This window comes from Crotalus tigris, unplaced genomic scaffold (assembly GCF_016545835.1).
Source record: "Crotalus tigris isolate CLP2741 ecotype Arizona unplaced genomic scaffold, ASM1654583v1 scf7180000020820.259583, whole genome shotgun sequence".
Classification (NCBI taxonomy): domain Eukaryota; kingdom Metazoa; phylum Chordata; class Lepidosauria; order Squamata; family Viperidae; genus Crotalus; species Crotalus tigris.
Window position 1 is genome coordinate 94,265 of NW_024098198.1, and position 142,331 is coordinate 236,595.

General features: G+C 45.1%; 5 protein-coding genes across 9 annotated transcripts; all 5 read left to right on the forward strand.

The window, feature by feature from the left end:
- The first annotated feature begins 15,652 nt into the window (after positions 1–15,652).
- On the forward strand, positions 15,653–52,581 carry PRMT8 (protein arginine methyltransferase 8). 4 transcript variants are annotated; one of them, XM_039368541.1, is made up of 10 exons: positions 15,653–15,910; positions 29,035–29,220; positions 35,969–36,124; positions 37,867–37,930; positions 42,838–42,980; positions 44,180–44,267; positions 44,357–44,478; positions 48,429–48,516; positions 49,556–49,677; positions 51,281–52,581. In XM_039368541.1, the coding sequence occupies exons 1-10, from the start codon at positions 15,836–15,838 to the stop codon at positions 51,488–51,490; spliced, it is 1,254 nt and encodes a 417-aa protein (XP_039224475.1). In that variant the 5' UTR covers positions 15,653–15,835; the 3' UTR covers positions 51,491–52,581. The 4 variants fall into 4 exon arrangements, with proteins under 4 accessions (XP_039224475.1, XP_039224474.1, XP_039224476.1 ...); XM_039368540.1 differs by having other exon boundaries at positions 44,357–44,472; positions 48,366–48,516; XM_039368542.1 differs by having other exon boundaries at positions 44,357–44,472; positions 48,366–48,516; positions 51,262–51,490.
- Positions 52,582–55,337: 2,756 nt separating this feature from the next.
- Positions 55,338–69,952, forward strand: FOXM1 (forkhead box M1). 2 transcript variants are annotated; one of them, XM_039368534.1, is made up of 8 exons: positions 55,338–55,393; positions 55,634–56,157; positions 59,802–59,950; positions 61,081–61,284; positions 62,180–62,308; positions 65,936–66,005; positions 67,081–67,250; positions 68,339–69,952. In XM_039368534.1, exons 2-8 carry the CDS (start codon positions 55,677–55,679, stop codon positions 69,314–69,316), a joined length of 2,181 nt encoding a protein of 726 aa, XP_039224468.1. In that variant the 5' UTR covers positions 55,338–55,393; positions 55,634–55,676; the 3' UTR covers positions 69,317–69,952. The 2 variants fall into 2 exon arrangements, with proteins under 2 accessions (XP_039224468.1, XP_039224469.1); XM_039368535.1 differs by having other exon boundaries at positions 65,939–66,005.
- A 3,321-nt stretch (positions 69,953–73,273) lies between these two features.
- Positions 73,274–76,478, forward strand: TEX52 (testis expressed 52). The gene is made up of 3 exons (XM_039368544.1): positions 73,274–73,313; positions 74,839–75,385; positions 76,148–76,478. The coding sequence occupies exons 2-3, from the start codon at positions 74,868–74,870 to the stop codon at positions 76,404–76,406; spliced, it is 777 nt and encodes a 258-aa protein (XP_039224478.1). The 5' UTR covers positions 73,274–73,313; positions 74,839–74,867; the 3' UTR covers positions 76,407–76,478.
- Positions 76,479–95,723: 19,245 nt separating this feature from the next.
- Positions 95,724–99,340, forward strand: LOC120319564 (potassium voltage-gated channel subfamily A member 1). The gene has a single exon (XM_039368547.1). The coding sequence runs from the start codon at positions 96,264–96,266 to the stop codon at positions 97,743–97,745; it is 1,482 nt and encodes a 493-aa protein (XP_039224481.1). The 5' UTR covers positions 95,724–96,263; the 3' UTR covers positions 97,746–99,340.
- A 35,418-nt stretch (positions 99,341–134,758) lies between these two features.
- Positions 134,759–137,105, forward strand: LOC120319563 (potassium voltage-gated channel subfamily A member 5-like). Its single transcript, XM_039368545.1, has one exon. It carries the CDS (start codon positions 134,980–134,982, stop codon positions 136,408–136,410), a length of 1,431 nt encoding a protein of 476 aa, XP_039224479.1. The 5' UTR covers positions 134,759–134,979; the 3' UTR covers positions 136,411–137,105.
- The last annotated feature ends 5,226 nt before the right edge of the window (positions 137,106–142,331 follow it).

Here is a 142,331-nt window from a genome sequence, read left to right on the forward strand (position 1 = left end):
GTTGTGGTGTAAGGGACACCGTAAGTGAGCTGAAAGGCAACCTGTAGCTCCCCCCCCCCTTTTTTTTTGGAAATCTTGGGAATAAAAATCTGACATTGCAACCAGTTCTAAATCCGAAAGGGTTGCCAGTGCAAATCATGTCACTGTGGGTTTGTGAGTGTGTGTGTGCTGCAGTCGTAGCTTTGAGGAGGGATTGTAAGTCATTATGCAAGGACTTTTCTGTGCCATCTATCCTGACAGGAATCTCTTAATAACAGGAAAGATTCAGAGGAAATAAGAATGCAGACAAGCACGATCGAAGATCCCTTTCCTTTTTTCTTTTTTTTAACCTATTGGAGACTTGCTGCAAACTAATTAACAGAAATAAATATCACGCTAATTAACAGAAAGAAAAACGGCATACCCTGCAAATCAGGCGTAGATTTATCGCTCTGCTGCTGCAAAATAATTATTTGTACCATCTCCCTGCACGAGAAATCTACAGTTCTTGATGGCCAGATTCTAAACACTGGTAATACAGCTAAACTTACCTTAATATCGCTCTCATTCTCAAATCATTATGGTATTCTTATACATTTGGACCCAAAACATGGTAGCGGTGGGACAAATCTAGAATTAATCTCTGTCTCTTCAACTAAGTCTCCAATAGTTACCATTACTAAACAACCCGGAGGTATTTAATACATATGAAAAAGGTGGTGAGGTTTTGTTTGCCATGTTAACCACATTTTAATATAAAAATAATTTCACATTCTTTAATGCAGGGGTCTTCAAACTTGGCCCTTTTATGACTTGTGGACTTCAACCCCCAGAATTCCTCAGCCAGCCCTAAAAGGGCCAGGTTTGAAGACCCCTGCTTTAATGCAACGGTCCATTGGTTTTAAAAGGGCAGGTCATTCCAAGTGATTTTCCAAGTATTTAATATCAGTTTGTTCAAAAGCTTTAAAAAGATCTTTAAAAAAAGATGGAGAGTGGCTAAAATATCTCAAAAGCACCAGAGGCAAACAGGCAGGTGACAAAACACTTCAGCAGAATAAATTGCTAAGAAGCAATCTGATAAACCAAATTTAGTTTTTGTAGACTTTTAAAAAAACAATTTAATCAGAACTATGTTTTTCAGAAGGAAAGATAAAGCGAAAAGTTCGATTTACTGAAAAATTAAAACAAGAAGCAGATTAATATCTATTTTTAAATGGAAAGTATAGCATCATGGAGACTTTGATGCGTAAGGAGGTTATTTTTGTCTACCTCCAAATCTCTATTTATCTTGTGACATTAAGTTTCCAATATTGAAACTAAACCTTGAACAAACCAAAACATCAGAAGACTCAAATGTTCCCAGTTTGAATGCAAAGAGGAGCTGGATTCCGAACCTAAAATAAATGCCAAATGATCAGCTGAAAGGGTGGACAATTAAATCCATCATTCTAATTCAACTCATGAAAAACCTTTGCTTTACATTTATTTGCTTGAAATAATATAAAAGCACAAGGAGATCTTTTTAAGATACATATAGAGTTAAAATCACCTTAAGCATGTTTCTTTGTGCAGGCAATCCAAAGGAATTCTAAATTTGGTTTGATCCAAAATTGGAAATCGGATTTCAAATTTGTGCTTAAAAAAAAATGCTCATGGATTTTTATCCCAAAGGATCAGAAAGCCATTGAAAGCTTCGGTCGCAAGCTTTTGTGGAAATCCATCATGAATTTCTTCTGATTTATTGTGCTAACTCGGGGTGCAGCCTCAGAGGAACAAAAATGAACATTTCTGTCCATTATAAAACTTACCATCTATATGTAACAGAAACTCAGACTTTCCTTCATCATTTGTGATCCTTTTAGTATTTTCCATTTTTTAATAGTGCAGACCAGAGGGTATTCTTGATTTATTCCACAACGTAAGGCGCACTATTAGCATGTGATTTGGCAATGAAATATAATAATAATAATAGTAATAGTAATAAGACAAAAAAAAGTCTGGATAGTGGACGTGGCAGTGCCTGGAGACAGCAGAATAGACGAGAAAAAACTGGAGAAGATAACAAAATACGAAGAAATAGAAATACAAATAGAAATAGAAAGACTGTGGCAAAGGCAAGCAAGGGTAGTATCAATAGTAATAGACGCCTTGGGTGCAATCCCAAAACAACTGGAGCACCACTTGAACACCATCATCAGCATTGACAAATTCGCTATTAGTCAATTGCAAAAGGCGGCCTTGCTAGGAACTGCTTCCATCCTGCGACGATACCTGTAATACCATCCAACATCCACATTTACCTATCCCAGGTCCTGGATAAGGACTCGATAGGTAGACAAAATGCCAAATCCAGTCTGAACATCTGGCTGACTGTGCGATGATCCATTAATAATAATAATCCTCTGTGGAAATTGAAAATAAACTGGAATCTGTTTCGGAAATTTCAAGAAAACACATCAAACGTTTTCCTACGTCTAAAGAAATGGTGACTCCTGTATTCTATTTAAAACAATTTTACATATCGGAAATATCGGAACAATAACCTGAAAAACTACTACTACTACTACTACTACTACTACTACTACTACTACTACTACTACTACTATTATTATTATTATTATTGGTAAGCAAGAGGCAGAAAAATGATGTCTAATTCATAAACTATATCAAATTAGGTTTTTCATCGGAACAAACAAACTTGGTTTGGAAAGAACCATAGCATTTGCCTCCTTTAAACTAAGAGAGTAGAAATCTAGTTGACAAAACTTCAATGCCTATTTCTAACTTTTTTTTTTAAAAAAAGGGAGACACCGTTCCATTATATTATTTTGCCCTGTCAGCGTGAAAACCTGTCAGGTCCAAAGTCACAATCTTTTGAATAAACAAAAGGGGTCACCACACGTGGTCATCTTACATTCTTTAGAAAAGATTTTTTTTATCTCCGCCTTGGTTGATGAGAAAGTACAGTTTGAGATGATTCCTTGAAAAAAAAAAAAAAAAGACCCAAAACAACCCTGAGTAATCTGTAAATTGCCTCCTATATCTTACGTAGAAAATAAGATAGCTTATTATTATCAAGTTAAAGCTACAGAGGTCACTGGAGCGTTGCCTGGAATAGCCTAAAGCTGTGTATTGTGTCGTAGGTTAGTTTGGGATGGTCCAGACGGGTTTGATAAGTAAATCCAGAGTTATCCCAAGGGACTCTACTTAAATCGCTACGCAAATATACAACTAGTATTTACATTTGCCTAAGATCAGATCTTAATCCTTCTGTTATCTCTAACTCATCAGCTCCCAGATGGTAGCTCCTTAAGTCCGTTGACTTATTTACAGCGTTTGTCTGTGTTGCCTTGTTTTGATCGGCTGAGTTCACCTCGTATAACTTTTGGTTTTCTTTCTACTTCTGCTCCTTTCTACGAAACCTTCTCCTCCTCCTCCTCTCTCTTGAGTGGCTTCCTTTTCCAGCCTCTTTTTACACATGGTTTGCTCCACCTGCCATATCAGCCTGTAGAACAGTGGTTCTCAACCTGTGGGTCGGCACCCCATTTGGGATCGAACGACCATTTCACGGGGGTTCGCCAAACAAGGCTGTCCGCCATTTTTTTCCCCTTTGGCCACGCCCCCGGCACCCGGTGATGTAGAAGTGGTTGGGGGTCACCACAACATGGGGAACTGTATTATGGGGTCGTGGCATTAGAAAGGTTGAGAACCACTGCTGTAGAGTCTGCTTCTCTCTTTCTTCTTGAAGGATTCTGCGTGGGGGAATTACTTGGAAGGAGACTTCTCTTTTCACCTAAGCTGTGACTCACACCTGACCCATTAAGGCCCATCATGAGACCCTCACCTGACGTGGCTCATCCCTGACCCATCACAGGCCCATCCTAAGACGCTCACCTCCACAATTCAGTTCTCTCATCTTTGTAGACCTGTGTCTTCTGTCTTCAGATCAGGGGTCTTCAAACTTGGCCCTTTGATGACTTGTGGACTTCATCTCCCAGAATTCCTCAGCCTGGCTGAGGAATTCTGGGAGTCGAAGTCCACAAGTCATCAAAGGGCCAAGTTTGAAGGCCCCTGCTTTAGATGAACTCAAATCTGGGAAGCTCCTTCAGACACTTCTCAGTACCAACCAACTTCGCTTTCAAACAGTCTCAGTCCTCCAGTTGAGGTCTACTATGCTAACCCCCCTAGGAGAAAATCCATAAATGGAGTTGTTGAATTGGATGAACCTTAGTCAAGGCAGACATAACTACGTAAAAAGCTTAGAGTGTGGTTGACAGTATATTGACTGGATAGCCTGCTGGCTTTGCATGGAAGGAATGGATCACCTTTAGTTTTCTGGAATTCTAACTACAGGTGTATTGGATCAGAGAGCCTCAATTTCTTTAAAAAAAAACAAACCTTGCTTTGTCCTGAAGGATTTGCTTAGCTTTCAACAATTATAGAAATTTCAACAAAACTGTGAAATTCTGTTCTCTGTACATCACACCTACTACTGACTGTGTCAACAGTAGCTTAAATACACACACACACACACCCTTCAGGCGAAGCAAAGGCAGGAGATAAGAAAAAAAAATATCTAACTTTGAATTTATTATATCTCTGCTGCCTTTCTCTCCTTTTTCCTTTCCCCAATTCATAATTGCCTTTTGTTTTGTTTTTTTAACCTTCTCCTCTCTCTTTCTCCCTTCCTCCCTCTCTTTCTCTCTCCCTCCGTCTCTCCCCCTCTCCCTCCCCCTCTCTCTCCCTCTTTCCCTCCCTCCCTCTCTCCCTCTCTCTTTCCCTCTCTCCCCCTCTCTCCCATTCCCTCCCTCTCTTTCTCTCTCCCTCTTTGTCTCTCTCCCTTTCCCTCCCTCCCTCTCTCTCCCTCTTTCCCTCCCTCTCTTTCTCTCTCTCTTCCTCTCTCCCATTCCCTCCCTCCCTCTTTCTCTCCCTCTCTCCCTCTATCCCTCTCCCATTCCCTCCTTCTCTTTCTCTCCCTCTCTTTTTTCTCCCTCTCTTTGTCTCTCTCCCTTTCCCTCCCTCTCTCTCCCTCTCTCCCTCCCTCTCTTTCTCTCTCTCTTCCTCTCTCTCTCTCCCATTCCCTCCCTCCCTCTTTCTCTCCCTCTCTCCCTCTATCTCCCTCTCCCATTCCCTCCCTCTCTTTCTCTCTCTCTCTCTCTCTCTCTCTCTCTTTCTCTCTCTCTTTCTCTCCTTCCCTCTCCCTCCCTCTCTCTCTCTCCCTCTCTCTCTCTCTCTCTCTCTCTCTCTCTCTCTCACACACACACATATATTATCAACTTCATCCAATGGGGACTTTCTCTCCGCTCCCCTCAACCCATCCGCTCTTCCTTTGTGTAATTGTTCTGCAATATGTTCTTTTATTCCTCCTCTCTCCAGGATCAAATCACCTGGAGCATAGTTCTTTCATGCTAATTAGTCAATTTGGTATTCAGTCTGGATTGACATGGGTATTTATTCATCCTTGTTCCCCACTCGTCTTCTTTTTTTAACCACATGCGTTTCTTAAGTGACACAGTCCTGCTACCTCTCCTTATCTATCAGAACAATAGCGGTATTCTTCCAGTTTCCAGACAACCATCTCCACACAATGCTCAGTGAGTCACACGGCTACTCCCGACACAAAGCACAAGCATATTCTTTACATTTCTCCAGCTTAAACCCTCTACTTCTGTATTCTTACTATTTTTCAACATGCTAGCAAGAGTTTATGACTTCCTTTTCACATTTCTTCACGCGTGCTAACGTTTGGGGCGCTCAGTTCCTTTTTATTTTATATATATATATATATATATATATATATATATATATATATATATATATATATATATATATATATATATCACTGTATCACTTTATTCTTAATTCCATTCAGTCTACTGAAGCTTCCTTTTTTTAAAAAAAAGAAAATCCTTTCACGGATTTTTTTTTAAATTTTCCATTAAAATCACCCTGCATTTTCTCTCCCTCTTAAGTTATAATAGTAATAATAAAGTTGGAAGGGACCTTGGAGGTCATCTAGTCCAACCCCCTGCTCAGGCAGGAAACCCTACACCATGTCAGACAAATGGCTGTTCAGTCTCTTCTTAAAAACTTCCAGTGTTGGAGCATTCATAACTTCTGGAGGCAGGTTGTTCCACTGGTTAATTGTTCTAACTGTCAGAAAATTTCTCCTTAGTTCCAGGTTGCTTCTCTCTTTGGTTAGTTTCATCTGTTGCTTCTTGTCCTGCCTTCAGGGGCTGAGAATAGCTTGACTCCCTCTTCTTTGGGGCAGCCCCTGAGGTCCTAGAAGGCTACTATCATGTCCCCCCTCGTCCTTCTCTTCGTTAAACTAGACATCCCCAATTCCAGCAACAGTTCCTTGTATGTTTTAGCCTCCAGTCCCCTGATCATCTTTGTTGCTCTTCTCTGCACTCTTTCTAGAATCTCAACATCTTTTTTACATCGTGGTGATGTATAATTGTTCCTTGTTCTCTCTGACTACATTCTTCAGAACCCAGCCTGTGCTGTCTTTGCAATTTGTTCACTGTCATAGTTGTCACTGCGGTACACAGTGATCCTTGCTTTCTATGCGTGTTTTTCTCATCCATAGCCTCTTTCACTTCATCATTCCACTAAACATCGTCGTTCAAGTTTTCATTGTTGTACACGTACAAAGTAGTTTTTGACTTACCAGCACCACTGAGCCCAAAGTTTCTGTGGTGAAGTGAGATGATTTGTTGAGTATTTTTCCCCGTTTTACGACCTTCCCTGTCATGGTGGTTAAGTGAATTACGGTGGTTCTTACATTAGTAACACGGTTGCTAAGTGAATCTGGCTTCCCCATTGACTTTGCTTGTCGGAAAGTCACCAAAGGGGATCTCGTGAACCCCCCCCCTGGGGACACTGCTACCGTCCTAAATATAAGTCAGTTGCCCAATGTCTGAATTTTGGTCACGTGACCCTGAGGATGGTGCAACGGTGATAAGTGTGAAAAAGGGTTACAAGTCACTTTTTTGGGTGGCGTTGTAACTAAAGAAACTGTTGTAAGTTGAGTAGTATGAGCTTTTAGTATGAGCTTTTCTTTCCCAATTCTAACTTTGAGCTTAATAATAACAATAATAAAATACAAAGACCTACAAATAGAAATAGAAGGACTGTGGCAAAAGCAAGCAAGGGTAGTACCAATAGTCATAGGCTCCTTGGGTGCAATCCCAAAACAACTGGAGCGCCACTTGAACACCACTGGCATTGACAAATTCTCTATTAGTCAATTGCAAAAGGCGGCCTTACTAGGAACTGCTTCCATCCTGCGACGATACCTGTAATACTATCAAACATCCACACCTGCCTATCCCAGGTCCTACACCACTGGCATTGACAAATTCTCTATTAGTCAATTGCAAAAGGCGGCCTTACTAGGAACTGCTTCCATCCTGCGACGATACCTGTAATACTATCAAACATCCACACCTGCCTATCCCAGGTCCTGGGTAAGGACTCGATAGGTAGACAAAAATGCCAAATCCAGTCTGAACATCTGGCTGACTGTGCGATGATCCATAATAATAATGATGATGATGATGATGATGTTGGAAGGGACCTTGGAGGTCTTCTAGTCCAACCCCCTGCTCAGGCAGGAAACCCCAGACCATTTCAGACAAAATGGCTGTCCAGTCTCTTCCCTGCACGGAATCATCGGCTCAGTTTCCTAATATCAGTTCCCCTTCATTCCGATCTGTATTAACTCCTTAATTTTCACACACACACACACACACACACACACACACACACCTTAACTTCTTCTTTTTTGTTTCATTCATGAACTCATAAACTCCATTTTACTCCGTTTACATTCCAGCTATCAACCTCCCCTAGGCTACGGGCATCGCCTCTTCTCTCCCATCCCGATGACGTTGGTTCAATCAAAGCTTTCCCATAACATGCTAAGATAGAATAGGCTATGAGGCTTAATCAAACCTATTTCTAAAGGCAGCATTTCTTGTTTTTATAAGGACACAATGCGAATCAAAATTGGCCCATTTCGGCCAACGTGACACAAGCACAATCAATGCACCAAGGTTTTACTCCAAGCACACTCAGACACTTCTATGCACTTTATGATGGTTCTCGGCGTCTCTAGGCGTGCTAACCCAAACTCTTTAATGCACAGTTTATATTATACAGGGGTCGTCAAACTTGGCAACTTTAAGACTTATGGACTTCAACTCCCAGAATTCCTCAGCCAGGCACGCTGGCTGAGGAATTCTGGGAGTTGAAGTCCACAAGTCACCAAAGGGCCAAGTTTGAAGATCCCTGCTATTATATCTTCCCACAGTTTGGATATTCTTAGTAGCTGACATGAATGCTCTGTAGATTGAAAAGCAAGGTATAATTTGTAAACAAAAACCAAAATACGATCCGTTGACTGTTACATCTTCTGTTTGCATCCAGTTGGTCATAATAGAAGCCTTGTTTTTACCATTTCATTTAATTTTTTTTTCCATCATGCATTACTGAAAGATTTATACATTGTTGTTGTTGTTGCTAATTGCGAAGTCATGTCCGACCCATCGCGACCCCATGGACAACGTTCCTCCAGGCCTTCCTGTCCTCTACCATCTTCTGGAGTCCATTGAAGCTCACGCCTCCTGCTTCAGGGACTCCATCCAGCCACCTCATTCTCTGTCGTCCCCTTCTTCTCTTGCCCTCCATCTTTCCCAGCATTAGGCCCTTCTCCAGTGAGTCCTTCCTTCTCATTAGGTGGCCAAAGTATTTGAGTTTATACATACCTCTGGTTAATTTTTTTAATTGTTTCAGGAAAAAAATAGATGGGATCATATGTGCTAGAAATTTCATCCAACAGGTTAAGGCAGAGGTCTTCAAACGTGGCCCTTTTATGACTTGCGGACTTCAACTCCCAGAATTCCTCAGCCAGCGTGCACTTTTGGGACATTCACCCTTCATTCAAACTTGATTTCATCCCTCGTTGATTGAGGTCAGTTAGCGGTTGGGCGCCTGAGCCTTGAAGCTTACACCATCCCATCTTGACTTCTGGATAATTGAATAGAATAGAATAGAAGCTGCAAGGGACCTTGGAGGTCTTCTAGTCCAGCCCCCTGCTCAAGCAGGAGAACCTACACCATCTCGGAAAGGTGATTGTCTAGTCTTAAAAATCTCCAGTGATGGAACGCTCACGATTTCTGAAGGCAAAGCTGTTCCACTGGTTGATTGTCCTCACTGTCAGGAAGTTTCTCCTTAATTCAGGTTGGATCTCTCTTTGGTCAGTTTCCAACCATTGTTTCTCATCCTTCCCTCTGGTGCTTTGGCGAAAAACCTGCCCCCTCTTCTTTGTAGCAGCCCCTCAGATACTGGATCACTGCTATCATGACTCCCCTATTTCTTCTTTTCTTTAGACTGTCCAAACCCAAGTCCCGCAGCCATTCTTCGTATGTTTTAGCCTCCAGGCCTTGAATCATCTTAGTTGCTCTTCTCTGAACTTTTTCCAAATTCTCAACATCTTTTTTGTGATATGGTGACCAAAACTGGCTGCAGTATTCCAGGAGTGGTCTTACTAAGGCTTCGTAAAGCGGTAGTAATACTTCGCGTGATCTTGATTCCATGCCTCTGTGTATACAACCCAGGCTTGTATTAGCTTTTTTGGCTGCTGCTGCACACGGCTGGCTCACAGTCAAGTGATCGTCCACTAGGACTCCAAGGTCCCTCTCACAGTTGCTGTTTTTAAGCCGGGTCTCACCCAATCTGTATTCGTGGCTTTGGTTTGGCTCCAGAACAAAACATTCTGAGAAGCATTTCAGGAAGGAGTGTGGTGACGTCAGCCCCGCTTGGCAGTCCTTTCCCAAACTGCACGGCGGTCACCTCTTGAATATTTAAGATTGGGCTTGTTCCTGGAGTTTGGGAAAGGTGGTGAGAAAAAAAACCAAGGAATTAAAATGTACTTATGCTTGTTAAATGCGTTAAGAAATACGGGTGTACTTCTGCTTGTTACGCCAGTTTGCTGCTGACCAGCTTAGCCTTTTTAAGCGGTGAGCGCTCACGCGTTTCTTGCTACGGACACGTAAACCTGTGGACCTGTTTGCCAAAATCCTAGTTTCCACTGTTGGGCAGTCCTAATCTTTTTGGCATGTCCCCGGAGTGGTAAGGGTCCCGTGCTACAATCCTGGTGGGACTCTTTGCCTTGAAATACTTAAGATGACCTTGTTTGCACGGCCTTGCTTTCCAAAACACAAACCGATATTGTACAACTGCGTTGTCCCCCCCCTCCCCATTGCTAGGAATATATAAATCCTGAGTCCTCAAACCACAGCTGTCAAGCAAAGGGGCTTCAGAGTAGCCCCATGCCCGACGTGCTAATTTTTCTACCGGGGAATACATTTTTAGAATACGTTCTAAGCAGGAATATTTTTTTAAGAGACGTGGAATGGGGGCGTCCAGCTGAATATATAAGCTTAGTTAGGAGAGTGAAGCCTGAGGATCTGGCAGCAGGCCATTTTTAGACCTTCTTTTTTTTCCCCCTTCCTTTTTTTGGAAGAGCGTTATTAATTTTATTTAAAGAATTAGCAGCATGTTGATTCCTCCTCCCCCCCCCCACACACCCCGAAGCATTCGTAAGCTTCAAAAATGTTAAGAGGGATTATGCCTTGGATGCTGCTGGAACCGAAGCCAGCCCACACCGTGGAAATCCTTGAAAAGATAGATTTGGTCCCACTCTCGGGGGGGGGGGGGAAACTGGCCTAAGGGAAGGTGTAGAAGAGGGGATGGGCTCTTCTTTGCTGGGTCTTTGGGCCGTGTTGGGCAAGGAGAAATAAGCTCCAAATTTGGAGGAAGGGGCAAGGGAGGGAAGGTGAGTGTACCAAGAAACCAGCCGAAGAAAACGGTTAAGTATTAACTGTTGTGAAACCCTCTCGAGTCCATCTTGTCAAAGATACAGCTGTCCGTAGCTATTGACCCGAGGGGTACGGTAACCAAACTGCACGTTTGTGGGTGGATTATTCCCAGAAGGAAACAATTATTGTTTTGATGATTTAACTATGCATTTGAGCATGTTTTAAATAAAATCAGATACTGAATAAAATGTCGTTTTGTGTTGATGCCATGCAAATATCGTTGAACATTGAATAATAGGAAGGGACCCCTATCTCCTGCCCTCTAAGTGTAGGACCCCCACTGACTCACCATCAGAATAGAGCTGGAAGGGGCCTTGGAGGTCTTCTAGTCCCACCCCCTGCTCAAGCAGGAGACCCTATAATATTTCGGACCATCCAATTTCTTCTTGAAAGCCTGCCGACATGAAGCACTCACAACATCTGGTGGCAAGCCTTTCCATGGGTTGATAGTTCTCACCGATAGGAAGTTTCTCCTTAGTCTCCACCTAGTTCTAAGTTGGCTCTTTTCTTCACTATCTTCCCACCCATTACTACAGGTAGTTCTCGACTTACAACAGTTTGTTCAGTGACCATTTGAAGTTAACGACGGCACGGAAAAAAAAGGTGACTTATGACCATTTTTTCACACTTAACAACCGTTGCAGCATTCCCCCACGGTCACGTGATCAAAATTCAGATGCTTGGCAACTTGTCGGAGCCTGCACAGTCTTACTGCGCTGAGATAACCCAGGAGTAAACACAGTAAACAGTGGTCTGTATTAAATGGTGGTTTATCTTACGCTATCTACAATATCATACACCGGGAATAAAATACATACACGTGCTAATACAGCAGGATCTAACACACAGCAGTTACAGCAGGAAAACAGAAGAGAGAGAACACATAGGTGGAGCCTTCCCTTTTATAAAAAGGTTCTTAAAGAGACACAGACCCTGCTGGCTCCTAAAGAGACACAGACCCTGCTTGCTCTTAAAGAGACACAGACCTTGTATTCCCATCATCATATCTTACATCACATAAGCTGGTTAGCTGTTAAATTATTACCTTGATTCATACTTACGATGGTTGTAGCATCCTGGAGGTCACGTGACCCCCTTTTGCGACCTTCTGACCAGCAAAGTCAAGGGGGGGAAGTCAGAGTCACTTAACAAACATGTCATCAACTTAACAACTGCAGCGATTCACTTAACCATGGTGGCCAGAGGTTGTAAAATGGGGCAAAGCTCACTTAACCTCTGTCTCGCTTAGTGACAGGAATGTGGCCATAAGTTGAGGACCACCTGGATTCGGTTGCTTTGGGCAGGTGAACTTTAGTCGGGCGTATATTCAAGTTCTTTGGGTGTTTTTTTTTTTTTTTTGAAGAATAATACCCAGCAAAATAACAATGATAATTAGGCTGATCAGCAGAGTTGGCTCAGCCGGCCCAGCCCTGCCTGGAATCCAGGACAGAGTAGAAAGCCTAGTCATGTGTTTGGGGATAAGCGCATGTGGGAATGTGCTTAGCAGGCCAGGTGCACCTCAGCCCAACATTGGCCATGTTCTTACCTTTCATCTGGTTTCACTGGCCGGTCCTCAACCGGTGTAATCAGTAGGCTTGTAGTCTACTACTCTGATCAGATGTTAAGGCTTCTGGCTGCTGGGAGGCTTTCAGCTCACTAGAAAAGCAGGGTGGAAATCAAACCAAATTAAACTGACCCAGTTGGCTCTCTCATCTTCCGAGGGAAGGAGATCAATCGGTGTTTTAACAGCACAGTCAAAGATGGTTTTTTCTTCCGCGAGGATCCTCTCGCCTCAAAAATCTTCACTGGGGACGACTGAGTGAAATCAGGGTGTGTGTGTGTGTGTGTGTGTGTGTGTGTGTGTGTGTGTGTGTGTCTAAGAAGGAACGTAGCACAGCACGAGAAGAAGGATGGCTTGCAATAGTGGGGGGGGACTTTGGAGAGGAGAGCTTGGCGTGCGCTGCCTGGAGCGAAGACAGAAGAGAACCCACTGAAGCAGGACTCGTTGGGGGAGAGAAAAGGCAGTAAGGGAGAGGGGTGAAAACTCCCTCCTTTTAGACATTAAAGGGGGTGACCTACAAAACACACATTACTTTCGGATCAAAACTTAGAAGGCGCACAATAAAGGAGAAAAGGATGGCCTGGAGCACCAAATCTAGAAGCAGGTGAAGAAAGAGCAGTTGGGATAGGGAGTTTGTCGCTATGACAGTCTGTCCTTCCCCCGCATTCTGTTCCCCCCCCCCACCCCTGTGATTGTTTACAAACAGGATACACACTCGTCCTCCTCCTCATTCCGCAAACCCCACTCTCTTCTAGCACTGATGATGTTACCTAGTTTGGGTCATGAAACGTCTGCAAGAAAACCAGCAAGCTCAGAGAGCACCAAGGACCCCACAGTCGTCCTCCTCCTCCTTCTCCTCCTCCTCCTTCTCCTCCTCCTCCTCCTCCTCATCATCATCATCATTCCACAAACCCTACTCCCTTCTAGCACTGATGATGTTACCTAGTTAGGCTCATGAAACGTCTGCAACAAAACCACAAAGCTCAGAGAGCACCAAAGACCCCACAGTTGCTGTCCTTCTCTTCCTCCTCCTCCTCCCTAGTAGCAGATGCACTGGACAGTGCTGGAACCACACACACACACACACACACACACACACACACACACACACCTATTGCCTTAAGAAAGATGCGAGGCGTTCTCCTTAGTTCCTCGGAGGAGCAGGGGACTTGCAAAATAGGGCAGCTGCAATTCGTTCCAGGTGAAACGAGGTCCCCTTACATTTTAGGCGCACTTGGAGAACAGAGAGAGCAGAAGGCTTGAGAAATTCTTTGCGCATCGCCCCGCTTTAAATGTTTTCCACGGAGATTTCGGTAGCCGCCCAGGAAGGCGGTTGAGATGCTTTTGGAAACAAAAGTCCAGTTTTATCCTTTTGGAAAGCTGTCCTGCCTGGGCCGCAGCGTGACACCGAGCAAGCTGGAATAAGAAAGCAGGAAAGCAACACATTCCGCCCCCCCCTTTTTTTTTTTTTCTTTTTTTCAAATTAGAAAGCCTTAACCCAACCATTCTGCAGGAGGAGCTGAAAACTGCTCGGAAAGATGAGACGTTTCAGAACAGCAGTGAAAAATAGAAGGAGACTAGGAGGATAGGAATGCTCCACAGAGAAGCACTTAACAACGAGTGAACGAGTTGGAGATGATAGGAGATGTTCTCTTGGAGTTAAAATGCTCACCAGCGAGGCAGCACAAAGAAAGAAATACGCCAGCATTTGATGACATGCTTTTCCCCATTGTCAGTCCCTGTTAAAAAGGCCAACACAGTGCTAGGCTGCATGAACAGAGGGATAGAATCAAGATCACGTGAAGTATTAATACCACTCTTCAATGCCTTGGTAAGGCCAAACTTGGAATACGGCATCCAGTTTTGGTCACCACAATGTAAAAAAGATGCTGAGACTCTAGAAAGAATACAGAGAAGAGCAACAAAGATGATTAGGGGACTGGAGACTAAAACATATAAGGAACAGTTGCTGGAATTGGGGATGTCTAGTTTAATGAAGAGAAGGACGAGGGGGGACATGATAGCAGTGTTCCAATATCTCGGGCTGCCGCAAAGAAGAGGGAGTCAAGCTCTTCTCCAAAGCAGCTGAAGGCAGGACAAGAAGCAACGGGTGGAAACTAAGCAAACTCCTTGCTTAGTTTCCATCCGTTGCTTCTTGTCCTGCCTTCAGGTGCTTTGGAGAAGAGCTTGACTCCCTCTTCTTTGGGGCAGCCCCTGAGATACTGGAAGGCTGCTATCATGTCCCCCCTCGTCCTTCTCTTCATTAAACTAGACAGACCCAATTCCAGCAACCGTTCTTCATATGTTTTAGCCTCCAGTCCCCTAAATCATCTTTGTTGCTCTTCTCTGTATTCTTTCTAGAGTCTCAGCATCTTTTTTACATCGTGGTGACCAAAACCGGATTATCACACCCTGCAGGTCTGCAGTCAGGACAGCGGCCTCCTGCCCATGACAAGAGCGGCAAGACCGGTCCGGCTGAGGCCAGGAGGGGGCTCCTCGGAGTGGGCGAGGAAACCTCCCATTCTCTCTCTCTCTCTCCTCTCTCCCTCCCTTCCCTCCCTCCCTCTCTCTCTCTCTCCCTCCCTCCCTCCCTCCCTCCCTCCCTCTCTCTCTCTCTCTCTCTCTCTCTCTCTCTCTCTCTCTCTCTCGGGGTCGGTTCAGAGAAAGGTCCCGGGTGGGGAGAGGGTCGCCTAGGGGGACGCTGGCCGAGGGGGCGGATGGGACAGGCCCGGAGTTGGGGAGGCTCCCATTAGGCAGGAGCGCGGCTCAGTCCGCGGCAGGGAGCCGGGAGGGGCAGCCAAGCTGACCTAGAAAGCTTTCCAGCTACAACGCGCCTTCCGCGGGACAGCGGTCCGGCGGGGCCAAGGAACGAGCCCCTTCCTTGGGTGGGTGGGGGGTGGGGACGCGGACTCCTGGGCTCGGCTCCTTTCCGCGGGGGGGGGCAGCCTGGGACCACTCGCCCCGCACGCGAGCGAGGCGGCGAGGGAGGCAGCGACCTTGCGGGGGAGAAGCAGCGGAGGGAGAGGCGGGTGGAGGGCGGTCGCTCCAGGAGGAGGAGGAAGAGGAGAAGGAGGAGGAAAAAGAAGAGAAAGGGGAGGAAGAGGAGGAGGAGGAAAAAGAAGAGAAAGGGGAGGAAGACGAGAAGGAGAAGGAGGAGGAAAAAGAAGAGAAAGGGGAGGAGGAGGAAGAGGAGAAGGAGGAGGAAAAAGAAGAGAAAGGGGAGGAAGACGAGAAGGAGGAGGAGGAGGAAAAAGAAGAGAAGGGGAAGAAGAGGAGAAGGAAGAGGAAGAAGAGGAGGAGGTGGAGGGAAAGGAGGAGGAGGCGGCGGCGGCTGCTGGTGGCGCTGGGTCGGCTGGCTCAGAGCGGAGCCGCTGGCTGGGCGCCGTCTGCGGGCGCGGGAAGGGCCGTTCTTATGGGCATGAAACACTCGTCCCGCTGCCTGCTCCTCCGGAGGAAAATGGCGGAGAACGCCAGCGAGAACGCCGAGGTAAGTAGCCGGCGGCGCCGCCGCCTTCGCTCCCGGCTCCGGAGAGCCCGCCAGCCCGGAGACTGCCGCGCAAGCGGGGCGATCGCGGGGCTCGTCCGCAGCCGGGATGGCTGCGAGGCGGGCAGGCAGGCAGCGGTCGGTGTCCGGCGGCGGAGCTGTCCAGGGTGCTGAACAGAGGAACCGGGCGGCACGGACCACAGGCGTCTGAAGCCGAAGCGGTTACTTGTGTGTGTGTCTCTCTTTGGGTTTGTGTTTGTGCATGTGAGTGTGCGTGTGTGTGTCTATACCGCTAGATTCTCAGTTTCGTATCCCAAACTTAACCCCGGGGTTCAAGGAGTTTCTCCTGTCCTACTACATGGAGCGCGCTGTTCGTTGCCTTGCTTTGCCTTCTCCCGGCGCGGGTGCCTGCCTGGCTCTCCCTCCCTCCCACCCCCCACACCACCACTTCTCCCCCACCCCCCCACCCCAGACTTAAATGCAGGAAAGCTTGCTGAACTTCCGCGAACGGAGGAAATGGGAGCAGAAGGACCGGGAGGAGATAATTGAAGCCATACATCACCAAAAGGAGAGAGGTGCTAATGGCTGCGAGGCAGCAGCTGTAAGCGGAGGAAGTTAAAAATAGCGCAGAGAGGCAGGTGGTGGCACATCTGTAATCCTTCCAGAGATCAGCGGTGGAGGACATGTCACTCATTGAGGTCTTGCAGTTCCGCAGGAGCTGCCGGACAGACCCGGGGTTATGGCTTTATTCTGCAGACCAGGGCGGGGAAAAAAAACCCTCCCCCCCCCTCAGCAGAAATATATTCCTTGTTTTAATCTCCTCTGTCGGATTCATCTGAATGTGTCTTCCCCTGATTCCTGGGTTTTTTGTTACTCTTTGACTGGGAAGAATCGTCTCTACCAGCCTCTTAGTTCGAGCGATGCCAGTGGAAATAATCTGCAACAGCTGGAATAAAGTCTAGCCAGTACTTCTCGCAAAGGTCTTCTTGGTCATCTGGCTGACCCTGTTGGAAGCACATTGTGCTCTTTCCCAGTCCAAAGGGTGACAAAATTATAATCCATAAAAAGGAGGCGAGGAGGGGTAAAATGTTCTCCTCGGTTCCGTAGCATCTCTGCCATTCTTCCCTTGCTCTTCTCACTTTCTGAGCATCTTCTTAGCATCATCCCTCCCCCACAACTTCCACTTCAGAATTGAGATGGGATCCAGACAGAGAGAACCCTGACATAACAAAAGCAAAAAATGCACCGCCATCCAATCTTTCTCAGATGTCAACGTTGCTACCAACCGCAATAGGAAAATTGGGATTCAGGCCATTTTAGGGGTAAGGGTTACAGATATTGTGCTTTTTTTCAAAAAATGGTCTCCTTGGATTGTTAGATGTCCGTTCAAATGTAAACGCCAATGCGGATTGTAATTGTACTTGTAATTGTAATCCCACCATCCTGGGCCAATCATTGCCCCGAGTGTTTCAAAGTAAGCCCCCCACCCCACCCCCAAATTTAGCTCTCCTGGCTTTTTGCTTAGGTCTGATTCTCCTAAGGTTTTCCATAAGCAGAAAGTGATATCTTTTTAGTAGCCATGAATTTATTGGAAGCATTGTGTTCTGTTCTGAACTCACTGTTAATCTTTTTGACTGAATTCTGGTATATTGAGAGGAGAGAGAACATTTGATTCCAGTTATCTTGTCTGAACCGTTGTTTTATGAATGCAGCACGATCGTTAATAGGCAGCCAGGAATAAAACATCTTTGCCTTGAAAATGAGTCAAGAGCCATAAAATAGACTTTATTTTTACATCTGTTCCTTCAAGAGACAGAAATATAATGTCTCTACATTTCAAAAAAAAAAAACCTCTCTAGAGCAGTAATGCTCAGTCTTTTTTTTCCAACATGGACCCCCGCTAAATACCTCTTGCGGCCACGCATTGTGGCCATGGACCCCCAAGACTTAACTCAAGATCTGACTCATAACCTTTCTTCAAGACTTTGCAGACCCCCTATGATGAGATTGGGGCCCCCAAGGACCACTGGTTGAGAACCACTGCTCTATAGGATACCCAAAGGAGAAGGAGGAAGAGCTGGAAAGCTGCACACCATCTAACCATCTCATATTAGCAAGATACTAGTTGCCATGCAGGGGGATACTGAGAAAAGATACTACTGTTACCAGGATAGGATAGGGTAGGGTAGGGTAGGGTAAGGTAGGGTAGGGTAGGGTAGAGTAGAGTAGAGTAGAGTAGAAATATAGAGTAGAAATATAGAATGGAACAGAATATAGAATATAGAATAGACCAGAATAGAATAGAATAGAAGAGAAGAGAAGAGAAGAGAATAGGAATAAATATTGGAATACAGAATAGAATAGAATAGAATAGAATAGAATAGAATAGAATAGAATAGAATAGAATAGAATAGAATAGAATAGAATAGAGCTGGAAGGGACCTTGGAGGTCTTCTAGTCCAGCCCCCTGCTCAAGCAGGAGAACCTATACCATCTCAGACAGGTGATTGTCCAGTCTCTTCTTAAAAATCTCCAGTGATGGAGCGCCCATGATTTCTGGTGGCCAGCTGTTCCACTGGATAAATTTGTTAAGAACACCTCGTGCCTGCCTAATCTGAACCCCTTTTGGTTCATCAGTGTGTAAACCAAGGGAACGCTGTGGATGCAGTCCATTTTAAAAGCATTTGATGAAATCTCTCATGAGACTCTTCTGGACAGATGGTGAGATGTGGGTCCAAAGGTACAGTGGCAGAGCAAATTTTCAACTGGTTGAACAATCGCACCCAAAGGGTGTTCATCAATGCTCCTGTGTCACAATTCAAAAGGGCCTGGAGAGGCTTGACCGTTGGGCTAATGCTGATAGAATGATGGACAGCAGGGACCAACCTAAGCTCCTGCATCTGGGTCTGGGGGAAAAAAATGCATGGGGATGGTGATGGAAAGGTCTGGTTGGAGGAGATACTTGGGGAAAGGATCTAGGATTCTAGTCCAGCGATTCTCCACCTGTGGGTCGGGACCCCATTTGGGGGTCGAATGACCATTTCACGGGGGTTGCCAAACAATGCAGTCCGCCATTTTCCCCCCTTTTCCTTAGCTGTGCTACTCCCTTTTATTCTATTGGCTTTTGAAAGCCAATAGAATAGACTCTCTTGAATAGAGTCTCATTCTATTGGCTTTCAAAAGCCAACAGGAATTGTCCAGGCTGTCTCTGCCCTGCTGAGCCCGCCAAAAGTCCCATTCTGCAAACGGTGCTGCAAGTTGTCTGCAGCGAAGGTGAGCTGTCTGGAAGCTTCCACCCCTCCCTACTGAGCAACTACTAAAAATGTAAGCAAAAGAGGGCCAGAGGTGGGAGGTGGGAGGCCGGCGGGCGCAGGGAGGGTTGCTGGCATGCGTGGGGCCCGGCGGGTGCCTTACCTCCCTTGGGCTGGGCCAGCTGGTAGCCCAGCCGGTGGTCGGCCTGCGCCATCTCTGCCGCTTGCCAGCTACGCCTCAGCCGGCGCAGGGGGCGGCACCACGCATGCATGGCGCTCCCAGGCAGGGAAAGTCCTCGACTTACGACCGGTTGGGGGTCGCAGCATAAAAAAGGTTGAGAACCACTGTTCTAGTCAATCACCAGCTAATCATGAGTGAACTGCGTGATGCAGCAGCATTAAAACCTGTTGCAGTGTTGACTGCCTTTGCAAAAGTATTCCATCTTGATTATCAAAAGGAAAGTTCTTCTCTGGGTAGGGGATAGAATAACAGAGTTGGAAGGGACCTTCTAGGTCATCTAGTCCAACCCCCCCACTCAAGCAGGAGATCCTACACCGTTTCTGACAGACGGTAGTCCAATCTCTTCTTGAAAGCTTTCAGCGATGGAGATCCCACCATTTCTGGAGGCAGGTTGTTCCATTGGTTGATTGTTCTCACTGTCAGGAAATTTATCCGATTTCTAGGCTGAATCTCTTTTTGATCAGTTTCCATCCATTATTTCTCGTCTGGCCTTCAGGTGCTTTGGAGAATAGCTTGACTCCCTCTTCTTTGTGGCAGCCCCTGAGATATTGGAACACTGCTATCATGTCCCCCCTGGTTCTTCTCTTCCTTAAACTAGATATACTCAATTCCTGCAACCGTTCTTCCTATGTTTTAGCCTCCAGATCCTTAAACATCTTTGTTGCTCTTCTCTGCACACTTTCTAGAGTCTCAACATCTTTTTTGTATAGCGTGGTGACCAAAATTGGCTGCAGTATTCTAGGTGTAGTCTTACTCAGGCTTTATAGAGTGGTGTAAGTACCTCATGCGATCCTGATTGAATCTCTTTGTTAATGCAACTTATGCAATTATGCCCGTTTCTGGGAGCTGCACTTTAAAAGGGACGTGAAGCAGATTTAGCTGAGAGCTACTAGAAAAATCCAGAGTGTAGATTGATGGGAGTTACCCCTGTTTAGCTCGTAAGAGAGGACGACAGAGGGAGATGTGAGAATGGTCTACAAAGACTGTCTGATGCAACAGGGGCAGACTTGGTCTTAACCAAAAGGAGAGAAGAAGAAGGTCAAGATGAGAAGGAAAGCAAGTCAAGTTGGACACAAGGGAGAATTTCCTGATCTGAAAAGGTGTTGAGTAGGTGAGGACGGTGGTGGGTTGTCCTCACTGGGGGTTTATGAACAAGGGCTGGAGAGCTACCCGTTAGGTGTAATTTAGTGGAGCAAAGGGTTGGAGTAGATGACCTGTAAGACCCTTTCCAATCACACTTTCTATGATTCTTCCCTGGCCTTGTACTCTTTGTAGCAAAGACTTGAATAAGGAAATGGAAGGAACATCAACCAAACTCATAGACTGTACGTCACTCAACTTAAGAACTGTTTTCATGTATTCCTCCCCTTTCCCCCCTTATTTTTACTCTCTCTTGTTTCTTTTTTTTTATTATTATTATTTTTTATTTTCCATTTATTCATACAAAATACAATTCAATTAAAATAAATTCCTAAGCATTGGTACCACCTGCCCATTCCCCCCAGGCTGCGTCCACCCTCTCTAAACCTTCCCCACTTCCCTCCTCTTTCTCTCCTCCCCTCCTACTCTCTTCCCCTCCCCTTCTCCTCTAACCATCCCTCCCTACTCCTTCCTCCCCTCTCATCCCTCTCACACACATGAACGCAGCATAGGGGAAATACCCAAGCATTTACCATGACTATATTATCATTACCCACCCACCCACCCACCCTCAACCCTCCCCCCCTCGCTTCCCAGAGCAGAGTATAGGGTTATTAACAAGAAAGTTAACAATAATTAAAAAAAAGAAAGAAAAAAGAAAAGAAAAAGAAAACATCATACTTAACCTTTAACTCCCCTTAAATTAAGTCAGGCAAATCTAGACAGCATTCTAAAAAGCAGAGACATCACCCTGCCAACAAAAGTGCGTATAGTCCAGGCCATGGTTTGCCCAGTTGCAAGGTATGGCTGTGAAAGTTGGACCATAAGAAAGGCTGAGCGCCAAAGAATGGAGGCCTTTGAACTCTGGTGCTGGAGAAGACGCCTGCGAGTCCCTTGGACTGCAAGGCGTTCAAACCGGTCAGTCCTAGAAGAGATCAACCCCAACTGCTCTTTAGAAGGCCAGATCCTGAAGTTGAAACTCAAGTCCTTTGGCCACCTAAGGAGAAGGAAGGACTCACTGGAGAAGAGCCTAATGCTGGGAAAGATGGAGGGCAATAGAAGAAGGGGACGACAGAGAATGAGATGGTTGGATGGAGTCACTGAAGCAGTAGGCGTGAATTTAAATGGACTCCAGAAGATGGTAGAGGACAGGAAGACCTGGAGGAACGTTGTCCATGGGGTCGCGATGGGTCGGACATGACTTCGCAATTAACAACAACCACAACAACAACAAATTAAGTCATATAAACAAATCTCTACAACGGTTACTATAAAATTTACTCATAAAATAAATGAAACTTTATAGTCCCATATTTTTTCTGAATATAATCTATCCATCTTCTCCATATAATAATCACTCTCTCTTGTTTCTTAAAAAAACTGCACATATTACATTTGGAAAGAGAGTGTTGGCAGATGCTTTTGGTGGGGCCCCATTCATTGCTCAGATTCTAGAGGTGTGCTAGAAATAGCCGCTGCCCTTAAAGCGGTGAGACCCGAATCTACACGTGATTTTTTTTCATCTCTCTCCACCAGATTCTTTGCACCCCTCCCGACTGCTTTTGAAAATAGGTTTCAGGCTATTTATAAACTGCAGAAAGTTGATGCTGGAACAGGGAGGTCATCTGATTGAGGGCTGAACCTGCTAGTTTATTTCTATTTGCAAATTGTACCACTTCACTTTGTTGCTATGGTGCTATTTTTTTCAACCTCTCCAAAGAGCTTAAATGCCCACTCTTACTATTTTTGACACATGATACCAATTTCCTTCAGCATAACATTTATAACCATAACATTTAGGAAACAAGTCACATTTGCTGGCATTCAAGAACGTTTAAAAATGGGGCAAGCCGAGACACGGAGAGATCTATAATACAGTTGAGCGTTCGTTCTTCAGGCACGTAGGGACATCTTCCTCCTCCATCTCCTGCGGAGAAGCAAAGTGTGGTGAGACCAGAGTCATCTCGAGCCAAAAGTTAAGAGCAAGGAGATCAAAAGAACTGTCATACCAGAAAGAAATTGGGACAGAATTGTCCTGTGGGAAAGGCCACTCTCTCTAAATATGGCATTTTTGTTTGCAAGTGGAAGAGCACAGGATAACTGCCAAATAGGAAGAATTGGAGGCTTATTATATCCCTAGACATGGGGGACATATCCTCATTTGTGTCAGACACTTAGCTGAGAACTAAGAAAGCTTCTTGTTCTAGTCATATATCAAGGATAGCCTCCTAATTTTTAGGATTCTCCGATCTATGTTGCAAAAAACCAGAATCCAACTCTGTCTATTACCATCTGCACAAGGTCACCCTATTATCCGCAAAGACACTTTGAGGAAGCGAGGCCAGCGAAGAGCAACAAAGACGATCAGGGGACTGGAGGCTAAAACACATGAAGAACATCTAGTTTAATGAAAAGAAGGACCAGGGGTGACATGAAAGCAGCCTTCCAATCTCTCAGGGTCTGCCCCAAAGAAGAGGGAGTCAAGCTTTTCTCCGAAGCACCTGAAAGCAGGACAAGAAGCAACAGATGGATGTTGAGACACTAGAAAGGGTGCAGAGAAGGGCAACAAAGATTATTAGGGGACTGGAGGCTAAAACTATGAAGAATGGCTGCTGGAACTGGGTATGTCTAGTTTAATGAAGAGGACTAGGGGGGACATGATAGCAGTTGCCCAATATCTCTCAGGGATTGCCCCAAAGAAGAAGGTGTGTGTGTGAACCTATTCTCCAAGGCAGGATGAGAAGCAACGGATGGAAACTAACCAAGGAGAGAAGCAACCTGGAACTAAGGAGGAATTTCCTGACAGTTAGAACAATTAACCAGTGGAACAACCTGCCTCCAGAAGCAGTGAATGCTCCAATACTGGAGGTTTTAAAGAAGAGATTGGACAGCCATTTGTCTGTAATGATGTAGGGTTTCCTGCCCGAGCAGGGGGTTGGATTAGATGACCTCCAAGGTCCCTTCCAACTCTGTTATTCTGCTCTGTGATTCTCTTATTCCCCCAAAGAGAAATTAGAAGAACGGGAACAGCAGAGAAAGAGCTGTGAGGTTCTAAAAAATACGAGAACGAGGAGGAGGATCCAAAGTTCCACCTTCCAAGATCGATAGATGGAGATGAACCTCAGTCGATCCATTTTTTTGCTGGCTGCAGCCTTTCCAGGATCAAGTTTCTGCGCTATCTCTGTTCTTCTTCTTAACGGCTCCTCTGATAGTTTAGCTTTGAGTGCAAAAATCAGCTATTTCTGATTCGGCTTTGGCTTATCTCATCTTCACTAAAGCAGAATCCTGACCTTCATTGCTCTTGGTGAAAATGGGACGTCTGCACCTTTGGGCAAGACAAATGGCCAACGCCACCAGAGGTTTATTGACTCACGAACCGCGGGAAGCTAACAATTTCCAGTAAATTTGTTATTTCTCCAGCTATTGGATCACGGGGCTTTTTTCACACGGTGGAATTATTATTGGAGACAGAAAATAACACACTTTCCTTCAAAATAGGTGCAATCCCTCCAATTAATGTTTAGGGATCGGAGGCTCAGGATAACACTTTAGTTCTTTCTTTCTTTCTTTCTTTCTTTCTTTCTTTCTTTCTTTCTTTCTTTCTTTCTTTCTTTCTTTCCTTTCCTTTCCTTTCCTTTCTCCTTTCCTTTCCTTTCCTTTCCTTTCTCCTTTCCTTTCCTCCTTTCCTTTCTCCTTTCCTTTCCTTTCCTTCTTTCCTTTCTCCTTTCCTTTCTCCTTTCCTTTCCTTTCCTTTCCTTCTTTCCTTTCTTCTTTCCTTTCCTTTCCTTTCCTTTCCTTTCCTTTCCCTAAAGCTGCTGTCAATCAAAGATTAGATTGAAAAGAGCCTTGGAGGGGATTCTTCATGGATTCTCATTCTTTGAAAAATTCCAACAGAGGATAATGTCTGTGTTGTATTTGCATAGAAAGGTCTAATTACTGTGTTGTGACTCGCAAAGGGAAGGGAGAATATTACCTAGCAACCAGGAATGGGAGCTTGGTTTAAACCCACTTGTTACCTTTTTGCTCTTTGCAAATAGATTGGTGGGTCATATGGAAACAAGGCTATCCTTTCAACCTCCTTTTTTTTTTTTTTTTTGCTAGCCAACGCCCAACAAAAACTTTCATTTCAATATTCGTGGCTGATTTTTTTCCCCTCCCAAAAGCTAGATTAAAAGGTTGTGCTAATAGGTTATCACTCACACACACACACACACACACATACACCAGGATGAACCTTTTGCTGTTGTAAATTGGCAGGGTGGGTTCAGCAGAGAGCTGAGTGACTTCAACTCTGATTTGAAGTCAAATGTAATTGGGCTGTCAAATATGGGGATTAGAACAGATTTCCCTGGCCGATTGGCACGGAAAAGTTTGAAGAGAAAACAGGAGCAAAGTTAACGAATGACCATCACTAAGGGGCAAGAAGGGGGGGGCACACGGTAGGGCTCCCCCAGAGAAGAGAGTTTGTGTTGGATCAATTGACAAAAGAGAGTGGTATGTGATCCGTTCATGTTTATGGAGAGAGTTTTGTTTCCTAAACTGGGAAACAAGTGCTAACTGAGGACAAGAGCTATTTAATCCGTGCCAATATCTCAGATTGTGTGCTTCTTATGTGTTTTTTTTTTCTATGATATGTATTTTTTCCTCTCCCTGTAACAAACCCAACAGGTCAGAGGTCCACAACCTTTTGGGCATCAAGGACCGGTTCTGTGGAGAGAGGTTTTTCCCACGGACCGGAGGGTGTGTGGTTTTGTGTGCTGCCTACATCTCACGGATGGGGCTTTGCTTGTTTGAGTGGACTGGTTGCTGGCATGCCACAGCTGGTACCGGTCCACAGATCAAGGGTTGGGGACCCCTGCAATAGATCCCAACCTATCCTGTTTGGGGGCTGTTACGGCTAAAATACAGCTGGTTGTATTCAAGGGCTGGCCTTTTGGTTTAGTTAACCTTATGCGTTTCCTCACAAATCATAGCTTTGTCTTAAATCACAGGCAAGAGACATCTCTGCAGAATCATAAAATCAATTTCGGTGGCACTTTTTCTAACACAGGTTTGTTTGTTTTTTTAAACATAACATTTTGGATCTCCTCCTACAGCAAAGGCCCCCAAACATTTTGGACACCCAGGGATCGGTTCTGTGGAGAGAAGTTTTTCCACGGACCGGAGGGTGCGTGGTTTTGTGTGTTGCCTGCATCCCGCGGATGGGGCTTTGCTTGTTTGTGTGGACCGGTTGCCGGCGTGCTGTGGCCCAGTACTGATCCACGGACCGGGGGTTGGGGACCTCTGTCCTACGGGATCTATCAATTTCACAGTGGCAAGGAATCCTGTTTTCTATTCAGCCCTCTTCTAGATTTAGTTAAAATTGTGAGGTTCCTTGAAATCTACCCTAGGAAAACTGGAGACGCCACGAAAATCTGTCTCGGAATTCTGAGATCAACAGCAAGGGAGTTAGATTCACTGGGATCTAACACCTTTCGTCTCTTCTCTTTAGAGAAGAGGCAGCAACTCCAGGTGAGGAGGATGGCTCTGCAAATTGTTGTCCATAAATTATCTCGGGCCTTCATTACGCTCCAGAGAGAGACAAAACCTCTGGCCAGCTGGAATCCTGCCCACCTCCCTTCATTTTGGAGAAGAGATTTATAGTTTGGCTCCTTCACATCAAACATGTCTTGAGCGTTCTCATATTTGAGGTAGAGGGACCCAGAGAAAAGGCAGAACCAGCCGCATGGAGTAAGGAGTAAGGAGGACCACACCTGGAATATTGCATCCCGTTTTGGTCCCCTGGTTTAAAAAAAAAAGATGTTGAGACTCTGGAAAGAGTGGAGAGAAGAGCAACAAAGATGTTTAGGGGACTGGAGACCAAAACAAGCACAAGGTCTGGTCCAGATCATCACTGGGAATCTGGATTGACTTGAGAGAGTCTTCCAAGTTCACATGTAGAATATTGCGTCCAGTTTTGGTTAGCATGTTATGAAAAAGATGCAGAGACTCTAGAAAGAGTGCAGAAAAGGAGCAAGAAAGGTGATTAGGGGGCTGGAAGCTAAAACATGCAAAGAATAGTTGCAAGAATTGCAACTCCTCTAGTGAAAAGAAGGACTAGTCCAGGGGTCTTTAACCTTGGCCCTTTTATGACTTGTGGACTTCAACTCCCAGAATTCCTTAGCCAGTGTGCACGCTGGCAGAGGAATTCTGGGAGTTGAAGTCCACAAGTCATAAAAGGGCCAAGGTTGAAGACCTCTGGACTAGGATGATGTAATAATAATAATAATAATAAAGTTGGAATGGACCTTGGAGGTCATCTAGTCCAACCTCCTGCTCAGGCAGGAAACCCTATCCCATTTCAGACAAGTGTCTGTCCAGTCTCTTCTTAAAAACCTCCAGTGTTGAAGCATTCACAGCTTCTGGAGGCAGGTTGTTCACTGGTTAATTGTTCTCACTGTCAGGAAATTTCTCCTTAGTTCCAGGTTGCTTCTCTCCTTGATTAGTTCCCATCCGTTGCTTCTTGTCCTGCCTTCAGGCGCTTTGGAGAATAGCTTGACCCCCTCTTCTTTGGGGCAGCCCCTGAGATACTGGAAGGCTGCTATCACATTCCCCCCTCGCCCTTCTCTTCGGTAAACTAGACAGACCCAATTCCAGCAGCAGTCTTCCAATATTTGACAGGCTGCCACAAAGAAGAGGGGGGTCAACCTATTCTCCAAAGCACCTGAAGGCAGGACAAGAAGCAACGGATGGGAACTAATCAAGGAGAGAAGCAACCTGGAACTAAGGAGAAATTTCCTGACAGTTTCGAACAATTAATCAGTGAAACTGCTTGCCTCCAGAAGTTGTGAATGCTCCATCACTGGAGGCTTTCAAGTGGAAAAAAAGGACTAGGGGATTGGTCTACCAGAAGACTTCCAAAATCCCTTCCAGCTATGTTCTCCTGTAACTCTGCCATTTATTTATTGATTGAATTTATCTAGCTGCCCAGCTCTGTTGCACTCCATATTTTTTCATGGCTATTTTACCTACAACCGTCGCAGCCCAAACCGGATCCCTGCTTTCTGTTTTAAAATATTGAGGATGACCTATTTATTGTTTGCTTGGACGCTGCCCAAGAAATCTTTGCTGGAGAAAGTCGATGGTTTGAGCAGCTCCTGAGAAAGATGTCATGCTTTGAGGTCCCGGAAATGCAAGCGAGATATAAAAGCTATTAAAGAGGCTGTTAACAACCATAATGGACCATTTTCTTGGTCGGTGATTTAAACGTTTCTCCATCTGAGCGAGCTTGTATTAGCCTCACTGCGGAGAGTGGCCAAGTTTTCCGGCAGGCTTTGGCAAGACAGGCAGTTTGAGAGTGAATGTGCCAGGATATCAGACCTGGGAGAGTACAAGCAGTCCCTGACTTAACAATGGTTTGTTTAGTCAGTGGCCAAGACTCTGAATTTTGATCACGTGACCTAGAGGAGGCTGCCACGGTCGTAAGCGGTGAGCGATCACTTTTTTCAACGCCTTCGTCACTTCAGTGCTGTTTGAAGTGACGACGGTCGCGTGAAAGAAAATCCAGATGCTTTAATGACTGTTCAAAGTTACAACGGCAGTGAAAAAAAGGGGCTTACGGACATTTTTCACACTTACGACCGTTGCAGCACCCCTACGCTCATGTGATTTGCCTTTGGAAGTTTGGCAACTGGTTTGTATTTATGACAGTCATAGTGTCCCGCTGGGGGTCACGTGATCCCCTTTTTGTGGCCTCCTGACAAGCAAAGTCAGAAGCCGGAATCAGTTAACGGCAGTGTTATCTGGGGAAGCTGGAATTAGTTAATGGCCGTGTTATCTAGGGAAGCCGGAATCAGTTAACGGCAGTGTTATCTGGGGAAGCCGGAATCAGTTAACGGCCGTGTTATCTGGGGAAGCCGGAATCAGTTAACGGCCGTGTTATCTGGGGAAGCCGGAATCAGTTAACGGCCGTGTTATCTGGGGAAGCCGGAATCAGTTAACGGCTGTGTTATCTAGGGAAGCCGGAATCAGTTAACGACCGTGTTATCTGAGGAAGCTGGAATCAGTTAATGGCCGTGTTATCTGGGGGAAGCCAGAATCAGTTAACGGCCGTGTTATCTGGGGAAGCCGGAATCAGTTAACGGCTGTGTTATCTGGGGAAGCCGAAATAATTAACGGCCGTGTTATCTGGGGAAGCTGGAATCAGGTAACGGCCGTGTTATCTGGGGAAGCCGGAATCAGTTAACGACCGTGTTATCTGAGGAAGCGGGCTTCACTTAACAACTGTGTTAAGTATCTGCACTTCACAGCCTTCTGAATGTAGGGGGAATTGGGATAACTTCAAAGACGCCAAACCAGGAAGAAAGAGTTTGAGCTGGAAAGTAATGTGTGATCCCTAAATACCGAAAAATAGGAATAGAAAGAAAAGCAAATATTGAAGACGCCGAAGGAAAACGAAGGGCTGTGTGGGGCCTGAAGTGCGATGACTATTTTATTTTTCTCCTGATGCCTTTTAGGTGTACAGCGGCCCCCCCAAACCTCTTCTTCCTGTCGCCATGCCGAATCCTGCCCCGCCTGCTGTTCAAACCCCTTTGGCGCCAAGCTGTCCTGGCCGAGGCAAGATGGCGAAGCTCCTGAACCCAGAAGAAATGACCTCGAGGGATTATTACTTCGATTCGTATGCTCACTTTGGAATCCATGAGGTAATCGGTCCCGGAGACTGAGTGTTTGAGGAACAAAGCCCAGAACGGTGTGACTGAAGCTGAAACAACTTTTTCAGCCAAGTCCCTGGAATCCATCTGGAGCCATCTGAGTTTTATAATAATAATAAAGTTGGAAGGGACCTTGGAGGTCATCTAGTCCAACCCCCTACTCAGGCAGGAAACCCTAAACCAGTGGTTCTCAACCTTTCTAATGCCATGACCCCATAATACAGTTCCCCTTGTTGTGGTGACTCCCAACCACTTACACATCACCGGGTGCCAGGGGCGTGGCCAAAGAAAAGGGGGAAAAAATGGCGGACAGCCTTGTTTGGCGACCCCTGTGAAATGGTTGTTCGACCCCAAATGGGGTCCTGACCCACAGGTTGAGAACCACTGCCCTAAACCATTTCAGACAAATGGCTGTCCAGTCTTTTCTCAGTGTAAAGACAAGCAAGATTTTACACGTAGGCAAGGAAAACCAACTTCACGGGTATAGAACAGGTGGTACCTGGTACCGATAGTAGTAACTGTGAGAGGGATCAATCCATCAGACTAGAGCTGGAAGGGATCTTGGAGGTCTTCCAGTCCAGCCCCCCGCTGAAGCAGGAGATCCCATGCCATTTGAGACAAGTAGCTGTCCAGTCTCTTCTTAAAAACTTCCAGTGATGGAGCACCCACCACGTCTACATTTTTTATACCTTTTACAGAATAACAGAGTAACAGAGGTGGAAAGGCGTGGAGGTCATCTAGTCCAACCCCTTGCTCAGGCAGAAGACCCTATACCATTGCAGACAAGTGGCTGCCCAGTCTCTTCTTAAAGACTTCCAGTGATGGAGCACCCACAACTTTTGGAGGGAAGCCATTCCACTGATTAATTCTCTTCACTGTTAGGAAGTGTCTCCTTAGTTCCAGGTTGCTTCTCTCCTTGATTAGTTTCCATCCATTGTTTATAAAATCCGGGGAACTAACAACCACTTGAATTCTGGTCCCAGTTATGATTGTAAACAGAGGACTCTCTGTGATAGAACCTGCCTCTCATCAGCTTTTCCAGGAAGGTTTGTATTACCATACTGGTAAATTCTCTTTGGAATCGCTGAGTAGATTGTAGACTTGGCCTCGTCCCCTAAACCTCTCAGTAGTGGGAAATCTGCCTTCCAAAAGTGCTTTTCTCTCTCTCCCTATTTGTGTATAATTTGGTCCCGCTGGAATCTCTTTCTGGCAAAGAGTTGAGCTGTCTTTCCATCGCAGAATCCAGCTGAAGTCTGAAGCTCCTGTAATCTTTGTTTTTCTGCTGAAACTCTTGATCTGTTGTTGAGTCAATGTTTAGTCACTGCATTCTCCCGAGTTAGCCAGTTGTGTTAAAACAAGTCTTGGCAGTATAATTATCGCTACCTGCGCCCTAGGTTGCTTCTCAGAAGCAAATGCAGAACAAAAATCTGAACGCTTTGTTTTTTTTACTCCAACCGTGTTTTTGACTTTGGATCTACCCATTTTTACCCTGGCAATCAGTGGAGGATGCAGAAAAGCTTCTGGTCTGGCAGCAGTGGAGATAAAATGTGATTCTTTCTTATTCTCCTGCACAAATAAATGCAGAAGCTTCTTTGCCAAACCTGTCCTCGGGCTTGCTGTTGTGTAGATGAGATTCCCCACGGGACGTCATCTGAAAAGAAGATTCTGAGACGCGTTTTGAAGAAACAAACAAATCGCAGCCGCGTTTTTGCAGAATCAATATAGGTCACCGCCCGCAAGCAGCCCGAGATAGGGAACAAGGAGGACAGGCTTCACAAATTCACAATAGCTGTCTGGAACGAGCTGCTGTCAACCTGTGATTTTTCCACCGGCTTTTATGGGGCTCTAAGTTTCTTTCCGAACACAAGTTCCAAAGATGCTTTCCCCTCCCCAAAAAGTCTGTGGAGATTCTCAATCCTTCAGCTCATGTTGTTAGTTGCGAAGTCATGTCCGATCCATCGTGACCCCATGGACCACGTTCCTCCAAGCCTTCCTGTCCTCTGCCATCTTCTGGAGTCCATTGAAGCTCACGCCTGCTGCTTCAGGGACTCCATCCAGCCCCCTCATTCTCTGTCGTCCCCTTCTTCTCTTGTCCTCCATCTTTCCCAGCATCAGGCTCTTCTCCAGGGAGTCCTTCCTTCTCATTAGGTGGCCAAAGTACTTGAGTTTCAGCTTCAGGATCTGGCCTTCTAAAGAGCAGTCGGGGTTGATCTCCAGGACTGACCGGTTGGATCGCCTTGCAGTCCAGGGGACTCGCAGGCGTCTTCTCCAGCCCCAGAGTTCAAAGGCCTCCATTCTTTGGCGCTCAGCCTTTCTGATGGTCCAACTTTCACAGCCATACATTGCAACTGTCATAGTTATCCCAAAAGATGTTTTTTCAGGAGGCAACTGGACTTCCTTTGCTTTTCTTTGAAGATGTTTTGCTTCTCATCCAAGGAGCTTCCTCAGCATCCACCATCCAGCCAGACCTCAGCATTCCCCCACCATCCAGTCAGAGCGGAAGAAGCTTCTGGGATGAGAAGCGAAACATCTTCAGAGAAAAAACAGGAAGTCCAGTTGCTTCCTGAAAAAAGCATCTCTGGGATGCTTTTTTTTCCCCAAAAGACAATTAGACTTTCCTGATATTTTTCCTTTTCCTTTGAAAATATTTTGCTTCTCATCCAGGAAACTTCTTCAGTTCCAACTGACTGCTGGAGAAGGGAAGGATTTATAGGTGCTTTTTTTTCTTCAAAACCCAACTGGACTTTCTCTGTTTTTGCTTGAAGACCTTTCGCTTCTCATCCAAGAAGCTTCTTCGGTTCTGAAGAAGCTTCGGTTCCAGAACTGAAGAAGCTTCTTGGATGAGAAGGGAAATGTCTTCAAGGAAAAAACAAGAAAGTGCAGTTGCCTCTTGAAAAAGCACTTTTGGGACAACCAGGACTTGGATGACTTGAGAATCTCCATAGACATTTATTTTGGCCAGGTGTAGTTAGACACACAAGGAATTTGTCTCTGGTACAAAAGCTTTCAGTCTACAACGGAAATAATAATAATAATAATAATAATAATAATAATAATAATAATATAATGATGATGATGATGATGATGATTTTGTGTGCAAACAGTAGAAGATAGAAACAGTAGGTAATAAAAGAATAAATAATAATACAGCCACACTCTATGGGTTAATATACAAACACATTAGACAGAAGTTAGTATATTCCTTGTGGTCATCCAGTTGTTAGCACTCATTAGCAGAATAATAATAATAACAATAACAATAATAATAATAATAATAATAATAATACATTTGGATAGTGGATGTGGCAGTGCCTGGAGATAGCAGAATAGATGAGAAAGAACTGGAGAAGATAACAAAATACAAAGACCTACAAATAGAAATAGAAAGACTGGGGCAAAAGCAAGCAAGGGTAGGACCAATAGTCATAGGCTCCTTGGGTGCAATCGCAAAACAACTGGAGCACCACTTGGACACCATCATCGGCATTGACAAATTCGCTATTAGTCAATTGCAAAAGGCGGCCTTGCTAGGAACCATTTCCATCCTGCGACGAGATCTGTAATACCATCAAACGTCCACATCTGCCTATCCCAGGTCCTGGGTAAGGACTCGATAGATAGACAAAAATGCCAAATCCAGTCTGAACATCTGGCTGACTGCGATGATCCTTAATCATCATCATCATCATCATCATCATCATCATCATCATCATCATCATCATCTCTTCTTAAAAACTTCCAGTGTTGGAGCATTCACCACTTCTGGAGGCAGGTTGTTCCACTGGTTAATTGTTCTAACAGTCAGGAAGTTTCTCCTTAGTTCTAGTTTGCTTCTCTCCTTGATGAGTTTCCATCTGTTGCTTCTTCTCCTGCCTTCAGGCTCTTTGGAGAATAGCTTGACTCCCTCTTCTTTCCATTCTCCGCCAGTCAGAACCGGAAAAAGCTTCTTGAATGAAGAGTGAATTGTTTTCAAAGGGAAAAAAACAAGAAAGTCCCATTGCCTTTTGGAAAAAAGCGCTTTTGGGACCATCATGCCCTGGAGGAGTGAGAATCAGACAAGTGCCTGGAGGCTGTGGCAGGAACGTTCAGCTTTAAAAAAATAAATTCCCTTGTCTGGGTTGTTGCTGAGAATTCAGTGCACCTTCCTTGAACGCTGCAGAGGAAAGCTACCCTGCAAATCCAGCGCATAAAGAAGTTAATTTAAAATACTTTGGGGACATCGACACACTTCTCTCTAAATTCTCATTAATAGCCAGAACTTGAAGGAAGAAAAAAAATAGATGGCATTTCAGTTAGAGTTTGAATGGGCAACCCTGAAGGGTAAGGGAGACATTTATTGTCAGTTGCGAGAAAAATGAAAACTAACAAGATGTGGGCTCATGGTTAATGAAAAAGAATCGAACTGGCTGAATGCAACCTTCACACACAATAGGTGACATCAGGTTTTAGTGTTGTGTCTCTTTCATCCCCGAGGCAAGGGGGCCCTCCTGGCCTTTACCAAGGTCCTGACTTCTTTTATAAATGGGCAGGAAAGGTCTGTCGGAGATCTTGGAAGTAAAATGGCAGTTAGAATAAGATGGAGTCAGTGTAAGAGAGGTGGACTAAGCACGAGGCTTTTTCACCTGAGATGATGTTGCCTACACTTGGCTTATTCCTGGGGTCTTCAAACTTGGCCCTTTTATGACTGGTGGACTTCAGCTCCCAGAATCCCTCAGCCAGCGTGCACGTCCATAAGTCATAAAAAGGCCAAGTTTGAAGACCCTTGGCTTATTCTTTAAGGCAGGGCATCTCCAACCGTGACAACTTTAAGACTTGTGGACTTCAAGTCCCAGAATTCCATAGCCAGCCATGTTGGCTGGGGAATTCTGGGAATTGAAGTCCACCATTCTTAAAGTTGCCAAGTTTGCAGACACCCCTCCCCACTCCAAAGCACCAGAGGGCAGAACAAAAAGAATAGAATAGAATAGAATAGAATAGAATAGAATAGAACAGAATAGAATAGAAATATAGAACAGAATAGAAATACAGAATAGAATAGAAATATAGAATAGAATAGAATAGAATAGAATAGAAAATATGGAATAGAATAGAATAGAAATATAGAACAGAATAGAAATACAGAATAGAAAAGAACAGAAATACAGAATAGAATAGAAATATAGAATAGAATAGAACAGAATAGAATAGAAATATAGAACAGAATAGAAATACAGAATAGAATAGAAATATAGAATAGAATAGAAATACAGAATAGAAAAGAAATACAGAATAGAAAAGAAATACAGAATAGAATAGAAATATAGAACAGAATAGAATAGAATAGAATAGAATAGAAAATATGGAATAGAATAGAATAGAAATATAGAATAGAATAGAAATACAGAATAGAAAAGAAATACAGAATAGAATAGAAATTAATAGAATAGAACAGAATAGAATAGAAATATAGAACAGAATAGAAATACAGAATAGAATAGAAATATAGAATAGAATAGAATAGAAAATATGGAATAGAATAGAATAGAAATATACAACAGAATAGAAATACAGAATAGAAAAGAACAGAAATACAGAATAGAATAGAAATATAGAATAGAATAGAACAGAATAGAATAGAAATATAGAACAGAATAGAAATACAGAATAGAAAAGAACAGAAATACAGAATAGAATAGAAATATAGAATAGAATAGAATAGAACAGAACAGAATAGAAATATAGAACAGAATAGAAATATAGAATAGAATAGAATAGAATAGAATATAGGAATGAAGAATAGAATAGAATAGAATAGAATAGAATAGAATAGAATAGAATAGGAGGAATGAAAAATAGAATAGAATAGAATAGAATAGAATAGAATAGAATAGGATCTTGGAGGTCTTCTAATCCAGCCCCCTGCTCACAAAAGGGGATCCTGTGACCCTGGGACACTGCAACCCGTCGTAAGTGTGAGTCAGTTGTCAAGCATCTGAATTTTGAGCACATGACCCTGGGGATACTGCCACGGTCCTAAGTGTGGAAAAACAAACAAACAATCCCCCTTTTTCAAGTGCCGTTGTAACTTCTAACAGTCACTCAACAAACGATGGCAAGTCAGGGACCACCGTGGAATTAGTGCCAGCGGAACCCTCTAAATTTGGAGCGGCAAGCAGTAATGGGATCGATGACCTGAAGGCAACTTTTTATTTATTAAAGCAGAGGTCCCCCAACCTTTTGGGGCACCAAGGACTGGTTCAGTGGAGAGAGGTTTTCCTGCGGACCGGAGGGTGTGTGGTTTTGTGTGCTGCCTGCATCCCACGGATGGGGCCTGGCTTGTTCGTGCGGACCGGTTGCTGGCGTGCTGTGGCCCGTTACCGGTCCACGAACTGGGGGTTGGGGACCCCCTGTATTAAGGCGTATTAGCTCAATTCAGAGGCTGGGCATTCAGCCAGAGAATAGAGTCTGTGCTACAAACTAATTAGAGTCCTAATCCTCTAGATATTCAGGATTTTCAAGCCAGATCTCGGTTACGGTTTTGCTTCTCGGGGACATAGTGGATGCAACAGGAGAAAAGGAAATTGTGCTTTGAAGCCTGATCTCACTGATGAAGGTATTTGCGTCGCCATGGTAGAGAAATCCACGGCGTTTCCTCGGCGTTTGCAACCACCTTTCAGACTGGAGAGGATTCGAAACCATGTGGGTTCCTTTTTTCCTCTGACGGGACGGGGTCTTTTATTTTTTTTTTTTTTAAACCCAGGAAATGCTGAAGGACGAGGTGCGCACCTTAACCTACCGAAATTCCATGTATCACAATAAGCACGTCTTCAAGGAGAAGGTGGTGCTGGACGTGGGAAGCGGCACCGGCATCCTTTCCATGTTCGCTGCCAAGGCGGGAGCCAAGAAAGTCTACGGGGTAAGGAGAGGCGATGGCAGCTGTGGTTTCCTGTGGGCAGAAGGCCGGGCCTTTCCCACTTGCTTTCCCAGGCTGCGCTCCCAACCATCGGGCACTGGGGAGGTCGTCTAGAAGGGTCCTAAGCTGGGGGGGGGGGTAAGTCCTTTGCTGCCTGGTCTTTCTTTCTTTCTTTCTTTCTTTCTTTCTTTCTTTCTTTCTTTCTTTCTTTCTTTCTTTCTTTCTCTCTCTCTCTCTCTTTCTTCCTTTCTTTCTTCTTCCCTCCCTCCCTCCCTTCCTATTTCTTCTTCCTTCCTTCCTTCCTCCCTCCCTCCCTTCCTTTCTTCCTCCCTCTCTATTTCTCCCTTCCTCCCTTTTTGTCCCTCCCTCCCCATATCTCCTTCCTTCCTTCCTCTCTCCCTTCTTCCTTCCTTTCTTCCTCTCCCTTCTTCCTTCTTTCCTTCCTCTCTCCCTTCTCCCTCCCTTTCTTCCTCCCTCCCTATTTCTCCTCCCTCCCTTCCTTTTTGTCCCTCCCTCCCCATGTCTCCTTCCTTCCTGCCTGCCTTAACCCTCTTCCTGCCTGCCAGACCCTCCATGCTGGGCTGCCTCTGGGCCCTCTGAGAAGCAGCCCCTCCCTCCTGGGAGTCTGGACATGCTTCTGTCACACGGAGTCCATAATCACAAAAAATGAATCATGTACGTTTATTTACCGGAAGGTTGCAAAGTCTCATTGGAAACCAGAGAGGGGGGTTCCCTTCTGACCTTTAGCAAGAGGAGGGGGGGGCGTGCCCTGTGATGATTAACCTCTCTCTCTCTCTAAACTTCTTAATTTGTTAGTAAGGATTGACATGCTAGATTGTAATCTGGGACTGTTAGCCCGGAGCGTTTTCTGAATTCATGTCTTTTGGGGGAACACGGCAGAGCTGGTGATGGTAGGGTGCAAAGAACACTTTTCGGATGCTAGAGTCGCCGGTCAAGAATGGACAAGGCCGGTGTGTGTGTGTGTGTGTGTGTGTGTGTGTGTGTGTGTGTGTCTCCAAACTTGGTCACTTTTAAAACTGGTGGACTTCAACTCCCAGAATTCATCAGCCATCAAAGAGCTGAGGTGGCGCAGCAGTTAGAGTGCAGTATGGCAGGCCACTTTAGCTGACTGTGTTCAGCAGGTCAGCAGTTCAAATCTCACCGACTCAAGGTTGACTCAGCCTTCCATCCTTCCGGGGTAGGTAAAATGAGGACCCAGATTATTGGGGGCAATGTAAATATATATATATATACATTGCTTACTGGTGTACACCGCTTAGAGAGTGCTTGCACTTAAAGCGGTATATAAGTCTCATAAATAAATAAATAAATAGCTGGCTGGAGAATTCTGGGAATTGAAGTCCACCCGTCTCAAAGTTGGCCATGGCTGAGATTACAGTTGGATGACAGTAACTGGAACGCTCCCGTGTATTTCTGTCCATATCAGTTGCCAGGCTTTCTTTGAATTCATTCTGGGGTGTCCAAACTCAACACCTCCAAAGACTTCAACTCCTAGAATGCTGGCTGAGGAATTCTGGGAGTTGGAAGTCTCACAAGGCTTAAAAGTTGTCAAGCTTGGAGACCCCTGCACTAGACAGCGACATGAGATGGGAAAGCCGTCCGGGAATTTTGGGTGGCTAGAACGGACTCTCTGGAATAAGCTTATGATTTCTGCCTATTCAATTTGATTCCTCTGAAATGCATAGTTTTGAGTTTCCTTTATTTCTCCTCTCTCTCTTCTGCAGATTGAATGTTCCAGTATATCCGACTACTCTGAAAAAATCATCAAGTCCAATCACTTGGATCAGAGTAAGACTTTTCCGATGAAGATCAGTTACATCTGTCACTTCCGTTTTCCCTTATGTTCAGTTTCTCCATTGATGCTTGGCAGATGGGTTTTACAGCACTGATGACGTAAAGACTTACATTTTTTACATCGTTCCAAATGTTAAATTGACAAATGTTAAATTAGATTATCTCTCTTTCTTTTCCTTATGGAAGTAAATTCAGTAAAAGTGACTTAATTATTAAAGTGATCTGCCCTTTATTAGATGGAGGTGGTCTAGAGGTAGACAACATTCATAAATAAATGACTGATTGTGAAATATTAGTTTGTGACAGAATTCATTCTGTCTGAACTCCTGCCATTTGTCAGGACTAGTGATGTAAAAAACAAACAAACCACAAATTCAGTACTGAATATTATTTTAAAATAATGCTTAATCCCTCCGTCTAATTCATCTTATAATAATTTTCAACAGCATTATAATGCCTTAGAGACGTTTAGGGTCTCCTGGATTCAAAGCCATTGAGCGTGTGCACGTGTGTTTGCATCTTTATAGGAAGTTATACTTCTTACTTGAACAGCTTATGACGGCTTACATGTGAACACGGTTTAAAAATAGAGCTACTGGTTGAATGACTAAATCTGTAGCTTTCATGCTGCATCTTAAGTTTGTCAGAGAACCAAACTGATTGATTCATTGATTGAATGAATGAATAGTGTTGAAGGATTACTTCCGGTAATTTGGAAATTATAAGGCAAGCATAAAATTGCCTATTTTTTCCAACTGTATCCCCCAGCTGGCTTACATACAGTTTATAATGAAACTCCAGTTCTTTTTTGCAAGTACAGCTACCAAACTAAGTATCTTCTGTCATATACCCGCACATTTGAATTTAGATTCCCAAGCAAAGACTTTCACCTTTATTTGTTAAATCCCATTCGATTACTCCCAGCCCATTTCTCTGTCCAATCCAGACCATTCTGAATTTTATTGAGCTTCTAGCACATTAGTTACCCTAATCCATCTTGAATCACCTTCCAATTTGATAATGCATTCCTTCCAACTCTTGGTTCAAAATAGGTCCACCTAAAGGACGGATTCCTAGAGTATCCTACTTGATTTTTTTTTTGGTTCTTTTTACAACCCTGTAATCCCTTTTTATCCGGGTGGAATCGGGGCGACTGAATGCAGCTGAGCATTTACTGGCTGGATGCCCTTCCTGGCGCCTATGCCAAGTTCACAGCAGATGTTTTTTCCTTGCTCCCTGATAGAGTAACATTTGTCGGTGTCTAGGATTGAAATTTCGATCTTCCAAGCGTCTTCACCCCCAGCCTAGACCACCGTACCACTCAACTACAGTTGAGAATTTTTTCAATAGAATCATACATACATACATGCATACATACTCATCAAGCCCACCTTTATCCACTGGCCAATCAGTAGGCCTGGGGTATTTCAAGAAATCCTTTGCTAAAGTCAAGATATAATATGTATCATAGCATTCCCACTATCTATTACAGAAGCTACCAGTTCCACAGATAAGTTAACTGCTTAGAGTCAATTGAACATAGCAGGATATAAATGCTTCATAAATAAATACACGATCTGGCAAATCGATTCTCGACAGCTCCACATCAATGGCTAGTAATTGTTTTCAAAGTCCATACCTTCATGATCCGCTGAGGAATCTTCCCAGGAATCGATGTTTAGCCTGACAGGTCTGGTAGCTTGCTGGATCTTCCCTTTTCTCCTCTTTTTGAAAACAGGTCCTCCATTTGCTCTCCTCCAGTGATCTGGCATTTCATTTTGGCAGGACTTCTCCAAGATAATCCGTCAGAATTTGGTCCGGCTATTAGCTGCTTCCTTCAGTCCCCTAGGATGACATTCATCTGATTCTGAAGATTTAATAATCATCGGAATAAAGAGGTGTTCCTGCATTGTGTATCTGTCAATCTCAAGGCTCAATCCTATCGCTCCATCCCGCTCTTTGGTTTCCTAGTGGAAAACACGTAGATTTTGTTGGAAAAATAGGAGTTGAGTAGCTCTTTCTTGCTTAATGTAGCATTTTGCCTTCTTCACCGAGCAGCTGGTACATTTAGTCTTTTTTCCCTTTATTTTGATCATATCTAAATAAGTCTCTCTCCTCCCTCCCTCTCTCCCTCTCTGTCACCCTCTCTCCCTCCCTCCTGCCCTCCCTCTCTCCCTCTCAGTCTCCCTCTTCCTCTCTCTCCCTGTCTCACTCCCTTTCTCCCTCCCTCTCTCCCTCTCCCCCTCCCTCCTGCCCTCCCTCTCCCTGTCCCTCTCCCTGTCTCCCTGTCTCCCTCTCTGTCTCCAACTCTCCCTCCCTCCTGCTCTCCCTCTCTCCCTCTCAGTCTCCCTCTTCCTCCCTCTCCGTCCACCTCCCTCTCTCCCTCCCTCTCTCCCTCTCCCCCTCCCTCCTGCCCTCCCTCTCTCTCTCCCTCTCTCTCGCTGTCCTTCTCCCTGTCTCCCTTTCTGTCTCTCTCCCTGTCCCCCTCCCTCTCTCCTCCCTCTCTCCCTCTCTCCCTCCCTCCTGCCCTCCCTCTCTCCCTCTCAGTCTCCCTCTTCCTCCCTCTCCGTCCACCTCCCTCTCTCCCTCCCTCTCTTCCTCTCCCCTCCCTCCTGCCCTCCCTCTCTCCCTCTCCCTCTCTCTCCCTGTCCTTCTCCCTGTCTCCCTTTCTGTCTCTCACCCTGTCCCCCTCCCTCTCTCCTCTCTCTCCCTCTCTCCTCCCTCCTGCCCTCCCTCTCTCTCTCCCTCTCTCTCGCTGTCCTTCTCCCTGTCTCCCTTTCTGTCTCTCTCCCTGTCCCCCTCCCTCTCTCCCTCCCTCTCTCCCTCTCTCCCTCCCTCCTGCCCTCCCTCTCTCCCTCTCAGTCTCCCTCTTCCTCCCTCTCCGTCCACCTCCCTCTCTCCCTCCCTCTCTCCCTCTCCCCCTCCCTCCTGCCCTCCCTCTCTCCCTCTCCCTCTCTCTCCCTGTCCCTGTCCCTATCTCCCTCCCTCCCTCTCTCTCTCCCTCTCCTTCTCCTTCTCCCTCTCTCTCCCTGTCCCTCTCCCTGTCTCCCTTCCTGTCCCTATCTCCCTCCCTCCCTCCCTCTCTCTCTCTCTCTCTCTCTCTCTCTCTCTCTCTCTCTCTCTCTCTCTCTCTCTCTCTCTCTCTCTCTCTCTCTCTCTCTCTCTCTCTCTTCTCAGCATCCTTTGCTGACCTCAGCACTTTCTGAGTTTCCCTCTCCTGATACCATTTCTACAATTCTGGTCTACATCTCTGCACATTTTCCTTTCCGACCCGGTCTTGTTTCCATTTCATACATGTGTCTGTTTTTTGTTTTGTTTTGTTTTAATGATCGGATTCTCCCCCAGCTTTTAGTCTAGCTGCATCTGTCCCTTTTGCTGTCCTTCAATTCTCTTTTTTCTTCTCATGATTTTTTTTTTTTTTTACTTATTTCCACTGTGCTTCTTTCTTAAAGGTCCTTTAAAAAAAAAAATCGCACCCATCTTGGACTCTATTTTTTTTTCTACTACCTTCTTTCCTGGATCTTCCTCACTGGGTGTCTGAGCTGATTAAAATCTACTTAAATGCTATTTCCTTTGGTGCTGCCTGCTGCAAAGGCTGTGGCGCTTTTCTACAGTCTATTATCTCCCCGACAATTTAAAAACTGCCATGCTGATGGGTGTCAGGAGATCACCATCCAAGGGTAAATGGCTGCCAGCATGATTTCATCCACCAAAACCTTCTGTATCACCTTGAGAAGTTCACATCCCTTGCTGATAATCATTGCCATTAAGACGGTGTACCGTTGCTTAAAAATTCTCCACCTAATCAAAAAAAAAAAAAAAAACCCGAATCCCATGGAGACAGTGAAATGAAATGATTTTTCTCTTCTTACTCATTGCTCCACTCCTGTTAATAAGAGAGATAAGCCTCCAGATATATTATTGTATTGCAAATGGAGGGTTTTTTTTTTTTTTTTTGGTCTTACTCAAGACGGAGAATGGAATAAGGTAGAAAACAGCCACCTTGCACTAATCGTAGGAAGCGTAATCCAGGGAATTTCTTATTTCTGCTAAGATTTAGTTTACAGGGAAATCTGAAAAGGTTTAAAATAATAACCGTGTGTTCGTGTAGTAGTAATAGTAGTAAAGTTGGAAGGGACCTTGGAGGTCATCTAGTCCAACCCCCTGCTCAGGCAGGAAACCCTACACCATTTCGGACAAATGGCTGTCCAGTCTCTTTTTAAAAACCTCCAGTGTTGGAGCATTTACTGCTTCTGGAGGCAGGCTGTTCCACTGATTAATTGTTCTCACTGTCAGGAAATTTCTCCTTAGTTCTAGGTTGCTTCTCTCCTTGATTAGTTTCCACCCGTTGGTTCTTGTCCTGCCTTCTGGTGCTTTGGAGAATAGCTTGATTCCCTCTTCTTTATGGCAGCCCCTGAGATAATGGAAGACTGCTATCATGTCCCCCCTTGTCCTTCTCTTCGTTAAACTAGACATACCCAATTCTAGCAACCGTTCCTTATATGTAATCACAGCTGATTTGAATTCCCCCATTGACATAATGATAACAACAACAACAATAATAATAACAATAATAATCAGTGCCTGGAGACAGCAGAATAGATGAGAAAGAACTGGAGAAGATAACAAAATACAAAGACCTACAAATAGAAATAGAAAGACTATGGCAAAAGCAAGCAAGGGTAGTACCAATAGTCATAGGCGCCTTGGGTGCAATCCCAAAACATCTGGAGCACCACCTGAACACCATCATCGGCATTGACAAATTCGCCATTAGTCAATTCCAGCCCAAAATCCAGATGGGGCCTCCAGGTCGAAAGGAAAGTACTTAAGTACGTTCTTTCCTTTCATCAAAATCTGCCAACTCCGTGTAACGTTCTGTGTCTTGATTCTGTTCCCAGTCATCACCATATTCAAGGGCAAAGTGGAAGAAATTGAGCTGCCGGTGGACCAAGTCGATATCATAATCAGTGAGTGGATGGGCTACTCGCTTTTCTACGAGTCCATGCTGAACACGGTCATCTTCGCTCGGGACAAGTGGCTGGTAGGCTTCCGGTGTCTTAGCTTCTCGAAGGTCGTTTGAAGGCTGGTTCTGGAGTGACACATGTCACGTGGTTTCAGGGGCATCCAAACTAAGAATGCAGAGGATATTGGCTACTTAGTGTGCTTGTTAAAATGTATGTATACCGCCTTTCCATAATCATCGCTACACGACGTATCAGCTCTACAGTATTTTGTTTGTAAAACAATAGTGCTAGCACTGATGGTGTTACCCAGTTGGGTAATGAAACGTCTGCGAGAAAGCAACCCAACTCAGAGAGCATCAAGGACCCCCACAGTTCTCCTCCTCTCTCCCCCTGCCCCTCTTTCCTCCCCTCCCCCTCTTCCTCCTCTTCCTCTTCCTCCTCCGTTCTGCAAACCTCCCTCCCGCGTAGCACTGATGTTGTTACCTAGTTGGGTAATGAAATGTCTGCAAGAAAACTTAGAGAGCACCAAGGACACCAAAGTCATTCTCCTCCTCCTCCTCCTCCCCTTCCCCTTCCTCTTCCCCTTCCCCTTCTTCTTCTCCTTCTCCTTCTTCCTCCTCCTCCTCCTCCTCTTCCTCCTCCTCCTCCTCCTCTCCTCCTCCTCCTCCTCCTCCTCCTCCTCCTCCTCCTCCTCCTCCTCTTCTTCTTCTTCTTCTTCTTCTTCTTCTTCTTCTTCTTCTTCTTCTTCTTCTTCTTCTTCTTCTTCTTCTTCTTCTTCTTCTTCTTCTTCACTATTATTGTTATTATTGTTTGTTGTTGTTATTGTTATTGTTATTATTATTGAGGTGGTCTTCATTGTCTTTCTCCAGTCAGCGTCTGGTTTGGTTTTGGTCTAATTTGTGCTCTGCTCCATTTCCATGACCCTAGACCAGGATTGGGGGAAATATGGCCCTTTCATGACTTGGGGACTTCAAATCCCAGAACCCCACGCTGGCTCAGGAATGCTGGGAGCTAAAGTCCACAAATTGTGAAGGGGGGCATCATTCCCCACCTCTAACCTAGACCAAACCAAAGATCTATCCACTCTTGACGGTCACCCTTCCGAGCCCTTTTGAGCTGTGAAGTGACCAAAAAAGAGGAAAGGATGCTTGTGTGTGTGTGTGGGGGGGGGAGGGTTATCCTTGTCGTTTTTTTTTATATATACGCCTTCAAAAATGTGACGTTTTTGTTAAGCGAATAGATTAAGACATCCATTTGCACTACAATTCGTCCACAGAAATCTGGTGGGCTTATGTTTCCTGACCGTGCGGCTTTATACATGGTGGCCATTGAAGATCGCCAGTACAAGGACTTCAAAATCCACTGTGAGTCCGCAGACGACTTACTTGGCTCTGCTTTTCCCCTGATGTTTTCTAGCCAACTTGTTACAGGTAGTCCCTCTTTGCCCTGACAGGGTGGGAGAACGTCTACGGCTTCGACATGACCTGCATCCGGGACGTCGCCATGAAGGAGCCGTTGGTGGACATTGTTGACCCAAAGCAAGTGGTGACCAATGCTTGTTTAATAAAGGTTTGGGTGCTTTTCAAAATATAAACTTTAACGCAAGAGCTTGCTACAAGGCTGTTGTATTTTTTTATTTTTAAAAACACAGGTCCTTCTTTTGTCTTTTGCACGTTGCTGCTAAATGGTGGATGCTGATTTTTCACCTTCATTTGCGCTTCTGTAACTGTCTGGTTTGGCACAGCCACTGAAACAGGACAGGTTCTTCAACGGATAGTTAGGACTGCAGAAAAAACAATCGCAACCAGCCTGCCTTCCACCGAGGACCTGCACATTGCACAAACCAGAAAGAGGACAGAGAAAATATCTACAGACTCCACGTATCCTAGGCATAAATTGTTTCATCTTCTCTCTTTGAGACGCTGCTATAGGGCATTGCATGCCAAATCAACTAGACACCGAGACAGTTTTTTCGCTTGGGCCGTCACTCTGCTGAACACCTAATTCCCACAGCACTGTCTGATGCTTAAGGATACCTAATCAAGTAGTAGGACTGTAATAGTGTATCCTTCCCATCTTTCCTACTTCTTTCTACTACTGATATCTTATGATTTATCAGTTTGTTGTTTGTACCTTGTTGTTTGTTGTTTGCATCCTATGATTTAGGATTTATCACTTTGCTGTTTGTATGTACACTGAGAGCTTCTGCCCCGGAGACAAATTCCTTGTGTGTCCAATCACACTTGGCCAATAAAGAACATTCTATTCTATTCTATTCTATTCTATTCTATTCTATTCTATTCTATTCTATTCTATTCTATTCTATTCTATTCTATATTCTATTCTATTCTATTCTATTCTATTCTATTCTATTCTATTCTATTCTATATTCTATTCTATTCTATTCTATTCTATTCTATTCTATTCTATTCTATTCTATTCTATTCTATTCTATTCTATTCTATTCTATTCTAGTCTAGTCTAGTCTAGTCTAGTCCTAGTCTATTCTATTCTTCATCCATTATTCTATTCTATTCTATTCTATTCTATTCTATTCTATTCTATTCTATTCTATTCCTTATTCTATTCTATTCTATTCTATTCTATTCTATTCTATTCTATTCTATCTATTCTATTCTATCTATTCTATTCTATTCTATTCTATTCTATTCTATTCTATTCTATTCTATTCTATTCTATTCTATTCTATTCTATTCTATTCTATTCTATTCTATTCTATTCTATTCTATTCTATTCTATTCTATTCTATTCTATTCTATTCTATTCTATTCTATTCTATTCTATTCTATTCTATTCTTCATTCCATTATTCTATTCTATTCTATTCTATTCTATTCTATTCTATTCAATTCTATTCTATTCTATTCTATTCTATTCTAGTCCAGCCCCTTGCTTAGACAGGAAACTCTATACCATTTCAGACAAGTGACTGTCCAGTGATGGAGCACACAAAATGTCTGAAGGCAAGCTATTCCACTGGTTGATTGTTCTCACTATCAGGAAATTTCTCTTTAGTTCTGAGTTGCTTCTCTCTTTGATGAGTTTCCATCCATTGATTCTTGTCCTGCCTTCAGGCCCTTTGGAGAATAGCTTGACTCCCTCTTCTTTGGGGCAGCCCCTGAGATACTGGAAGACTGCTCTCATGTCCCCCCTCGTCCTTTTCTTCATTTAACTGGACATACCCAATTCTAGCAACCGTTCGTTATATGTTTTAGCCTCCAGTCCCCTAATCATCTTTGTTGCTCTTCTCTGTACTCTTTCTAGAGTCTCAACATCTTTTTTTACATTGTGGTGACCAAAACAGGATGCAATATTCCAAGTGTGGCCTTACCAAGGCCTCGTAAAAGGTATATGCTGCCTAGCACATTTAGGAAACCCAAAACACCATAGAGATATAAGACTTATGGGTGGCAACTTTTTAAGGCTTATAAGTCCTTGAGGCAAAATGTGCATTGTGGTTCTTGGGTACAAGGACTTCTAATCTGAATAGGAAGAGAAAACAATTCCTTAATTTTTGATTACGAAAGCTGCCTTTGGAACGCTTCCCGTTGAAAGCCGGCTGTTCCCATTTAGTCCCACCTCCAAGAAACCTAACATTGGCAGGCCAAGTTAACTAAATATTTAAGAAACAGAAATTTGCCAGCAGCGAAAAGAAAAAAGAGGAGGTGAGAACTGCAGCTGAGTGCTGGCAGCACTGTGGAAACACTATATGCTGTGCTGTAAAAATCCCCACCATGCAAAAAAAAAAAAAAAAGAAGGAATTCCAACAACGGTTAGATAACAGTTTTGAATGAATGAGGCTTGCGTGTCAGATTATTTAAGTTATTTCCCATAGTAAAGCTCAGCTAGAATTTGGATCAGCTGTAGAATGTTCTATTTTATATCCATAGCCTGTTGAGACAAAACCACAGCAAGAGTTGGATGGAGGAGAAAAAGGATCTATTTTAAAAGTTCAGGGTATTATGTATATGTTCAGCCATGAAGCACTGGAAGGCAAGGTAAACTTAGCTTGGAGGGGTCTTTGGTATTCTCTGAGCTTGCTTTATATTCACTTTGAGAATCTTCTGTATTAAGATGTGAATCCTACTGGTGTTGACTGCTTTGTGACTCACCACATTACTCATTATGGGAAAAAAATTGTTTGATGCTCATTGTTTTATGGTGCTCACCAGGCCTCCCAGAAACAATGAACAATGAGTACCGAGGTACCCCTGTATCTAGTAGTTCCTGTTCTGATTCTTAAAACATTTTTTTATACTTAAGCATCTTCGGATTGGACTGTGCTGTTCTTCTACAGCCCATTTTAAATATTTGTTGAGACTCTATAAAGAGTGCAGCAAAGAGCCACAAAGATGATCAGGGGGCTGGAGGTTAAAACATATAAGGAATGGTTGCTGGAATTGGGTATGTCTAGTTTAATGAAGAGAAGGACCAGGGGGTGACATGATAGCAGGGTTTTAATATCTCAGGGGCTGCCCCAAAGAAGAGGGAGTCAAGCTATTCTCCAAAGCACCTGAAGGCGGGACAACGGATGGAAGCTAATTAAAGAGAGAAGCAACCTGGAACTAAGGAGAAACTTCCAAATTACCAGAAGTAATCCTTCAGCGCTTTTCATTCATTCAATCAATGAATCAATCAGTTTGGTTCTCTGACAAGCTTAAGATGCAACATAAAAGCTACAGATTTAAGTCATTCAACCAGCAGCTCTATTTTTAAACCGTGTTCACATGTAAGCCGTCATAAGCTGTTCAAGGAAGAAGTATAACTTTGTACAAAGATGCAAACACACGTGCACACGCTCAATGGCTTTGAATCCAGGAGACCCTAAACATCTCTAAGGCATTATAATGCTGTTGAAAACTATTATAAGATGAATTAGACGAAGGGATTAAGTGTTATTTTAAAATAATATGCAGTACTGAATTTGTTGTTGTTGTTTTTTTTTACATCATTAGTCCTGACAAATGGCCCGGGTTCAAACAGAATGAATTCTGTCACAACTAATGTTTCACAATCAGAGCAACCTAGAACTAAGGAGAAACTTCCTGACAATCAGAACAATTAACCAGTGGAACAACCTGCCTCCAGAAGCGGTGAATACCCCAACACTGGAAGTTTTTAAGAAGAGACCGGACAGACATTTGTCTGAAATGGTGTAGGGTTTCCTGCCTGAGCAGGGGGTTGGACTAGATGACCTCCAAGATCCCTTCCATCATCATATATTATATTATTATATTATATTATATTACATTACATTACATTACATTATATATATTATATATATTATATTATATTATTATATTATTATGTTATATTATTATATTGTTATGTTATGTTATATTAATTATATTATATTATATTATATTATTATATTATTATTGCAGGCTGAGAAATTGGGGGTGACTTAGTTAAAACACTTCTTCATCTCTCCGGTCAATGCAGGATGTGGATCTTTACACCGTAAAGCCAGAAGAACTGACCTTCACCTCTGCGTTTTGCCTCCAGATTCAACGCAACGACTACATCCATGCCTTGGTCACCTATTTTAATATAGAATTTACAAAGTGCCATAAGAAAATTGGGTTTTCTACAGGTAAATTATTTCCTCCCCCTTTTTTTTTTTTTTTACTTGTAAGAATGACCATTCCCCCCCCCCTCCCTTGCTTTAATTCATTTCTTGTAACCTAAATGTTCAGTTCTCTGGAACGCCAAAGGGAAATAAAATTTGCTGTGATGTCTCTTAAGTTTTAGCCTTGCCTTGCGGTAGGCATTTGAGTTATGGCCGATCACTCTGGGAGCTATAAACCAGCATTGTCTGTTGCTTTGAGAATGAAACGGGGCTGCTTGCTCTGATCTGGCATCTCACAAGGCTGGAAGAAATGAGGCTGTACAGTTGAAACCTAAAAGCGATGGTTTTATTCGTGTGAAAAAAGTGCTGCGTGTGTAGCTCCAGAATTATTATTTTAACCACATCGGGTTTTTTTTCACTTTTATTGCCCTGGGTGCTATCTGGGAGAAGGGATGGGGGTTCCCGTTAAAGACATTCTAACAACATGATAGTAGTCTTCCAGTATCTCAGGGGCTGCCCCAAAGAAGAAAGAGTCAAGCTATTCTCCAAAGCACCTGAAGGCAGGACAAGAAGCAACAGATGGGAACTAATCAAGGAGAGAAGCAAGTTAGAACTAAGGAGAAACTTCCTGACAGTGAGAACAATTAACCCGTGGAACAACCTGCCTCCAGAAGCGGTGAATGCTCCAACACTGGAAGTTTTTAAGGAGAGACTGGACAGCCATTTGTCTGAAATGGTGACTTTATTCTTAAATACACCACTGAACCGTTGCTTCATTCTTTTGTCTGCAGAAATAGATTGATAGGAATCAAGGAAGTATTTTGAGAACTTTGATTTCAGAGAGCGCAGGATTTATACGCAGGCAACAGATTCTGAACAGGGCTTGGGTCAAACCCATTAGGTGATCCTTATCAGCTGGCTGTTAAAATCTTGCAGTTGCAAAGCTTTGTACATTTCTGGGGAAGTCAAACCGGTGATCACCTGGTCAGGTAATCTGCAGGTAAACCAAGACAGTATCTAAAAGGAACCAAATATCTCTCTCTCTCTTTTTTTTTTTTTGTAGCTCCAGACGCGCCTTACACTCACTGGAAGCAGACAGTCTTCTACCTGGAAGATTATCTAACTGTCCGAAGAGGAGAAGAAATCTATGGATCCATATCCATGAAACCGAATGAAAAAAACGAGGTAAGTTAGGTTGGAAAAGAGGAATGTTGGCGTCCAGGTGGGGCAGCTGGTTTCAGGCCTGGGGTCTTACAGGCGTTTTGTCAAACAAGTTAGTGGATAAAATCACAGCCTGATCTTAAAGAATCACATTTGATAGCTACAAGCTTAGGAATGGATTGGTATCCTGCCTTTATAATTTTTTCTAAATTTAGCCAAGGGGGGCAAATATATCCAAGGCAACTTCCTACTCTTATTTTGCCCGCAATGGCAACATTGTGAGGTAAGTTGGGCTGAAAGAGAATGGCTGGCCCGAGATCACCCAGTTGGCTTTCATGGCTAAGGCAGGACTAGAACTCACCGTCTCCTGGTGATTGGCCCAAAGTCATCTAGTTGGCTTTCATGGCTAAGGTGGGACTAGAACTCACCGTCTCCTAGTGATTGGCCCAAAGTCACCCAGCTGGCTTTCATGGCTAAGGCAGGACTAGAACTCACAATCTCTGGGTGATTGGCCCAAAGTCATCCAGTTGGCTTTCATGGCTAAGGCAGGACTAGAACTCACCGTCTCCTGGTGATTGGCCCAAAGTCATCCAGTTGGCTTTCACGGCTAAGGCAGGACTAGAACTCACCATCTCCTAGTGATTGGGCCAAAGTCATCCAATTGGCTTTCATGCCTAAGGCGGGACTAGAACTCTCAGTCTCCTGGCGATTGGCCCAAAATCAACCAGTTGGCTTTCATGCCTAAGGTGGGACTAGAACTCTCAGTCTCCTGGTGATTGGCCCAAAATCAACCAGTTGGCTTTCATGCCTAAGGCGGGACTAGAACTCTCAGTCTCCTGGTGATTGGCCCAAAATCAGCCAGTTGGCTTTCATGGCTAAGGTGGGACTAGAACTCAATGTCTCCAGGTAATCAGTCCAAAGTCACCCAGCTGACTTTCATGGCTAAGGTGGGACTAGAATTCACAGTCTCCCACTTTGTAGGCGGATGCCTTAACCATTACATCAAACTGGCTGGGAGAAGTCTACAAAAGACTTTTTATGACCGATGAAGTCAACTGCAAGGAAACATCTGGGGGAATAACCTACCTTTATCTCTTAACCCCTGTATGTGGCATACACCTGTATTCCGAGATACAGCTAGTCTCATCATTTGGGAAACCTTTGGGTCTTTGGTTTGACTAGTTTGCTCCTCAACAAAGTAGGCTTGTAGTTAGTATTTAGTAATTAGCGCAGGGGTGTCAAACTGCCGGCCTGTGGGCCGGATACCTCACGCCAAAACCGTACCCACCCCATTGCTGGCAATGGGGAAAAAAGTCACGATACGTCGCGACATGTCACGTGACGTCGCAAGTTTGACACCCGTGCATTAGAATGTGTCTTTTCCGAACATCCTGTCTGAATCTTCACCACGTGACCTTGGGGACGTTGCAACACCCGTAAGTGGGAAAAACGGTCCTAACTCCCTTTTTCCAGTGGTGTTGTAACTTGGAACGGTCCCTAAACGAACGGTTGTTAAGTCGAGCACCTACCAAATATGCGCTATTAACCACCGGCTTCTCTTGTCCACAACTAGTAAGCAACAGGATCTGAATTCTACATTCTTTACAGCGCGATCTGGATTTTACAGTTGACTTGGATTTTAAAGGGCAGCTTTGCGAAGCCTCCGTGTCTAATGACTATAAGATGCGCTAACAACCTGCGGTCGGCGCAGCAACAAAAGAAGTGGTGTTCTGGGCCTGACGTCGTCGGAGTCTGTGAGGTTTTTTCACTAGCAAAACGGTCGCTCCTCGGAGGTTTTCTGGATCTGGAATCTGCTCATCTCCGCGCCCTGCCATGACCGAGCTTACCTGAAAGGACTGTATACGTATCACTCACTTGGCTACAGCCTGGTGTCGTGTCGAATTTGTAACCCAACACATTCAAGGGGGAACCAAATTGGGAGAACAGGCGCCCGCCTTGCTCGTTTTACGATGTCTTTATTTTTTCGTTTTCGTTTTTTGTTTCGTTAAAAAAAACCCCTGCATTTACAACTAATATTAACGTGTTATATTTTTGCAAGTTTTTTCATTGCTCTTTTATACAGCCTTCGGGTGCCACGTTCCCAAATTTGTCTTAGCAAACAGCCTTCTCTTCTGCATCCTAAGGGTAGTCCTCGGATCACGGCCACAGTTGAAGCCAGAACCTCTGTGGTTAAGTGAGACATTGGTGAAGTGGGTTTTGCCCCACTGTACGAACCTTTTGTTGCAAGTGTTGTTAAGCGAATCACTGCACTTGTTAAATTAGTAACGTGGTTGTTAAGTAAATTGGGCTTCCCTCCTTGACCTGGCTTGTGAGAAGGGCGCCAAAGGGGATCACGTGACGCTCCCCCCAAGGACGCTGCAACCGTCATAAATGTGAGTCAGTTGCCAAGCAGCTGAATACCGATCACATGACCTTGGTGAATGCTGCAATGGCTGTTAAGTATGAAAAAAGGTCGTAAGTCCTGTTTTTTTCAGTGGCGTTGCAACTTTGAACGGTCACTAAATAACTGTCGAAAGTCGAGGACTACCCGTATTCAGTGGTGGCTTTCGATGGCATTGCCAAAGCAGAGGTGTTGAGTTTCATTATTTTGTGATGTAAGAGACGGTGATGTACCCCCGCTTCCGAAAAATAAGCTTAGCACACTTTGAAATAAAATTTTTACACCCTCTCCTCAAAACAAAAGAAAAAAAAAAGAAGACTCACAGCAGATCCAGTGTGACCTGAAGTTGTTGGTCTCTGACATTACACAAATGGATCCCACTCTTCTCTCTGGCCAATCCCAGGATCTCCATTCTGCTTTGGAACAAGTACTAAGGGGAGGATGCAAACGGAAAATAAACTTGTGGCGCCCTTGGTGCTCTCCGATGTTTGGTTACCTGTCCAGGTAGCACCTTCAGCGCTAGAGAATAAAGTTTTCTCTCGCAATAGCTGTCTGTCTGGTTTTAAACTAGAAGTTTCTGGGAATTTGGTGGCTTTCTCTCATTTACATCCGCTCGAAACAGACTAGACTGCAAGCCTAAGAACATTTTTTTCTTGGTTCAACAGGGCCTCAGGAACATTGTGTGTGTGTGTGTTTGTGCGTGTGTGTGATTTTTTCTGCCCTACTGGTAATGACCAGAAACGCTCCTCCTTGTTAATGCAGCTTAGAAGGGGATTTAAATAAAGTCCAGTTCTTAACGAATAGAATAGAAATAAGAACAGAACAAAACAGAACAGAACAGAGTATAGAATAGAATAGAATAGAATAGAAATAAGAACAGAACAGAGTAGAGTGGAATAGAATAAAATAGAAATAAGAACAGAATAAAACAGAACAGAGTAGAATAGAATAGAAATAAGAACAGAATAAAACAGAACAGAGTAGAATAGAATAGAAATAAGAACAGAACAGAATAGAGTAGAATAGAAATACGAACAGAACAAAACAAAACAGAACAGTAGAATAGAATAGAAATAAGAACAGAACAGAACAGAGTAGAGTAGAGTAGAATAGAATAGAATAGAATAGAATAGGAGCTGGAAGGGACCTTGGAGGTCTTCTAGTCCAGCCCCCTGCTCAAACAGGAGAACCTATCCCATCTCAGACAGGTGATTGTCCAGTCTCTTCTTAAAAATCTCCAGCGATGGAGCACCCACGATTTCTGGAGGCAAAGCTGTAGGCTGTTCCACTGGTTGATCGTCCTCACGGTCAGGAAGTTTCTCCTTAAATCCAGGTTGCTTCTCTCTTTGGTCAGTTTCCAACTGTTGTTTCTCGTCCTTCCCTCTGGTGCTTTGAAGAATAATGTGACCCCCTCTTCTTTGGGGCAGCCCCTCAAATACTGGAACGCTGCTGTCATGTCACCCCTCTTTCTTCTTTTCTTTAGACTAGCCAAACCCAAGTCCCGGAGCTGTTCTTCGTATGTTTTGGTTTCTGATCATCTTAGTTGCTCTTCTCTGAACTTTTTCCAAGGTCTCAACATCTTTTTTTGTAGTAGGGTGACCATACTACAAGACTGGTCTTTTAAAACTGGTGGACTTCAACTCCCAGAATTACGTATGTCAGTGAAGACTCAAATCACCCAGGACAAATAGTATCCACAAAGGTTAAATCAATGCAAAGTTGATTAATCAACTTGGCTCCAATTGGCAGGACTGAACCTTTTTAATAGCCAGAATTGGATTCCCATGGGCTGGCTGGGGAATTCTGGGAGTCAAAATCCACAAGTCATGCAAGGGCCAAGTTTGAAGACCCCTGGTTTCTATTATACAGGGGTCTTCAAACTTGGCAACTTTAAGACTCGTGGACTTCAACTCCCAGAATTCCTCAGCCTTCTGTGGCACTTTCCCTTTCCACGCTAGGCATTCTTGCTGGAGGAACAGAGATGGGGCAGCGCAGGGGGCTTCGGACCCTTCCTTGCCACCCGTCTCCAAACTTTGCAATCAATGGAGCTTTGAGTCTACAGCAGTGGCCAAAATGGTGGCAACCTTTTGGGAAAAGTGTACAGCAGAAACGCCACCTTTGGCTATGTTTCCACCCATTTTTCTTCTAATTTCTTTATAACTGTAGCCTTGTTCACTTAATAAGACTATTTTACATCGCTTTCTGGGCGACCGGTCAACTCTTTGCACCATGGCTTTAATTTTATTACGTTTTGCAAGCTCACTCAATGAAAGAACACAAAAAACCCAGCCAACTTGATAGCCATCACACAACACACTGATCAATGTCTTCCTCTCAGCTTCAATACATGAGATCAATCACTGAATCCTACTGTGATCTAATTGGCCCATTGCCAAAACAAGAGGACACCTGATTGGCTCTCTAAACACTCATGCTCATCGGCTACAATCAGATGAAGGAAAGCCACCGGAGATCAACCTGAGCAAGTTGTGCTTCCTTTTTCTGGTTATTTAGCTATAACTTTTCACAGAATACAGCGCAGATAATTGAACAAACTTTGTTGCATTGCATTCTTGATTAAATTATCTTTTCATTGATATATAATTTTATGGCACTACTTCAAAAAAAAAAAGTGGTGTTATTAGCCATCAAACCTCAAAAATACACTTTTCCCAAAAGGTTTCCACAATTTCTGCCCCCCTCTAGCTGCCCCGCCCCTTTTCCCCTGGCTGCCCCGCCCCTCTCTGCCTGGATGCCCTGCCCCCTCTCTCTAGCTGCCCCGCCCCCTCTCTCTAGCTGCCCCTCCCCTCTGCCTGGATGCCCCGCCCCCTCTCTCTAGCTGCCCCACCCCTCTCTGCCTGGATGCCCCGCCCCCTTCTCTAGCTACCCCTCTCTCTGCCTGGATGCCCTGCCCCCTCTCTCTAGCTGCCCCGCCCCTCTCTGCCTGGATGCCCCGCCCCCTTTTCTAGCTGCCCCGCCCCTCTCTGCCTGGATGCCCCGCCCCCTCTCTCTAGCTGCTCCGTCCCTTTCTGCGTGATGCCCCGCCCCCTTTTCTAGCTGCCCCGCCCCTCTCTCTCCCTGGATGTCCGCCTCTCTCCGTCTCTGTCTGTCTCTCTCTCTTTTAACCGCCCCGCCCCTCTCTTCCTGGCCGCCCCGCCCTCTCCCTGAGTGCCCCCCCTCTCTCTAACCGCCCCGCCCCTCTCTCCCCGCCCGCCCGCCCCGCCATTGGCCGCCCCGCCCACGTGACCTCAGCGCGCTGCCCGGCGCGAAATTCAAACCGACCCGCGGACCTGCATCGCTCGCCCCGGCCTCGCCGCGCAGCCCGTTGGAGGGGCGCCGGTAAGAGCCTCCGCGCAGGCGGGAGGGCGGGCAGGGGGGTTCCGCGCCCGCGCTGCGTTCGGAGCGGCTCGTCCCAGCCCGGCAGCCCGGGAGGGATGCTCTGTGCCCGGGGGAAGCCCCCCCCAAGTCCGCCTCGTGGGAGCCCCGAAGCGGGGCGGCGGGAGAAGCTGGGCCGGGGCTGCCCAGCGGAGCCCGCGGCGGACGGCGGGCTGACCCCGGGCGCGGCCGTCTCTCTTGCAGGGTGGCTGCTGCCTCCCGATGAGGCTCCGCCGGGCCGTCCAGCATGAAGAGCCGGGCTCGCCAGCCGCTGATTCTGAAGAAGAGGAAGACGCCGCCGCCGCTGCAGGCCAGCCCCGCCGAGGACGCCGAAGCCGGCCGCCGAGCCGGCCGGGTCAAGCAGGAGCCAAGGCTCGCCCGCCAGCTCCGAGGCATCCCGGCCTCCCCCGGCCGGGTGGGCGCAGGTGAGCGCTCGGCCCCGCTCCGCCCCCCCGGGCTGCTCACCCCTGCCCAAGGCGTCCCGGAGAGGCCAGCCCCGGAACGGTCTCCTGGGAAGGACCCAGGCGGGCTGAGCCTGTGCAGCCAAGACAGCAGCCTGGGCCCCGGGCCCTTTCAGGACCTGTCCGGATCCGAAGAGGAGAGCCTGGCCACCAGCCGCGGGGCCCCCGAAGAGGAAGAACAGCTGTCCGGGATATGGCCCTGGAGCCCGGAGGAGTCGGACTTTTTGGCCTTGCAGTCCTTGGGGAGCCGAGAAGAGGAAGGACCCAGTATGTATGCAGCAACTCACTTCTTTGGAGAGTTGATATTGGCCCCTTACTCACTCGCTCACTCACTCAAGGGGGCTTGCATGCATATAAAAACACCATAGGGAAGAAAGAAAAATAATACAATAATCACACACACACACAAAAACAAACACACACACACACCATCCGAGTGACAACACACACGTTCATACCAGCCATTTAACGGGCTCCGTTCTACTCTGGGGGTTCCCCAGATCCTCTGGCAGAACCACGTCTTCAGGGCCTTGGGGACCGGTTTAATTCTCGCAAGGGTGATGTTCCAGAACAGTGGTTCTCAACCTTTTTAATGCTGAGACCCCCCTCCCCAAACCGGTCATTTAATCTGCTCCACAAGCATACAAGGTCATAGGTACCAATTTGATTATTGCCTATGCAATGCAATTCAGAAACATTTAAAATAATACGATAAAGTTAAAGACAAGCAGTATTTTGTAGGAATTGTTTTAACTCCTGTTTTGAGGAAATATCCATTGTTGCATGGGAATTTTATTTTTAAAAAAAATGCAAGCTTCTAGAGATCTTCGTTAGATTAGGATACACACACTAAATGAACGGTTGTAAGCCGAGAATTACCTATGCTTGGTCTAAATCAGTGGTTCTCAACCTTTTTAATGCCACAACCTCCCCAACTGGTCATAAGTCGAGGACTACTCAACCGGTGCAGCACCGTTTGCAGACTGGGACTTTTGGCGGGCTCAGCAGGGCAGAGACAGCCTGGACAATTCCTATTGGCTTTTGAAAGCCAATAGAATTAGACTCTGTTCAAGAGAGTCTGTTCTATTGGCTTTCAAAAGCCAATGGAATAAAAGGGAGTAGCACAGCTAAGGAAAAGGGGGAAACTTAACCAAAGGTGGCATTTCTTCTGTACATTTAATTCTTGATTAAATTATCTTTCCATTGATATATAATTTTATGGCACTACTCCCCCCCCCCCCCAAAAAAAAGTGGTGTTATTAGCCATCAAACCTCAACAATACACTTTTCCCAAAAGGTTTCCACAATTTTGGCCACTACTGTAGTTTCATCTAGTGATGCATTATTATTTATGTCTCAATAGGACATCAAACTCTAGATATCATCGCTGGTCATTTTAGTGGTATGATTCTCAGAGATTATACAGCATCCAGGTTTTCCCAGTAAGCCCTTCTCTGCTGTGCTAGAAGGTTTAGAAATAATAATTATCTCACAAAAGTCTGACTTCAAAGAGTTAATGCGATCATATATCATGGGAAAACGCTCCCATTTTGCGACAATAGAACCTAATGCAGCGAAAATCTCATTGCACATAGTCCGAAACTGCACAGGCAGCAAAAGTCTTGTTATTTTTCGACCCTGGAATAGAGTCTCTTCTCTATTCATGATAGCCTACTTTTATGTAAAGTCTGTTGAAATAGAAAAATCCCCTAGGAAACGCCATTTGCTTTATTAAACTATCAACCGGCAGAACAATTAATCACTGGAGCAGCTTGCCTCCAGAGGTTGTGGATGCTCCAACAGTGGAGGTTTTTTAACAAGAAGTTGGAAAACCATTTGTCCAGGATCTGCTTGAGCAGGGAGGTCAGACTAGAAGACCTCCATGGTCCCTCCCAACTCTGTTATTCTGTTTTTATGTTTTTTATTACTGGCAAAAGATCTAAAGATTTGTGCTATTCTTGCTTCTTCTTCTTCTTCTTGTTATTATTATTATTATTTTGCTGTTGGGCTGTATTTCTTTGGCCATTCCCCTCAACATGAAGGAGGCACCTTTGTTCTGAGAAATTTTCTTTTCTTTTTTTTAATTTTTATTTTTTAAACCAACAGAACAAAACATAACACACATACACACACAGTGTATACTCCTCCCTTTTTTTTTTAACAGCAATTTTGTGACGGTAATTTTCTATTGTTTACATCCCCCCCCTTATTCTTTAGATATATTTGCTGTCCCGTTGTTTCTTGTTTGCATTTTTCTTCCTTCATACTATACTTCATACTAAGAATAATACATGTTATTATTACTATACATTATTATACACACATTTTCCACTTTTGACCTTTCCACATTTATTCTCCTCTATTATTTCTAGTCTCCAACCAGTCATACCACTTGTTCCATAATAGATAGTCCTCTGTGTCTTCCTTTTCTTTTATCTTTTTTGTTAATTTGTCCATCTCAGCACAGTCCAGGATTTTACTTATCACTTCTTCCTCTGATGGTATATTCTCATTTTTCCAGAACGGTGCGTATGCTATTCTTGCTGCCGTTGTTATATGTAGAATTAAGTACCGTGTTTCTTTACTATATTTTCTGTTTAAAATACCCAGCAAAAAGATCTCTGGTTTCCAGTCTACGGGTTGGTCTATTATTTCTTCCATCCATCTGGTTCTGAGAAAATTTCAAGAGCTTTTTCTGGGCTCTGGTAAGAAGAAAAAGTGGTGGTGCTGGGGAGATGGGGAGCACATCTATGTGAGGGTGAAAGCTTTGTGAGTTTGTGACAAACCGTTGCCCGAACGGTAGACGTTTTGCTTGAGCAAAGGGGGGGTTGGACTAGATGACCTCCCAGATCCCTTCCCACCTTGTTATTCTATGTTTTTTTCTTTGAAGAAGAGTGTAGGGAAGACAGGAGGGTGAGCAGATCAGGAATGTAGGCAGTCCTCGGCTGAACGGCCGCGACTCAGCCCCAAATTTCTGTTGCTAAGTGAGACACTTTGAAAGTGAGCTTTGCCCCATTTTACGACATTTCTTAAGTGGATCGCTGCAGGTGCACAATCAGTGACCCGGTCGTTAAGAGAATCTGGATTCCCCCATTGACTTTGCTCGTCAGAAAGCTGCAAAGAGAGGAATCACGTGACCTCCCCCCCCCCGGGATGCTGCAACTGTCGTAAATCCAAGTCAGTTTCCAAGCACGTGAATTTTGATCACGTGACCCTGGAGATGCTGCCACCGGTGGTAAATGAAAAACGGCCGTTAAGTTACTGTTTTTTTGCGCCGTTTCAATTTCAAACGGTCACTAAACGAATCGCTCTAAGTCAGTGGTTCTCAACCTGTGGGTCGGGACCCCATTTGGGGTCGAACGACCATTTCATGGGGGTCACCAAACAATGCAGTCCGCCATTTTTTCCCCCCCTTTTCCTTAGCTGTGCTGCTCCCTTTTATTCTATTGGCTTTTGAAAGCCAATAGAATAGACTCTCTTGAATAGAGTCTAATTCTATTGGCTTTCAAAAGCCAATAGGAATGGTCCAGGCTGTCTCTGCCCTGCTGAGCCCGCCAAAAGCCCCATTCTGCAAACGGTGCTGCACCAGTTGCGTAGACCGATTGAGTAGTCCTCGACTTACGACCGGTTGGAGGTCGCGGCATTAAAAAGGTTGAGAACTACTGGCCTAGGGGCTGGGGCTGATTCCTGGGGGCTGATTTCTTTCTTTTTAAAAAGATCTTCTCCATTATTTCTTTGGGGGAAATATAGTCTGCCTTTTTAATATTCTCTCAAATATTCCTTTCTCTAGATTCTTCCCATGCCATCATAATGGTACCCAACCTCTTTTCTGCCAAAAGGCTAAAATTTCAAGCTCCCTCTCTGAAGGATCTACAGGTGCACTATTAAAAACTCAGTTTATATCCACGTAGGCAGCGAGGACTCGGTCAGTTCTGGCTTGAGCAGCAGTCTGACCAACATCCAATGGTTGGGCAAGATGTCTTCCACGGCGCTCAGCTCCTGTAGCGTGAAGAAGGACACGGAGAAGGAGAACCAGACCCCAGAGCAGAAGACAATTAAGGTAAGCAGAAGGCCAAAGAGCCTTGTGTGTGTGTGTGTGTGTTTTAGAAGAGATTGGAGTGCTATTTGTCTGAAACGACACAGGGTTTCCTGCCTGAGCAGGGGGTTGGACTAGAGGACCTCTAGGGTCCCTTTCAGCTCTGGCATTCTGCTCTTTTTCTACCAATTCCCTGCGGTTTCATAAGCAGCCCTTAACGATCTCCTCCTGTGAGTCAGGCTTTCGGATCCAGTGCATTGTGATAATGTGTCAAGGATGACTCCAAATTCCCGATCACCTGAGCGTTTCTTCACAAAGAGCCCATCAGCCACGTAGGCCGGTATGTTTTTAGAAAGTTAAAAAGGTAGATGTAAGACTGGAAGAAGGGCTGTGGGCGGGAGGGAGCGGAGCTGCTTTTCAGCAGCAGAAGAAAAAAATTGGATACGCATCTGCCTAATTAAAACAAAAAAAAACGCAAAAAGGGAAGATTTAAGACCTCCGGAGATGAGCATTGAACATGTGGACCAGAACAATTTTAGTGGTGTTTCCCATGATAAAAATCATAAGTAAGAGCCCTGGTGGCGCAGTGGTGAGAATGCGGCATTGCAGGCTGACTCTGCCCACTGTTAGGTGTTCTATCTATCCATCCATCCATCATTAATCAATCCATTATCCATCCAACTATCCATCCATCCATCATTATTAATCAATCAATCCATTATCTCTGTCTCTCTCTCTCTCTGTCTCTCTCTCTCTCTCATCTCTCTCTATCCAACTATCCATCCATCCGTCATTATTAATCAATACATTCTATCATCTATATCTATCTATCTGTCTATCTATCTATCTATCATCTATCTATCCAACTATCTATCTATCCAACTATCTATCCAACTATCCATCCATCCATCATTATTAATCCATCATCTATCTATCTATCTATCTATCTATCTATCTATCTATCTATCTATCCATCCATCCATCCATCCATCCATCCTCTATTAATCAATCCATTATCTGCCTGTCTGTCTAGCTATCCAACTATCCATCCATCCATCATCTATTAATCAATCCGTTCTCTCTCTCTCTCTCTCTCCCCCCCCCCCCCGTGGGACCCTTCTTTCTTAATTTTGGCTTTTGCTTCCCTACTTCAGTCTGAGGAGAGTCCCGCAGTGGCCGCCGTCTGTCCGGGTTCATGGAAGGAATCCTTCTCCGAACGGCCCCCCTACTCTTACATGGCCATGATCCAGTTTGCCATCAACAGCACCGAGAAGAAGCGCATGATGTTGAAGGACATCTACACCTGGATCGAGGACCATTTTCCCTATTTCAGGCATGTGGCCAAGCCAGGCTGGAAGGTAAAGCATCCTTTCACCTTTTAAAAACTTCTTATCATTATTATGAAATTTATTTCTTTAGATAATTTGCATTGCCACCTACTCGCATACTCAAGGCGACTCAAGGCGGCTGAGTTAAATAGAAAAACACCTTACATAAAAATAAAACGAGAGGAAAAATAACACAACCATATAATAATTCCCTATCCCCCACCTCCCAGTGACAACACACATTAAACTCGCCATTGGCTGGGCTCTAAAATATTATAAAAATATACAGCATACAAATTATACATTTTTTTTACACTATAAAATATTACACGGTCGGTTCTCAGCTCACAACCATTTGTTTAGTGACCGTTGAAAGTTACAACAGCAGTACAAAAGTGATTTATGACAGTTTTCCAACTTATGATGGCTACATCTCCATGGTCGCTTGATCAAAACTCGGACACTAGGCACCTGGTTCATATTTATGACCGTCGCAGTGTCCAGGGGTCAGGTGATCTCCTTTTGCGACCCCACAGTTGTCGTCGTCGTCCTCCTCCTCCTCCTCCTCCTCCACCACCACCACCACCATCATCATCATTCCATAAACCCTACATCCCTCTAGCACTGATGAAGTTGACTAGTTTGCGTAATGAAACGTCTGCAAGAAAACAAGCAAGCTCAGAGAGCACCAAGGACCCCACAGTCCTCCTCTGCAGACACCACTCCAGCACTGATGATGTTACCTAGTTTGGTAACGAAACGTCTGCAAGAACACAGCCAAGCTCAGAGAGCACCAAGGTCCCCGTAATATGGGAATTACATCGCTTCAACTTTACATCTTTCTTTCCCTCCTAACTTAGCTAACTGTTTTGTCAGCGAAACCAATAGATGTTTTGGGTTTTTTTTCCCCACCTCTGCAATTTAGAACTCCGTGCGTCACAATCTTTCCCTTCACGACATGTTTGTTCGGGAGACGTCTGCCAATGGAAAAATCGCATTCTGGACCATCCATCCCGAAGCAAACCGTTACCTGACCCTGGATCAGGTGTTCAAGGTGAGTAGCAGGTAGGAAAGGAACGTTTCCCAGTGCTTTCTTCCTCTACCGTTTTATGCATCGAAGTGAGATTTTATTTAAGTGAAGAGGGAGGCAGGTTGACAGCCAGCAGCTGTTGGAGAGTCCTGCCTTCATGTGCTTTGGAGAATAGCTTGACTCCCTCTTCTTTGGGGCAGCCCCTGAGATACTGGAGCATTGCTATCATGTCCCCCCTGGTCCTTCTCTTCGTTAAACTAGACGTACCCAATTCCAGCCACCGTTCCTTATATGTTTTAGCCTCCAGTCCCTTAATCATTTTTGTTGCTCTTCTCTGCACTCTTTCTAGCGTCTCAGCATCTTTTTTACACCGTGGTGACCAAAACTGGATGCAGGATTCCAAGTGTGGCCTTACCAAGGCCTTGTAAAGTGGTATTAATCCCTGAGCCAGCCCTGCTGAGGGGAAAGGGAGAGTTTCCAAGCTGAGCCATGCTGGCTCAGGAATTCTGGGAGTTGAAGTCCACGAGTCATAAAAGAGCCAAGGTTGCCTACCCCTGCCCTATACCATTGTGGACAAATGGCTGTCCAGTCTCTTCTTAAAAACTTCCAGTGTTGGAGCATTCACAGCTTCTGAGGCAGGTAGTTCCACTGGTTAATTGTTCTGATTGTCAGGAAGTTTCTCCTTAGCTCTAGATTGCTTCTCTCCTTGGTTAGTTTCCATCTGTTGCTTCTTGTCCTGCCTTCAGGTGCTTTGGAGAATAGCTTGACTCCCTCTTCTTTGGGGCAGCCCCTGAGATACTGGAGCATTGCTATCCTGTCCCCCCTTGTCCTTCTCTTCATCAAACTAGACATACCCAATTCCAGCAACCGTTTGTTTTAGCCTCCAGTTCCCTGATCATCTTTGTTGCTCTTCTCTGTACTCTTTCTAGAGTCTCAGCATCTTTTTTACATCGTGGTGACCAAAACTGGATGCCGTATTCCAAGTGTGGCTTTACCAAGGCCTTGTAAAGTGGTATTAACACTCCACATGATCTTGATTCTATATAAGACCCAGTCTTATTTTGGGGGAAAAACCAGATACTTGTGCTCCAGTAAGATGAATTCTGAAGCCCTCAACCTTGGCTAGGATTTTCCAGAGTGGTGGTCTTTTTTTATTTTATCAAGTTCCCTTCTCAGAATTCTCGTAGGAGTATCGCTTGGGCAGAATTTCAATCCCTTTGGAGAAAAAAATCTATTTATACCCCTGTCCTTTTGAAAAATAAAAAAGTGCTGTGTCCTATAGCAATCGTCAAAGTGGCATGAAGGAGCTTGCCCTTCCGAAAGGAGGCTTCGGCATCTATTTAGACCCGTCCAAATTTAATCGGCGTGACAAGGTGAAATGGTGATTAAAGAAATGGTGTCGGATAACAGACTGACTCAGACAAATCCCTGTGCAGGAATGCTGGGAGGAGAGAAAGTCCCTCATTTTTTTTTGTTTTTTTTCCTTGACGATTCAGAGTGTGTGACAAACCAACCCTGGCTCTTCTTATTGGAAGAGAATCAACAGTTTTCCTCTTCCTTCTTCTCCAGGCTGGAAGTACTTAAAATCATAGAGTTGGAAGGGACAGGAAAAACATCCTAACAGTGAGGACGATTAACCAGTGGAACAGCTTGCCACCAGAAGTTGTGGGCGCTCCATCACTGGAGGTTTTCCAGAATATGAGCCGAGGTGGCGCAGCAGTTAGAGTGCAAGTACTGCAGGCCACTTTAGCTGACTGTGTTCAGCAGGTCAGCAGTTCAAATCTCAGCAGCTCAAGGCTGACTCAGCCTTCCATCCTTCTGGGGTAGGTAAAATGAGGACCCAGATTGTTGGGGGCAATGTAAATTTATATATATACATTGCTTCCTGGTGTACACCGCTTAGAGAGTGCTTGCACTTAAAGCGGTATATAAGTCTCATAAATAAATAAATAAAGAGACTAGGGGTGACATGATAGCAATATTTCAGCATTTGAGGGGCTGCCCCAAAGAAGAGGCAGTCAAGCTATTCTCCAAAGCACCTGGAGGCAGGACAAGAAGCAACGGAGGGAAACTAATCAAGGAGAGAAGCAACCTAGAACTAAGAAAAAACTTCCTGATAATGAGGACAATCAACCAGTGGAACTCCTTGACTCCAGAGGTTGAGAATATATCAGAAGCATTCTAGGGGTGGGGTGGGGTATAGAAAAGGCTGGGAACCACTGCATTAAGGACTACTTCTTGAGTATGGTTTGTCAGCCAGTTACAAACCCATCTGGTGGTGATGCTGTCTATTCCACATTTTTCTAGCTTACCAAGAAGTAGGTTGTGGTCTGCTTTGTCAAATGGCTTGCTGAAGTCTAAATATACTATACTACTATTACTACTACTACTAATAGTAGTAGTGGTAGTAGTAGTAGTAGTTGAGGTGGAAGGGGTTAAGTGTGAAGAACCTCTAGAATTTTCTCCTAAGACTATGCCTCCAGCAATCCCCATCTTCTGCTCTGTGCAGAAGAGATGGAAGATCCGGGAGTTGTTGTTTTTTGTTTTTGCTATTTCACTTGAGTTTTGGGGGAACTAGCCAGTAAAGGGAGATCAGAATAGCAGTGTTGGAAGGGACCTTGGAGGTCTTCTAGTCCAACCCCCTGTTCAAATATGGCCATTTCAGAGAAATGGAGGTCCAATCTCTTCTTAAAAACCTCCAGTGTTGGAGCATTCACAACTTCTGGAGGCAAGTGGTTCCACTGGTTAATTGTTCTCACTGTTAGGAAATTTCTCCTTAATTCTAGGTTGCTTCTCTCCTTGGTTAGTTTTTCCATCCATTGCTTCTTGTTCTGCCTTTGGAAAACAGGTTGACTCCCCTCCCCGGTCTTCTTTGGGGCAGCCTCTTAGATATTGAAACAACGACTATCATATCACCCTTCGTCCTTCTCTTCATTAAATAGACCAGTGGTTCTCAACCTTTTTAATGCCGTGACCCCCAACCGGTCGTAAGTCGAGGTCTACTCAACCGGTTGTAAGTCGAGGACTACTCAACTGGTGCAGCACCATTTGCAGAATGGGACTTTTGGCGGGCTCAGCAGGGCAGAGACAGCCTGGACAATTCCTATTGGCTTTTGAAAGCCAATAGAATTAGACTCTATTCAAGAGAGTCTATTCTCTTGGCTTTCAAAAGCCAATAGAATAAAAGGGAGTAGCACAGCTAAGGAAAAGGGGGGGGGGAAATGGCGGACTGCGTTGTTTGGCGACTCCCGTGAAATGGTCGTTCGACCCCAAATGGGGTCCCGAGCCACTGAACTAGACCTACCCAATTCCTGCAACTTTCTTCATATGTTTTAGCCTCCAACCCCCGATCCTCTTTGTTGCTCTTCTCTGCCCTCTTTCTAGAGTCTCAACATAATTTCTATATCGTGGTGACCAAAACCGGATGCAGGATTCTAAGCGTGCTCTTACCAGCGCAGTATAAAGTGGTGTTAACACTACCTGTGATCTTGATTCTATCCCTTTGTTAATGCAGCCTTGGATTGTGTTGGCTTTTTGGGCAGTTGCAGCACACGGCTGGCTCATCAACTCCACTTGCTCCTTTACCTTCAGTCGGTCCTGGCCTGTTGGACCCTTCACTTTCTTTTTTCTTCTCTCTCGATCTTAATGCAGCAGCAGAAACGTCCAACTTTGGATCTGCAGAAGAACGCGAAAGGCACCAAGATGGAGGCTCAGATCTCCCGTAAGTATCGGATTGCCTCCTTGCCAAGCCCTTACTCCACGCTGCTCATTGGAGGAAGCAAATGGAAGCCATTTGGTTGATAGGAAGGACAGACTGTAAGGGTATATAGGGAAACGGTGGCAGGGGGAATAGATTTCCTGACAGTGAGGACAATTAACCAGTGGAACAACCTGCCTCCAGAAGTTGTGAATGCTCCAACACTGGATGTTTTTAAGAAGAGATTGGACAGCCACTTGTCTGAAATGGTATGGGGTTTCCTGCCTAAGCAGGGGGTTGGACTAGAAGACCTCCAAGGTCCCTTCCAACAACTACTATTACTACTACTACTACTACTACTATTATTATTAATAATAGTATTGTATTATTATAGTATATTTAGACTTAGCAAGGCATTTGACAAAGTAGACCACAACCTACTTCTTGGTAAGCTAGAAAAATGTGGAATAGACAACATCACCACCAGATGGGTTTGTAACTGGCTGACAAACCATACTCAAGAAGTAGTCCTTAATGCAGTGGTTCCCAGCCTTTTTCTATACCCCCCACCCCTAGAGTGCTTCTGATATATTCTCACACCCCTTAACAAAAGTTCAAAACGAATTATGCTTATACACTATAATTTTGAAACTTCTAAACCCAGGTTTTCACACCCCCTGGGATATCGTCTCGCATCCCCGGTTGGGAACCCCTGCCTTAATGGTACTACATCTACATGGAGGGAAGTAAACAGTGGGGTACCACTTTGGCCACCTAATGAGACCTAATGAGACCTTTGGCCACCTAATGAGAAGGAAGGACTCACTGGAGAAGGGCCTAATGCTGGGAAAGATGGAGGGCAATAGAAGAAGGGGACGACAGAGAATGAGATGGCTGGGTGGAGTCACTGAAGCAGTAGGTGTGAACTTAAATGGACTCCAGAAGATGGTAGAGGACAGGAAGACCTGGAGGAACGTTGTCCATGGGGTTGCGATGGGTCAGACACGACTTTGCAATTAACAACAACAACAACAACCAGAAGGCTCCGTCTTAGACCCGGTACTCTTCAATATCTTGATTGATTGATTTTCTTTCTTAGGGCCAAGGATTAAGCCCTTGCTGCCACGGGTCAGTTCCTACATGGTTCCAGTCCACTTCCCGACGAGCGAGCCATTCCATCTCCCGTTGCCTTCAAGGCCACCTCTGCCTGCAGACCAGACTGCCTTGGGGACCATGCAGGGCAACCCAGCCGAACACCCTGCGCCAAAGGTTAGTCTCACACGTCTCCTCATTTTTCTTGGGTGCACGTTTGTCTGAATGCTCCAGGCTAACCTCAGCACCCGTGGAACCGGACCCAGCTGTCTCTCAGGCAGTTCTTCCATGCAGATGGGCTTTGCCAAAGGTGAGGTAGGAGGCCTTTGGCTAGCAAAAAAGCCTCTTAGAAAGGAGTAGATGTCCTCGGGAACCGAGCAGGATCTCGGCTAGAAGTGGGTTTATTTTTCCCTGCCCTCTGCCATCCTTATCCATGTGGGTTTGGTCCTTGGCCTTTGCTCCCCGCTTCCTTCATTCCCTTTTATTCCTTCTCAAGACTGGTGTGACCCGGTGGGGGTGGGGGTTAGGGTTACTGATTAAAATCAGTCTGATTTTAATCAGTTACAATCCACCGTAATTCCTACCTGCTTATTTTCAGCTTCTAGTTCCAGACCTTTCTTTTCTAGATTGTTCTCGAATGCTCGCCTTCGATCCTGAAAAAAAGAAAAGCCGACAGTTGCTTATTTGTTATTTAACCAACATGAGGTTTTTTAAATATACAACAGCTTTTAAACATGGTTCTTTTGCATCAGAAGCAACACCGGTGAACGCGAAGGGAGAGAGAGGGAGAGAGAGAGAGACTTATGACTGTTTTTCACCCTTATGACCGTTGCAGCATTCTTACAGACACATGATCAAAAATTCGGACACTTGGCCACGGACTCGTATGTTATTTTTAGAAAACCCCAACTTAACTAGTGCAGTGATTCCCTTAAGAACTCAGACGAGAAAGATTGTAGAATGGGGCAAATCCCACTTAACAACTGTCTCGCTTAGCAACAAAATGTTGCCCTCAATTGTGTCGTAGGTTGAGGACAGGATCTTCGGCCAATGCATAGATTCCCTCAACGCTGTTGGAGATCCCTCTTGGCTCAAACAGCCCCTCTAATTTTTGAATAAATGGAGGCTAAGCACAACGGTCAGTTTAAGAGGGCAAAATAAAATTCCCACACCTAAAAGATAACTAACCCCCCTCCCCGGGGAGAATGTGTCTAAAAATGAAGAGTGTTGTTGTCAGCTTCTTCCTTCCCATGTTGGTTTTGCAGATCCTGCGCTCCAGCGAAGAACCGGTCCTGTTGCCTTCTCCGAGCTCCATAAAGGAGGAAAAATATTGCGGCGAAGAGTCTTGTTCATTAAACCCACAGTGCCCTCTTGAGGAAGGCAGTTGTACAGACAGCGGAAAACCATTGGCGGGAGTTCTGAGCGACAGTTTTCTCTCCCCGGAGTGGGTCTCCTCTTTCCTCCCGGTATGGCCTGTGAAGGAGGAACCAGCGGGAGCTGGTGAAGAGCAGGACCTCCGTGTGCAAGCGTCCCCCATAAAACAAAAGAGACAGGTTACAGGGGTCAGGTCAGCCCCCCAAAGTACGCTGGTTATAAAGAGGCAAGAATTGGGCAGATCCAGAAGGAAGCAGCACTTAGCCCTCTCTTCCTCAGAAGAACCGGTTCTCCTTCTGCCCCTCGGTGGTGGTGGCTCAACATCCTTCCTGATGAGACAATGTCCTTCCACTCTGGAGGAACCTCTAGAGACCCTTGTCTGTGGTCCAGAAGAAGACCCTCCAGTGAACTGCAGGCGGCCCAAAGCTTCCACCCCAAATAAAGTGCCCATAACCACTTCTATACCCCTGCCACCTACTGACCAGTGGAGATTGACCCCTTTGGTCAACGAAAGGAGCACGGTTGATTTCAGTTCTCCGAGATCTTCTCCCTTGCCGTTCCTGCCCTTCCAGGATAATTTAGATCTGGAGTTTAATGAGACCTCACTGAGGCAATCCTTGGGCGACTCTCCCCAGTGTCCACTTCTGAACGCGGAAATGGGTGAAATAGTCCCTGAACTCTTGGACACTTCTTCCCCATCCAGCAAGGTGGCCTGTGAGCTTCCAGGGGACAACTCCCTTCTGGAAGACCTTGTTTTGGAGAACATGCCTGAGAACTGGAGCAAGCTCTCGCTGGACCTCAGTTTTCCAGACCCCGAGAACTTGGAGACCGATCTGAGCTGGTCACAGCTCCTTCCTCACCTAAAATGACCCAGTTGGGCTCCTTGCAAATAACTTCACCTGGGCGGCACATTCAGAAGACCCCAGTCCCATACCTTACTGGCATTTCAGCAAATATGGGTCTTGATTAACTCAGAGGTCACCCGAATGTAAGGATCGAGAAAGCCGTAGCCACGATAGGTTGAAGGAAGACTCCCTATCCTGTTTTCTACACCTGCTTCTTTGCAGATGATGGTTTGGGCAAATCTAGAACACTCCCGTAAGGGGTCAGATGGAAAGCTCCAGGGCTGTCAATAGTTTTGGAGACAACTTCTAGAGTTTCTGCTGAAGGAAAGATTCATCTATTGAAAGGTGTCTGGGCTACCCAAATGACATCTTACCTAGCCTTGGGCCTTAGATGTTAATCCCTTGATGCTTTGGGGCAATTGCTGTCTTATTCTAATAAGAGAAGCTTGATCTCATTGCTAAAGTCTGAAAATTAGGTTCAGGGCTGCTAGACAGTCAGAAAACAATAAAATTGGTGCCTCTCCATGGGATTCCCGCCACATCTGTAGCCTAAAGCATCATGAGAAGTGTGTTAAGGGGCCGCATTTAGCTAACTAAAGTGGGATCTGCTTATCTAGAGGCTGTGGCGTTTCGCCTCTAGCTAGGACAGTGTTTCTCAACCTTGACAATGTTAAGGCATGTGGACTTCAACTCCCAGAATTCCACAGCCAGCATTGCTGGCTGTGGAATTCTGGGAGTTGAAGTCCACATGCCTTAAAATTGTCAAGGTTGAAAAACACTGAGCTAGGATGTGTTGCGCCTGCACAAACCGCCAGCACTTAAAGCCACAAAGCAGCTCCCAAGTTCCACTGCCAGCCGTAGGAAGCCTGAACGCAAAATCCAGAGGCCACATCTCTGGTTCCCCAAGATTGCTGAAAAGCTGGGCTTCTTGGTCTGCAGGCCAAGCAATTTCCCCCTCCCCCCCCCTGGCGTTGTGGAGCTGGAAGTAGATTTACTTCCTTGATTGAATAGTTCCAGCTGCCTTGATAATCTCCGGCAGTCGAAACAGCGAAGCGGAGGTCGCCATGTCGAGCGAACAGACACTCTGAAGCTGATAGATTCCTCCCTCTGTAAAGTTCTGGAGAACAGCTTTAAATTGAGGTTTTCCTCCATTGAAACAATCCGGCCTGCTCTCTTTTAGAGGGGGTCTTAAAATCAGAAACCGGAGTCACGTCCGTCTGGGCCAGCCCGTGCGTTCGTGATCCTCGCAAGAGCAATAAAACCCGAATGCCTGACCTTTCTTCCACATCATTCATGCTTTTAAAAAAATTATGTTGGCCTCCTTCGAACAAGGAAGGCGGAGGGAGGGAGCAACTGAAGTGAGGCTCGGGGCATGGTGTTCCGATTTCGGCCCAAATCGGACGCCTCCAGGTTGACATGAGACTGGCGCTTCAGAAGAAGTGCCGAGTTGTCTCAGAATGGGGGGCTTTTTGTGCTGGAAAAAGGACTGGGTGGTCTCTGAAACGACGCTAGCTAGAGCAGGCGCAGAGATGGGCTGAGGAGTCTTGCTGTCCCCAAGGATGTGGTGGTCACTGGTTAGGCTGCCTCCTGGTTTTGTGGGAGCCCACGGCCTTGTTCTCTGCATGAGCACGCTTTGTCATTTATTTGTTTTGTTTCTGCCCTCCTTCCAAAGCGGTGTTAGGTTCTGTCTGGGCAAGCTTCTGATCTTCAGGAACCGGAATCACCCATGAAAAATTTCCCTCTGGTTGGGATAACGCTGCAAGACCGATTCTCTCGGGTCCAGCTGGCTGGACTGATGGAGAGACCGACGGGAGGACCACAAAATGCACCTTTTCTTGCTTGCATTATTATTTTTTTCTTTCTTTCCATCTCTGGCCAGTTTCTTCAGCTGCAAGAGCATCACCTCCTTTCCCAAGCCAATATCCCGGCACGCGCTCCTTTACATATTTGGGAGCTCCCCTCTGTGCGTGTGCCTGGTTATCGTTTTTCTCGTGGATTCCTAACTTGGCGGGAGGCTCTTAAAATCGGCGTTGCTGTGCGATAGCTCTTCCGATGTTTCTGTGGGAATTTTTTTGCACTGCTCTGGCTTGCAGCAAACTCGACGCACATGTAAATCTAGCAATGGTAAATAAACTCCCCTTCGAATCAGCTGATTCTGTGTGACTTTGGTGTGCTTTTCGTGGAGACAACACAAATGTAGTGGGCCATTGTTTCCTCCAGGAAGTTTTTCCCAACACGGCATCCAGCCCTGTTGGTCTCCCATCTGATCAATTCTGATGCCATCCATCAAATGTCTTTATGCATGTTCTGGGTGTTTCATCACTAGAGATTTTAAAGGAGAGACTGGACAGCCACTTGTCTGCAATGGTATAGGATCTCCTGCTTGAGCAGGGGGCTGGACTAGAAGACCTCCAAGGTCCCTTCCAGCTCCTATTCTATTCTGTTCCTTGTATCATATTGTCTTTGTATTCTATTCTATATTTCTTTTCTATTCTATATTTCCATTCCATTCCATATTTTCTATTCTGTTCTATTCTATTCCACTCCACTTTATATTCTATTTTACTATATTCTGTTCTATATTTCTATTCTATTCCATATTTCCACTCCATTCTATATTCTATTCCTTTTTTCTATTCTATTCCTCGTATCATATTGTCTTTTTGTATTTATTCTATTCTATATTTCTATTCTATATTTCTATTCCATTCCATTCCATATTTTCTATTCTGTTCCATTCTATTCCATTCTCTATTCTATTATATTCTACTACATTCTGTTCTACTCTATTCTATATTTCTATTCCATTCCATTCCACTCCATTCTATATTCTATTCTATATTTTTATTCTATTCTATTCTATATTTCTATTCTATTCCAAACTGAATTGCACTATAAGTCAAGGACAGGCAATCAGATGGAAATTAGAAATCTGACACAATTGGGAAGCAAAATGGAAAGCCCACGGAATGTCCAAGATCAGCTCTATTCTGGTTACTTATTACTAATCCAACAATAAATACACACTTCTATGAGGAAGAATCTGTAGATGAAGGGGACCTGCTGCTCAAAATACAAGAATATCTGAATTCTAGCCAGAGATGGTATTTTTTTTTTTGTTGTCAACATTGATCAGGACGCCACAAACGATCTCAGATTAAGCTGTGGGATAGGGATGGGCTAAGAGTGACTCATAACAAAGTCTGAATGGATCTGGGTCTCTTACAAAGGGTGACTTTCTGAATTTAATGGGATTAGTCAAGGTAAATACGCGTGGGATTACAGAGAAGCTCATACTGGTTTATATTAATTTCCATATTAGACTTCTAAGTCACACAGGCTGCCTTGCTTTTAACAATGGTTGGAAACTGAACAAAGAGAGAAGCAAGCTGGAATTGAGGAGAAACTTCCTAACAGTTGAGGACAATTAACCAGTGGAACTGCTTGCCACCAGAAATTGCGGGCGCTCCATCACTGGAGGTTTTTAAGAAGATATTAGACAGTCACTTGTCTGTCTGAAATGGATCTGCTTGAGTAGGGGGCTGGACTAGAAGACCTCCAAGATCCCTTCCAGCTCTGCTCTGTTCTACTCCTCATATTATATTGTCTTTTTCTATTCTATTCTATTCCTCGTGTTATATTATCTTTGTATTCTATTCTACCCTACCCTATCCTATCCTATCCTATCCTATCCTATCCTATCCTATCCTATCCTATCCTATCCTATCTGAATTGCACCATAAGTCACGGACAGACAAATCAGCTACCAGTTCTGGAAATTAAAGACCTGACACAATTGGGAAGCAAAAAACAAGGAATGTTTTTAATCCCCCAATCCTGTGTAGGGAGACGAGTGTCACCATCTCCTTCCTTCAGGCCTTGATTGAAGTCACAGTTCCTAGGGTGTGACATCACAACTAGTTGCTGTGGCAATTCTTCCGCTAAGGAAAGTGAGAAAACCCAACTTCTGCTAACCCAGGTAAAAGAAACAAGATGTGAAGGCCCTATAGAATAAAGGCAGGTAGTTCTCTCGGCTTTATTCGTGTGGAAATACAGGGTTTTTTTAACTCTCTCTCTTTCAATTGCATAATTCAGTCTTGTCAAAATATTCACAGTCCCTTTCTTGTTTTCCTTCCAAGTTCTTTTGAGGCACACACACACACACAGACACGTGTGTGTGTGTGTGTGTGTGTGTGTGTGTGTGTGTGTGTAGGTCTTTGGTTATTCGGGTTTTCTCCCGTGTAAAATTGGAAGTGTCTTGGCGACGTTTTGACAAAGTCCAATTCGTCATCTTCAGGCTGGTGTTTTCAGCTTCGTGCTTTGAGGAGCAAACCTACTTTCCAAAGCACCGGAAGGCCAGACAAGAAGCCACGGATGGAAACTCATCAAGGAGAGAAGCAACCTGGAACTAAGGAGAAACTTCCTGACAATGAGAACAATTAACCAGTGGAACCGCTTGCCACCAGAAATCGTGGGCGCTCCATCAGTGGAGATTTTTAAGAAGAGAATAGACAGCCACTTGTCTGAGATGGTATAGGGCAGGGGTAGGCAACCTCGGCTTTTTTATGACTCATGGACTTCAACTCCCAGAATTCCTGAGTCAGCTATGCTGACTGAGGAATTCTGGGAGTTGAAGTCCATGAGTCATAAAAGAGCCGAGGTTGCCTACCCCTGGTATAGGGTCTCCTGCTTGAGCAGGGGGCTGGACTAGAAGACCTTCAAGGTCTCTTCCAGCTGTGTTACTCTGTTATTCTGTTAAAGGTATGAAAAATTTAGAAGTTGTGGGTGCTCCATCACTGGAGGTCTTTAAGAAGAGACTGGACAGCCACTTGTCTGGAATGATATAGGGTCTCCTGCTTGAGCAGGGAGCTGGACTGGTCACCTCCTAGGGGGGATAGGCAGATGTGGATGTTTGATGGTATTACAGATCTCGTTGCAGGATGGAAGCAATTCCTAGTAAGGCTGCCTTTTGCAATTGACTAATAGCGAATTTGTCAATGCCAATGGTGTTCAAGTGGTGCTCCAGTTGTTTTGGGATTGCACCCAAGGCGCCTATGACTATTGGTACTACCCTTGCTTGTCTTTGCCACAGTCTTTCTATTTCTATTTGTAGGTCTTTGTATTTTGTTATCTTCTCCAGTTCTTTCTTGTCTATTCTGCTGTCTCCAGGCACTGCCACGTCCACTATCCAGACTTTTTTTTTTGTCTTTCTTATCGACAATTGTTAAGTCCGGGGTGTTATGTTGCAGGTGCTATTATTATTATTATTATTATTATTATTATTATTATTATTATTATTATTGATGATGATCATCATCATCGCACAGTCAGCCAGATGTTCAGACTGGATTTGGCATTTTTGTCTACCTATCGAGTCCTTACCCAGGACCTGGGATAGACAGATGTGGATGTTTGATGGTATTACAGATCTCGTCGCAGGTTGGAAGCAGTTTTATTATTATTATTAGGCTTACAAGATTGATAAATAAAATATCGCTGAGGTTGCTGGAGCTTCTGAGGTCTGTCAGCCACTTTCTCTTTCCCAGCTAGGGTCTCTCTGCCGGCCTTTTCAAAGATGTCCACCTGGAAAGAGAGGCACTACCTTTGCACAGAGAAATACACACCATGGCCGGGATTTTCTCCCCGACCCTACCACAAACTAGCTACTCAGAAGCCTCCCTACACAGATACCAAAATCAAAGTTTGCCAGAAAATCCGTTGCCCGCTGGAGGAAGCTGTCCTGTGGCACATCTGGGGCTACCACACCTGGCTGGATGTAGGGAGGTTGCCCCCCGTCTACCGCTCCAGACCCGACAAGCCTTTTGATAGCAACACCTGGCGATGGATCACGGCCCCCAGGAAGCCCTCCATGGCCGAGCCCCCGGTCCCCCCTCCTTCCCTCTTGGATGGAAACACCTACCTCAAGTTCATTGAAGGGGAAGGCCTGTTTGTGGACCTCAGGCACAAAAAGCGAGTCCTGAGCCTAACGCGGGACGAAGTGAGCAAGTGTGAGCAGCTGAAGCTGAGAAGTGAATGTCGCGCTCCACCTTTAGATGCGCAAGGAAACATCATGCCTCCCAAGGAGCTGAGGCGGTAAGATATCTGGCTTTCCTAAATATTTTCCTCCCCCAGATACGCGTAGTCCTCGACCCAAGGGTGCTTTTTTTCACGAGGCAACTGGACTTGTTTCTTCTCTGAAGACGTTTCGCTTCTCATCCCAGAAGCTTCTTCAGCTCTGACCGGATGGTGGGGAACGGAAGGATTTATACTCCTTGCAGACCGCTGGTCGTTTGCGTCCTTTTAGAGCAGTGGTTCTCAACCTTTTTAATGCCGCGACCCCCAACCGGTCATAAGTCGAGGACTACTCAACCGGTCGTAAGTCAAGGACTACTTAACTGGTGCAGCACCGTTTGCAGACTGGGGCTTTTGGCGGACTCAGCAGGGCAGAGACAGCCTGGACAATTCCTATTGGCTTTTGAAAGCCAATAGAATTAGATTCTATTCAAGAGAGTCTATTGTGTTGGCTTTCAAAAGCCAATAGAATAAAAGGGAGTAGCACAGCTAAGGAAAAGGGGGAAAAGATGGCGGTCTGCGTTGTTTGGCGACCCCCGTGAAATGGTCGTTCGACCCCAAATGGGGTCCCGATCCACAGGTTGAGAACCACTGCCTTAAGTCAAGGATTACCTTTTTTCAGTGATGTCGTAACTTTGACCGGTCACTAAATGGATGGTTTTTAAGTGGAGAATGACCTATAGCTCTAAGTAGTCTACAGAATGTGGTGCGCGATAATGTCTTCCTTGATGCGACCCTTATAAACGGTAACCGTTGTTATTGTTCTCCTTATCTTTTGGGCAGGTACAAGTATCTGCTTTCAGGAAAAGCGCCTGCGTCCGTCTTTGTGGAACTACAGCCGGTTGCACCTCCTGCTCCAGAATGTTGGAATTATCCCTGTCCAAGCCTTCAGCCCCATTACCAAGACTCTGCCCTTAAGTTTGCTCTGAAGAACAGCAGCCCCCTTTATCACAAGGTGGTGGGAAAATACCAGGAGCTGATCCTTTCTGGGAATCAGATACGGTCCTCCACTCCAGTCAGCCAAATAAACAGGAAAGCCTGAATCCTGCCCTTTTGAGCCACGTTGGAAAAGTCCAGAATTTGGGAAGTTGTAGCCCGAGCACTCCCAAATAGCCACCAGTATCTTCCAATGTTGTCATCCAGGGTGCGTCCCCCAAAGTTGTGATCCAGGGCTCGTACGTTCATTTTATAGTCCTTCCTTCTCCCAAGGGAGAATCCAAGGATCTATGGGAAGGTGAACATACCAAGAGGGTCCTCAGTCATGATGAACGTAGGTCAAAGAATTGTGGGAATGGAAAGGACGCAGCATCTTTATCATGCTCGTGGTAAGAGATCCTGGTTAAGGGGCTCTCTATTGACCAAATACTTGCCCTACAGAGCAAAAACATGTTGATTAGGAAGCACAAACCATCACTGGCACAAGCTGCTTTTCTGAACTTTACTTACCAAGCTTCAGTGCTGGATATAAGTTGTATTCTGAATATGTTGTAAGGCAGTGGTTCTCAACCTTTTTAATGCCACGACCCCCCAACCAGTCGTAAGTCAAAGACTACTCAATTGGTGCAGCACCGTTTGCAGAATGGGACTTTTGGCGGGCTCAGCAGGGCAGAGACAGCCTGGACAATTCCTATTGGCTTTTGAAAGCCAATAGAATTAGACTCTATTCAAGAGAGTCTATTCTATTGGCTTTCAAAAGCCAATAGAATAAAAGGGAGTAGCACAGCTAAGGAAAGGGGGAAAAAAATGGCAGACTGCGTTGTTTGGCGACCCCCGTGAAATGGTCGTTCGACCCCAAATGGGGTCCCGACCCACCGGTTGAGAACCACTGTTGTAAGGGGACTACTCAACATTCAGAGATCCGGTAGCCGTGGGGAGCCAGTTGAAGCCCTTTCTTTGATCTAATGAGGACCGGGGAGGATGTTCTTCAGCCTTGGGAGAAATGTGCTTAAATAATTGTGCTTCTTCCTCCCCCCCCCTGACACTTTCATCTCCTGTCCATCTAAGTCAATAATGTAGCAGCAGAAAGATAGCAAGTTCCTTCTGCTGTATTGCACACACTAAACCAGAAACATTTGCCTTTGAAAGCCTATTTGGTTTCAACGTTTAAACATTGACTCTCAAGGACATGAAGGAGACCAGAGCAGAAACTTTTGCGTACGTTTTGCTGCTAAACGTGTTTTTAATAAATTCACTTAAATGGTCATCCACATCGGTTTCAAGCAAAGTTTCTGCTGGATATGGAATGGAGACTCCCTTGGTTATCTGAATGACCAATTACAGACTGGCTTCAACGTACATTTAGTGACCATTCAAATTTACAAGTGAAAAAAAAATGACTGTTTTTCATACTGAAGACCATTGCAGCATCCCCACGATCATATCCTCATACTGCTTTTTCTAGGTAGATCCTGGTTTGTCATTATTACAGTCTTTTTGGATTTATTTATTTTTATTATAGTCTTTTAATAACAATTTACTACCCCATTTAGACTAGGGTCATCTGCTCCGTTGCTCTAAGCAGGAGGTGGGTGGAAAGCCAGAATAAACGAGAGATGATTTAATTAGCTCATAGTTCCTGAAAGCGTTTGCTAAGACTGGTAAAATCAAATGTGTGGATCTTATTAAAAGCAGGAGACTTTTCATGGAGGCTGCAACCCACAGAGAAATTCTTTGCGGGAGCACGTCCTTGATCCAATCTGCAGGAAGCTGATCATACATAATCAGCTTGAATCCAGCAGGAATGGGATAACATTTGCAGATGACACCCAGCTGGCAGGAATAGCCAACACTCCAGAAGACAGGCTTAAGATACAGGAGGATCTGGACAGACTTGAACACTGGGCGCTATCTAACAAAATGATATTCAATGGTGAAAAAAGCAAGGTTCTACATTTAGGCAAGAGAAAACAAATTTACAGGTACTGTATAGTATAAGGGGTACCTTGCTCAATAGTATTAACTGTGAGAGGGATCTCAGAGTCCTAGTGGACAATCACGTAAGTATGAGCCAGCCGTGTGCTACAGCTGCCAAAAAGGCCAACACAGTGCTGGGCTGCATTAACAGAGGGATAGAATCAAGATCACGTGAAGTGTTAATACCACTTTACAAGGCCTTGGTAAGGCCACACTTGGAATACTGCATCCAGTTTTGGTCACCACAATGTAGAAAAGAGGTTGAGACTCTAGAAAGAGTACAGAGAAGAGCAACAAAGATGATTAGGGGACTCTATAGTCTAGTCTACCTTACTTTAACCCTACCCTATCCGATTCAGCAGGGGGCTGGACTAGAAGACCTCCAAGGTCCCTTCCAGCTCTATTCTGATTGATATCCTATCCTACCCTACCCTACCCTACCCTACCCTACCCTACCCTACCCTACCCTACCCTACCCTACCCTACCCTACCCTACCCTACCCTACCCTACCCTATCCTATCCTATCCTATCCTATCCTATCCTATCCTATTCCATTTCATTCCATTCTATTCCATATTTTCTGTTCAGTTCTATTCTATCCTATCCTATCCTATCCTATCCTATCCTATCCTATCCTATCCTGTATTCTGTATCCTATCCTATCCTATCCTATCCTATCCTATCCTATCCTATCCTATCCTATCCTATCCTATCCTATCCTATCCTATCCTGTCCTATCCTGTCCTATCCTATCCTATTCTGTATTGTGTATTATGTATTGTCTATTCTATTCTATTCTATTCTATTCTATTCTATTCTATTCTATTCTATTCTATTCTATCCTGTATTCTGTATCCTATCCTATCCTATTCTGTATTGTGTATTGTGTATTCTATTCTATTCTATTCTATTCTGTTCTGTTCTGTTCTGTTCTATTCTATTCTCCTGTGAAGTAAGTGGCACCCAAAATGCTCCTGAACTTTGTAGCATCTTGAAAATGACTCCTTGAGATTTTTTTTTAATCTCTTTTTTTCATCTCTCTTTCCCTCTCTTTGTGCAGCAGCTTTTTGCAAAGACAAGGACTGCCTTGATTTTTTTCCCCCAACATCATTTGCATTGCCAAGAAAGATTTCTCTCTCTCTCTCTCTTTCTCTCTCTCTCTCTCCCCCCTCTCTCTTTTTATTGGGAGGTGCTGGTCCAGAGGCTAAAAGCTTGTCATCCCAACCTCCGGATTTTTTTTTTTTTAACTTGGCAGTTTATTAAGTTGTCTAAAAGCCCAGGGACTTAAATGGCTGACTCCAACAAAAATGGGAATGGCAGGCAGTGCCCAAGCCTAGATTCCCCTCCTTGTTCACCGCAGGAAACTGATGTCTGATGTCATTTGGTTAGCCCAAAAATGAAGCATAAAAAAAATCTGAGAACTGGATTGCGAGTTTCAGCTAAAACAGGGGTCTTCAAACTTGGCCCTTTTAGGACTGGTGGACTTCAACTCCCAGAATTCCTCAGCCAGGCACGCTGTATTATATAATCAAGGGCCAATTTTGAAGACCCCTGTTTTATAATCATGGTCATATGAAAAACAGTCATAAGTCGCTTTTTTCATGTAACTTTGAACAGTCACTAAACAAATAATTGTAAAGTCAAGAACTACCTGGCCAGTGATGTTTTCAACCAAGTCAAGGGTCATTGTGGTAGCCAGGCTGGCTCAGGAATTCTGGGAGTTGAAGTCCGCAAGTCATGAAGGGGCCATAGTTCCCCCATGCTGGCTGAGGAATTCTGGGAGTTGAAGTCCGCAAGTCATGAAGGGGCCATAGTTCCCTCATGGTGGCTTAGAATTCTGGAAGTCCATGACTCATGAAGGGGCCATAGTTCCCCCATGCTGGCTGAGGAATTCTGGGAGTTGAAGTCCACCAGTCCTCAAAGGGCCAAGTTCGAAGACCCCTGTCCTAAAAACTTGCTGGGCCAGTCTTGAGTTGTGGGCAGTCAAGTGACAGGTGAGTCAGTTGTTAAGTGCGTTGTGCCCCATTTTATGACATTTCTTTGCCAGAGTAAAGCAAATAACTACGGTCATTAAATGAATCATACAGTCGTTAAGCGAATTTGGCTTCCCCCTCCCCCCTCCATTGGCTTTGCTCGTCCGAACCCAGCTTGGAAGGCTTACAAATGCTGATCCCATCTCTGAATTGGGATCACGTGACCACGGGGAAGCTGCGTTGGTTGTTAAGTGTGAAAACGGGGTCACAAGTCACGTTTTTTTCAGTGCCCTTGTAGCTTTGGTCACTAAATGGATGGTTTATTAGTCGAGGTCAACTGTGGAAGCATCTTCCCCCCCCCCAGGCAAAATTTCTCCTGTGTGAGTAACATATACTCAGGCTCCCTCATCCTAACCGACCCATTTTGAACTTGTAATATGAACAGCTGAAGTTCTACACTGATTGGATATTTTTGATTAATCCTGCTTATTTTAATGAGTAAAGATTAGAGTTGGTGAGGACGGATAGACAGGCATTAAAAGAGGGCTGATAGACAGGCGGTGGGAGAAAGAGAAGAGATGGAAGAGATTTGGCCCTCCTGCTTGGAATACTAGCAGTTGTTATTTCCTCCTCCTCCTCCTCCTCCTCCTCCTCCTCCTCCTCCTCCTCCTCCTCCTCCTCCTCCTCCTCTTCCTCCACACCTGCTCTTCAGCTGCTGGGGAAGACATGAAGTTCTGCTTCTCGCTCTTCTGGCAGCTTCAACCCTTGTTCACTGAGGTGGTTGCAACGTGTCCTTGATGCTCTCTCTCCATGTCTTCTGGGTCTACTTCATGGTCGTTGACTGGCTTCTCTCTCTCTCTCTCTCTCTCTCTCTCTCTCTCTCTCTCTCTCTCTCTCTCTCTCTCTCCTCCCTCCCTCTCTCTCTCTCTCTCTCTCTTTATGCGCCTTGTACGCCATGTTTTCTCACGACGTCCTCTGCAGCTGACCCAGCTACCCGGTCCATCCTGGCTCCTTGAAACACTCAAGAGTTTTTTGCAATCTCACTCACGGGGTCTTTTGGACCTGCGGGACTGACCAAAAATAAAATAAAATAAAAAATAATAAAAGCAGTGCTTGTTCAGGAGTTGTAGAGTGCAAGGAAGACCGCCTCTCCCCTCTTAACGCTGGGCCCATATCGATTATCTTTCTGGCTCGCTTTTCTTGCAGGAGTTGCACGCTGCCCACTAGGTTTTTCCTCCCAGCAAGCAAGCCTTTCGGGAGGCTGTGTTCCTCTACACCATGGTGGAGAAATAATAATAATAATAAAAATAATAATAATAGCGAAGGCCCCCTCAGGGCACCGTGGCAGTTCCCCTTCTTTTCCAGAGAGCCCTGCGCTTCAGTCGGAACATGGGTGGGATGGTCTTCCAGGCTGGAAAGGGTGCAGAGAGGCTGTTGCAAGCGTTTGTAGGCTTGTACAGTCATGCTGCAGAGAGGACCATCAATTATGAATGAAACCCATTCTTGAAGAGAAAAAGCTTTTGCGAGCTGGACAGGCCGCAGGGGATAAAGAGGTTTATGAACCGGATTACGAAAATGCCTTTTAAATGAGCGATTTCCAATGTCACCCGGTGACGGCTGGAGTATCACTGCTTTACTTTACATAATGGCATCAAGCAATCACTCTCCAGCCATCACTCAGCTTTTCTTTTCTTTTCTTTTCTTTTTTTCTTTTTTTCTTCATCCCTCCCCTCCCCTCCCCTCCCCCCTCCTCTGCTTTCCTTTCTCTTTTCCTCCTCTCCTTCTCTTCTCTTCTCTTCTCTTCTCTTCTCTTCTCTTCTCTTCTCTTCTCTTCTCTTCTCTCCTCTTCTCCTCTCCTCCCCTCCCCTCCCCCTCTCCTTTCTCTTCTCCTCTCCTCTCCTCTCCGCTCCTCCTCCCCTCCCCTCCCCACCCCCTCTCCTCTCCTCCCCTCCCCCCTCCCCCTCCCCACCCATTCTCCTCTCCTCTCTTCTCCTCTCTTGTCTCTCTCCTCTCCTCTCACCTCTCCTCTCCTCTCACCTCTCCTCTCCTCTCACCTCTCCTCTCCTCTCCTCTCCTCCCTCTCCTCTCCTCTCACCTCTCCTCCCCTCTCTGCTCCCCTCCCCCTCCCCCTCCCCTCCCCCTCCCCACCCCTCTCCTCTCCTCTCCTCTCTTCTCCTCTCTTGTCTCCTCTCCTCTCCTCTCTTCTCTTCTCCGCTCCTCTTCCCCTCCCCTCCTCCCCTCCCTCTCTTCTCTTCTCTTCTCTTCTCCGCTCCTCTCTTCTCTTGTCCTCTCCTCTCTCCTCCCCTCCCCTCCTCCTCTCCTCTCCTTCTCTTCTCTTTCTTTTTTACAAAGCATTTTTTGGTGAATGGCATTACGGGTCCAAATGAGATTCATTGTGATTAATATCAGGATCTTAAGCAGATTTTAGGGGCAAGGGAGTCATGTTAACCTTGCATGACTGAGAATCTCCGTAGACCGTCGAGTACCTGTATTACAGATTCTACTGAATTTGAATGACACGTTTGAAAGAAATGAGAGATTTTTTTTTTTAAATGTTCATTTCTAAGCTTGTTTTGCTGGTGAGTTAAGTCTGTTCGCTTCCTCTGTAAAACATAATACATAGGATTGGCTGCTTCTGGATTGCCATCATCATGTTGAGTTTTCAGAGGACCGAGACGGTGGATCGCGTTCAGCGTCTGTCTTAAGTTTCATTCTGTGACGCTCCGTTTCCGGGGATGCTGAGTGGCTTACAGGATTAATACAAGGAGTTTAGAAACAAAAATCAATCGAAGCCATCACAATCAATCAGTCTGATGTATCACTGTTCTGAGGAAGCAAGGGGTTACTCATCTCTAAATGCCTTTTAGTGTAAGGATTGGTAAGTAGCCCTCTCAACTGGTCAATTGGAATAAACAAACCACATTCCGGAAAGTGTGTTTTAGACACTGAACAGAAGACGTCTCTCCAAAGTGTCAAAGTGAAGAAAACCACACCAGCTCAGAACTTGCTTTAAGGCATCAAACCAGCAAGCCCAAAAAGGACTGGAGGCTGAATTCTGCCTATTTTGCATTAAATGACATCAGTTAAAAATCTATTATTATCAAAACCGTGACAGCCCTGCAGAAATCCAGCCTGGGCTGGATGCACAATAGCTGAGGAAGAACAAATTGTGCTCTTCGGGGTATCTTAAGCTGTTAAAAAAATCTTAGCAATGATATTTATCAGGGAAACAGTGTAACTGGATCAGGGAAGAGGATCCTGGCGCAGTTTGGCATAAGCTGGGATGTAAGCTTCATTAAAAGTGGGCATTGGGAATTAAAAGACAGCGATCAATGGCAGGCGGATGGATATTTGAATAATTATGTAATTTTTATAAAAGGGAAACAACTAAAGCGTCTTCCAAAACCAATGTGGATGTCTTGGCACTTTCAAATTAATGGGATGGAATGGGATGGAAGAGAAGAGAATTACAGAATAGAATAGAATAGAATAGAATAGAATAGAATAGAATAGAATATAGAATGTAAAGAATAGAATAGAATATAGAATAGAATAGAAAATACTATAGAATATTTGTTTTCTGAACAATATTTGTTTACTATAGAATAGAATATAGAATGGAATGGAATGGAAAGAATAGAATTACAGAATAGAATAGAATAGAATAGAATAGAATAGAATAGAATAGAATAGAATAGAATAGAATAGAAAATACTATAGAATAGAAAATACTATAGAATAGAATATAGAATGGAATGGAATGGAAAGACTGGAATTACAGAATAGAATAGAACAGAATAGAATAGAAATATGGAACAGAATAGAAATACAGAATAGAATAGAAATATAGAATAGAATAGAATAGAATAGAATAGAATAGAATAGAATATAGAATGGAAAGAATAGAATAGAATATAGAATAGAATAAAATAGAAAATACTATAGAATAGAATATAGAATGGAATGGAATGGAAAGAATGGAATTACAGAATAGAATAGAATAGAATATAGAATATAGAATAGAATAGAATAGAATAGAATAGAATAGAATAGAATAGAATAGAATATAGAATGGAAAGAATAGAATAGAATATAGAATAGAATAGAACAGAAAATACTATAGAATAGAATATAGAATGGAATGGAATGGAAAATAGAATTACAGAATGGAATAGAATAGAATAGAATAGAAAATACTATAGAATAGAAAATACTATAGAATAGAATGTAGAATGGAATGGAAAGAATAGAATTACAGACTAGAATAAAATAGAATAGAATATAGAATATAGAATAGAATAGAAAATACTATAGAATAGAATATAGAATGGAATGGAATGGAATGGAAAGAATGGAATTACAGAATAGAATAGAATAGAATAGAATAGAATAGAATAGAATAGAATAGAATAGAATAGAACAGAATTGAAATGGAATGGAATGGAATGGAATGGAATGACATTCTTTATTGGCCAATTGTGATTGGATACACAAGGAATTTGTCTCCAGTGCAGAAGCTCTCAATGTATATACAAACAACAAAGTGATATAATCATAAGATACCAACAGGAGAAAGTAAGAGGACAGATGAGAAGGATAATAGTATATAGAACTATTATAGATCATAGAATAATAGGGATGGAAGGGACCTTGGTGGTCTTCTAGTCCAACCCCTGCTCAAGCAGGAGACCCTGTACCATTCTGGACAAGTGGCCGTCCAGTCTCTTCTTGAAAACCTCCAGAGATGCAGCACCCACAGCTTCAGTTGGATTTAATACTCTTCCAACTTCTGGTCCTGGCCTCTGGTGCTTTGGAGAATAGGTCAGCCTCCTCTTCTCTGTGATAACCCCTCAATTACTGGAAGATAACCCCTCAATTACTATGTCGCCCCTAGTCCCTTAGATCAGGGCTTTTCAACCAGTGGTACGGGTACCACCTGTGGTCCATTGGCACCTGGCAGGTGGTACCCGACCATCCTAGAAAAGTGGTAGCAGGGGAGGGGAATGAGCTGAACCGGTGGCAGCACTACACAAGCCGGAGTGAGAGATGGCTGGAGCTGCAGGGCTGTCGGGGCTTAGTGGAAGCGTCAGGATCAGCGCCAGGCTCCAGCTGGAGCTCGGTGCTGATCCTGGCGCTTCCGCTGAGCCCAGAAGAAGCGCCGATCAGCTGGAATGTTGCAGCCTCTCCAGGGTCTTGTGGTTTACATTCAAATGCTTGGCAACTGATTCATATTTATGACGGCCACAGTGTCCCAGGGTCATATGAAGTGACCAAAACCTGCTGCAACCACCCAGAAGACGGGGGGAATAAAAACCAAACACCCCCCACCCCACTCCTGCTGCCAATCCTCAACAGAAATGCTCACAACAATGAAACAAGAGGAAGAACGCCGCCAGGTGGGCAGACAGGTGTCTTGCTCAGCTGTGGCTTGCGGGGGCACTTTTTTCAGTGCCATTGTAACTTTGAACAGTCACTAAGCAAAGTGTTGTAAGTGTTGTAAGTCACTGTACTTTATCACTTTTTTCCTTTTTTGGGGGGTCATCAAGTTTTTGACACGTTGCTAGGCAACTGGTGGTCCTCGGATATTGCCATATCCTAAAAGTGGTACAATGGGTGAAAAGGTTGAAAAGCCCTGCCTTAGATAAACATAGTTCCCTCAATCCTCATCGCACAGAGTTAGCCTCCAGATCCCTTATCCTCTTTGTTGCTACTCTCGGCACTCCTTCCACGTGCAGTTCAGTGAAGGGCTAATGTCCCTTCAACCACAGTCCTTAAGCATAGCAAGGGAAGCCTGAGATGGAATTTGAGTGTGTTTTGTTTTCCTGGAATTGAACCCAAGGATCAGTGAAGAAGCTCTTGGCAACTTCTCCAGAGTGGAAATCTATTGATGAGCAAAGCCTAGTTCTTGGTTTGCTATTCTCTCTCTGCCTGAGAATCTGAGGTTTGCTCTCTGCTTGAGAATCCGAGATCCCAGTATGCTGGAAGAAAACAGCCCACAATTAATCACAGAGGCTGTACCAAGTGCAGGCCATAGAGGAGGTATCTATTGCTATCAACACTCTCTACTGCAAAAGGGATCTCGGAGTCCTACCTAGTGGACAATCCCTTAAATAGGAGCCAGCCGTGTGCTGCAGCAGCCAAAAAAGCCGATGCAATCCTAGGCTGCATTAACAGAGGGACAGAATCAAAATCACCTGAAGTGTTAATACCACTCTACAATGCCTTGGTAAGGACACACTTGGAATACAGCATCCAGTTTTGGTCACCACGATGTAAAAAAGATGTTGAGACTCTACAGAGAAGAGCAACAAAGAGGATCAGGGGGCTGGAGGCTAAAACATATAAAGAACGGTTGCTGGAATTGGGTATGTCTAGTTTAATAAAGAGAAGGATGAGGGGAGACAGGATAACAGTGCTCCAGTATCTCAGGGGCTGCCCCAAAGAAGAGGGAGTCAAGCTATTCTCCAAAGCACCTGAAGGCAGGACAAGAAGCAATGGATGGATGTTGAGACTTTGGAAAAAGTGCAGAGAAGAGCAACAGAGATGATCAGGGGACTGGAGGATAAAACATAGGAAGAACGGTTGCTGGAATTGGGAATGTCTCGTTTAATGAAGAGAAGGGTGAGGGGGGACATGATAGCAGTCTTCCAGTATCTCCGGGGCTGCCCCAAAGAAGAGGGAGTCAAGCTGTTCTCCAAAGCACTAGAAGGCAAGACAAGAAACAACGGGTGGAACTAATCAACCTAGAACTAAGGACAAAATTTCCTGACAATAAGAACAATCAAATAGTGGAACCACTTGCTTGCAGTGGTTGTGGATGCTCCATCCTTGGAGGCTTTGAAGAGGAGACCGAACATCCACATGTCTAGAATGGTATAAGGTTTCCTGCTTGAGCAGGGGGTTGGACTAGAAGACCTCCAAGACTCCTTCCAACTCTCTACTGCCAAGTGAAGAGGCAGGGCCACTAAAGTCACACCTCCACTGGAAACCATCTGTCCCAAGAGGGTTCCCTTAAAGCTCTCCTGTGTGGTAGGAAGTCTCAGGGGATGAACTAAACCTGAACGGATGATTTATCACACAGGCATATTTGCTCATGATTAGTCATTTGCTCACTTAAGAGGGAGAACGAGGACCAATAGCTTGAGAGGCAATTTTTTTTTTTAACAAGGAACAAAATTGTTTCGTTGCTCATAGTAGACGCTGATAGCAACAGAGATTCTTCGTTCCACCCAAGAAATGACAAATGGTGGCGAGCATCTAAAACAGGGGTCCCCAACCTTTTGGGGCACCAGGGACCGGTTCCGTGGAGAGGGGTTTTTAACCACAGACCAAAGGGGGCATGGTTTTGTGTGCTGCCTGCATCCCGTGGATGGGGCTTTGCTTGTTTGTGCGGACCAGTTGCTGGCGTGCCGCGGCCCGGTACCGGTCCACAGACTGAGGGTTGGGGACCCCTGCTGTAACCTATCAAGACATTTTGAGTTTTGTCTCTGTCTTCATGGAGACCCTCTGCTTTGGACATTTCCCTTTTTTGTGGAACTGAAAGTGGAGGTCTTTTTCTGATCTTTACTGTGTTTCTTTAAAAAAAAAAAATCATGGGGAGCTCAAAAAAAGTTTTTAAGAAGAGACCGGACAGCCATTTGTCTGAAATGGTCTAGGCTAGGGTTTCCTGCCTGAGCAGGGGGTTGGACTAGATGACCTCCAAGGTATCTTCCAACTTTATTATTATTACTATCGATCATCACACAGTCAGCCAGATGTTCAGACTGGATTTGGCATTTTGTCTACCTATCGAGTCCTTATCCAGGACCTGGGATAGGCAGATGTGGATGTTTGATGGTATTACAGATATCGTCGCAGGATGGAAGCAGTTCCTAATAAGGCCGCCTTTTGCAATTGACTAATAGCGAATTTGTCAATGCCAATTGTGTTCAAGTGGTGCTCCAGTTGTTTTGGGATTGCACCAAAACTATTATTATTATTATTATTATTATTATTAAAACCATCATCACCTTGGAAGTTTAAATGATTTCACCTCGCCCTGTGGATTTCTTTGTCCAGTCTGAAGATAGCATGCAAATTTGGATCAATACAAATGAATTTATTTACATCCCTGTTGTCAATTAGCATTTTAATCAGGCCAAGCTATTTGCATGTAAAATCATTTCTAAATATATCCCACTTCTTCAAAAAAAAAAAAACAACAACAAAAAACTCCAAGTGTCCGGTAATTTATGCATGACTCTGCTAAAGAAAAGCAGATATGAAATTCACTCGCTTTTAAGTTCGACAAATATGCGAATCCAGTGGTGGCGAACCTTTTAGACACCGAGGGCCCCAAAACCGCCCCCCTGCCCCTGCTCCGCCTCCCGCCCTGCCTGCTGTCTATCTATCTGTCTGTCTGTCTGTCGATATCTATACATTGAGAATGTCCATCACATTCTATTTCAGGACAAGCTCGGAATCCTGCTTCTGTCTTATCCGTTTGTTGTATGGCAGGATCCCTACCTTTTCAAGCTGAGCTCCAGGATGGAGTTGAAGAATCTTAACTTCTGGTCTTGGTGGACTTCCAACCCCATTCCTAGTGGGAGTTTCTCGGAGAGTGCAAGAGTTCATGGCAACTATGGCTTGTCCCAAATAATCTTGGCCTTGGTGGTTATGGGCAGCCATGCAGGAAATCCAATCTTCTCCTTTGAGCAGTTGATGTACTCCACCTAAGATCAGACAGAGGTAGCGGCAGACGCCAAGAGAACTAAGCAACAGAATGATCCTTCACATCGGACATCTGCCCCAAATCCTACCAATTCAGATCTAGGAAAATCTTTATGGCCAGAACAAACATTCTTGAGGGTACGCGAGAACAAAACTGAATTAAAAGATGGAGAAAGGGAACCATCGAGCAAGGACTAACATTAAAGGAGGACATGGCTGGATCTGACCTCCCTTATACTACTTGCAGGACCCTGAATAGATTGAAGATTGAAATGCCTAAGTGTAAGACCAAGACGCTCAAGTGGAAGATTTTAGTAGACGACAACATGCTGTGTGAATGTGGACAAAGCTTGGTCCATCTGCTGGTGTGGCAGCTCCTACCAGAAACATGGAGTGACAATGACTCATTTCGGCAGTCTAAAATTTGATCTGGACACAAGAAGAAGAAGAAGAAGAAGAAGAAGAAGAAGAAGGAGGAGGAGGAGGAGGAGGAGGAGGAGGAGGAGGAGGAGGAGGAAGAGGAAGGAAGGAGAAGGACAAGGAGAAGAAGAAGAAGAAGAAGAAGAAGAAGAAGAAGAAGAAGAAGAAGAAGAAGAAGAAGAAGAAGAAGAAAGAGGAGGAGGAGGAGGAGGAGGAAGAGGAAGGAAGGAGAAGGACAAGGAGAAGGAGAAGAAGAAGAAGAAGAAGAAGAAGAAGAAGAAGAAGAAGAAGAAGAAGAGGAGGAGGAGAAAGAAGAAGAAAGAGGAGGAGGAGGAAGGAGAAGGACAAGGCGAAGGAGAAGAAGAAGAAGAAGAAGAAGAAGAAGAAGAAGAAGAAGAAGAAGAAGAAGAAGAAGAAGAAGAAGAAGAAGAAGAAGAAGAAGAAGAAGAAGAAATAGAAGACATTGATGTGCAATCTGAAATTGGAAGACATCAGAGAAGATCCTTTGCCCATGATCAGATTGCATCCTGTTCAGGTTGAGACTCACGATTGCCAAGAACGTCCACAGGTTACCTAGGGATTGCTAGGAATCCGGTAAGTGGGGCAAACAGGTTGAACAAGAATGCAAGTCAACAAGATCACTGCCAAGAAGCCTAATTCTGCATATCCATCCCATGGTTTTCCTTGGTTTATCAAGGAGGCCAGGGAGAAGCAGTGCAAGACACATCTGGAGTACGGATGGAGGAAAACTAGAACTAACTGAGATGGGACATGTTTGATTTGACATCACGGTGACGAGTGTAACAGAATATTTTTTCGTCTCTACCCTTGCTGCATCCCTAGACTGTTTCTGAGACCCTGTTCAGCATGACCTACTTACCTTTTAAGTCCACATTTTGGACAGAGAGGACCACTGGTTTGAATGAGGGATCCAAGAGGCCATCTAGGTCAAAACTGAACAGCCCTCTCTCAACAGAGGGGGAGGGATACGGCCTCATCTATCTCCAGTCTACAACACCGTCCTTTCAGCAGTCCCAAGAAGGCTCCACACCCATTTGCACCACTCAGATGACCCTGAGGACCCAGATAAACCTCCAACTGGCCTCAACGACTCTCTAAAAGAAGGCAAAGGACCAGCTGTCTGCAAGGAGTATAAATCCTTCCATTTCCCCACCATCCATTCAGAGCTGAAGAAGCTTCTTGAATGAGAAGCAAAACATCTTCAAAGAAAAACGAGAAAGTCCAGTTGCCTCCTGGAAAAAAAAGCATCTTTGGGACAACCTGGATGACTGAGAATCTCCGTAGACATTTACTCCCTTTGAAGAAGCTGGACGTCCTTTCTAACAGTTGTGAGAAAGTGGGGCAACGTTTCGTTCAATTCAACGATGAACGGGGAGAGTGGTTCTTCTGGGCCCCAAGATTTTCTCAGATGTGAATTCGTTCATTCACGAGGCGTCTCAGCGTCCTTCCAAGAATGTCTGTTCAACCACATGAACCCGTCGTTGATTTCAGAGCCTAGTTTGGGTTTTGGTGTCCTTTTCTGGAGACCGTTAAAGAGACCAGGACATCACAAGAAGTTGTTGTTGTTAATTATGAAGTTGTGTCTGACCCATCGCAACCTCATGGACAACGTTCCTCCAGGTCTTTCTATCCTCTACCATCTTCTGGAGTCCATTTAAGTTCACACCTCCTGCTTCAGTGACTCCATCCAGCCACCTCATTCTCTGTTGTCCCTTTCTTCTCTTGCCCTCCATCTTTCCCAGCATTAGGCTCTTCTCCAGTGAGTCCTTCCTTCTCATTAGGTGGCCAAAGGACTTGAGTTTCAACTTCAGGATCTGGCCTTCTAAAGAGTAGTCAGGGTTGATCTCTTCTAGGACTGACCAGTTGGATCGCCTTGCAGTCCAGGGGATTCGCAGGAATCTTCTCCAGCACCATAGTTCAAAGTTGATGATCTTCCTCCAGGCCTTCCTGTCCTCTACCATCTTCTGGAGTCCATTTAAGTTCACACCTACTGCTTCAGTGACTCCATCCAGCCACCTCCTTCTCTGTCGTTCCCTTCTTCTCTTGCCCTCCGTCTTTCCCAGCATCAGGCTCTTCTCCAGTGAGTCCTTCCTTCTCATTAGGTGGCCAAAGTCCTTGAGTTTCCAACTTCAGGATCTGGCCTTCTAAAGAGCAGATGGGGTTGATCTCTTCTAGGACTGACCGGTTGGATCGCCTTGCAGTCCAGGGGACTTGCAGGAGTCTTCTCCAGCACCATAGTTCAAAGGCCTCAATTCTTTGGCGCTCAGCCTTTCTTATGGTCCAACGTTCACAGCCATACATTGCAACTGGGAAAACCATGGCCTGGACTATACGCACTTTACAAGAAGTAGTCATTGTCAAATTTAAATTTAAATTGGGGCAGTATCTATAGTTAAGTGTGGCAGGGCCTTCAAGAAGACCCCTAAACCAAGAGCTAAGAGATAAACCACGATTCAGCCATCTGCCTGAAGTTGCTGCGTTTTCCCTCCAGGATGGTGAAAACATTATTGGTCATCCTCGACTTACAGCTTTTTGTTTAGCGACCGTTCAAAGTTACAACAGCACTGAAAAAAGTGAACGTTTTTCACACACTTTGACCGTTGCACCTCCCCATGGTCACTGGATCAAAATTCGGACGCTCGGCAACCTGCTCCTGTTTATGACGGTTGGCGTGTCCTGGGGTCACGTGATTCCCCGAGCAAATTCCAGGGGTGGGGGAAAAAAGCAAGATTCACTTAGCAACTGTATTACTAACTCAACAATTGCAGTAATTCACTCACAACAACTGTGTCAAGAAAGGCCATAAAATGGGGCAAAAGTCAACTGTCTTGCTTAGCAACGGAAAGGTGGGACTCACTTGTGGTCCTAAGTCAAGGACTACCTTGATTACATTGACATCAGTATAAATTAAGAATCCAAAGTGCCTGCAAGTTATAGGAACCAGTGTCCAGGTTTCTGATGTGCTACAACGGGGAAGATCCATTTACTCCTTGGGTCCAACCTTGAGTAAAGACATCTAACCTCAGGGAGGCTAGATTTCCATCACCCCCAGAATATGTCCGTGTGGGGTGTCCAGGTAATCCTTGATTTACAACATTGACCATTCAAAGTTACAATGGCACCAACGTATGACCATTTTTCACACTTACAACCATCACATCATCCCAATGATCCTGGGATCCAAATTCACACTTGGCCACTGACTCATATTTATGACGGTGGCCCTGTCCCCGGGTCAGATCTTAGAATTTTGGTCGGAAGTAACTTTGGGGTGGGGGGGCTTGTCATAACTTGAAACAGTCGCTAAACGAATGGTTGTAAATCAAGGACTACCTGAACAGGTAAGTCCTCAGCTTAAAACGGTTTGTTTAGTGACTGTTCCAATTTAGTGATCGTTTGAAGTTGCAACCGTGCCGAAAAAGATGAAATAGGGCCATTTCCCACACCATCGCATGGTCACGTGATCAAAATTCGCACGCTTGGCAACCGACTCATATTTATGACAGTCGCAATGTGTCCCGGAGACCCTTTTGCGACCTTCGGAAAAGCAAAGTCAATGCGGGAAGCTGGGTTCATTTAACAACCGTGTCACTAACTTAACAACGGCAGAAAGGTGGTAAAATAGGGGAAAACTCACTTAAGGATGGTTTTGCTTAGGCCCAGAGATGTTGGCTTCAATTGCGGTCGTAAGCCAAGGACTAACTGCACTTGACACCAGAGGTCCCCGACCTTTTGGGCACCAGGGACTGCTTCCGTGGAGAGAGGTTTTTTCCGCGGACCGGAGAGTGCGTGGTTTTGGGTGCTGCCTGCATCCCAGGGATGGGGCTTGGCTTGTTTGTGCGGACCGGTTGCTGGTGTGCTGTGGCCCGGTACTGGTCCACGGGATCGGAGGTTGGAGACCCCTGCTTTACACAACCTTCCTTCTCTGGAAGCCAGCTCAGGTCCTGCCTCTGGTGACCCTCAGGTGATCTGTCCCAGCCTCCTCCTTCTGTGAGGGATGGGCAGCCTCAGTTGCTGAATTCTCACCCCCCTTCCCCCAACCCTGCGGAGCTTTCCAAGCCTTCCTCCTTCATCCCGGTGCCCCCAATGCCTCCCAAATTTAGCAGAGGCCGAATTCAGAGACCCGGCGGGGAGAGACTCGTTTGGGAAGGAAGGAAGGAAGGAAGGAAGGAAGGAAGGAAGGGGGGGAGGTCTCTGGCGCTGCGGGTCAAGGAAGGAGGCTTGCCCCGACGCCGCTGCTCTGCAGGGGCCGCCGCGCTTGCCAGCCAGGCGCTGCCAAGATTTTTGCTGCAGCCCTGCTCTGCGGCGCCTTCGGCCCTGCGCGCGGCGGAAAGCGAGGAGCGCCCTGGCCGCGCTCTCCAAACGAGGCCCGAAGCGTGCCAGGCCCGGGAGAGGGGGGGGGGTGTTCAGGCTTGGGGGGGGGGTGGCTGGGAAAACCAAGCCCGGGGAGGGAGCGCGAGGAGGTGGGGAACCCCAACCGAAGCGGCCCCTCCGCCGCAGAGAGAGAGAGCGCTGGAGACCCTCCGGGCCACCACCCACCTCGCCAGCCGCAGGCACGGCTGCATTGCGCCGGGTCCGGCTCTCCCCCCCCTCCCCCGGTCCGCAACGTGATCTCGGTCTTCCTCGGGAAGGGCGCGGGGGTCCGTGGGCCGGGGGGGGCGCTTTCCCGGCCGCTCTGGCGGGGACGCGCCCGGGCGCAGCCGAGCAGCGCAGCGCAGCCGAGCGCAGGACGGGCACCCCCTCCTCCTCCTCCTTCTCCTCCTCCTCTCCCGCCCTCCTTTCCTCCTTCCCTCCTTCCCTCCCTCCCTCCCTTCTCCCCCCCCCACCCCACCCCCGCTGCAGCTGCGCCGAGCGCTGGCAATTTCTGCTGAGGCTGCAGCGCGGTCGGGGATGGCCGGCCCGGCTCGGCTGCGCTCCGCTTCTGCCGCAAGCGCCCGCCGGCTCCCGCTCTTCGGCGCCCCCCCGAGCCGAGGCAGCCCCGGCCGCGGCCACGCCAAGAGGAGGAGGGGGAGGAGGAGAAGGAGGAGGAGGAGGACGACGACCGTGGGGCTCGCTCTACCCTTAAGGCAGACGGAACGCGGCCGCGGCAGCAGCGCGGGCCGGCCAGGGGTCTCCCGCCCCCTCCCCAACTTTCCCGAGCTCCTGACAAGCTCCCCGTAGCCTGGTGCGCGGGGGTGGCCGCGGCGCAGTCGGACCGGCGGCGGGGCTGCCACGCGCCTTGACGCATCCCGAGCGGGCTCGGAGAACGGGCGCTGCAGCAGGACCGCCCCCCCCACACACTGCCCCCCCCACTCCCCAAGGCAAGGTAAGGAGGAGAGCCGGAACAACTTTGCCTGCTGCTTTGCGGGAAAACGGGGGGAGGGGAGGGAAGAAGGATGGAGGGGTGGAGTGGAGTGGGGTGGGGGGGCGACGGAGCCTGAGCGGACCTTTCCTCTTCGCGCCCGCCCCCTCCCCCCCGGGCACCGTTGCCTGAAGCACCCTCCCCCCTCCCCCGATCCTGAGCTGCGGAAGAATGACCAGCGCCCCTCCCCAAACTTTTAAGAGATCTTCCTGCCTCCACGGATTCCCCCCCACACACACCTTCCTGGCTTCCCACTCGGGTGACCGCCTCTCCGCTGCAGTGCATGAGCCGACCGGAGGCTGCCCGGGGCGCGTTCGACCTGGGGGGCGACGCGTGAACTTGGCGGGGCGTGGAGCTTCCAGGTGGGCAAGGCGGAAAGCCTCCGGCCGGCGTTCCCGCAAGCATGCGGCCGCTTCTGCTTTGGCCTGGGTGGGTTGGTGTGCAGGGGCTGGAGAAGGAGAGTGTGTGTATAAGGGGGGGGGGAGAAATCTTTTTTTTAAAACAAAACAAAACACAACGAATGCTTTCTTATCCTTTGCAGTCTGTGCCCGTTAACCCGACTCCCTCCCCCCCCCCCGAGGAGTCCTCACTGGTAAGCAAGGGCCAGCCCAGAGCCAAGGGGAAGTCGCCGGATCTTGCTGAGTCGGCATCTGGGCCACCTCACCTCAGCCGCCGCCGCCGCCGCAGCAGCAGCAGTTGTGTGTTTGTTTATTTATTTATCTCTCGGTGCGAGGAGGCAAAGTGTGGCAGGAGCCGCAGTGCAACAGCAGCCGCAGCCACCGCTGCGGAGGGCGCCATCCGGCAAGAAAAGTCCAAGAGGGCGAAGACTGGCGCAGCTCCCTCTCCTAGCCTACCTCTATCCCCCCACTCACTCACCCACCCACCCACCCACACGTGCGCGGAGGCCCGGGCTTTCCTCCTGCCTTTGTGGAGCCAGTCCGACTTGCCTGGTTCCCCCCCACCCCACCCCCCCACCGTCTCCTGCCCAATGACTAGCTCCCTTCCCTATTTCCCTTCCTTTCTTCAGCCCGGACTCCCTCCGGCCCAGCCCCTTCCCCGCTTTCTCTCTCTTGACTTTCCGTTCTTCATCCCTGCCGTCTCCCAACCCTGGAGCTGTCCACTTCAGCACCTTCCGCAGCGACGCGTTAACTCTGCCCCGGGAGCTGTCCACTTCAGCACCTTCCGCAGCGACGCGTTAACTCTGCCCCGGGAGCTGTCCACTTCACACCTTCCACAGCGACGCGTTAACTCTGCCCCGGGAGCTGTCCACTTCAGCACCTTCCGTACAGATGGTCTAACTCTGCCTTGGGAGCTGTCCACTTCAGCACCCTCCGTACAGATGGTCTAACTCTGCCCCTGGGAGCTGTCCACTTCAGCACTCTCCGTAGCGATGGTCTAACTCTGCAGGGGACCCACGGCTCTCTCTGAAGTCCTCCTCCCTCCATTGCTCGCTGGCCGGCTCCGGGGGCTGGGGGACTTCTCTTGTCTCCTGCCTCCGGCCCTAACTCTCCTTCTCCCACCATGACTGTCATGGCTGGGGACAACCCGGACGAAACCTTGGCTTTGCCAGGCCACCCTCAGGACAGCTATCGGCCTGGGTCTCACGAGGACCACGAGTGCTGTGAGCGGGTGGTGATTAACATTGCTGGCCTGAGGTTTGAGACGCAGCTGAAAACCCTGGCTCAGTTCCCCAACACTTTACTGGGGAACCCCAAGAAACGCATGAGGTACTTTGACCCACTGAGGAACGAGTATTTCTTTGACCGGAATCGGCCAAGCTTCGATGCCATCCTCTATTACTATCAGTCTGGGGGAAGGCTTCGCCGGCCGGTCAACGTCCCTCTGGACATGTTCTCCGAGGAGATCAAGTTTTACGAGCTGGGGGAAGAGGCCATGGAAAAATTCCGGGAGGATGAAGGTTTCATTAAAGAGGAAGAGCGACCCCTCCCTGAGAAAGAATATCAAAGGCAGCTTTGGCTGCTCTTCGAATACCCCGAAAGCTCTGGGCCGGCCCGGGTGATCGCCATCGTCTCCGTCATGGTGATCTTAATCTCCATCGTCATCTTTTGCCTGGAAACCCTGCCAGTCTTAAAGGACCAGGAGAAGGACTTTGAGCTCCACAAGCGTATGGACAACTCCACCGTCTTTCGCAAACCCAACATCTTCACGGACCCCTTCTTCGTGGTGGAAACTCTATGCATCATCTGGTTTTCCTTCGAGTTGGTGGTGCGCTTCATCGCCTGCCCAAGCAAGGCCGAGTTCTTCAAGAACATCATGAATTTCATAGACATAGTGGCCATTATCCCTTACTTCATCACTCTGGGCACAGAGATGGCGGAGCGGAAGGGCCCCCCCAAAGGAGAACAGGCCACTTCTCTGGCCATCCTGAGGGTCATCCGATTGGTAAGAGTCTTTCGCATCTTCAAACTCTCCAGGCACTCCAAAGGCCTCCAGATTCTGGGACAGACCCTCAAGGCGAGCATGAGGGAGTTAGGCTTGCTAATCTTTTTCCTTTTCATTGGGGTGATTTTGTTCTCCAGCGCAGTGTACTTTGCTGAAGCTGAGGAAAATGGGACTTCTTTTGAGAGCATCCCCGAAGCTTTCTGGTGGGCAGTGATATCCATGACCACCGTAGGATATGGTGACATGTACCCTGTGACAATTGGAGGCAAAATCGTGGGCTCCTTGTGTGCCATTGCTGGTGTGCTGACAATTGCCCTGCCTGTACCTGTCATTGTGTCCAACTTCAACTACTTCTACCACCGAGAAACAGAAGGGGAAGAACAGGCTCAATTGCTTAAAGTTAGCTCTCCTAACTTAGCCTCTGACTCAAACCTGAGTCGCCGTAGCTCCTCCAGCATCAACAAGTCTGAGTATATGGAAATTCAGGAGGATGTGAATAATAGCCTAGACAATTTTAGGGACGCCACTCTCAGAACTGGCAACTACACCTTAACCAATCAGAACTGTGTCAATAAAACCAAGCTGCTTACCGATGTTTAGGCCATGTAGGGAAGGGGGAGGGGAACCCCCCCCACACACACCTTGGTAGCTTGGAAATGTTAAAGGGATGATTGCCCCCCCCTCTTTGTAGATGCTTGATGAATATGCCTTTGAATGCTTGACCTCGGCTGCGTTGCAAATTTTGCTCAGCGCCCTCAAGAAGCGTTCAGGATCCCATGAATGAGAGTCACAATTTTGGGGTTGTGTTTTATTTTGGGTGTGGGGGGGGGGGAGGATGGAAGAGGATTTCCTTTTCAAAAGTTATTTTCCAGTGGGTATGAATAGTTAATGATCATCCATCGGACTAGTCTAGTTAGAAATAAGTACGATATGCTTCTAGCCCTAGAATCCTTTGCTTTACTTCTTCTTCTTTTTTTTTTTTTTTGGTTCGTTCACTTTGATTTTTAACAATCCCCCCCGGAGAGGACTTTTAACAAATATGCATGGAATACAGGAAAAGTTTCTATTTAAGACGAAAACAGCAACAACAACAACAACAACAAAACCCTGCACAATGCATCCCAAAACACGCATCCAATACTCTTTTGAGCAGTAAAATAATGGGCAGTAAATAGTTGCCTTAGGAGGATCGACTTAATCTAGTTCCTTGGCAAAAGGTTTTGTAGGTCTGGTGTACGGATCTACGCACAGCACTTTACAAAAAAATATGCCAGGTCATTCTGGGTTTGCGGGACACCCTTTTGAGGGATCCTTCTCCCAGGGCTTGGGGTTTTTTGGGGGGGGGTACAAAATATCTGCAGTGCTGCTAAGGGGTCTTCAAGGGGCCAAAGAGCCCCTCTTCTCCAGAACTGGATGCAAATGTTTGTAGCTTCTCTCTAGCAAGACAGCACAATAGAATTTAATAGAAGCATGTGGACTTTGATACTTCTCTGTTTTATAACTAACTGCATGCCTTGGCCCATTACCTCAGAAATTAAGGAATAGGCTTTTGTTTCGACCCACCTCCTTTTAAGATAGGCCTGTCTTTCTTTCTTTCTTTCTTTTTGGTTTCAATTTGCATTCACCAAAAGTGCACTCCTTTTTTTTTAATTTACGAAGTATCTAATTAGTAACCGAAAAGTACTGTTATCTAAGTGCATATGTTAGTCAACTGGGTATAACAACTTTTGGAGAATCAAAGCATGTTAAAATATTCCGCATTATGGCCTCTTTGACGAAAGGCACAGCTCCAATTAATTAATGCATGAGTTTGGTAAAACAAAAACAACAACAACAACAAAAAAAAGAGAAAAATTTCTTTCCGTTTGTTTGTTTAATCGCTTTATCGGGACCGAAGGGCCGGGAAGCTCTCATTACATAGTCTCAATTATTTTCCTGTGTTTTACTCAGGGAATTTAGTTGGCTTCTGCCGGGGCCTGGCTGGAAAGGAACCGACTCCAGCCCTTAAAGGGAAAAAAAAAAAAAAAAAAACTACGGAAATTTAAAGGTCAGTTTATATACATAGCAATGCCTAAATGAGTCTGTAAATCAGGAAACAACACGCAACAACAACAAAAAAAGGTGCAGAAGCATGCCTTTTGGTGCATTCTTACAATGTAAAATAATAATAATAACAATAATAATAATAAAAAAAATGTATTTATTATATGCATTCAACTTGCAGCCCAGTTCTTTCACAGCTGTTGCTGGATGGGGAGAGACTTTGGGGTGGGGGCTCCCTAAAGACGCAACCAACTGATTGGAGGGAGTTGCTTAGTGCCTTTATCCTCACACCCGCTGAACTGCTGGAAGTGCCTGGCGGAAGAATTCTGATCTCAAGAGGCAAGGCTGGGCCAGCGTGAAGTTGGCCACCCCGCCTTGCCCAGTGTGAGCACCCCAGACAGAGAGAGAGAGAGAGCTTTGGGGGGAAAGCAAAAAGGAAGTGGGAGAGCAGGACTATCAACCCTCATTCACCTTCAGCGTTCTTCTGAGTTCTTCTTTCCAAGACAGCATGACTTTGCAACTTGGCTTTACCTTTGCCAAGTAAGTTGTAATCATTTTTCTACACAACTCAGCTTTTCTCCAGCCCCACTTCTAGAGATTTTGCTGTTTCCCTCATCTAGTCTTCCTTCCTTCCTTCCTTCCTTCCTTCCTTCCTTCCTTCCTTCCTTCCTTCCTTCCTTCCTTCCTTCCTTCCTTCTTCCTTTCTTTCTTTTTCTTTTCTTTTTTCCTTTCTTTCTCTTTTCTTTTTTCCTTTCTCCTTCCTTCCTTCCTTCCTTCCTTCCTTCCTTCCTTCCTTCCTTCCTTCTTTCTTCCTTTCTCATTTCTTTCTTTCTCTTCTTTTCTTTATTTCCTTTCTTTTTTTCTTTCTTTCTTCTTTCCTTCCTTCTTTCTCATTTCTTTCTTTCTTATTTCTTTCTTTCTTTCCTTTCTTCTTTCCTTTCTTTCTTTCTTCTTTCTTTTTACTTTCCTTTCTTTCTTTCTTTCTTTCTTTCTTTCTTCTTCCTTCCTTCCTTCTTCCTTCCTTTCTCATTTCTTTCTTTCTTCTTTTCTTTCTTTCTTTCTTTCTTTCTTTCTTTCTTTCTTCTTTCTTTCTTTTTTCTTCCTTCCTTCCTTCTTTCCTTCCTTTCTCATTTCTTTCTTTCTTTCTCCTCTTCTTTTTTCCTTTCTTCTTTCCTTTCTTTCTTTCTTCTTTCTTTCTTTCCTTTCTTTCTTTTTTTCTTTCCTTTCTTTCTTTTTTCCCTTTCTTTCTTTCTTTCTTTCTTTCTTTCTTTCTTTCTTTCTTCTTTCTTCCTTCCTTCTTCCTTCCTTTCTCATTTCTTTCTTTCTTTCTTTCTTTCTTTCTTTCTTTCTTTCTTTTCTTTCTTTCTTTTTTTGTCTGTGGTGTGTGCATTTGTGCACCTGCATTGAGAGTTGTCATCCTTCCTTGGCAGCCTGTCACCATGTAAAGGATGGACTTTTCTAGCCTCCCTGCAGGAAGCCAGAAGAGATGGCAGCATTGCAAACACCAGGCTAGAAATTCCCAGCCAACTGCCCCATCATTTCCACCCTCTTTCAAACTGTGGTTAAGTCGAGGGTTACGTGTACTTTATCACTTTTTTTTTTTTGGTCATCAAGTTTTTGACACCTTGCTAGGCGACTGGTGGTCCTCGGATATTGCCATATCCTAAAAGTGGTACAATGGGTGAAAAGGTTGCAAAGCCCTGGTCTACACCTGCATTTATCTGCTCCTGTACCAATCCTTACTCTGCATGTTGAAGAGAGAGCGCTGCATGCGGTGGTTTTGGGTTATTTGCTTTCGGCTGCATGCGGTGGTTTTGGGTTATTTGCTTTCGGCAAGGATGAGACGATCTTTAGGGCTTGCTGTAGCTTGGGGGGGGGGAAATATAAGCCTTGCTTCCTCATGTATAATTCACAGCAAAGGAATGAGGTAAATATGGAATAAGGCCAATAACCTCATATCGCGTAGGCATCCGTCATGTATTACATCTAGCAAAGTTCTTCCTTTCTGCTAAACACTTGGCTTTGCACTACACTGTACCGACATGTCTTTGTAGACCTGAAGGTACGTCGGACTGTTAACTGAGTCTTCCCAAATTTCTTTCCGGGGGAGTGGGTGGGTTGGTGTGTGTGTGTGTGTGTCTTAATTTTCTTTTCAGCCATAGATTAAGGAACAGGTGTCCTTAGATGGGAGATTGTCCATGTGAGGATGGGCTCCAGATGGGGGAGGACCAGCGAGAGTAGAGTTAGAACTCATGTCTCAATGAGGTCCAAGTGATTGGAGGAATCCTATGTGGATCTAAAGCAGGGGTCTTCAAACTTGGCCCTTTTATGACTTGTGGGCTTCCGGAACTGGAATTCTGGGAGTTGAAGTCCACAAGTCATAAAACGGCCAAGTTTGAAGACCCCTTGATCTAAAGTTTCCCATGGTGCAAAAACATGAAACATCGATGCTAGGATTCATCTGGTGGTTCAGAGATACCAACCAAACATTCAAGATCCTAAGTGTTCATGTTCTAAGCACCTTTAGCATGGCCCTTGCAGACCTCAGAAGTACGTTACCGAATTATTACTTTCAATATGACTTTACTTTCAAGAAAAAAGGTAAATATTGGGCAGGAGAAGAGAAATATTAAACCCGTTTAATGTTAGTGAGATTTCAATCTAAATGAGAGAAAGTGGAAGGGCATTCTTGTCCTTGCCCCGTTGCCTGCAATTTGAAAACTAAGTTGAAAACTGAAACTTAAGTCCATCCAAACGTTGGCTTGGGAACCATGACCCTTTCTTGAGGTTGGAGGTCAACAAGATACTCCCTTCAGTACCTCATTTCTTTTAAGAGGGGCAATATTTTCAAGGGCTTGGAGAATGGAAGCTTCAGACCCTTTCAGAAGCTTCTCTAGACAGAAGATGATTTGTTGAAGTTGGAGAACGGAAGTCCTGGAAGGGAAAGTTGAGAGAAGATGAAGTTATGAAGTTGCTTGTTGTTGTCTTGGAGAGCTAGGTTTAGTTCTCGCTGAGGAGAGAGAGAGAGAGAGAGAGAGAGAGAGAGAGAGAGAGAGAGAGAGAGAGACAGAGACAGAGAGAGAGAGAGAGACAGAGAGAGAGAGAGACAGAGAGAGCTAAGCTGGGAGTCAACTAGACTGAGAGTGAGGACGTATCTGAATGAGGGATCCCCAACGTCCCTCCACCTGGAAAATTACTATATCGGGGAGAAGGGCTTTGAGCAAACTGAAGGGGTTACCCTGTTACCCCCAAGAGAGGATTTACAATGTCAAGAGAGCATTCAGTTATACAATTACTTTTATCTGCTGCTCTGTGGGACATCCGATCTGCTGTTTATCTGGAGTAGACCAATGTCTGGCTTCACTAGTTGTTGAAGGTATTCTGTAGGACATGTTGGGCCCAAAGAAGTGGTATAGTTCTGCCGAATTAGAATAATGCTAGCTTCTAAGAATGTTTGTTGGTAGTTGGGGACCCATCTGGTCAGTTGACCTCATGGTTGACCCCTCAGTCTACCTGGGCCACATTTGGAGTGGGGAAGGCCAGCATGGATGTTCTGCTCCTGATTTGGCCCATCCAAGGACAGAAGGGAAAATGAGAGACTCAGGAGACATTCTTCTTCTTCTTCCCTCTCCTTCTCTCTCTACCTCTCCTCCTTCTCCTTCTCCTTCTCTCCTCCTCCTCCCCTTCTTCTTCTTCTTCTTCTTCTTCTTCTTCTTCTTCTTCTTCTTCTTCTTCTTCTTCTTCTTCTTCTTCTTCTTCTTCTTCTTCTTCTTCTTCTTCTTCTTCTTCTTCTCCTCCTCCTCCTCCTCCTCCTCCTCCTCCTCCTCCCCCTTCTTCTCCTTCTCCTTCTCCTTCTCCTCCTCCTCCTCCTCCTCCTCCTCCTCCTCCTCCTCCTCCTCCTCCTCCTCCTTCTTCTTCTTCTTCTTCTTCTTCTTCTTCTTCTTCTTCTTCTTCTTCTTCTTTCCTCCTCCTCCTCCTCCTCCTCCTCCTCCCCCTCCCCCTCCCCTTCCCTTATTAATGCATTTAAATATAACATACAATCACAACAAAAATAAAGCAAGCTGATGGACTTTTTCCTAACCATATTATTTGACATACCAAACTGGGACCTTCCCCAACCACATGTTATATTTAAGACAGTTGTTCCTATATTCATGTATAATTTCAAGAAAGGTTTTTGGTGTTTTTTTGAAATGGCACAAACTCACTTTTAGGAAATGGAACTTTGATTCTGCATTTTCCACAGTAATTTTTTGAACTCCTTCATACAAATCAGAAGCTCGTTTGAAATTAAATGATTTCTTAAGCTTGACTTTTAGTTTTGTGCTCCATTGAAATGGGCAGCGGTCTTGTTGTTATTTTTATTAGTATTATTAATATAATATTAATAATATAATAATTTTCCATTTTCAGAGTGGATGATTGATGGCTGGAGGAGTAAAGGTATTAATCGGAATTAATCACCACCTTTATGAAATATATATATGGGAAGTTTTTCAGACAGACCGGTCTGATTGATTACACCTTGACATTTTTAACTGCTACACTGCAGTTATACTTTTTACAATCTCTTTTGCCCTGCAGCCCCCCAACTAGGGGCGTTAAGCAGGCTCAAGTCGCAACTGCGAAACATTTACATATCCAAATTTCTTTTTCTGACAAAGAGTTAAAGAATTAAATTGGGAGACTAAGATGGCCATTTCGAGCTCATTCTGCTCTCTTCAGTTAGCCACACCCATAAAGGGTGTGGCTAACTGAAGAGAGCAGAATGAGCTCGAAATGGCCATCTTAGTCTCCCAATTTAATTCTTTAACTCTTTGTCAGAAAAAGAAATTTATATACATATATATATATATATATATATATATATATATGCTGGAAAATCTGCATATATATATATGCATCTGCATATATATATAAAAAAACTGTTTCTCTTTCTTTGCAATGCTGAACGGTATATCAATACATCCAAAAGCATGTATGATCAGAAAAGAGTCATATCTTGCATGTGTTCAATTTGGGATTTTTATTTTAATTTATCAGGAGATGTGTTGATTAGCTTTCCTGATTTCTCCAGCCATGATCTATCTAATTTACAATTTTTGAGCGTTTCCTGCTATTCTTTGAGGAAATATTTCACTTTGGTTAAGTGTCTCCAGGACATTTCTATAATATCAAATGTATATTTTGCTTTTTACACCAAGGTTAAAAAGAGGATATTTTTAAGGACTAATTTCAGACACACACATACACACAATATTTGAATTTGTTTTTCCCTTCTGGGTTATGATAAGACATTTCCCCTCCCCTGGTACATTAGCTTGCACATAATGCTGTGTGTAGGAATGTACATGGTTACTACTCAGAGTTCAGTTTAATGAGTCAGTATTAATTTGAAAGGTTTCTCAAAACAGTGATTATCTGACAAATGTACCATCAGGACAACAAAGCAAATGGGTATTTTGATTTCCATGATGTGCAAATTGTTTCGACTTTGGGTCAAGAATGTACCTCATGATCACATTATCATTGATTTGAGTTAACCATGACTGAACTGGTTTGGTTTAGGTTTATCTGCTTCTGTTACTTTTACCTTCTGTTCATACTTGGCATCGATTAAAGATAATTTTTAAGCTTATTCTTATACTCACAGGAAAATGGTGGTTTGTTTATTGTGTGGAGTCTGGTTTTATTCTTGTCTTCTCCAAGATGTTTCAATTGGGAGGATTTGGGAGTTTTGATGGCTTTCGAGAAAGAGGGCTAAAATAACCGGTTTAATTTTGGACCGTTTAGACCAGGGTAGGCAACCTTGGCTCTTTTATGACTCGTGGACTTCAACTCCCAGAATTCCTGAGCCAGCCATGCTGAGCAAAAAGGGAGAGCTGAGCCATGCTGGCTCAGGAATTCTGGAAGTTGAAGTCCATGAGTCATAAAAAGAGCCAAGGTTGCCTATCCCTGGTTTAGACCTCAAAAACAAACAAACAAACAAACAAAAAACAACAACAGGGATTAGATGGGATCTGGGAGGAGAAGGGGGGAAAAAAGGTGGAAAACAGCTGTGGAAAATTTATTCGATTAGTCATCTTTTTTTGCAAGGGGATCTTGCAGGTTTGAGTTTTATGGCGATAGCTGCCTTGGGCAGTCGGCTGTTACTTGTAGTAGATGATGAACGGTTGAGTGCACTGTGTTAAGATGAAGAAAAACACGACCTGCTTGCATCCTCTAGGAGAAGAGCAGGCAGAGCTGGTGGGGGCAGAGTTAAGCATGTCATCAGCTTAGCATCGTAACATTGCCACACAGGGTCCGAATCTGTCATGACTCTGTCGGAGCCTGAATCTGCGAAGGAAAATGAGCTGGAACTGGAGCGGAGGGAGGTTGAGGGAGAGGTGTCTGTGGATTCAGAGGACTGTGGGGAGAGCAGGCCGAGGCAGGCCAGGGCCCTTCAGGATTGGAACAGGAGGAACAGGAGAGGCAGAGTTCAGGCAATGAGCAAGGGCCACCCCCTCCTGATCCCAGAGCACGGATAATGGAGACAAGGAGGGAACAACGCAGGCAGGCTCAACTACTCAGGAGGAGAGCATCCCACCCCTTTCCATAAGACACACCTGGAGACAGACTTAAGGAGACAGACTTAAGACAGACTTAAGTGTTAAGGAGACAGACTTAAAACAGACGCTGTGGGGAGGGGCATTTGTCGGGAACACTGAATTCTTGAAGTTTTGTGTGCCATTGCTGATCTTGGAGACAACTCTCTGATCTCTTGTTCTGTGTTGTGATTTCTGCCTGGAAACCCTGAAACTCTGACCATTGGACTGGCTGACAAACTTGATTTGGTGCTCAAAGACCTCGGATTGAATTTTGGCTTCTCTTCTGAAACTGCTCAGGCAAGCTTGTGTTTCCGCAAACTGGTTAGATTTTGGACATACTGTACCGTTTCCTTCCTTGTTATCTGCGTGGCCTTGAGTAAATTACTCTTCTAATCTAGCTGTGTGTGAGTCAAAACCTAAAGGAGGACGGGTTGTTCCATACACACACTTTCCCTACCTGAAGAGTTAAAAACTTGTGAAACTACTTGCAGCTAGAGGCTGCTGAAGGTGTGTGTGTGTGTCTTACTTTGTTCTGGGGCTTGCCAGAAACGTGGGAGCATTTGGGGAAAATTTGGAGCAATTCAAGGGCAGTTTGAATTGCCAGCTGACTGCATTGCCTCAGTGCTGTGCCCTGGGTTATCACAGAATCCAACCCCTCTTGAATTCCATTGAATTCCCTGAACTGGTGCCAATTTACTACTGAACTTTAGTTGGGACTAGATTCTTGTGTAGAGGCTGAATCCTTTCTGAATTGTGACTTGACACGGTCCTGATCCTTTGTGCCCGACAATTCCTAACCTCGTGGTCTTTATCCATATGATTATCACGGAAAAATAATTTGTAAAGTCCGGCCTGGGTTATTTGGGAGCTATCTCCATGTGAAGAATCAGGACCACACCATTACCAGTGGTGGGATTCAGCCATTTGCACCGGTTCGGTAGAATGGGTAGCTAAGTTTTTGTTTACTTCAGCAAACCAGCTGATAGCTTAGCCCTTTTTCGCAAGGCTCATAACAGAACGCCGGAAATGCATGGATGCCACTTCTGGAAGGCCTCCCAGGCCCAGAACAGACCACCGGAAGTGGCATCCATGCAGAGAACCAGTTGTTCAGGTATTTGAATCCCACTGCTGACCATTACGTTCCAGTTAGGCTGATCTATTTGCTCATGCCAAGACACCAGAATGTAGTCAACTAATGTCATCGCTAAATTTGCCCTACATAAGACAGAACAGAATCGAAGAGGGGCGGGAGATGGTTGTGGGAACATAATGACTCATCTGATTCTTCTCTTGACTCCTTCCCCAGCTCTGCCTCCCCTTCTGCTACAATCTGGTGGCTACATCCAAAAAATACCTCTTGCTATTCTTTAGGAACTGGTTGTCCACCACTTCTGGAGAGTAAAATGGATGGCATCACTTTTCATCCAAATGTGCAGTGGTTTTGGCCTGAAGTCCCCTGGAGTGTTGAGTTCTTTTTTTGGTTCGAGTGTAGGATAACCCCGGCTATTCTTTGGCTCATGCAGGAGGGCAGTTGAAATGCTCCATTCTGTCTATATTTGTGTTTGCTTCCCCGACAACTCTTCTCTTCCTTCATGGTAAAAAAACTGCAGAGAGTCGCAGTGAATCACACAGCGTGGGCCAGCCCTATAAGTTGCCCTTGAAAAGTTGAAATGCTAATTTTCGGGGAGTTTTTTTTTTTTATCGTAAAGAAGAAGAAAAAAAGATCTTCTGACATGTCAGCCTTTTTCAGAAGTTGCTGTCAATCGATGTGAGTTTGAGCGTGTGCTGTGTTGGCTGCCTAAAAATTAAACTGAAATGATTGTAGGGCGCAAAACAAAATCTCAGTGCGGATGTAGTAGTGCCTGGCTGAGGAATTCTGGGAGTTGAAGTCCATGAGTCATAAAAGGGCGGAGTTTGAAAACCCCTGACATAGACTCTCCTCCTCCTCAAGTAGTCCTTGACTTAACAATTGTTCGTTTCGTGACCGTTCGGAGTTACAACAGCACGGAAAACAGGGACTTGTGATTGGTTTTCACCCTTACGACCGTTGCAGCTTTCCCTGTGGTCATGTGATCAAAATTCAGACACTTGGCAACTGACTCATATTTATGATGGTTGCAGTGTCCCTGGGGGACCTTTTGCGACAAGTCAAGTCAATGGGGGAAGCCAGATACCCTTAACAACTGTGTCACTAACTTAATTTACAATTCATTTAACAGCTATGGCAAGACAGGTTGCAAAATGGGGCAAAACTTGCTTAGCAACTGTCTCACTTCGCCGCAGACATTTTGTGCTCAACTGTGGTTCTAAATAGAGGATGATCTGTCTTGGTCTTGAATGTCTCGCAAAGGTGATAGACAGAAATATGCTTGCGTAGCAACTGACGGTGGACGTTTAGTTTTATCACCTTTTAAAGTACTTCAGCCCTTAAATGAAATTTAACCAAGATGCCTATTTCCCCCCCCCCCCAATCTGAAGGATCTGCCCTCTTGTGAAGCACTAGCGGCAGAAATGTTGGGCTTGTAAATAAAGGATTACCTGCATTATTATGAGAAACAAATACCGTGTGTGCTACAGGAAGCTTTGTGTACAGAAACACATTTTACACACACAAGCCCCTCTTCACCTTTCATTAAGATCTGGGCAGTATTAGAGGGTGGAAATCTTCTCTTTCCCCTCAGCATCCAAGTAACCATCATTGTGGGTTTCTCTAAGATCTGGGCAGTATTAGAGGGGGAAATCTTCTCTTTCCCCTCAGCATCCAAGTAACCATCATTGTGGGTTTCTCTAAGATCTGGGCAGTATTAGAGGGGGGAAATTTTCTTTCCCCTCACCCTCCAAGTAACCATCATTGTGGGTTTCTCTAAGATCTGGGCAGTATTAGAGGGGGGAAATCTTCTCTTTCCCTCAGCCTCCAAGTAACCATCATTGTGGGTTTCTCTAAGATCTGGGCAGTATTAGAGGGGGAAATCTTCTCTTTCCCTCAGCCTCCAAGTAACCATCATTGTGGGTTTCTCTAAGATCTGGGCAGTATTAGAGGGGGAAAATCTTCTCTTTCCCCTCAGCATCCAAGTAACCATCATTGTGGGTTTCTCTAAGATCTGGGCAGTATCAGAGGGGGAAATCTTCTCTTTCCCCTCAGCCTCCAAGTAACCATCATTGTGGGCTTCTCAGTTAAGCAGGATCATCTCTGCCAGCCTCCTTCTTGCCCCCTCCTCTCATCTGGCCCTGCTAGAAAATGACAGACTGTCGGGGTGGCGTGACGGAATATTGCGGAATATGGTGTGACTTTTGTGGATAACTAGATCAGACTTTTCCCGCATATGGCAGAAGGATAGATCAGCAGGAACAATGCAGTCCCAGAATGGGGAATGTACTGACTTGTACTTGCTTAATAATAATTATACTTCAAGGCTGAATAACGTAAGAAATTGTTTCTTTAAAAAGAAAAGCGGAGGAGGAGGAGGAGGAGGAGGAGGAGGAGGAGGAGGAGGAGAAAGGGGAGGAAATGTAGGGGGAGGGAGAGGAAGAGGAGAAGGAGGAAGAGGAGGAGGAGGAGGAAGAGGAGAAGGAAGAGGAGGAAGGTGGGGAAGAGGAGGGGGAGGAAGAGGAGGAGAGAAGATGGAAGAGGAGGAGGAGGAGGAAGAGAAAGAAGAGGAGGAAGAGGAAGGGGAGAGAGAAGATGAGGAGAAGGAGGAGGAGCAGGAAGAGAAGGAAGGGAAGAGGTGGGGAGGAGGAGGAGAAGAAAGAGGAAGGTGGGGAAAGAAGAAGAGAAGGTGGAAGAGGACAAGGAAGACGAGGGGTGGAGGACTTAAAAGGTGGAGGAGGAGGAGGAGAAGGAAGGGAAGAGGTGGAGAGGAGGAGGAGAAGAAAGAGGAAGATGGGGAAAGAAGAAGAGAAGGTGGAAGAGGACAAGGAAGACGAGGGGTGGAGGACTTAAAGGTGGAGGAGGAGGAGGAGGAGAAGGTGGAAGAGGAGGAAAAAGTGGAAGAGGAGAGGGAGGAGGACGTAGAGAAGGTAGGAAAGGTGGACTAAGAGGAGGAGGAGGAGGAGGAGGAGGAGAAAACGTGTTTTCAATATATACATTCATTCATTAATTTCTAGCAGGCCCCCAGAAGGGAATTGGGGCACAAGGGGATTTCAAGAAATCCACGTAACTCCAGTTTTCACGTTGAACTTATGGAAGAGGAGCCCGTACGGTAGAGTTGGACTTGTTCAATGGTGGGCCTGTTTAAATTTTATCCCTAAAGTATCTTACAACGGTTTAAAGGAACGGCGTCTCATCATAATCGTCTTAAAAGCTTCTTAGACGTGTGCCAGGAGACCACAGCAAGACCAGGCCTATTTTTGTGATCGCTAAGTGAGGCCACGTGACCTTGAGGTTTTCATAGATGCTCAGAGATGCGTTTCACGGGCTTCTCACTTGCAAGCTTTGAGGTTTTGCTTCGGCGGATTGTACCGGGCTAATGTGCGAGCAACGTTCAGGCACTGGCCCTTCTCAACAACTGCGGTTCTCTCCTGTCCCTGGTTTTTCAGAATTGCTTCACATCATTCATAATTTCAGTGCTTTCCCATTGAGAATGTTTATATCTGTTTTTCTTTAAAATCATTTCTCCCCTGCCAGAATAATAAAACCACAGTATGTATTTGTTTCTCAGCAGGCCTGGGCCTCTGAAGCCTAGAACAGACTTCTAGAAGTGGCATCCATGTACTTCTGGTGGGCTGTTCTAGGCCTGGGAGGCCTCCTCTAGGCCTACAAGGCCTAGAACAGACCTCTGGAAGTGGCATCCATGCACTTCTGGTGGGCTGTTCTAGGCCTGGGAGGCCTCCTCCATTCCTCCGAGGCCTAGGACGGACTTCCGGAAGTGGCATCCACGCACTTCTGGTGGGCCGTTCTAAACCTGGGAGGCCTCCTCCAGGCTTCTAAGGCCTAGATTGGACTTCTGGAAGGCAGCGGTTCTCCGAATGCAGCAAAATGTAGCTACCGGTTCTGCTGAACCGGTGCTAACCGGCTGAATCCCCCCACTGGTTTTGTCCCATGTTCTTGCCACAGTTGTTAAGTGAATCATTGCAGTTGTTAAAATAGGAACACACTTGTGAAGTGATTCTGGCTTTGCTGGTCAAAAGGTCGCAAAAGGGGATCACACATGACCCCAGGACACTGCAACCGTCCTAAATATGAGTCATTCGCCAAGCATCTGAATTTTGACCAGGTGACTATGGGGAGGCTTGTAATGGTCATAAGGGTGAAAAACGGTCCTATGTCACATTTTTCAGTGCCATTGTAACTTTGAACGGTTATTCAACGAACTGTTGTAGGTCAAGCACTACCTGTATAAAATACAAACTGCATATATTGCAACATACAAAACTTAAATCCCTTTCTTCTACCAGCATAGCATAAAGGGCAGAATTATTCTTTATTTTGGATGAAGGACTCACTGGGACTTGTGTGTGGCTATGCAAAGGAGCAGAGTAGCTGGAAGCTTTTGAGGTGCCTTGATCTAGCCCAGAGGTTCCCAACCTGTGGGCCACTGCCCACTATCGGGCTGTGGCCTGCTGGCCAGCAGGCTGCAGAACAGGCTAACCAGGGCATGCACATGTGTGCGTGCGCTCACACTAGCATCCCTGCTGTGGCAAAAATGGGGCACTGCATGGCAAAAATGGGGCGCCATTGCTGTGGTGAAAACGGGACACTGTGCAGCAAAAATGGGGTGGTGGCAATGCCCGTATGACACTCACTAGCACCACCCCGTTTTTGCTGTGCAGTGACCTGTTTTTACCCCGTTTTCAAGGTGGTGCTAGCGAGTCTCATGCAGGCGCTGCCACTGCTGTTACCTTCCCACTGAAGTAGTACCAATTGATCTCGTTGCATTTGCATGCATTGAAACTGCTAGATGGGCAGGAGCTGAGGCAAGGAATGGGAGCTCACCCTGTCCTGCAGCACTTGGGACTTGAACCCTGACTCCCAGCTTTCCAGCTGACAAACTCAGCATCTTTAACCGCTGAGCCATCACGCTTCCATACTCTCCAAAATCTCCTACTCCTACTACCAGCTAATATTTCTCAGCTGTCGGCCTCTGCTTTCATTTCATGTAGTTTTCCTTTCACTCCTCAAATGATCGCTGAAGTCCAATATGTCCCGTTTTAGACATTCACATCCTTTTCAGATGCGTTTATCCTTCAGGCGTTTGATCGTGGTACGTGGTCCACCTTTTGCCTGAGTTAAATTATTAGAATCTTCCTTTCTGAAATCCAAGCTAAGGGTTGTCTTCTCCCTGCCTTTCCCGCTGAGTTGTGTTGATCTCTGTGATGACATGCTTGCTGTCTCCTAAGGCACCTGACAACTTCAGTCCATCAACTCAATTCCTCTCTGTTGGTCAGAAACAGCTCCGGGATAATTGACATTGAATTTCTCCTTTTAAACAATGGAAGGGTTTGGGAGGAACTGAATTGGATGGTTCATCCTTTTGGGAGGGCACAGATCTGCCAAAATCACTAGAGTGGCTTCTTTGTGAGAACTGGGTGAGCTGATTTAGAAATAAAATAAATAAACACAGGGTGAGTTATTTCCCTGTTTGGACTACGTGAATTGATTTCTTCATGCTCCTAGCCTGAGAAAATATCTACAGACCCCTGACATCCTGGACGTAATCTGTTTCAATTGCTCCCCTCAGGTGCAGCTATAGGGCATTGCATACCAAACCAACTACACACAAAGACAGTCCCTCTCCCGCCATTGTATCACTCTGCCGAACACCCAATTCCCACAGCATTGTCTTATACCTAAATGTATCCATGTAGTAGGGCTGTATTAATATTATCCTTCTCATCTTACCTACTATTTTCTCCTATTGGTATCTTACGGTTTATCACTTGTTGTTTATGTCTTATGATTGTAACTATGATTTATCATCTATGACTTAACACTTGGTTCTGCGTATGTACACTGAGAGCTTATGCACTGGAGACAAATCCCTAGTGCAGTGGTGGCGAACCTATGGCACGCGTGCCAGAGGTGGCATTCAGAGCCCTCTCTGTGGGTACGTGCATTGTCACCCCAGTCCCACCTTCCCCCGTGGCCCCCTCCTCCTCACCAGCAGCCCCCCTGGAGGAGAGTTGCCCCCGAGCGCGGTCCACGCAGAGCAGCACAGCCAAGGGCATGGCAGCCAGGCAGCGGAGACAAGACTCTGCGCTCACGCCCTGTCACATGCAGATGATGCTGCAGGGCATTGGCGGAGGGCGTGGCCTCCATGGCGCTGCTGAGCTGCTTGGGTGATCTGCGGTGGGCCATGGAGGTGGTGGTGGCCATGCGGGTGGGCGGGGTGCAGAGTGGGAGTGGGTGGGGAGGCAGGGGCGGGTTTTGGGCACTCGGTCTCTAAAAGGTTCGCCATCACTGCCCTAGTGTATCCAATCACATTTGGCAATAAAGGATATTCTATTCTATTCTATTCTATTCTATTCTATTCTATTCTATTCTATACTAGTCTAGTCTACTCTACTCTACTCTAGTCTACTCTTGTCTTCTCTACTCTACTCTATATTTCTTGTAATTGATAGTCTAGTCTAGTCTAGTCTATATTTCTATTCTATTCTATTATAATTTTCTATTCTATTCTATATTTCTATTCTATTCTATTCTATTCTATTCTATTCTATTCTATTCTATTCTATTCTATTCTATACTAGTCTAGTCTAGTCTAGTCTAGTCTAATCTAATCTAGTCTAATCTAGTCTAGTCTTCCATTCTATTCTATATTTTCTATTCTATTCTGTTCTGTTTTGTTCTGTTCCATTCCATTCTGTTTTATCGTCACCTTTCCCACTGTCATTCTTCATTTTTATCTACCGTTGCACTTTTTTCTTATTTTTAACTTTTTTTTTTATTTGTAACTGCCAGAGTTGTCAGGAATTGGCTGGCACATACACTTAATTCCTACTACTGCTATTAATGTAATAATGACTTCACTGTCCCCATTCTTTCCTTCTTTCTTTCTTTTTTGAATAAATAGATATGTTTATTAGAATTTTTCAATACAGTAAAACCCACCAGAAAGATAGAAAGTAAGAAAAGAGAAAAAAGGAAGGCAACGGTTAAAAATAAGGATACATACAATGATCAGTTTTCAGTTTTCTTTCTATTGAGTAATTATCATCTTCATCTTTTCCCTTCCCTCTTCATCCTTTTTTAAACCCCAAATCATCAATTCATTTTTTTCTCTCTTCTGAACAAAAAAGTCTTAGTTTTAGTCTTTCAGAAAAATCTTTGTCCCCCCCTCTGACTGAACGGGTTCAATTAAGTTCAGTTAATTTCATAATCCAATTTTTCTCCGTAGGCATTTCTTTTCCAACAGTTGGCATTCCATAATCTTGCCGCACTTAACATCTACCATATTTATTCCCCATATTTCTTTTCCAATTCTTGTCCTCAACTCAGTATAGAAACAATTCTGATTTCATCATGGTGTTAGTCTGGAATAATATTTGCTTTGTTGTATGAATTTGCCTCTTTCCTCCCCTCTTTTTTTTTTGCCTTCTTTTTTCACAAGTCCACCATGCACGATAATACATTCCCTCTCCTTTTTCACACTTCCAACACTGGTTTGAAGTGGCTTCGTATATTTTAGACAATTTAGCCAGTATCATATGCCATCGGCACGTCATGTAAAAGTTCTCTTTGACTTAGAGCACAATGTCAGTTTAACACCAGTTCCTCACATGTTCTCCCACGTGTTACATTTAGATTATCACCAACATTTGCAGCCTGTTTCACCCTGCTTCATCACCTCTTTCCATCACAACCAGATACTTTCCATATTCAGAAACATTAATCCCCCCCCCCACTGGTGGATGATTTATTTACATACCAAGTGGGCTGCACCTCCCTTTCTGTTGGGTGTGTTGCTTTTAAGCAAGTTCTACCTTTCAGTTCTAACCTTCCCCTGAAGTAGAAGACGGAGTGACTCCTGAGGTGGAGTCAAGAGAGGGATCAGCCTAGAATCCCTACGTAATCACAATCAAACTAAGTCCAGTCTGCCTTGAATTCCCTTGATTCTTAACTAACTCGAAGCAGGTGCTGGCGGTTAGTTGAGAAGATTCCTGCGTATAGGTGTTTTAACAACAAATCAGTTTAACGGGACCTTCGCATGTAGACCTGGTCTTTCATGCTTGACCTCGGCTTTGTGTCCATGATGCCTAACAGATCCTGTTTGTGTTCCCATGTTAACATTTCTAGTTTCTCCTATTTGTGTCCTGGTGTAGAGATGCTCAGACCAGGAATATAAGGGCTTGCTGGTGTTCCTCATGCTTCTATTCCATTCCATTCCATTCCGCTCTATTCTGCTCTATTCCATTCCATTCCATTCCATTCCATTCCACTCCACTCCACTCCACTCCACTCCACTCCACTCCACTCCACTCCATTCCATTCCATTCCATTCCATTCCATTCCATTCCATTCTATTCTATTCTATTCTATTCTTACATTCTGTTCTGTTCTGCATTCTATTCTTTCCAAAATCCTAACTTAACCACCCTTTTTGCTACTGATTCTAGAAAAACAATTAAATCCTTAAAACTTACATTTAAAACCTTTTTTCAGTAAGGACTGAATGAAAATCACTTTCTCCTGTCAAAATTGTCAATCCAGTAGCTGAAAAGCAATTAACAAGCAATCTCTTGTTTCAAATGATTAGGAAAAGATGTGTAGGAGACGACCAGGCTGAGCCTGAGAGAGGGGTCAAACATGTCGTTAGTCCCGAATCTCTTCATACCCACAAGAGATCTAAGTACAGCCCACCTTGAATGCCTTTCTTATCTTCCACACATTTCCCTTGGCTGTTAGTTGGCCAGGTTCTTGTAGACAGCTTGAGCTTGCAATAAATCTTTATACCCATTTGAACTGGCTGGATCTTCAGATTTCCTTGGCACTTGACAGGGATGTATACAAGCTTAGTCAGTGGTGGAATTCAAATACCTGAACAACCGGTTCTCTTATTCAATGCAGGCCTGGGCCTCCGAGGCCTAGAGCGGACTTCCGGAAGTGGCATCTATGCACTTCTGGTGGGCCGTTCTAGGCCTGGGAGGCCCCATCCAGGCCTCTGAGGCCTAGAACTGTCTTCTGGAAATGGCATCACATATTTCTGGTGGGCCGTTCTAGGCCTGGGAGGCCTCCTTCAGGCCTCTGAGGCCTAAACTGGACTTCTGGAAACTAGCCAATTCTCTGAATGCAGCAAAATTTAGCTGCCAGTTCTACCGAACTGGTGCAAACAGACTGAATCCCACTACTGAGTTTAGTGTCTCCAAGAGCTTTAAACCTTCCAGAGACTATATGAAGAACATCTCTCTGGAGCACTTGTGGGTAATTCAAAGTCCCCTCCTTGTCCAGAGAGGAATTACAAAAAGCCAGTCCACCTGCTGGCTTTTAATTCTCCCTAGAGCAGGGGTCTTCAAACTCGGCCCTTCTATGACTCATGGACTTCAACTCCCAGAGTTCCTCAGCCAGGCACGCTGGCTGAGGAATTCTGGGAGTTGAAATCCATGAATCAAAAAAGGGCCCAGTTTGAAGACCCCCTGCCCTAGAGTCAGCTCTACTTTTCTACTTTTGGTTCACCATTCCCCAGAAATTTGTTTTATAGGGTTCTTGTCAAAATTGCATCCCTTCCTTGTGAGACATAAATCCCTACGTAAAGTGACTAATTGGCGAGGTAAGCCACACTGCCATTCTTTCTTGACTGCTCCGTCTTTTTAACCCAGGGTCCACTTTCATGTACAGATAGCTCTCAACTTACAGTAGTTCGTTTAGTGACTGTTCAAAGTTACAACGGCACAGAGTTTGTCACACTCACGACCGTTGCCGCATCCTCACGGTCCCGTGATCAAAATTCAGACGCTTGGGAGAGGACTCACATTGATGACGGTTGTCCCGGGGGTCCTGTGTTCACTTTGGGTGACCTTCAGACAAGCAAAATCAACGGGGAAAAATCCAGAGTCACTTAACAACCGTGTCACTAACTTCACCACTGCAGGGATTCGTTTAGCAACGGGGGCGAGAATGTTTGCAAAATGGGACAAATCCACTTAGCAAGTGTCTCGCTGAACAACGGAAACTTTGGACTCAATTGTGAGTCGTCAAGCACTCCTACTTTAGCCGTTTGGAACGAAGTCACTCCGAACGGAAGGAAATCACTTTGTTGGGTACTTAGGTCAGTGATGGCAAACCTTTTAGAGACCGAGTGCCCAAACTGTAACCCAAAACCCACTTATACATCGTCGGGTGCCGGGTGGGTGTGGCCCATTGGCTGGGTGTGGCCCATTGGGTGGGCGTGGCTGCGGTGGTAACGGCAGACTGGGTGGGACTAAAAAGTTCAATCAATCAATTCCAACTTTGCAAGATCTTTTTTTTTTCCCGCGAGAAGTTGAAATTGACTGATTGTAATAGTAATAGTAGTAAAGTTGGAAGGGACCTTGAAGGTCATCTAGTCCAACCCCCTGCTCAGGCAGGAAACCCTACACCATTTCGGACAAATGGCTGTCCAGTCTCTTCTTAAAAACTTCCAGTCTTGGAGCATTTACTGCTTCTGGAGGCAGGCTGTTCCACTGATTGATTGTTCTCACTGTCAGGAAGTTTCTCCTTAGTTCTAGGTTGCTTCTCTCCTTGATTGGTTTCCACCCATTGCTTCTTGTCCTGCCTTCTGGGGCTTTGGAAAATAGCTTAATTCCCTCTTCTTTATGGCAGCCCCTGAGATATTGGAAGACTGCTATCATGTCCCCCCTTGATTGATTGAACCGTTTTTTTTTGGACACGGCGGCGGAGGCCTAAAGCGAAAAGGTTTTATAAAACCCAGCTGAAGGCCTAGGACTGGGTGACGGCGCGCGTGCCCACAGAGAGGGCTCTGAGTGCCGCCTCTGGCACCCGTGCCATAGGTTCGCCACCACTGGTATAGTTTTTCCGCAATATCCTCTCTCCAGTATTTTGTTTTTGCTTCTCACGGATGTCACGAGAAGCAAATGTTTCAGGAGATTCTTTTTTTAGCCCCCGATCTGCTCTTCATTAGAGCAGGGCCCTTTTCATTATTTCCATAACTAATGGCAGCCCAATTGGAAAATGAAACATTTAATCAACCGTGATTGGCTTTCGATGGTCCTGAACGTATTGAGACAGGGAATTATCGGATGACCTAAATGGGAGCTGTGTTTAGTACGTCGGAGACTTCTTTTTTCTTCTTCCTCTCTTCAAGCAGAGAGCACTATGGGGATTTTTAATAGCGGAAACATATGGGGAGGTGGACCATGTATTCTTCTGCTTGAGTGGCCAATTAAACAGGCAGGTCTCCCTGCAGGAGCTTGGCAAAGTCCTGCAGCCCAGAAGGTTATTGGAGCCAAAACACACCTAGGAACGAAAAATCGTAGGAGAACTTAGACATTTATTTACTCAGGTAGCCCTCGACGTGCAATCACACTTCAGCCCAAAAGTTCCGTCGCTGAGTGAGACATTTGCTAAGGGAGTTTTGGTTTGGTTCCTGCAGTTGTTAAATGAATTGCTGCAGTTAATAAGTTAGCAACCCGCTTTGTTAAATAAATCTGGCTTCCCCATTATTAGAAGGGATATAAATCCTTCCCATCCCCTCTCCTGAAGAAGCTTCCTGGATGAGAAGCGAAAGCTCTTCAAGGAAGAACAAAGAAAGTGCAGTTCCCTTTTTAAAAAGCATCTTTGGGACAACCGTGCTTTTGACTGAGGACCTCCATTGGATGTTCGCAAATAGAATAATAATAATAATAGTAATAGTAATAGTAATAATAATAATAATAATAATAATAATAATAATAATAATAATGTGGGAAGGGACTTTGGAGGTCTTGTAGTCCAACCCCCTGAATGGAATAGAGTAGAGTAGAGTAGAGTAGAGTAGAGTAGAATAGAATAGAATAGAATAGAATAGAATAGAATAGAATAGAATAGAATAGAATCTTTATTTAGAATAGAATAGAATAGAGTAGAATAGAATAGAATAGAATAGAATAGAATAGAATAGAATAGAATATAGAATAGAATAGAATAGCACAGAACAGAACAGAATAGAATCTTTATTTAGAATAGAATAGAATAGAATAGAGTAGAGTAGAGTAGAGTAGAGTAGAATAGAATAGAATAGAATAGAATAGAATAGAATAGAATAGAATAGAATCTTTATTTAGGATAGAATAGAGTAGAGTAGAATAGAATAGAATAGAATAGAATATTTAGAATAGATTAGAGTAGAGTAGAGTAGAGTAGAATAGAATAGAATAGAATAGAATAGAATAGAATAGAATAGAATAGAATCTTTATTTAGAATAGAATAGAATAGAGTAGAATAGAATAGAATAGAATAGAATAGAATAGAATAGAATATAGAATAGAATAGAATAGCACAGAACAGAACAGAATAGAATCTTTATTTAGAATAGAATAGAATAGAATAGAGTAGAGTAGAGTAGAGTAGAATAGAATAGAATAGAATAGAATAGAATAGAATAGAATAGAATAGAATAGAATAGAATCTTTATTTAGGATAGAATAGAGTAGAGTAGAATAGAATAGAATAGAATAGAATAGAATAGAATATTTAGAATAGATTAGAGTAGAGTAGAGTAGAGTAGAATAGAATAGAATAGAATAGAATAGAATAGAATAGAATAGAATAGAACAGAACAGAATAGAATCTTTATTTAGAATAGAATAGAATAGAATAGAATAGAATAGAATAGACAGAGTTGGAAGGGACCTTGGAGGTCATCTAGTCCAACCTCTTGCTCAGGCAGGAAACCCTATACCATTTCAGACAAATGGCTGTCCAGTCTCTTCTTAAAGACTTCCAGATGTTTTACCATCGAACATACGTGTCTCAGGTTACTCCTTTATATATTTCTTCTATGTTTATTTGCCTTTTTTTTTCAAAAACAGAATGCACGTCGACAGTTTTTATTAAGGAAGTTTCATGCACAGGTCCATTTTAATTCCACAAATTCAGGTTAACGTCATGGTGGGGCTTCACCTTCGTCTCTCTGGGTTTTGCTGACCCAGACATTTTTGCCTTGATCTTAGAGCTATCGTACTTGGTGTAACAGTATGTTCTTATTATTTTTATAATCTGGAATTCCGCCTCCCCTTTTAATCGTTGCTAGGGAGGAACGACTATGGCAACTGCCCGCTTCTGTTCTGTTCTACTCATTGCTTTGATCCCAATGTTGGCACTGAGTTCATTTTATTGGATAAATCCAGACATGAAAGCAGGGAATCTTGTGCTGGGTTGTCTGAGTAGAGCAGGGAACATAGATTTAGACCAAGCCCAGGTAATTCTTGGCTTACAACCGTTCATTTAGTGTGTGTGTCCTGATCTAACGAAGATCTCTAGAAGCTTGCATTTTTTTAAAATAAAATTCCCATGCAACAATGGATATTTCCTTAAAACAGAACAGAGAGTTAAAAAATTTCCTACAAAATACTGCTTTTCTTTAACTTTATCGTATTATTTTAAATGTTTCTGAATTGCATTGCATAGGCAATAATCAAATTGGTACCTATGACCTTGTAGGCTTGTGGAGCAGATTAAATGATTAATGCTGGTCAAAAATTTGGGGGTGGGTGGGGCAATTCAAAAACCACCTTTGAGAATGAATTCTACTATAGATACCATATATTGTTCACGTGTTCCAGATCCTCAGCTGTGTGTATAATCTGACAATGGGTTTTTTTGATTGATAGGGGCTGAAGCAGCAGATAGGACCTTATAATCTCTGAGATGGGCCCCAGACTGCTTCCTTGCATTTTTATAAATACTCTGGGAATTGATGATAGAGCAGATGGAATAGATTTTGTCTCCCAAAGAAGAGAATTTCTATAGCTCCAGGATGAACTGTGAAATCTGGCTGCTGGTTTTACCGACCTCGGAAGGACAAAAAGCAGAATAAACCTTGAATCGGTCAGGATCGAACTGCTAGCAGTGGGCAGTTAGCCTGCAATGCTGCATTCTCACCACCGTGCCACCGGGGCTTAGATAGCAATAGCACTCAGACATATGTACTGCTTCACAGTGCTTTACGGCCCTCTCTAAGCGGTTTACAGAGTCAGCCTGTTTTCCCCAACAATCTGGGTCCTCATTTTATCAACCTCGGAAGGATGGAAGGCTGAGTCAATATTGAGCCGGTCAAGCTCGAACTGCTGGTGGTGGGCAGAGTTAGCCTGCAATAACTGCATTCCCACCACTGTGCCACCACGGTTCTTCCAAAAGCTTTTTCTTCGTCTAGCAATGTTAAAACGGAGGGGAGAATATTTGTAGCTAAGAATTTAAATGAGGCATCCTTGGTGCTCTCTGAACTTAGTTGTTTTCTGGAAGACATTTCATCACCAGTCTAGGTAACCCTTAACTACTGAAGGTGTTCTCTAGACTGGCAATGAAGCACGCACAAGGAAACAATTAAGCGAAGAGAGGACCAAGGACTCCACGGGCTTGTCCTGTTGGTGTCTATCATGATGCTACTGTACAATGGGAGGAAACTGCTGGAGGATGGGTGGATTGGGATACAAAGACTGGACCCCCGAAGCCTTCAAGAAAAGTGGACAGCCATTTCTCTGGGATGCAATAAGGTCTTCTGACTTGGGCAGGAGATTGGACTAGAACAGAGGCCCCGTGGAGAGAGATTTTTCCGCGGACCGGAGGGTGCGTGGTTTTGTGTGCTGCCTGCATCCCGTGGATGGGGCTTTGCTTGTTTGTGCGGACCAGTTGCTGGCGTGCTGCGGCCCGGTACTGCATGTCCCATCGTTGTTTCTGTAATTAAGGCTTCTTGAGTTGAGGGGGGGGGGCTCCCTGACGAAGCTGTGTTTGGCTGATCTTAGATGGGAGTTGGCCTCTTAATGTCTTGGGCAAGGATGATTTATTTATTTCATAAAAGAAGTCCATAATGGCATTTTCTATTTTTAAAAGTCCTCTCTCTCTCTGCCTTTTATATATTATATTAATATAATGTATATTATATTAACAGACACAGAGAGAAAAAGGAGAGTGAGAGAGCGAGAATGAGAGCGAGAGAGCGAGCGAGCGAGCGAGAGAGAGAGAGAGAGAGAGAGAAAGAAAGAAAGAAAGAAAGAAAGAGAGAAATTTCAAAAATAGAAATTGCTGTTATGGCAAAATTTGACCTAAGCCAGATTGGCCAACTTGCTATTAAAAAAAACAACTTCCTTCCTTCCTTCCTCCCTCCCTCCCTCCCTCCCTCGCTTCCTTCTATCCTTCCTTCTTTCCTTCTTTTCTTCCTTCTCCTCCCTCCCCATTTCTCCTTCCTCCCTCCCTCTTTTTTTTCCTCCTTTCCTCCTTTCCTTCCTTCCTTCCTTCCTTCCTTCCTTTCTTCTTTCTTTCTCTCTTTCTTTCTCTTTTCTTTCTTTCTTTCTTTCATTCTTTCTTTCTTTCTTTCTTTCTTTCTTTCTTTCTTTCTTCTTTCTTCCTTGCTTCTTTCTTTCTTCCTTTCTCATTTCCTTCCTTCCTTCCTTCCTTCCTTCCTTCCTTCCTTCCTTCCTTCCTTCCTTCCTTCCTTCCTTCCTTCCTTCCTTCCTTCCTTCCTTCTTTCTTTCTTTCTTTCTTTCTTTCTTTCTTTCTTTCTTTCTTTCTTTCTTTCTCTTTTCTTTTTTGGACTAGAAGACCTGCAAGGTCTCTTCCAGCTCTATTCTGATTGATTGATTGATTGACTGCTATTGCTATCTACGCATGGCTTTGAAAGGGAATCCAGAGAAAAGTAGGGATGGAGCAGCACAGATTAAGGAGAAGCAACCCAGCCCCTCTGATTCAAGGAGGGGGCTGACTCCTCCCTGCAGGCGAGGGTCAGCAAAATAGAAAGGCAAATATTTGGGGCCTGGGATGCGTGCACCCCCATCGTTTGGAGACAGTGATTGTGGTGGACAAGGCCCGGATGTGAAGTAACGGGATGCTGTAAGGTAGACGGCCGGGATCTAAGAGCTTACTGGGCTGTTCTAGATAATGGCTAACCATTATCTTGCATTAGAAAGGATCAGCCGAGATGTCAAGCTTTTGTCCCGTCCATATGGCTTCCAGATGACCCAGCTGCATCTAAATAAACCAAGCATTCTAAGGAGAAGTCATAACTGGTTCTGTGGATTCTTCTCGTTTCCCTTTTTGAAGAAAAGACCATCTCACGGCCAGGACCACATCAACATTCAGACACTTGGCAACAGGCATGCATTTATGACCGTTGCAATGCCCTGGGGTCCATGGGATCACTTTTTCCAACCTTGGGGTGTGGAGGGGAAGGAGGCTGGACTAGAAGACCCTGAAGATCTTCTAGTCCAGCCCCCTGCTCAAGCAAGAGTCCCTATACCATTCCAGACCAGTGGCTGTCCAAACTCTTCTTAAAAACCTCCAGTGATGGAGCAGCACCCACAACTTCTGGTGGCAAGCTGTTCCACTGGTTGATTGTCCTCGCTGGTAGGAAGTTTCTCCTTAATTCTAGGTTGCTTCTCTCCTTTTCTATCCATTGTTCCTTGTCTTGCCTTCTGGTGCTTTGGAAAATAAATCGACCCCTTCTTCTTTGTGGCAGCCCCTCAGGTGCTGGAATACTGTTACTGGTGAATTGTTGAGTCTTTGGAAAAAGTGCAGAGAAGAGCAACTAAGATGATTAAAGGTCTGGAGACTAAAACATATGAAGAACAGCTGCAGGAATTGGGTTTGGCTAGTTTAGAGAACAGAAGGACTAGGGGTGACATGATAGCAGTATCCCAGTATTTGAGGGGCTGCCAACAAGAAGAGGGGGTCAAATTATTCTCCAAAGCACCAGAGGGCAAGACAAGAAACAATGGATGGAAACTAATCAAGGAGAGAAGCAACTTGGAATTAAGGAGAAATTTAACAATTATAGAATAGAATAGAATAGAATAGAATAGAATAGAATAGAATAGAATAGAATAGAATAGAATAGAACAGAATAGAATAGAACAGAATAGAATAATAAGAATGGAATGGAATAGAATGGAATGGAATGGGAAAGAAGAATAGGAAAGATTAAGAATAGAATAGAATAGAATAGAATAGAATAGAATAGAATCTTTATTTAGAATAGAATAGAATAGAATAGAATAGAACAGAACAGAACAGAACAGAACAGAACAGAACAAAATTCTTTATTGGCCAAGTCTGGTTGGACACACAAGTAATTTGTCTCAGGTGCATAAGCTCTCAGTGTACATACAAGTAATAGTGATAATCACGGTCGTGTACAACATGAAAATACATTCATCATAAATAATGAAATCCGACACTTCATCATAAATCATCAGATGCAACACTGAGTGGATAGTCATAGAATACTAGCTAAGCTAGCAACATACATCATACTAGGATGCTAAAAAAAAACAACAATATAAATTGTAAGATACAAGCAGCAAAGTTATATTTGTAAGAAGATAAGGATAGGTAATAGGAAAGATGAGGAGCATCATAGTAATAGTGATGATGATGATGATGATAATAATAATAATAATAATAATAATAATGTTGGAAGGGACCTTGGAGGTCATCTAGTCCAACCCCCTGCTCAGGCAGGAAACCCTACACCATTTCAGACAAATGGCTGTCCAGTCTCTTCTTGGAAAAAATAGTAATACAGCTTTGCTAAGTATTTTGACAGTGTTGTAGGAATTAGTGGTTAAGCAGAGTGATGGCATGGGGCATTCTCTATTCCAATTAGCCAGTGGAACTGCTGGCCTCCAGAAGTTGTGGGTGCTCCATCACTGGAGGGTTTTAAGAAGAGACTGGACAGCCACTCTTTTGGAATGATATAGGCCAGGTGTCTTGCTTGAGCAGGGGGTTGGACTAGAACCCCTGGTCCACGGACCGGTACCGGGCCACAGCACGCCAGCAACTGGTCCACACAAACAAGCAAAGCCCCATCCGTGGGATGCAGGCAGCACACAAAACCACACACTCTCCAGTCTGCGGAAAAACTTTTCTCCATGGAACCGGTCCCTTGTGCCCAAGAGGTTGGGGAGCTGTGGACTAGAAGACCTCCAAGGTCCCTTCCAGGTCTATTCTGATTGACTGGCTGATCTCCCGACAAGCAAACTCAACGGCAAAGCCAGAGTCACTTAACAAACCAGGTTACTAACGGAAACACGGCAGCAATTCGCTTTAATCGCGGTGGCCAGAAAGGCGGTTAAAAAAACGGGGCGAAGCTGGCTTAAGAGCCGTTCTGCTCGGCCATGGAAATTTTGGCCTCGGCCCGTGGTTGTTAAGTCCTGGACTAGCTCTAATCATTCAACTCTGTGTGTTTGTGTGTTTGTGTGTGTGTGTGTGTGTGTTATTGTTTCAGGTGTGAAGTAGTCAAACGGGGAATTAGTGGAGTTTCTGTTGGTACAAAAGAGATAGGAAAGTTGCCCTGGGAGAACATTCTTTGCCCAGAACTTGAGCAGGGCTGTAATGAGTTTGAAGCCATAGGGCCGTGGATTAGCTTGCCCAGCTGGCGTCCAACAAAAGCATATTGATGACACGGCCCTGCTCGGCCTCCAGAGCCTTTTAAACACAGGCTCTTGGCTTGAATAGGTTGGCTGGGACACCTCTCAACACCCTTCCTGGCAGATAAGTCTCTTTTGCTGCGGCTTTTGTTCTCTCCGGATGGCACATTTTTCCATTGCATCCGTTGACGTCCTCCCTGTGCCCTTCCCTTCTCTTGTTAAGCAAATTCTGAGCCTTTGCTTCTCTGGTTGCGAAGAAAAAGTTTGATCCAGAGGGCTGGAAAAAGAGACACAGGGCTGGTGAAGTGGGCAGGAAACCCTAGGCCAGGGGTAGGCAACCTTGGCTCTTTTATGACTCATGGGCTTCAACTCCCAGAATCCCTGAGCCAGCATCACCGTGCACTGATGGTGTTCCCTAGTTGGGTCCATGAAACGTCTGCAAGAAAACCAGCCAGCTCAGGGAGCACCAAGGACCCCATAGACATAAGGGTGAGGATCAGTCATAAGTAATTTTTCCCCCTGTAACTCCAGTTCAACCCTGAGCTGCAAATATTCTCATCTGTCAGTAGTTATGACTGACAGCATCCCTATGGTCACATGATCCAGATTCAGACCTTTGGCATTTTATTTATGATGGTTTCAGCATGCTGGGATCATTATTGGTGACCTTCCCAGCCGCTTCCGACACACGAAATCAACATGGGGTACTGTACTACTACTACTACTACTACTACTACCACCATCATCATCAGCAGCAGCAGCAGCATTATCATCATCATCATCATCAATAACAACAACAATAATAATAACAATAATAAAATAAAGTTGGAAGGGACCTTGGAGGTCACCTAGTCCAACCCCCTGCTCAGGCAGAAAACCCTACACCATTTCAGACAAATGGCCGTCCAGCCTCTTCTTAAAAACTTCCAGTGTTGGAGCATTCACCACTTCTGGAGGCAGGTTGTTCCACTGGTTAATTGTTCTGATTGTCAGGAAATTTTTCCTTAGTTCCAGGTTGCTTCTCTCCTTGATCAGTTTCCATCCGTTGGTTCTTGTCCTGCCTTTAGGGTATTTGGAGAATAGCTTGACTCCTTCTTCTTTGGGGCAGCCCCTGAGATACTGGAAGACTGCTATCCTGTCACCCCTCATCCTTCTCTTCGTTAAACTAGACCTACCCAATTCCAGCAACCGTTCTGCGTAGGTTTTAGCCTCCAGTCCCCTGATCATCTTTGTTGCTCTTCTCTGCGCTCTTTCTAGAGTGTCAACCTCTTTTTTACATTTTACATTCTTTGATGAATGAGCTTTAGAAAACAGGCCGGTATTGCAGATTGTGGTAAGCGTGTCTGCCAAGCCACCCACATCAATGATGGCGAGAAAAGGCTTGACAGATGCAAAACAGACAGACTTCCAACAATAAGCCAGGACAGACCACCTTTCCTAGCTCCTGATCTCAGAGCATCGCATGCTAGCATTTCCTTCAGCGAGGCACCAGGCAGAGTAAGATAATTCCCTTTATCAAGACCAGCATTTTTCAACTGTGGCAATTTTAAGATGGGTGGGCTTCAACTCCCAGAATCCCCCAGCCAGCCGGAATTCTGGGAGTTGAAGTCCACACATCTTAAAGCTGCCAAGGATGGAGAAACACTGATCTAGACTGTTTATAGGATGTTTTTTTTATATCCCCATTTGCTTCTTTAAACCAAGATCTGAAAACGACATGCTTTCGTGACCGAGAGACGATCTTTTTTTTTATTTCACTGCATTTTTATATTAAAGGTGACAGTGATCAAAATTTGACAAGCGCAGTGCATCTTTTGCAAATTGTCCCTGTGCGGTAGCTGCTGTCCCAGGAAAGCGTGCTCTGTTTCCAGTCTTTTCTCAGAAAAGCATTCAGAATATTGAATACAGTAAATAGTCTTTATTCCTCAGAGATATGATGCTCAATTTTTCTTCTTGGCAGCTGTGCCGTTCCCCTGTGTAAACATGCCAGAAATTAAAGAAGCTTACAGAATTGCTTTTTGGAATCCATCTCCTTACCTTTAGGAGAAGGAACGGACGAACCTGGGGGGGGGCGGAATCAAAAGAGGAACCAGCCTAGAATCCGTAGGTAGCCACCTTTATTTGAAATAAGTGACCCAATTCTCTCAAGGTGGAGAGCTGTCAGATCTTGAAAACCGTGGTGATGTCAAGAGATCTCAGAGGCTGCCCCACAACAGTGTCAGAATGTCACATGAACTTGCGCGAGTGAAGACGTGGTAGAACGTGGAGACGGAATTAAAAGAGGGATCAGCCTAGAATCCTTACGTAGTCACATGCGGATGAAGTCCAGCCTCCCTTGAATTCCATTGGTCTGCGTCTAAGTCCAAGCAGGTGTTAAATGTTAGTGGGGAAGATTTGTGTGCATGGGCTTTTTAGGGGTAAGTCAGTTTAATTGGACCTTCACATGTGAACCTGGTCTTTTACAACTGACATTACCATATTGATGCTCTGGTGTCCTGTTCAGAGTACGCCTAATACAGTCTCTAAAGGGTGGATTCTCCTGCTTACATATTCCTGAATCAGCAGTGGGAACGCAAGAACCTACCGCTTTGTGGGTTCTTTATATCGTGGTCACCACGACGTAAAAAAGATGTTGAGATTCTAGAAACAGTGCAGAGGAGAGCAACAAAGATGATTAGGGGACTGGAGGCTAAAATATATAAGGAACGGTTGCTGGAATTGGGTATGTCTAGTTTAACAAAGAGAAGGATGAGGGGGGACATGATAGCTGTGTTCCAATATCTCAGGGGCTGCCCCAAAGAAGAGGCAGTCAAGCTATTCTCCAAAGCACCTGAATGCAGAAAAAGAAGCAACGGATGGAAACTAATCAAGGAGAGAAGCAACCTAGAATTAAGGAGAAACTTCCTGACAGTTAGAACAATTAACCAGTGGAACTACCTGCCTCCAGAAGCTGTGAATGCTCCAACACTGGAAGTTTTTAAGAAGAGGCTGGACAGCCATTTGTCTGAAATGGTATAGGGTTTCCTGCCTGAGCTGAGATGATCTCCAAGGTCCCTTCCATCTTCTTCTTCTTCTTCTTCTTCTTCTTCTTCTTCTTCTTCTTCTTCTTCTTCTTCTTCTTCTTCTTCTTCTTCTTCTTCTTCTTCTTCTTCTTCTTCTTCTTCTTCTTCTTCTTCTTCTTCTTCTTCTTCTTCTTCTTCTTCTTCTTCTTCTTCTTCTTCTTCTTCTTCTTCTTCTTCTTCTTCTTCTCCTCCTCCTCCTCCTCCTCCTCCTCCTCCTCCTCCTCCTCCTCCTCCTCCTCCTCCTCCTCCTCCTCCTTCTTCTTCTTCTCCTCCTTCTCCTTCTTCCTTCTTCTTGACACGGGTTGCTGCCAGCATCCGAGGTATCAACCAGGTAACTCCTTAAAATATGTTCCAAGTAGCGCAGTTTTTTGTAGCATTGCTGGAGTTATTGCAGGAAGCTGCAGTTTCTTAAAATATTTTGCAAAGTTTTTGGACATAGTTCCCAGTGCCCCGATGACAGTGGGTACCACCATTACACGTTTCATCCATAATCGCGCAGTTTCGATGGCCAGGTCGCGATATTTTGTAATTTTTCCCAGTTCTTTTTCTTTGACTCTGTTATTACTATTATAATATGAACTCCCTTTCGGTTGAAGCTTCTAGAACATGAAGGATCCATTGACAAACCTTTTATAGGAGGACCTCTCTCCATTGACAAACACACACACACACACACACACCTACCCCACTGGGACATATTCTAGTCGACAGTAAAAAAGCAAGCAAGCACTGTGTTTATCATTTCTCCAGTTACCTGAAACAGACTCTTGTCGAGATCCTTTTTTTTAAAAAAAGAAAAAGGAATTATTTTTGCCATTTTTTACCATGACAGGGAGCGCTCATGTCAATTTCATCCAGTTAAAACAGTGGTTCTCAACCTATGGGTCGTGACCCCATTTGGGGTCGATCGACCATTTCACAGGGGTCGCCAAGCAAGGCTGTCCGCCATTTTTTTCCCCTTTTCCGGCGGGTGCCTTACCTCCCTCGGGCTGGGCCAGCTGGTGGCCAGCCGGTGGTCGGCCTGCTCCGTCTCTGCCGCTTGCCAGCTACGCCTCGGCCGGCGCAGGGGGCGCACCACGCCTGCGCGGCGCTCCCGGGCAGGGAAAGTCTTCGACTTACGACCGGTTGGGTAGTCCTTGACTTACGACCGGTTTAGTCCTCGACTTACGACCGGTTGGGAGTCGCGACATTAAAAAGGTTGAGAACCACTGAGTTAAAAGAAAAAAAAAAGAAATCACCATTCCATCACTAAACTGGCAAATCAGAAGAAATTCCAAAGTTTTACCGTTTCCAAGCAACGTATTTTTTTTTAAGCAGCATTTCATTTATCTACAGGTTTTAAAAATAAAAGGCCGAGGAGAAACAGATTTACTGGTTGAGGTGCCTTAATACAGTAAGTGGATGGGGAGGTAGCTTGTCGGGGTTTGGGTGGGTGGGTGGGGCAGCGAACAGTACTCAGAGGGAAGTAGGGAATTAGAGGACCATAGAATCATAGGGCTGAAAGGGACCTTGGAGATCATCTAGTCCAACCCCTTGTTCAGGAGGAGTCCATCTGCTCCCAAGGTTTAGAAAAAAGGCCCTCGGTCATATGGAGACGGCTTGGTTCTGCCCGTCGATTTTTTATAACGAAAATGTCAGGGTTTTGTGAGGGCATGTAAAAGAGGGAACTTTTTAAAATTTTAAACCAAAAAAAAAAGCAGAAAGACTGTGTCAGAATTGTGATTTTTGCAGTACATGACTCAACCGTTGCCTTCCAATGCAATTAAGCGTTTAGTATCGGATAAGACAGTCTTTCCAGTTTGAGGAAGACCAGCTGTTGTGAAGCTCTTGTCAAAATGTATAAATATTTCCATATATATTGCTAGAGTTACTCAAGGGTAAAAGTGCCAGGAATATCTTTGCTATAAAACCTTGCAATGGAACGATATGAAAAATTTTCTCTCTTCTTCATACTCTAGAGCAGCGGTTCTCAACCTGTTGGTTGGGACCCCATTTGGGGTCGAATGACCATTTCACGGGGGTCGCCAAACAATGCAGTCCGCCATTCCCCCCCCCCTTTTCCTTAGCTGTGCACTCCCTTTTATTCTATTGGCTTTTGAAAGCCAATAGAATAGACTCTCTTGAATAGAGTCTAATTCGATTGGCTTTCCAAAGCTGTCTCTGCCCTGCTGAGCCCGCCAAAATCCCATTCTGCAAACGGTGGTGCACCAGTTGACTTACGACCGGTTGAGTAGTCCTCAACTTACAACCAGTTGGGGGTCGCGGCATTAAAAAGGTTGAGAACCACTGCTCTAGAAAAACCTCTTTATGTATTTGAAGAAATAATGGCTTACTTCAGTTCATAGGACAATGCCATCAAGAATGTTGGGTTTTTTTGTTTTTTTGGGGAAGAATATTAGCATATGAGGTGTACAGGTGGATATGATAAATGAAATATATATATATATATAAAAAAATCCGAAGCTGGAGAAAAATAATGCCAGATCTGCAGATGTAGTCTGTGAGTCATTCAACTAATCCTCTTGAACCAAACACGCAAGAATAATAGAAAAATTAAAGACAGTTTTATTCCACAACGAATTAAAGAGCAATTATGGAAATGAGAGAAGCCAACATTCCAAAACTTTAATGGAAGAATCTCTATGGAGATACTCAGTCATCCAGCTCCTGGTTATCCCAAAGGTGCTTTTCCCCCTACCAAAGGCAACTGGACTTTCCTGTTTTCCTTTGAAGATGTTTCGCTTCTCATTCCAGAAGCTTCTTCAGCTCTCTTTAATGGAAGAATTTAAAGATTTTTTAAATTTTGTTTTTAAAATAGAAGCCGATAATGTTACATCCTTTTTTTCAGAAATGGATTTTGAAAAAGGTGAACCCTATACATTGGGGGTAAATGGGGAATTTGGCCGAAAATTGGAAAACGGCAGTCAGCCTCAATGAATGATTATGGACAGAAGCTGATTGTCTATTTTTTTTTTTTTTTTTGGATGAAGCAAATTTTACGCCTGACTGCGTTAGAAAGAAAGGAGCAGAAAGAGACCCACCGGTAGAGAGAAATTGGATCCAAGTGGTTTAACTCTTTTGGCGAAGAGTTTAGCTGTTCACATCAGGCAGGCTTATAACAACGCATTTGCAGGCGGTTTGCCTGGAACATCCCTTCCGGGAGAAAGAAGTTTCTTGTTAGGAAGAATGAACGATCACAGGACGATAATTTGATTTAACAGGCTCCCCGTTGCTCTGGGGGGGGGGAACGTGGCTGAGTATACAAGACAGGAGAGGAAGGTCAAAGTAAGAAAGGAAAAAAAAGACTAAATTTTAAAGCGCTGGAAAATAATAATAATAATAATAATAATAATAATAACAACAACAACAAGAACAACAACAAAACAACAACAACAACAACAACAACAACAACAACAACAATAATAATAATAATAATAATAATAATAATAATAATAATAATAATAAGCAAAAACTGGTGGGATCATAAAATAGAGAAAGTCATAGAAAATGATAAAATGAAACTGCTTTGGGACTTCAGAATTCAAACAGACAAGCACCTGCAACATAACACCCCAGACTTAACAATTGTCGATAAGAAAGACAAAAAAGTCTGGATAGTGGACGTGGCAGTGCCTGGAGACAGCAGAATAGAAGAGAAAGAACTGGAGAAGATAACAAAATACAAAGACCTACAAATAGAAATAGAAAGACTGTGGCAAAAGCAAGCAAGGGTAGTACCAATAGTCATAGGCTCCTTGGGTGCAATCCCAAAACAACTGGAGCACCACTTGAACACCATTGGCATTGACAAATTCGCTATTAGTCAATTGCAAAAGGCGCCCTTATTAGGAACTGCTTCCATCCTGCGATGAGATCTGTAATACCATCAAACATCCACATCTGCCTATCCCAGGTCCTGGGTAAGGACTCGATAGGTAGACAAAATGCCAAATCCAGTCTGAACATCTGGCTTACTGTGAACATCTGGCTGATCCTCCATCATCATCATCATCATCATCATCATCATCATCATCATAACATCATCTGAAATAGAATCGCTGCTCAACACTGTCCGAATATATCGCCAAGATATTGTAATGGAGTTTGGCTTGGACAAATGTGCCACACTTACTATCAAACAAGGAAAAATAGTGAAAACTGAAGGAATCAAGATGCCCCACGAAAATAACATTAAGAGTCTGGATGAGGAAGAGTACTACAAACACTTGGGTATCCTTCAAGCTGACAATATCAAGCACACTGAAGTCAGGAAAAAGATTAGAGGTGAATACATCAAGAGAGTGAAGAAGATCTTAAAGTCCAAACTCAATGGAGGAAATACCATAAAGGCAATCAACACCTGGGCAATCCCAGTCATTAGGTACACAGCTGGAATAGTGGACTGGACTCAAGCAGAACTAAAAGCAATGGATAGGCAGACCAGAAAAATAATGACAATGAATCATGCCCTTCATCCATGCAGTGACATTGATAGACTTTATCTACCAAGGCAAATAGGTGGGCGTGGAATGCTACAAGTACATCAGATGGTTGAAGAAGAAAAAATGGCTTTGGAAGAATATCTGAAGAACAATGATGAAGATGCACTGAAATTAGTATATCAGGAAGGCTTACTAACTACTGGAGAGACCAAACTGGCCTACAAGAAAGACCAAATGAAGAACAGAATAGAGGCATGGGAAGACAAAGCACTACATGGCCAATACATGAAAAAAATAGCTGGGAAAGCAGATAATAATAAAACCTGGCAATGGCTAAGAGCAGGAAAATTGAAGAAAGAGACCGAGGGACTAATTCTGGCTGCACAAGACCAAGCCTTAAGGACAAATGCATACAAAGTCAAAATTGAGAAGACAGCAACAGACAGTAAGTGCCGCCTATGCAAAGAAGCTGAAGAAACAGTGGACCACTTGGTAAGCTGTTGCAAGAAGATTGCACAAACTGATTACAAGCAGCGGCATGACAAAGTAGCAACAATGGTGCATTGGAAGATCTGCAAAAAATATCATTTGCCTGTAAGCAAAAACTGGTGGGATCATAAAATAGAGAAAGTCATAGAAAATGATAAAATTAAACTGCTCTGGGACTTCAGAATTCAAACAGACAAGCACCTGCAACATAACACCCCAGACTTAACAGTTGTCGATAAGAAAGACAAAAAAGTCTGGATAGTGGACGTGGCAGTGCCTGGAGACAGCAGAATAGAAGAGAAAGAACTGGAGGAGATAACAAAATACAAAGACCTACAAATGGAAATAGAAAGACTGTGGCAAAAGCAAGCAAGGGTAGTACCAATAGTCATAGGCTCCTTGGGTGCAATCCCAAAACAACTGGAGCACCACTTGAACACCACTGGCATTGACAAATTCGCCATTAGTCAATTGCAAAAGGTGGCCTTACTAGGAACTGCTTCCATCCTGCGATGAGATCTGTAATACCATCAAACATCCACATCTGCCTATCCCAGGTCCTGGGTAAGGACTCGATAGGTAGACAAAATGCCAAATCCAGTCTGAACATCTGGCTGACTGTGAACATCTGGCTGATCCATAATAATAATAATAATAATAATAATAATAATAATAATAATAATAATAATAATAATAATAATAATAATAATAATAATAATAATAGAAAAAGTCCCCAGAGGACGGGATCCACTACCATTTTAAATCTATCAATAAAGGAAGCAGAAAGAAATGTAACGCGTTTATGGTTGATCGTGGTCCTGGCTTAATTAATTGATTAATTAACGGCAAACGCGGGAGGGAGGTGAAGTCAGCCTTCCTCCGCCTAGTGACTCTCATGCGGAGGGTCCAGCGTCTCTCACCCTCCAGGCTGACACCCACTCCCCCGTCCTCCCCCCCCCCAGGCTCCTTTCCGTCCAGCGCAGCTCCTCAAGCTCATCGGCCCGGCTCGCTCCCCCAGCGCCCGCTTCCTCGCGGCGATCCCGCTCCGTTGGCCCAGAGGATCCGGCTGCGCCCCCGCCGCGCCTGGGCTGCCCAGAAGCCGCTCTCCTCGGCTGCTTTTGGGGAGGGGGCTTCTGCGCTTCTCAGACCCCCCCACCCCCCACCCTCCCCAGCCCGAGGCGGGGGTCTCCAGCTGTGCCCAGCTGAGCGGGCGCCCAGAGGCTCCTGTGCGCAGCCAGGGCGCACGGCCAGGGCGCATTGCTGCGCGCTCCGAGCGAGGCCAGGCTCGTTCTGGGCGCGTTGGAGAGGTTTGCCTGCCCGGGAAGGGAGGCCGGGAGCCGGACCGGAGCCGCGCCGGGGGAAAGCGGACCGAAGCAGCTGCCTTCCCTCTCTCCCTCTCTCCCCTCCCCGCCTGCCTCCGTCCCTCCCCGCTTCGCTCGCTCGCTCGTCCGCCCGGCGGGGCGCTGAAGCGCAGCCTCCTTGACGTCAGGCGCGGGCGGTGCGCGGCATCTTCCGCGCGGGGTCCCCGGCCGGTGGCTGCGCTCGGGCGCCCCGGGCCAAGAGGGGCCGCTCCCGGCCGGCCTAGAGGGCGCCAAGGGCTGCGCAACGAGCCCGAGGCGAGCGCCAGGGAGGCTGTGCCAAGGCGGGCAGGTTGGCCAGGCGGGCGCTGCGGAGAGAGCCCCGGCCTCCCTCCCTCCTTCCCGGCTCGGCCTGGCCATGGCAGCCGCCGAGGGGGCGAGCGCGGGGGAAGGGGAGCTGGCCGAGCGCGTCCTGCTGAACGTGTCGGGCCTGCGCTTCGAGACGCGCCTGGGCACCCTGGACCAGTTCCCGGAGACGCTGCTGGGCGACCCGGCCAAGCGGCTGCGCTACTTCGACCCTCTGCGCAACGAGTATTTCTTCGACCGGCACCGGCCCAGCTTCGACGGCATCCTGTATTTCTACCAGTCGGGGGGCAAGCTCCGCCGCCCGGTCAACGTCTCCCTGGAGGTCTTCGCCGACGAGGTGCGCTTCTACCAGCTGGGCGAGGCGGCCCTGGAGCGGTTCCGGGAGGAGGAAGGCTTCCTGCGGGAGGAGGAGAAGCCACTGCCCACCCACGAGTTCCAGCGCCAGGTGTGGCTGATCTTTGAGTGTCCCGAGAGCTCCGGTTCGGCTCGGGGCATCGCCATCGTCTCCGTGCTGGTCATCCTCATCTCCATCGTCACCTTTTGCTTGGAGACCTTGCCGGAGTTCCAGGAAGAGCTGCGGGACCCCACGGGCCAAGCGCCCCGCCCGAGCATCCTGGCCGACCCGTTCTTCGTCATCGAGACCACTTGCGTCATCTGGTTCACCTTTGAGCTCCTGGTGCGCTTCTTCGCCTGTCCCAGCAAGCCGGAGTTCTCCAAGAACATCATGAACATCATCGACGTGGTGGCCATCATCCCTTACTTCATCACGCTGGGCACCGAGCTGGCCCACGAGCAGCAGAAGGGCGAGCAGCCGGGCAACAGCGGAGGCCAGCAGCAGGCCATGTCCTTGGCCATCCTGAGGGTCATCCGCCTGGTCCGGGTCTTTAGGATCTTCAAGCTGTCCAGGCACTCCAAAGGGCTGCAGATCCTGGGGCAGACCTTGAAAGCCAGCATGAGGGAGCTGGGCCTTCTCATCTTCTTCCTCTTCATCGGCGTCATCCTCTTCTCCAGCGCCGTCTACTTCGCGGAGGCCGACGACCCGGAATCCTACTTCTCCAGCATCCCTGACGCCTTCTGGTGGGCGGTGGTCACCATGACTACGGTGGGCTACGGGGATATGAGCCCCATCACCGTGGGTGGGAAGATCGTGGGCTCCTTGTGTGCCATCGCTGGCGTGCTCACCATCGCCCTGCCCGTCCCGGTTATCGTGTCCAACTTCAACTACTTCTACCACCGGGAGACAGACCACGAGGAGCAAGCTTTTCTGCAAGAGGACTCTGCCAGCCTTCTTCGGGGCAGCTCGGGGGAAGAGGCGAAGAGGAAAGCCTCCTGCAAATCTGTGGTGCATTTGGAGCATCTGGACGAGACCCACAACGGGACCAGGTCGGTGGAGAAAAGCAACATGAAAGCCAACAGCACCATCGATCTGAAGAAGTCTCTCTACGCCCTTTGTATGGATTCCACCAGGGAAACCGATCTGTAAGAATAACAATTCCAGGTGGCGATTTATATCAGGGAACAAAGCACTGGGTTTTGTTTATTTTATTTTATTTAAAAAAAAAAGTTTGGTCGCTTATTTAAAAAACAGCTCTAAGTTAGTGGATTCTTCTCTCTCTCTTTTTTTCTTCTTCTTTTCAACTATGAATTCCTTCTGATGACTCAGCATCGGGTTTATGCTGAGCCAAGGATTTCAAACAAAGATTTAGTTGGCCTCCACTTCCCATTATCTGAGCGATTTTGGGGTGGGAAAAAAGACCTGGCTTGTAGATAATTTATTTTTCCTAAACTCAAAAAAACCAGGGGGGAGTTTTTGTAGAGTTCGTTCGTAGCACACACACCCCCCAGCCTCAAATCCCCTCGCTCCTGTAATCTTTTCTTCTGAGGCCATTTTTCTCCCGTGGGTAGTAAATGAATTTTTATATAGGTACCATCGTTTCCAGCTAAGATATTTCTATTTTTTAATATGTCTGATGAAAAATAGCCATGTTACTGTGATATACGAAACCATGACCTCTAGGTAGACCTTTAGCCAAGGAATATATTTCCTGTTTTAAAGTAAAAAAACAAACAAACCCTAACCCTTTCCTTTTATGCGTGCATTCTAGTAGCAAAAGCATTGCATTGTCTAAAGTTTTGTACGTTTGGTGAGAATTAAATTATATCAGTGGCAACCTTTTGCTCTGTGAACTGTATCCATGTTCCTAGTCCTCAGGGAGGCCAGATGTCTGCAACTGGCAGATGTTTGAAGGACTGGCTTTTCTAAAGGCAGGTGGTCCTTGGGCCACCCCCGCAACTGAGCCCAAGCTTTCTGTGGTTAAGCGAGACAGTTATACGTTTTGTTCCATTCTATGACCTCTCTGCTAAGTGGGTCACTGAGTTAGTAACACGGTTAAGTGAGTCTGCCTTCCCCCATTGACTTTGCTTGTCAGAAGGTCGTAAAAGGGGATCACATGATCCTTGGGATACTACGACGGTCATAAATATGAACCAGTTGCCAAGCGTCTGAATTTTGATCACCTGACCCTGGGGGAGGCTGTAAAGGTCGTAACTGTGAAAAACGGTCGTACGTCCCCTTTTTCAGGGCTGTTGTAGCTTTGAACGGTCACTAAACGAAGCATTGTAAGTTAAGGACTGCTTGTAGAACGTTTCTGGCTTCAGTTTTCATCCAGCGGATTAAAAGGTTTGTAAGTTCAGTGCCAGAAAAAACATTTTGGTAACCCTGGGGCTTTACGGATTCAGTTTTCCGATTGGGACCTAGACGTGATTGATGTCTTGGAAGGAGCTGGTCACTCTTGTTAAAGGACAGTGTCCAGTAATGGACTCTGGGGGGGAGGGGTGGAAACTAATGGAAAAGGTAAGAGGTTATTAAGTAAAGCTTTTATGGATTCCACTTTGCACTAAGTGGGGAAGTGGACCCTTTCATTTTGAAATAAGATGGATTGTGGCCTGGTAGATGATTGGTAGATGGCTGGCAGAACTTGGCTCCTTAAAAGTTCAACTTGGATCGCAAAGCCTACGGAGAAAAAGAAGAGGACCTCCTCTGCTCTGGAGCTCCTGAGACAGGAGTCTTCTGGGTTTGATTTCTCGCCGTCTTCTCTTGTCCATCTTACAGAGCTGGGAAGAGAACGGTTAATGTGTACGGAGATTCTCCATCATCAAAATCATGGTTGTCCCAAAGGTGCTTTTTCCAAAAAGACAACTGGACTTTCTTGGGATTTCCCCCCACTGGCCCCGCCCTTGAAAACGATTCGTTTCTCCTCCAAGAAGCTTCTTCAGCTCTGAACTTTCTGAAGAAGCTTCCGAGATGGGAAGCGACACATTTTGAAGGGAATAAAAAAAAGACAAAGACAATCCAGTTGCCTTTGGAAAAAGCACCGTTGGGAAAAGAACGGTTAATTCCTGCGTAATGATTGTTGTTGTTTGTTTGTTGCGAAGTCGTGTCCAACCCATCGCGACCCCATGGACAACGTTCCTCCGGGCCTTCCTGTCCTCTATCATCTTCTGGAGTCCATTGAAGCTCACGCATACTGCTTCAGGGACTCCATCCAGCCCGCTCCTTCTCTGAATTGGTCTAAGAAGGCAGCTCAGGCCAAAGGAGCTTAAATCCTTCTTGCCCCGCCCATGAATCTTTTTTCCTTTGCCTTCTGCTGAATGGATGGGATTTAAGCAGGTTTGGGAAGGCAGCCATCACAATCATGACGAGACTTTTTTCTTTCTTTCTTTTTTTGCAACGGACTGCTGTAATTGGAGTCAGGGCAATAAACATTTCGGGCATCTGTCCAGCAGACCCTGGAAGGGGGGGGAAGAGGGGTAGCATAACCTATTTTTTTGCTGAATTTCCAATTAAGTTTCTCTTCCAGCATGCCAGAGTCTCTCTTCAGGCAGAGAGGAAATAAATTGACTGACCCAAGTCTGTAGATTAAATTAAACTATGGCTTTTTTTTTTTTGAAGTAGGTTTTCAGTGATTATTAGAAATGGAGGGGTTTTTTTTTTTTGAATGGCAAATGCTGCAGCAGAGTTTCTCCATGAGGGGATCAAGCACATTTGATTTTAAAACCATGCAGAGGGAATTATCTTCATTATTTTCTGACTAGCAGCTGTGGGGAATGGAATCTGAGTACTTTATGGACTTTAAATCCACCCAGATTACTAGCTTTCAGACATAGATGTTCAAGGGGTTGTGGCTGAGCAGTTCAGCAAAATTTCTGCTTGCCAAGAAGGGACTTCTTTCATGCATTATCTCAGGTGATCAAATCTAGTTTATTAGAGATAATAATAATAATAATAATAATAATAGTAGTAGTAGTAGTAGTAGTAGTAGTAGTAGTAGTAATGTTCAGTTGACTGAGATTCACGTCTAAATAATAATAATAATAATAATAATAATAATAATAATAATAATCACTACTTGAACACCATTGGCATTGACAAATTCGCCATTAGTCAATTGCAAAAGGCAGCCTTACTAGGAACTGCTTCCATCCTGCGATGATACCTGTAATACCATCAAACATCCACATCTGCCTATCCCAGGTCCTAGTAAGGACTCGATAGGTAGACAAAAATGCCAAATCCAGTCTGAACATCTGGCTGACTGTGCGATGATTAATAATAATAATAATAATAATAATAATAATAATAATGACGAAGACGACGACGATGATGATGATGATGATGTCTGGTCTTCTAGTCCAGGGGTCTTCAAACTTGGCCCTTTTATGACTTTTGGACTTCAACTTCCAGAATTCCTTAGCAAGGCATGCTATCTCTCTCTCTCTCTCTCTCTCTCTCTTCTCTTTCTCTCTCTCTCTCTATCATCTCTCTCTCTCTCTCTCTCTCTCTCTCTATCTATCTCTCTGTCTCTCTATCTCTCTATCTCTATCCCTCTATCTCTCTATTATCTATCTATCTATCTATCTATCTATCTATCTATCTATCTATCTATCTATCTACAGTGGTGGGATTCAAATATGTGAACAACTGGTTCTCTGGATGCTGCTGCTTCCGGAAGTCCGTTCTGGGCCTGGGCAAGAAAAAAATAGCTACCGGTTCTGCCGAAGTGGTGCGAACTGGCTGAATCCCACACTGAAGCCAACCCATCTCAAAAAATCCCTTTGTCCCAGGCCATTGTGCGCTCAGATCTTCCCTGGCACCTTGAGAGGGGTCTAGGACAATTCGCCATGGCTAGCTCGCCGTGAGCAACTTGCCACAGCCAACTTGGCATGGCCAACTCACTCTGAACAACTTGCCACAGCTAGCTTGCCACAGGACCCCTCGCCCGCGGAACAAGAGTTACACTACTATCAAAGAAATGGTGGACTAGAATCACTCAAGGAAGGATGCAAAGGGGTTAGGGTTAGGGATGAAAGGTGAAGTGGCAGACCCTGAAATAATTGTTTAATTTATTTTAAATAATTAAATGCGATTGTTCAATCATCCCACGGCAAATTGGCCACAGCCAGTTCGTTGTGGCAAGCTATCCCATCCTACCTTGAGGTACTTTCTCCACTGTCTTAGTTTCTAGTTCCCCAAAACCTCCTCATTGCCTTTCTTCGTTCCAGTTTCTCTGAATAATTCAACATGTGATGCCCAGAACTGAACGGAATAAAGTGGAATTCCTTCTTCTTGTGATTTAGAAACAGCCCTTCTGCCGACATCCTAGCACAGTGTTTCTCAACCTTGACAATTTTAAGGCATGTGGACTTTAACTCCCAGAATTCCACAGCCAGCATTGCTGGCTGTGGAATTCTGGGAGTTGAAGTCCACATGCCTTAAAATTGTCAAGGTTGAGAAACACTGTCCTAGCACATCTCCAAATCCCAATATTTTTGGCAGCCATCTTTACACTGCTGACATATATTTTGTTTCTAGTCCAATATGTCTCTCTCGGGTTATGTTATCAAGTCATTATCCCCCCCCCCTCTCTTGTGCTCCGGCACATTTTACTTTCGTTCCCTAGAGCAGTGGTTCTCAACCTGTGGGTCGGGACCCCATTTGGGGTCGAACGACCATTTCACGGGGGTCGCCAAACAATGCAGTCCGCCATTTTTTCCCCTCTTTTTCTTAGCTGTGCTACTCCCTTTTATTCTATGGGCTTTTGAAAGCCAATAGAATAGACTCTCTTGAATAGAGTCTAATTCTATTGGCTTTCAAAAGCCAGTAGGAATTGTCCAGGTTGTCTCTGCCCTGCTGAGCCTGCCAAAAGTCCCCTTCTGCAAACGGTGCTGCACCAGTGGAGTAGTCCTCGACTTACGACCGGTTGAATAGTCCTCGACTTACGACCGGTTGGGGGTCGCGGCATTAAAAAGGTTGAGAACCATTGCCCTAGAGGAATAACAATTCATTTGTTCTTCGGTTCAATTTCGTGCTGTTATTTATCAACCTTTTCCCTCGCTTACCCATATCATTTTGAATTTTATTGTTGTGTTCTGGAGCGTTAGCTGGCCTACTCAGTTTGATCAGAATCCTCTTCCTCATCCAAACCATGAATAAAAATCTTGATTAAAAATGGACAGCCCAGGACTGATTCTTGTGTCAACCCGGTCAATAGCTCCTTTCGGTTTGAAAGGAGGGCAAACATTGCTTTCAATGGGATTATCGATTTCGTATTTTCTGCTTATTTTGTCATTCCATCTAGCCCACAATTAACTAAGTTGGCAACAATGGGCAATTTATCAAATGCTTTGCTGAAGTCGAAATATGTTATGATCAGTTGGCATTTCCCGTGATCTATTAGGGCAATTATTATCGGAAAAAAAAACAAAAAACGAGGTAAGAATCTAGCAGAATTTGTTCTTGATAAAAACATCTCATTTCAGGCTATTAGTCCACAGTTTCCAAAGTGCTTGCTACAATATTTGTTTATGATTATTTTAGAATTATTCAGGATATGGATTCTCTTTTCTTCCAACACTTAAAAGCACAATTTCTCCCCAGCAAAGAAGGGAAGATTCAAATCAGGTAGGACAATGATTTGACAAGGAATTGGAGAAATTTATTTAGGAACTTTTCAAGCTCTTAGCGCATTGTTGCGGTTGATTGTGCGGTCAGCCAGATGCTTAGATTGGATTTGGCGTTTTTATCCACCTTTCAAGTTCTTTCCAAAGACCTGGGATAGGCAAATGTTGTCCGATGGTTTTGGAGGGGTCCTGCAGGATATATGCTGTTCCAAGAAAAGCTGACTTTTGCAATTGACTGATGGGGACTTGGCTTCTTTTTGTCACAGTCATTCTACTTCTATTTGCACAGTGTTTTTGTTTTTTTTACTGTATATTGTATCATTTTCTAGTTCTTTCTCATCTATTTTGCTGTCTCCAGGTGCTGCAACATCTACAATCAGGGCTTGTTTGTCTTTTTTATTGACATTTGCTATGTTATATGACAGGCACTTGTCAAAATTTTAA

Coding starts and splice junctions, on each gene's coding strand:
- PRMT8 (XM_039368540.1), top strand. CDS start 15,836: ATGGGCATGAAACACTCGTCCCGCTGCCTGCTCCTCCGGAGGAAAATG. Junction 15,911..29,034: donor ACGCCAGCGAGAACGCCGAG/GTAAGTAGCCGG, acceptor GATGCCTTTTAG/GTGTACAGCGGCCCCCCCAA. Junction 29,221..35,968: donor CTCACTTTGGAATCCATGAG/GTAATCGGTCCC, acceptor TTTTAAACCCAG/GAAATGCTGAAGGACGAGGT.
- FOXM1 (XM_039368534.1), top strand. CDS start 55,677: ATGAAGAGCCGGGCTCGCCAGCCGCTGATTCTGAAGAAGAGGAAGACG. Junction 59,951..61,080: donor CAGAGCAGAAGACAATTAAG/GTAAGCAGAAGG, acceptor TCCCTACTTCAG/TCTGAGGAGAGTCCCGCAGT. Junction 61,285..62,179: donor TGGCCAAGCCAGGCTGGAAG/GTAAAGCATCCT, acceptor TCTGCAATTTAG/AACTCCGTGCGTCACAATCT.
- TEX52 (XM_039368544.1), top strand. CDS start 74,868: ATGTCCACCTGGAAAGAGAGGCACTACCTTTGCACAGAGAAATACACA. Junction 75,386..76,147: donor CCTCCCAAGGAGCTGAGGCG/GTAAGATATCTG, acceptor TCTTTTGGGCAG/GTACAAGTATCTGCTTTCAG.
- LOC120319564 (XM_039368547.1), top strand. CDS start 96,264: ATGACTGTCATGGCTGGGGACAACCCGGACGAAACCTTGGCTTTGCCA.
- LOC120319563 (XM_039368545.1), top strand. CDS start 134,980: ATGGCAGCCGCCGAGGGGGCGAGCGCGGGGGAAGGGGAGCTGGCCGAG.